The 144,179-nt window shown below is 36.1% G+C and overlaps 1 protein-coding gene and 1 pseudogene across 1 annotated transcript; both read right to left on the reverse strand.

The window, feature by feature from the left end:
- Positions 1-21,606: 21,606 nt before the first annotated feature.
- Positions 21,607-35,549, reverse strand: LOC122125268 (annotated as a pseudogene).
- A 22,547-nt stretch (positions 35,550-58,096) lies between these two features.
- Neil3 (nei like DNA glycosylase 3) lies at positions 58,097-99,506 on the reverse strand. The gene is made up of 10 exons (XM_042701161.1): positions 99,291-99,506; positions 86,924-87,048; positions 77,327-77,461; positions 76,890-77,103; positions 75,352-75,426; positions 73,662-73,828; positions 68,639-68,805; positions 66,795-67,218; positions 59,865-60,039; positions 58,097-58,545 (listed from the first exon to the last, which is right to left on the reverse strand). Exons 1-10 carry the CDS (start codon positions 99,438-99,440, stop codon positions 58,363-58,365), a joined length of 1,815 nt encoding a protein of 604 aa, XP_042557095.1. The 5' UTR covers positions 99,441-99,506; the 3' UTR covers positions 58,097-58,362.
- Between the last annotated feature and the right edge of the window lie 44,673 nt (positions 99,507-144,179).

Here is a 144,179-nt window from a genome sequence, read left to right on the forward strand (position 1 = left end):
ATTAGAGATCTCTGCTTAATTGGCTAATTCTCCTTGGGGTGAATGACAAAAGGGGTAAGGCTGATCAAGATGTATTGCACTCACAAACTGATGACTTGAATTGAAACCCTTCCATGTAACTACTTAAAGGTTATAATAAATACATATAAAATCCATATAAGTTAAAATAATTCTTGTAATTATTCATCAGGACATCAACCAATAGAGGGTATCAAGTTCAGGAGCCACCAATATGTTTCCTCTCTCATCCTGCAAATCTAAGGCACAATTAATTCACCACTGTAAAAGAATAAACATATACTTGGTTGTCATAGACACCCAATTTTTTCCTCACCCAGCTCCAGATCTTTGTCAGAGTCAGAGAATTTATGGCTAAGTTTATATTGGCCTAGTTCAGAGTCACTCCTTGAACTGTTTCTTTCCTCCCTATCATATTTATGGGTAGTTTCTCAATTCTTTCTCACACTCCTATTAGGGAAGGAACCACTAATTCTTGGACATTGCTACATGCATCCTCAAAAGGCTCTATTTACTAATATGACTTGTACTCAATCACCACTAAAAGAAAGGCATTTATAAAACTTGCACTAAACTCAGATGTGATATGGAGGAAACTATTGGTCTCTCAAGTCTAAAAAAAAAATGTGTCTGCTGTTATACATGCTAGGACATTTTTACACTGTTGATAAACTCATTTTAAAGTAAAGCCAGCATTCAAAATCAAACCTAAAATAAAATAGAGATAATATTTTACATGATATCTTAGGTTGAAAGCTTAAAAAGTCCACTTAGTCTAATATTACTATAAATTGAATGTTATTAACATGATGTATTCTAGCTAAGTGTGAACATTTGTTCACATCAGACATTCCACAAATTGCATCAGCAATATGTTGCTTACCTGTCATGTTGGGATTTTTTCTTTTGCTTTATCCTTACATTAGATAAAACAATCCTTCCTCAGTTGTTTAGATTATAAGTAAAATATAATTTCAGATGTTGCCAGCTTTGAGAATTCATCTTTGTCTGGCACAACTGATTATCAGAACTGAGCTTAATCATGTCCCATGACATGACTTGTCTTAGATTGATGTCTTAATATCTATTGTTCTGAGATTTTAGAACCATTATCCTCTGTCTTTTCTTCATTTGGGATTGTCATTCATCCAAGCATATTTAACATGAGATTTTCCCCTTAATCTGTTTTCATTCAGACAAGTCCTATTGGTTGGTTAATAGAGAGAGTTTTCCCCACTTCTTGTACCATATAAGAAAGGCAGTGAGGCTTCAACTGTCCACTCCAAATATGAGTGCCTTCCTCTCCTTTTGAGATTCTGATCTGCTTTCGGAAAAAGGCTCAAAGGGTCAAGGATAGTTGAAAGAACGTGCACAGGGTACAATTTTTATATACCTCTTTCACCAGAAAGGTTTTTCATAAGCCAACTCAGAACCTCTCTGCTTGGTATGCAATAGAAAAATAACTAGGTAAGTCTCTCATAAATTGAATTGAACTGACCGTGGATTTGAAGTTACTGCCTCCCCCACTGAGTTAAAGCCAAATAGAGTTGCCTCCCTGGGCCAAGCTTTGATCAGTAGCGTGGTACTTTCCTCTGCCTGACTTAAATGCATCTAGTCCCAAGCACTGGTTTTATTTAATGTTCTTGTTCACTTCACTGGAAATGCTTTAACGCCAGCACCTGCTGGCTGTGAAAGTGATTAGGATTTCATGGGACCAGAGCATTTCATTTCTAGTAAGCCATACCATGGCCCATAAATTAACACAGGATTATGCTTCAGCCTTTACTCTGCTGGCTTGTTTTGAACTGAAAAGAAAAGGCAAGTGAAGGATGAAGAAAAAAGACAAAATGATGAGATGAAAAGTGAACAGTTTCGCAAAACCTGACAGTGTTTATTAGCGAAATCACTTTCTTATGGGAAAACCAAGAAACTCACACCATTGTACTTCGTTAATGCTGATAAGCATCACTCTCTCCTCTCAAAACCAGCCTCCTTTTGCATGTTGAAAACACTTTACCCTCTGTCAAAATGTAAATTGATGATCTTAAGTGTCTCTGAAAGCAAATTCAGCAAATGGAGTTGCAAACCCAGCTGCACCCAACCCTTCCAGCATTCTCACCGAGGTGGCAGAAATACAAATGAAACTGTCTTGTACCCTCCAGGTTAATGTGACCATAGCCAAAACTTACCAAGTGACCTCCATCAATATCAACAGGAACAGGAGAATCCCCCCACAGGCTCAGTCTTAATTCTGATGCTTCCAAATAAAGAGAGCAAAAAATACTACTGTTGGCAAACTTTAGCCAATCTTCAAGCTTTTCCACTGATGTGATTGTGTGGTATGTACCCTAAGAAGTGATTCTATATCAGAAAAAGTTTGAGAAAATCAAAACGATACTATGATGACACCAAAGATCACCTGAAATTCAACTTTGTATGTCTGTCAGTATAGTTTCATTAGAACATACTTGTGATTATTTCTCTGTGTAAAATTGGTGGCAGCTTTTGTTACAAGGGCAGAGTTGAATAGGTACAAGAGACAGCTCTAAATTATTTAATGAATAACTTTGCAGAGCATGTTTATCAACTCCTGTTTAAAACAAAAACAACCACCAAGGGCTGGAAGGTGGCTCAGTGGTAGAGCGCTTGCCTTGCATGCATAAGGCCCTGGGTTCGATTCCTCAGCACCACATAAGCAAAAAGAAAAAAGTCAGAAGTGGTGCTGTGGCTCAAGTGGTAGAGCGCTAGCCTTGAGCTGAAGAGCTGGGGGACAACGCCCAGGCCCAGCACTTAGGCCTCATGACTGGACCCCCCCCAAAAAAAATACTTAATAAAGTGGTTGATTTTTATACATTTATAGTTAAGAGGAATCCAACACTTTTAACAACTTTAACAGTGAACTTTGTGAATTTTTTCCTATTTATTGGAAACAATAGCAACACTTTTTTCTTGCTTTTTTTTTTTCATTTGGGGTCAGGATGAAAGTAATATTTCCTGAACTCAGACGACATGCTAGACAATACATTGGTCCTTGTAGTAATAATGGTAAATAAAAATAGGTAAACGATTCTGACTTTTAGAGCTGAGAAGCAAAGGAAAAGATTAACTAGAGCCTAATAATTCTACAGTCCAGTCTGTTAAGAGTTTTATTAAAAACGTTACAAACTGAGCACTAGTGGTAGTTCATGATTTAATCCTAGCTATTAATAAGGCTGAGATCTGGAGGATTCATTTCTAAGGCAACATGGACAAAATCATCCAGACTCTATCTCCAAAACAACTAGAAAACATTGGACTGGAAGAGGTATGGCTCAAATGGTAGAGCACCCAGCATGTAAGCCAGATCAAACCCTGTACTAGCAAAGAAACAAAAAATACTACACAGAGTGCTGGGATAGTCATACCTAGAAAATCTGCCTTTGCCCTCTTGACAAATTAACTTCTAAGAAAGCTGGGATATTGACCTAAATATCCTAATCCTACCTTGGAGGTCATTAAGCAAAACACAGATAGGGGTGCTGAAAAGTGTCTGTGTGTGTGTGTGTGTGTGTGTGTGTGTGTGTTGGGAAGGGGGGATTGGAAGATATAATAGTGAAACTTTAGCATTACTGGTAAGTTTAGGGGGCTAGGATAAGGAAAAGTTGAAAAATAAAGCTGGAAGTTGCAGGCCTATATAAACCATCATTTCTTGTTTTTATTTTTCTCCCAGTAGTAATAGAAGTAATTAAAGAAGTGGCCCTGAGAAAGAAATGGCCCTTGGCTTTCCTATAATTTTATTCACACTTGAAAAATTATCTTGCAATATGAAGTATAAAAGAGGTGTTGGTATATAGGAGGTGTTGGACATATATTTTGGAACCTTGACTTGTTGAGAGAATTTGTGGATTGAGGAGGATAGGAGAAACACGGTTTATTAGGATAATGGTACAAGACACACAGTGAGACACAGGAACATAGCAGTGAATTTCCTGCTGCTGCTACTTTTCCTGCTACTGGGAAAATACGGGATTGAAGCCAGGTTAATGGGAATTTTGTATGGACCATATTGACTAGCTTTTTCATAGACCATGGTTCAAACTTCACATGTGTGGCTATGGTTTAATTTTCATATCTGCATTCTATCTGGCCCATTTTGTGGTCTTGAGTAGCTTCCTCATTCCACTTTGCTCTTGATATGTCTCTGTCTGTTATGCCACCTTAAATGAGGCCTTTCCACAAGAAGATTGCATCCTACAAATGGAAGATAAGAAATGGTGGCAATACCCAGTATTAGGGAAATGGAATTCAAACACTTCTACTAATGTAGATATCTTCTCTGCTCATTTAAAAGTGAAAGATTTAAAAAGGAGTTATTGTGCTATCAAGTGAGCAATTATTACAACTGAATATTGTACACATTATAGGCAATCTATGGAGAGATTATAAAAACAGAAAGTGATTCATGACTGTAATCCTAACTACTTAGGAGGCTCAGATCTGAGGACCAAAGTTGGAAGACAATCCAGGTAGGAAAGTCTATGGCACTCTTATCTCTAATTATCCACCAGAAAACCAGAGTGGAGCTGTGGCTCAGAGTGGTAGAGCACTAGCCTTTAGCAGAAAAGCTTGGCGATAGCACCCAGACCCTGAGTTCAAGCCCCACAACTAACAGAAAGAAAAGAAAGGAAGGAAGGACAACTTATACTTTTATTTAGCTAAGTAGACTCAACCTATCCATGTTTTCAAGATAAATAGTAAGTCCTCCACTAAAAGGATTTGACATCAACATTTATTAAACATAAGTGCCTCTGAAACTAGGAGGACACAGAAATTAGAAGGAGGAAACAGGGGAAAACATCAGCTGCACTGGTCATTGATCAAAACAAAACTAAGCAACTCAATGGCAGCGATAGGAGGGAGGGAATGAGTGGGAAAGAGGGAATAGCTGACGCTATGCAAAAGGAAAGAAATGTACGTATCACCCAATGTGAAAGAAATAACTGTATTGTCAAAGCTCATAGAACTCATTAACTTTATAGACCACAATAAAGACAATTTGCCCCATGAAGGTTAGAATGTGTTGTGACTTTAACTAAGTATCGCTGTCCCACAATACTGTGAAATTTGTGAAATGTATGTAATCACTTAATCACAATAAAAAATTGCTATTAAAAAAATAAGTGCCTCCTACCTTTACCTGGCAATTAAGATGATCATATCAGCTCTAGGGTGCAAACAGCTGGAAGACCAAAATTTTTATGACGTAGTTTTAGCATTCGAAGAGTGGTACACTACCCTCCATGGGAGTTAGACTCTTACTCTAACACAGAATCAGAGAGGTAAATGTAAAAATCAAAGACATGGACTACCGGTCCTTGAAAAGTGTACTGCTGGTCATTAAAGTCGACAAAGAGTCTATCTAATATTCAAAACATTTTGCATACTCTTCAAAGAGGGGAGAAAATACTAACAAGTTTTGAAGGACAATGACCTGAGGTAGGGTGAAGGGTTAACTCCAATTTTGGGGGGGCGGAGGTGGGGGGTCCGGTTGTGGGGCCTGAACTCTGGGCCTGGGTGCTGAGAAATCGAACCCAGGGCCTCATGCATGCAAGGCAAGCACTCTACCACTGAGCCACCTTCCCAGCCCCATTAACTCCATTTTTTTTGAGGCAGTGACCATTTGTTGCTTGTTTAAACTGAAAGGTTAAACCTAAGATAAGCAAATCCTGTGAGCAAACCTAGACCACCAATTATCTCAGCTAGCAGAGCAACATGTGGTGGTAATCCAAACACCTGGTTGTTTGCCTTTATAATCCCTGTAAATGTTTAGCTCGGGCCTCTCCTCCTAGGCTCTGCTGTATCGGAGTGTAGGACTAGGCCCGAGCTGCAGCCCATCTAAATAAAACCTTGCTTTTGCATTTCGGAATGTCTGACTCTGGGTGGTCTTCTTGGTGGGGGTCCTGCGACTTGGGCACTACAGGCAAAGAGATCTCTGATTTTCATCCAGGAAAACTAAACTCCTTATTCACAATGTGTATTCTTCATTATCACTGTCCACTAGAAAAGGAGATACATTTTGAAAAGGATGAAGTGTAGGAAGTTAAATAATGAATTTAGGGACTCAGAAATCCTTAGTCACTTTAGTGAAGGTGTTTCTAGTATATACTTAGCACAAAAGCCAGAGGTAGTAAGCTAAAGACAATGTAGTTGGGAATTAGCAACAATAATTAACTTTAGTGATTTAAAAAGTTTGAAAAGACACGTTTGCTTGTGAAAAGAAGCAGGAAGATGTCTAGAGGGGAGTAGATGGAGACAAATATTGGCTTCTTCATCATCATGGCAGAATGATGAATAGATGTCCCTAAATTGAGTACTTCCTGACTGAAGGTAGGGGAGGGAGGTAGAGAGAGAAACAGAGACAAAGAATCAAGAGAGACATACAGGCAGAAACAGAAAGGGAGAGACAGAGAGACAGAGAAAAAAAAAGGAAGATGCAGAAGACAGGATATGGAGGAAGAGAGGAAGGGATTAAGGAATTTCTTGTGGGAGCTGTTCTTAATAAAATAATATACTTTCAGATTCATTTCATGGCATTTCATAAATAGGAACAAAGCATTTACCAACTCAGGATTTTCCTTCTTCTAGGAGGAAAATTTACAGAACTGTTGATATCCTGGTGTTTGTTTCACGTGCCATCCCTGATTCAGGGGCTAAGAAAGATGAAACTCTTTCTTGTGTGAAAAACTTGTGTCACAAGTTAACTGGGTTCATTTTACTTCCTGGTTAACTTTTGGCCAGGTGACATTGTTTCTCTACAAGTATCATATGGAAATATTTGTCCTTTCTTGCATTTCGGTTATGTTCTTGAAACTTTTCCTCTCTTACACTAAAATACTAGTTTTGTACTTGCGCTCAAATCAATTCACGAGATAATGTTCCCTGCTGTGCCGCCATCCCATCCGTTCTCAGTGGTTGGGGCAAAGGGTTTGTCACGCTCTTTTTGTAGGCCTTTCATTCAAGTTAGCTATGAAAGCACATTATGCCACGGAATACCAGATGTGGCAGATTTTTTTTTTTTTTTACAGCTTTGTGAATAGATTTGCCATTCTTGTTTGGGTTGCTGACTCAGGAAATTGACATTCCACTGTTGTGCTTTTAAAAGTATTTGCTGTGACTTCATTTTTTTTTCTCCCCTCTGACAGTTGAAGCAGAAAGGTGGATTAGCTTTCTTGATTCCAATTATCTCCCCTGTAGTATATTGCTGATACGCTCTTGTGTCAGATAAGTTATGTGAAGAAGAAGAAGAAGAAGAAAATGTCACCTGGCAAATGTGACAGTGTTTGAGAGAAAGTGTGAAAGGTATTTCTTGTCATTGGTAGGTCTCCAAAAACTTCTTAGTTTAATATAAAAACAAGGCAAATAGCATTCTTCTAAAATCTTTCAATTGGATGTATATTTCTGACAAAGTTGCTGAAAGATTACCATAAAAATGTCAACTTTTTTTTGTTTTTCTTTTTGTTTTGTTAGAAAAGATATAAATTGTGATAAGGAAATGTCTTCTTGGTTTCATTCTACACTTAACAGTAAGATTGGAAGATGTTCTTCATGGCACTTGAAGCTTTCAAGATATTTGTTTTTTGTTATTATTATTTTCTCAGGTTGTTGGTCAATGGTCATGTCTCAGAAAGACCAACTTTTTCACTGCTACAGGAGTGAAAGAGACAAATGGATAGGATGATAACTACTGATAATGTGTAATCATGTACTGTATGTTATCATGCAAATTATTTTTGTGTTTTAAGAACTGAACAGCTTGGGGGGATTGAGGGGAGGGAAAAAGGAAGAAAAATGAGGGTAGGGGTAACAAGTCAACAAAAAATGTACTTATTACTTTACTTATGTAACTGTAACTCTTCTGTACATCATCTTGACAAAAAAATTAAACATTTTTTTTAAAAAAGATGAATCCTTTCACCCATTCATACCCTTTTGAATAAACAGAACTTCTCAAGAATTCTGACCATCTGGTGAAGTTTAATTTTCTTGGATCCTCCTATTAGTTCATAATCATTCACTGTTATTTTTATATATTCAGCTTTTCTATTTGCTCTGTTAAATTACAGTATCTCTTTTCATCACATTGGAAGTACTTAAATCACAGTTTTTTCCAAGTCTTTCCATTTCCTAACAAATGGGGCAATGTCATTCTTTCTGATGGAGGCATAGAATTCCATTGTGTATATATATATCTATATCTATATAGATATAGATATATGTATATATATCTATATAGATATATATACCACATTTTCTCGATCCGTTCATCTACTAAGGGGCATCTGGGTTGGTTCCACATCTTAGCTATGGTAAATAATTCTGTGATAAACATAGTTGTGCTGATAGCTTTAGTATAGCCTTGTTTATGATCATTTGGGTAAATGCCCAAAAAGTGGTATTGCTGGGACATAGGGGAACCTCAAAGAAACAATTGCCCAATAAATAGTGGGCTAAAGACTTAAAGAGAAACTTCTCTCAAGAGGAAATAAGAATGTCCAATAGACACATAAAAGAAATGCAAATCAAAACAACATTGAGATACCACCTCACCCCAGTTAGAATGGCTATAATCAAGAACTCTAATAACAACAGATGCTGGAGGGGATGCGGTCAAAAGAGAACCCTACTGCATTGTTGGTGGGAGTGCAAACTTGTAAACTATTTTTAAAAAGTCTTTTGGTATAAGCTAGGACTCTCAACACACACACACACACACTCACACACACACAAGAAATAATGACAACAAAGAAATAAAAAACAAAAAAGAAATAAAGACCATGTTTCTGAAATATTGCAATGTATACATGATGTTTACTAGGAAAGACTGAAGATTTCTTATCCATTTTTTCAGACAAAAAGATATCACCACAGGGGGGAAACCAATGCAACAGCAATATTCACAAGACAATCTATTGGAAATGATCTGTACAACTTGGGATGGGGAAAACTGGGGGAGAGGAAAAGTAGGAGATAAATAAAGGGGTAACAAACTTAACAAGAAATGTACAGTTACTTATGTAACTGTAACAGCTCTGTATATTACCTTGACAATAAAAAATCACTATCACACTGAATAGAATACATTTCCTTTATTGATGAAAGTTTCTTGTAAATATCAAAAAACTTATATGCAAAGTCTCATTTAGTTAATTACCAGCTTTTCAGTGAAAATGAACATTTTTAGTGAGAGTTCCTGTCTTGCCTTCTTTTAAAATTTATTCTTCCTGTAACAATTGAATAGGGATGAATCAATTCCTTAAGTTCACAATTTTCTCCAACTTAATAATGAAGCCTTGCCAAAATTAGAAAATACCATTCTCAAGATGTCTTTCTCACCAAGGCTTACAGAGACCAAACATAGGATTTTATTGCTTTAGGTTTAATGGAACAGAAGAGAGAGATCATACTGGATGAGTAAAAAAAGGAAAAGCACAATGAGAAATTCAGCAGCATGTCATTTAAGTTTAGAGGAAGACACAAAAGTAAATAACACTGTTAAGCAGAGAAAAGGAAAAAAAACAGGTTTGCAGGGAAATTGAAGAGCTACCAGCTCTGTTTTTCTGTGAGGTAGACATTTTTCCCACAAATATGCCCTTCTTTGTCCTTCACAAACACACTCCAGGCTTTGAATAACCAGGCTGGATCTGCAAGATGAATTAAGAAGACCCTAGGGACACAGAGGGAAATAGACAGTGATCTACAGGGAGATGGATTACACTTCCAACTCATTACCACATGACTCTTTCCTAGATCAACTCTTGTGCAAATAGCAGTGGTTAGCTTCTCTTACAGGAAATCTGCTTCTGTAGAAAATGTGTAATGAGCAGTATTTTAGGAAAAGGTGAGGGAGAAGGATGAATGGAATTATGGTTTGTGGCGGTGGTAGAAATAGTACTAACCAAACACATATGCTGGGAAAGAGTGAGGGCTTGATAGCAAGAAAGGAACATGTGTCATTTTCTACTGAGTCTTTTTTAGGATGCTACCAAGGTTCTAAAAGGCAGGCTAATCTTAAACCTGACAGTAACCAAATAATCTAAAATTTAATGTGACTCAAATGTTCAATGACCTAATCTTCATCTACAGATAGAATTTTATATTATTCCCTAAAATTGCCCTCCTAAGATTAGCATTTGTGGCTGCATGCCGGTGGTGCACACCTGTAATTGTAGTTACTCAGGAGGTTGAGATCAAGGTTCAAAGCCATCCCTGGGAAGGTAAATGCATGAGATTCTTATCTCCAATTAACCACACCAGAAATGGAGCCACAGATCAAACGGTGGTAGTGTTAGCCTGCAACAAAGAAAAAGCTCAAAAGACAGTGTGCGTGCGTGTGTGTGTGTGTGTGTGTGCGCGCGCGCGTGCGCGCGCACGTGCACGCACATGCGTTCCCCCTGTGCACACACACACACATTTGCTTCTTAAAGGTGAGAGACAATAAGCCTACATTCACCCTGTGCCCCTCTCATTGCCATTTTTTAATTTACTAGGCCAAAACATATGTAAGGAAGGTGTTTTATATACAGAGACCTTACTCCATGTTGGTTTCAAACTTATATGAGTCATATTCACTAAGGAGTACACTAGGACCCAAATTGACTAACTTTGCCAAAACAGTTCTGTTTTTGTTTTTGTTTTAACTTTATAAGGGCTATTATCATGTTATGTTGAGGATCTACAACCATCAAAACCAAAAGGAAATATATCTGGTACTCCTTATATATATGTTTTACCTCCAACTATCTGCCAATCAAAGTATTTGGGAAAACACTTTAATCCATATTGAACATTTACAGACTTTCTTTCCCTTGGCATTATGTCCAATATAATACAGCAATAGTTCTGTAGCATTTACATTGCATTAGGTATTGTAATCTAGAGATGATAGATTATATGGCAAGATGGGTGAATACTCCATTGCTAGAAGATGACAGTTTAAAATCTGCCAGCCAAACATAGAAGCCAAAATTTTTGTTGATACTAAGGACACTTTGATATGTGTATGTGAATATGATTATAAATAGCCAATACTCACAAATAGTCAGACTGTTACGTGATTTGGTGAAAAGAGGAAGAGAAGATAGTCAACAAAACTGGTTCACCTACTTAAACATGCAAGACTTTTCAAGAATGAATCACTTATATTCGGAAAAAAAACACTCTAAATGTGAAGCAAAGATGAACAGTAGCATGAAAAAGAAGAAACCCCAGTAGCTTTAAAAGAAAAGATTAAAGCAACTTTTCCCTTTTCAGTCCATGAATATTCTTACCTATGTCCCGTGGTTTGTAAGACATTGCCAAGGACATTTGTCAACCACCAAGGCACTTTCAGATTCCAAGAAGACTTAAAGGACACCTGTGGCCCTAAGAGAGCAAAAGAACCCATTCTTTCTTTTATTTTATTGATTTCCACCCTGCTTTCACACACTGTTTTAGGCCCAAAGCAGATCATTATGAAGCAAGCAATCAAGCAAGAAAGCAAGAAAGCAAGCAAGCAAGCAACAAGCAGGCAGGCAGGCAGGCAAGCAGGCAAGCAAGCAAGCAAGCAAGCAAAGAAGGAAGGAAGGAAGGAAGGAAGGAAGGAAGGAAGGAAGGAAGGAAGGAAGGAAGGAAGGAAGGAAGGAAGGAAGGAAGGAAGGAAGGAAGGAAGGAAGGAAAAAAGAAAGAGAGAGAGAGAGAGAGAGAAAGAAAGGCCTCTGCTCCAGAAATCTCATGAACTATGGGAAGAAAAGGGATGCTATCAATAAACAAATATGCCAGGCTGAATGGTAGGACAGGATGAAGAATGAGATTGATCATTAGAGAGGCCAATATTGGGGTGGCAATAGCAAGAAAATACAGAGTCTAATATTTGGCAATGAATGCTATCACATTGGCTCATGATTATCCCTAATGTCGCTATACTTACAGAACTTCTAAATGACATACCCTAAAACATTTCTGAAGGTACTGTTCATTTTCACACAGACCCTACATTAAATATAATGCAGTCCATCCTCCAAGCATTCTTTAAAATTTTTATCAGAATCCATCTAGTCACTCCTTATACTCTGGCATATTTCTGTTGGTAAAGTTTCACCTTTCTCTTTGGTCTGTCAGTACTCACTCTTGTGAGTTCTTTGTGAGAAAGCATTCTCAGTGTTTAGAGGGAGACTTAATTTGAAAGAAAAATATTCAAATGTTCTCTTCCAGCAAAGGCTGTATTTCATATTTATCTTAGCCAGGACAAGTGTTTTATAACTTTTGTCTGTGATTCCAAGCCATTTTGTGTTACTTCATGTTAACCTTAAAATACTACTGCTATATCTTAAAATGCTTGTATTTCTACTGTTTACCACATACATATTAAAGAATTCCTGTTTCATTAGCACCCATTTCTCAAGTTTACTCTTACTCTTATGTGTGGACAGGGTAAAGAAATCAATGCATCGTAAAGGTACAATTTCAGAAACCACAGCCTCAAATCCATAATTATTGTTGCCATTCTCACATTTCATTCTCACAATTCATATCTCACTCACTGTTTAACTTAAACTGCTGTCACTCAACTGTGTGAGGACTGTAACCAGTTCTTTGGGTTAGCGAAAATGAATCTTCTTGCTTTCCTGAGATCTTGTCTCAATGATGAAAGGAAGACTAGAGTACGAGAACACCACATTTGTGTCAGGGTGTGAAATGAAATGGGATTTGGAAGACTTAAGAGTTACTCATACCCAAAGACAAAACCTCTGTACCACAGCGAGAGCACTGTCAAATGAATAGATATTCTAACTGGTCTCCAAAATGTAATGTTCCTCCAAAAATATGGTACTAATATAGGAAAGCATAATCATTAATTTAGTGAGAAATACAAGTCAGACATTTCCTTGTTCTCCTTAAGAGTCTAGAGAAGGGTTGACAATCAAAGATATTGATGTTGGGAGAAATATCTCATGGATCTGTGACATTTCTTTATGTTTTATGAACAGAGATGTTGACTTCCTGTGTTTGGGGCTATCTTTCTGAGAATGTTCATAAAGAGAACAGATTGGAAGACAACATAGGGAATGAAAGCTCCTTTACTGATCAGTAAAATAAAGACAATGTCTCTTCTATATTTGGATGTAGTTTGAGTATGTCCCCTTGAAGTTTTATATGTTGGATGATTTATCTCCAGTTTACGGATGTTGAAAGTGGGTGAACTTTTAAGAGAAAAGGTTCTAGGAGACTAATGCTTCACTGGAGTGGCAGTCATAGAATAGATTAATGCTGGTCTTGTGTAATAAATTTGTTCTTGTGAATGTGACTTGTGATAAAGTCTAAGTACTCACCTAAACACTTCTCATGGTCTTTCTCGTCTCTTTGCCATGTTGTCACACAGCTAAGAAAGTCTTCACCTGAAGCCACAGAGGGACAACTACCACTGAACTTTCAGTCTCTAAAACTATGAACTAAATAAACCTTTTTACATTATACATCACCAAGTTCTGGGTATTTTGTGGTAAAAACAGGGAAGGTACAAAACAACAAGGAAAGGTCAATATTCAAGTAGGTTTGATGCTTGTTATAAAGGACTCAGCTTCTCTGAATTCATGGGTTTTCTCCAAATTATAACCTACCAATTAGACAGGCAATGACCAATTCATTGGTCTTTTTTTTATCTTATCCTGTGGGAGCTGGAATTAAAGGAACTGGGGTAGAAGGTGATATTCTGGCTAGTGTCGATCTTAGTGTTATTAAATCCTTTGTGCTTGACCCAGACGTTTTGGGTCTTCTGCTAGCATCTGTGAATCTGACAAACAAACATAACAATGTGTATTCCAAGTAAAGCTCAGCCTCTCGTCATTCTTACAAACAAACTGAATAGTAAAAGAGACTATGGGCATTTTGTGTGAACTGTACTGTGATCTTGTGTCTGCTCTTTTCATTCTTTCTCTTACCAAAAGCTACCAGATTACAAAGGAATACCAGAGGAAATCTGAAGTTCAAAGAGAGGAAAGTCAGCGGGGCTCCGGTGGCTCACGCCTGTAGTCTTAGCTACTCAGGAGGCTGAGTTCTGAGGATCGCGGTTCAAAGCCAGCCCGGGTAGGAAAGTCCATGAGACTCTTATCTCCAATAAAAACCACTAGAAAACCGGAAGTGGCGCACTGGCTTAAGCGGTAGAGCGCTTGCCTTGAGCTGAAGAGCGCAGGGTCAGTGCCCAAGCCCAGAGTTCAAGCCCCATGACCGACAAAAAAAAAAAAAAAAGGAGGCTGTGGCTGCCCCAGAAACTCAGAGAGGACCAATGTCATCCAGAAGAAATATCAACTAAGACTCAGCATATTACACCTGTGCAGGGAGAAAAGAAGGTGAAAAAGCATGCACAATTCAAGGCTCTGTCTTAGAAGTTTAAACGAGAAGTTCTCTTTATCGAAAGACTGAGCCAAAGTCACCAGTGTGGTTCTTCTGATGTCACCAGTATGAATTGAATGAATCTAGAATCCTGTCTAGTGCCAGAAGCTGATGAAGAAAAGCCACAGGTTTGGATGAAAATAATCTACAAACAGATATATGGGGACTTTCAGACATCTAATTAATTAATTTATTCATGTATTTTTTAATATTTTTAATTTTTTTGTTAGTCGTGGGGCTTGAACTCTGGGCCTGGGCGCTGTCCCTGTGCTCTTCAGCTCAAAGCTAGTGCTCTACCTCTTGAGCCACATCATTACTTCCAGTTTTCTGGTGGTTTATTGGAGATAAGAGTCTCACAGACTTTCCTGCCCGGGCTGACTCTAAACCTAGCTCTACAAATCTCAGCCTCTTGGATAGCTAGGATTACAGGTGTGAGCCACTGATGCCCAGCCTTAAATTTTTATTACAATATTTATTTTTACAATGAAGTTTTACCATTTTCTGCAGTAGAGAGGAAGAGTGAGAGAGAAAGAGGGAGGGAAGGAAGGGGAAGGGAGTAAACACAGCAAGGGATGAGTCTGACTCTACAGGCCCTTAGTAGAAACGTAAATACATGCCTATGACTGTATATTTGAGGAACACATAGTCCTCTTGAGGACTATGTGGGAAGAAATAGAAACTGGAATTTAAATGGGATATTGCAGAAATAGTAAGGCTTCAACATTTAAATTGGAATGACAAGGAAAAGCTTTTTTTTTTTTTTAAATTTTATTTTATTTTATTTGAGAACATACTGTACAGAGGGGTTACAATTACATGGGCAGGATAATGCATACATTTCTTACCAAGCATTGCAGCCTCCTCCTTTGTTTACCCTTCACCTCCCTTCCCAGCCTCCCCCCTCCCTCCCACCCAATCATACCCCCCCACCCCCCCCCCCACCGACATTGTAAAGCTGGTTTTGACATGACATTTTGTACTTCTCATTGTTGCAACAGGTCCGCCTGAATCCTTAAACGACTTGTTTGTCCCCATCTCCTCCACATGTTATACTGACATCAAATATAGTGAAAGCGGGGGTTACACTGTGGGGGAGGGACATACAAAGCAACAAAGAAAGAATCTTATAAATGCGTTAGAAACACATGCATGAAAGAAACAAAAACATTAAAATACATATTTGAGGTTTCGTTTTCCTAACATCACATTATCTGACTTTTTCCGCTTGACTCATACCTATACTAGATATTGCAAATAAGGGAAACCATGGGACCTATGTTTCTTTGGGCCTGGCTTACTTCACTTAATATAATTTTTTCCAAGCCTTTCCATTTCCTAACAAATGGGGAAATGTCATTCTTTCTGATGGAGGCATAGAATTCCATTGTGTATATATACCACATCTTCTTGATCCATTCATCTACTGAGGGGCATCTGGGTTGGTTCCATGTCTTAGCTATGGTAAATAATGCTGCAATAAACATAGTTGTGCTGGTAGCTTTAGTGTGGCCTTGTTTGTGATCATTTGGGTAAATGCCCAAAAGTGGGATTGCTGGGTCATTGGGGAGCTCTATGTGGAGTCTTTTGAGGAACCTCCATACTGCTTTCCAAAGTGGTTGAACAAGTTTACATTCCCACCAACAATGAAGTAAGGTTCCTTTCTGTCCACATCCCCTCCAGCATCTGTTGTTGTTAGAGTTCTTGATTTTTGCTGTTCTAACTGGAGTGAGGTGATATCTCAATGTTGTTTTGATTGCATTTCTTTTATGGCTAGGGATGTTGAACATTTCTTCATGTGTCTATTGGCCGTCCTTCTTTCTTCTTCAGAGAAGCTTCTCTTTAAGTCTTTCGCCCACTTACTTATTGGGCAGTTGTTTCTTTGAGGATTTGTTGTTGGGTGGTTTAATTTTTTGAGTTCCAAGTATATTTTAGATATGAGACCCTTGTCCGTTGTATGGCTAGTAAAGATCTTCTCCCAGTCCGTGGGCTTTCTATTGATCTTGCTAGCTATGTCATTTGCCCTGCAGAAGCTCTGCAACCTTATACAATCCCATTTGTCCAGCCTTTCTTTGATTTGTTGTGTTTCCGGGTCTCTATTCAGAAAATTTCGGCCTGAGCCAAGGAGACCCAGGGTTTCTCCTATTTCATCCTGTAATGTTTTCAGAGTGTCTGCTTTGACTTCAAGGTCTTTGATCCATTTGGAGTTGATTCTGGTGCAGGGTGATATATAAGGATCTAGCTTTAGTTTTCTACATGTAGTTAACCAGTTTTGCCAGCACCATTTACTGAAGAGGCTGTCTGTCTTCCATTCTATTGTTTTAGCTCCCTTATCGAAGATTAGATGGCTATAGGTCTGTAGGTTCATTTCTGGGTTTTCAGTTCTATTCCATTGGTCCTGAGGTCTGTTCTTATGCCAATACCAAGCTGTTTTGATTACTATGGCTTTATAGTAGAGTTTGAAATTTGGTATTGATATTCCTCCAGCAGTGTTCTTTCCATTGAGGAGCGTTTTTGCTATTCGGGGTCTTTTATTGTTCCATATGAATTTTTGGATTGCCTCTTCTATTTCCTTGAAGAATGAGGGTGGAATTTTGATAGGTATTGCGTTGAATTTGTAGATAGCCTTGGGAAGTATTGCCATTTTCACGATGTTAATCTTTCCAATCCAGGAGCATGGGAGGTTTTGCCATTTTTTAAGTTCTGTGTTGATTTCCTTTTTCAAGATTTTAAAGTTTTCATCATAGAGGTCCTTCACTTCTTTAGTTAAGTTAATTCCGAGGTATTTTATTTTTTGTGGGGCTATTACAAATGGAGTTGCTTTCCTAATTTCAGCCACGCTTTTCTCATTGTTGGCATACAGGAAAGCCATTGATTTTGGGGGGTTAATTTTATAACCTGCTACTTTGCCAAAGTTTTGAATCAGCTTGAGTAATTTGGGAGTGGAGTCTATGGGATTCTTTAAATACAAGATCATGTCATCTGCAAAGAGGGAGAGTTTTATTTCTTCTTTCCCTATTTGGATCCCCTTTATGTCTGCATCTTGTCTTATTGCTGTAGCTAGGCATTCTAATACTAGATTGAAGAGGAGTGGAGAGAGTGGGCATCCTTGTCTTGTTCCTGAGTTAAGAGGAAATGGCTTTAGTTTTTCACCATTGAGTATAATGCTGGCTGTAGGTTTGTCATATACAGACTTTATTGTATTGAGGAATGTTCCATGGATTCCTAATTTTTCCAAAACCTTCATCATAAAGGGGTGTTGGATCTTGTCGAATGCTTTTTCTGCGTCTATTGAGATAACCATGTGGTTCTTATTCTTGCTCCTGTTGATGTGATGAATAATATTAATTGATTTGCGTATATTGAACCAGCTTTGCATCCCTGAAATGAATCCTGTTTGATCGTGGTGTATGATTTTTTGGATGAATTGTTGAAGTCGGTTGGCCAAAATTTTGTTGAGAAGTTTTGCATCAATGTTCATCAAAGAAATGGGTCTATAGTTCTCTTTCTTTGATGAGTCCCTGCCTGGTTTTGGGATGAGGGTTATGATGGCTTCATAGAATGTGTTCGGTAGTGAGCTTTCTCTTTCAATTTCATTGAAGAGTTGGAGGAGAATTGGTGTGAGCTCTGCTTTGAAGGCCTTGTAAAATTCCGCTGTAAAACCATCTGGTCCTGGACTTTTCTTAGCTGGGAGGTCTCTTATTGCTGTTTCTATTTCAATGCTTGATATGGGCCTGTTAAGATAGTTTGCCTCATCTTGGTTTAGTTTTGGCATGTCAATATTTGCTAGGAAGAGGTCCATTTCTGTCAAGTTCTCGAACTTATTAGCATAAAGTTTTGAGAAGTATTCCCTTATAATGTTCTGAATCTTGGTTGTTTCCGTGGTGATGTTTCCATTCTCATCTCTGAGTTTATTAATTTGGGTGTGTTCTCTTCTCTTTCTGATAAGATTTGCTAAGGGACAAGGAAAAGCTTTTTAAGTACTGGGAATAACCTGTTTAAAATCTAGGGACAATGTTGACAGTGAAAGACTAGTTACAACGGAGTAGTACTAACCAGAGTTGAAAGAAGTAAAGAGGGATGAAACTCATGAGCTGCGAAGACAGAATGTCATGAAACTTTGGAGGGAGGTGAAATGCTACATGATTTTTTAATTTTCACAGAATCACGGAAGATTTGTTTTTACAAGGTATTTTTTATAATCTGAAGACTTTTTACTGAAGATCTGGCTTTGAAATCCATAATGCTTAAATAAGCTCTCGTCAAAAATAAAGGTTGATATTGCCTTAAAGTTCTCTGGCCAAAAAAAGAAAAAATTCCTTACTACTTTAAGAAAAAGTACTAGAATTTCTGAGCTATTCAACACCAACCAGAATGTTAGAATGGCATCACTGGGACCATTAGAACTCAGGTCCTATCTTACTCTTGGTTTTATATAATCTATGACTCCCCAAAATGGTAAATAACTTTCTGGTCAGGGAAGCACAATTGCCTTTTCTGAGCAGCCTTTCAAACCACTGAGTATTATTCAAGGAGCAGTCTAGTTTCTTTGTACAGTAAGTCTCCCTCTTGTACAGAAAAAGAAATAAAACTGGATATGCATATAATTCCCAGGAATAAAGTCTGAAGAATGTAACCTTCATCTCTTAAAAGACCTCAGTAAACGCCAGTGGTGTAAAAGTACACTCCAATGCCACATCAAGGACCATGCTTGCAAGAAGCAGCTCATTTACAATTCAAGAAAAGCTGTCAAAAATAAAGAGTAGAAATATAGCCTTAGTTAAGATACTTTAGCACTTGATTCTTGATAGGATTGATGTTAAAAAATTCTGGCAATAATGATATTTACCACAATAGCACAATACGAAAGCATCAAGGTCACTTCCTAAATGATCTTTCACTGTGTTGCTTTCCAGAAGTATAAATATGACTGAGTGTCTAGAAGCTGCCAAAGAATGATTTTTATCATAAATCCTGAATGATAAATGACTTTCAGACAGTCCTAACCATTCCACAAAAGGCTTTAATAATATTGAGGGAAATTTTTATGATGAATACAAATCACCCCTAAATCTACAATACATCATGCAGAGTAATATCACAATAAGAATAGGAAAGAAAATGAAACTTTCAATAGGCATATGCTTTTATTCACTTTGACTAGAATTGGTATTCTTTCCACCTTTTCCCTCAATCTAGCAATAAATACTGTTATGAAAAACAAGAAAATGCTTTAACTATTTCTTTGAAAACTGGGTTTATAAAAATAATATACAATCTCTATTATAGGATATTAACATTATAGTCTTAACTTATATAAGTCTAAAATAATGATTATGATTTACATGTGTTCCTTTTGGAGAAAGATCTTTACATGTGCTCTTATTTGCATAATAATCTTTATATTTAATAGCAATAAAAAAAAGAACTGCAACATTAAAATGAGAAAGTGGATCACTCACAGGTTAATGAATGCTCAAATAAAAGGAATAAGGACTTTGATTGTCTGAAAATTGTGTGTTTGTCTTACCAATTAACTAAGACCTAAGTAAATGAATTTGGGGGTCACTGTTCTAGTTGATATTGTTATATCAAAATCACCCTAAATATCAAGGCTCTTTATTTTATTTTGATCATGACTTTGTAGTTGGGAATCTGGTAAAGGCAGATTCAAATTGGCTAGTCGGTTCTTAACAGGATCTGTGACAGATGTCAGCTGGAATTGAGATCATCTAGGGCTTCAGCTGGTAGGGGTGACTTGGAGCATCATTCTTAGCTATCCCTTAGACAGGTAATTGATTGGGATCTTAGATGGATCCTTTGTGGGGCTCCTAAACCAAGTGTCCCCAGTACAGTGTCTCCAGCAATAGGTCTACTTAGATGATATCCTGCCTGCCACAGAGAATATCTCAGGATGGTGTACGCTTGGGGAACCATATTGTGTTTCTTTGATTACACTGCTAAAGCACTCTCACACACTTTTGATGCTGACAGTAAAATAATTTGTGGCTTTTTATTAATTTTATTTTATTTTATATATTTTTTATTGAGGGGAGGTACCTGTCTTGGGGCTTGCATGCTATCCTTGAGCTTCTGTGCTCAAGGCTAGTGTTCTACCACTTGGTTCACAGCTCTATTTCTGTCTTTTTGTGGTTAATTGAAGATACAATTCTCGTGGACTGCCCTTCCTGGGCTGGCTTTGAACTACCATCCTCAAATCTCAGCCTTCTGAATAGTTGGGATTATAGGGATGAGCTCCCCTGTTGGCCTTATTCACTAAGATCATCTGTCGCCTCTGCTTTCATTTCAACCAAATGCAACAGTTATTAATATCTGATTTAAGTTGAATTTTTCTAACAAAACTTCAAATAACAGGAAACCAATTCATTCTTTTTTTAAGTTAGGAGATCTGCTTAATTTGCTTTTATATTAAAAAATGAAAATGAAAACAATTTTGATTGAAGAAATATTCTAAAATCATGTCTATATAGAATAATATTCAAAAATTTGATGAGTACAAAAAAAAGAAAATTGGATTACCTTGCTTCTTGGGGGAAAAGTCAGCTCTTTACATTCTAGGAGGGAAATTTGACTCCTTCTAAGTGACACAAAAGAGAAAGTTTCTGTGAGATACATGCATAGATATATGTAGTCTTCAGGACTACTCAGTACTTCTTTCTAAAACTGAGTGGGGGAAAAAAAGAGCTCACCTAATTGAATTTAGAGCATTTCCTCAAACACTAAGAATAGATATACATGACAACATAGGCAAAAGCAATGACTTTCTTAATAGGATTCCAATAACTCAGGAACTAATGATAAGAACTTGCAAATGGAATAGCATTGAGTTAAATAGCTTTTACACACAAAGAAAACAATTACCAGAGTGAAGAGACAACCTGTAGAATGGGGAGAAAAAAATCCTTTCTAGCTATTCATCTAACAAGAGACTAATATCAGAAAAAGAACTAAAAAATGAAGAAAAAAAAGAATAAATGGGCAAAGGATTTGAACAGCCAGTTCTCAAAAGAAGTACAAGATGGTCAATAAATATATGAAAAAACGTTTAACGTCCTTAGCCATAAAAGAAATTCAAATCAAAACCACACTGAGATTTTATCTTAACCTTGTTCAGAATGCTATCATGAAGGATATTCGTCAGTCTGGAATCTTTATGCCAGGAAATCAATGAAGATTCATGTCTTCAAAGATATTTTCATTCTAAGGTAAAAGAATATTGGGAAAGAATTAATCATATTTTGGTGGATCTACCTTTCAGGAGAGCCGAGAAAGATGCCATACTTTATAAATGGCAGATGGGAAAAGCCAAAGTCAATTAACTTTAACATGTACAATTTTCTATGAAATAGGTTGTATTTGTATTCTGTGTTAAGTATTTTGTAGTGTTTTTTCCAGACTTGATTCTTTTGATGCTCACAACAACTTTGGGAGGTAGATGGGATCAGTATTTGTAGTTCACATTTTTATAATAAATAAGGTTTACCAAAGCCAAATTACCTTCCAACAAAGATCCCAAAAGGGGGTAGGGCAAAGTCTAGACCTAAGGGCAGTTTCCATCATGTGAAAATGGAAGAGGAGACAACAGGATAACATAGAAGGGGTTTTTGGCAGGAATATATACTTAAAAGGCTTATATAATTTGGAGAATCCAAATAGTGAATTTTAAGGAGTATCTCAATCTATGTGCTAAAAATACTGTGTACTTGAACATAACTAATCTATTCACAAAATCCCATTCTAAATTTGTGTGTATATATATAAGTGTGCATGTGTGTGTATGCATGCATGTGCTTGTCCTGGGGCTTGAACTCAGGGGCCAGGTGCTGTCCCTGAGCTTTTGTTACTCAAGTAACAAAAATGTACTACTCTTGAGCCATAGGTCCACTTCTGGCTTTTGGGTGGTTAACTGATGTGAAGAGTCTCACAGAATTTCTTGTCCAGGCTGGCTGTTATCCTCAGATTTCAGCCTCCTGAGTAGCTAGGATTACAGACATGAGCCACCAGTGTCCAGCCAGTCTAAAATCTTTAGTAGAAAATTCAAGCTGTTATTATTGATACCTTTCCAATGCTGGCTCCTCAACATTTCATGGGCTTGAGGGAACTCAGCCAGAGCTTGTACTTTCTGAAATGGAGACACTTCACAGGTCTACCTCAACAGATATGTCCATATTCCAGATCGGCTGTTCTGTCACTCAGCTCTGATGACTCTGTGCCTCTTAGAGGTTAACAGGCTTGAAGACCCATAACTAAAGTCTTGTCTCTGTATACTCATCTGTGGCCCTCCCTGTAGTCACTGTGCTCAAAAGCACAAGTCTCCCTGATTTGTGCTCTGGCATAAATCCCTCAAATTGCTCAGAACCATTAAAAACAAACAATAAAAACTATAAACTATTCTTCTATATTGACTATGAACTATTCCTCTTTCTTTTATATAAACTTTTTCCTGACGTAGGAAGTCAAATGTCCCAGTTATCTGCTTGGAAATTTTAGGGAAAAGGAACAGAAGATGAAGGACTCAAATCTATTTATTGGTGCATCCATCCTGGATGAAAAATACAGCATCAGAAGGGTTATACTTTTCTTGGCTTTCCTGAAAAGTAGGTCAAAGGTCCACCAAAATATGAGAAATCTGGCTAGTTCTTCCCCAATATTCTCTTGCCTTACAGTAACAATTATCTCTGGAAACATGACTCTTCATTGATTTGCTGACATAAAGATTTCAGACTGATGAATATCCCCCATTGTTATTGGAGTGGAGATGTTTGAGGTAGACTGCAGGAATTGGAAAAGGAGTGGGACACAGCACATATCTGGAGAGGCTGACACAAACAGAGTTCAAGTTTGAGGCCAGCCTGGGCTATCTTATAGAAATAAACCTACAACTCAGCAATACATCAGCCGATATAATTTAAAAATTAAAAAACACTTAAACTCAGAGGTATTGTACTAATAAGTAATGTGTGGTAGTCATTTGCCTTTAACCCTAGTGCTTGAAAGATGAAGTAGGTCAGAAAGCTTAAGGCCAGCCTGAGATATTCAGTACAATCCTACCTGATCAATAAAGAAGGTGGTCACTTGTTTGCCTGGATTGAAAATTTCTACAACTTTCTCCACCAGGTCATCCTAGGAGGTCTTGCTTGCTTAAATTTGTATAAAGGCTAACAGATGACAGCTTTGGTACTGGAGTGGTATGGTTAATCCAATCACTTCTATCCATGTTCATTCCATTCATTGAACACCCACATGGACCCAACCCTGTGGCACCAATGACAGAACCTTGTGTCAGATCATTCCACTCTCACCATGAGTGATATCTCTGCAGTAACATCATCCTTCATGTAGAATTGGTACGTAAGTGCTAGCTCACTCACCAGAATGCTCAGCAGTCAGAACCCCTTAGAATTAGCACAATATGCTGCTCCGCTTGGGAAAATTACATTCAAATGAGAGGCCAGACAGACACCAGAGAGGGAGTGGAGACTTTTGTGTCCAAGCCAGAGACTTGACTCCTGTAAACAAAAACATAAGGGGACCAATGGGGCTAGCTGAGGTTAGAGAGAATGCGAATGGACAGGGTGGCACTGATCAAGATGCATAGTCCTCATACATTCACAGGTTCAAGTGAAATGAGTTTGTATAATCACTCCAAGACAATAAAAAATAAAAATAAAAGGTTCTTTCTTTCTGTAAATTCTAGTGTGGATATTCCTGCTGACAAGGTGTCCTGAAATCCTCACAAAAATAAAAGAAGCTTTGGATTGAAGCAAACCCACTGAAATCCTCAGCAAGCTTCAACAGGAGCAGCGCTGAGTGCTTTCAGTAAGAAGGTGGTAGTGTATCTTCAAAATGAAAGGTCTCTGGAAGACAAACATGCTGATCCCACTGACTACATATGCTTCCTGCTCACCAAGTTTCTGTCACACTTATGATTGAGTATTGAACACCCTTCAAATGGACAGCCCATTCAGATGTAAGAATTATGTGGGAAGAAATCCCAGATCTGGAGGTTGCTGCTGGGAGAAGCAAAGATCCAGCACTTTCCCAACCCCTCAGCAGCAACAACAACAAAATGAACAGTTTCCCTCACTGTGAGAGTCACAATCAAGAGCCACAGAAAAGCAACTGAATTCAATGCCCTTTTGTTGTTGTTTTGTGCTAGTATAGGGGCTTGAACTCAGGGCCTGAGTGCTGTCCTTAGATGGCACTTTACCATTTGAGCCAGTGCACTATTTCTGGCTTTGTGTGTGTGTGTGTGTGTGTGTGTGTGTGTGTGTGTGTGTGTGTGTGTGTGTGTCATTGATTGGAGTTGAAGAGTCTCATGGACTTTCCTGCTCTGGTTGGCTTTGAACCAAAATCCTCAGATCTCAGCTTTCTAAGGAGCTAGAATCATCACTTATCTTGGCAAGATAAGTAGATATGCTACTAAAATCAGGTTCCTTTTAGAAAAGTTTTTACTATAGTCATATATTAACTTAAGAATGATTAATAAAATTTCCCCAGTGTGTGTGTGTGTGTGTGTGTGTGTGTGTGTGTGTGTGTACAAATTAACAAATTAAATTTGAATGGGAGTCTTTTAGAAATAGGAGAGAAACAGTTCAGTCTCTTTTAGTCTGGTTGTTTTCTGGTTAGAGGTAAGTGCTAGCTATTATCACTGGAAGACTGTCAGGCTACAAATGCCTTCTTGGATTTATTCTTTTTGTTAAGGGGGAAAAGACTTAATGTCTGAAAACATGTACTATGGTTTCAATAGAAGATCATAATGACCTAGATATTATGCCGTATGTTTGCTTCTCAGCTTTAAAATTTTTCTTTGGGAATCATTTTAAAAGTAGCTTTCAAAACGGATTATCTCAACTCCCTGAATTTTTGTAGCACAGTTCACTTAAATGGACCCTAATTCAGTCAATGATGCTCACTTACCCTATATTACAAGCCTTATGCGTAGAAAGAATCTCTTTCTGCTTAACTGAACATATGAAAACTCTGCTTCCTTTTCATTCATCTTCTTATCTTCATCTTCGCTGCCGTCCCCACTTACTGTTTGGGTAGTTGCCCAGCTGTCCTGCCTTCCCAAGGTGTGCTTCCGTCTGAGGACTCGTTCTCTCTTTTTGTATATATTTTTATTGTAAAAATACTGTACAGAGGGGTTACAGTTACATGAGTAAGGTAATGAGCACATTTCCTACCGAGCATTGTTACCTGCTCCTTTGTTTTTCCCCTACCATCCCTTCCCGCCCCACCTCCACAACACCCCCTTCCCACCCCAAGCCAAAGTTGTAAAGTTCATTTGCACATAGTGTCTTGTATATCTCATTGTTACAATGGATCAACCTGTATCCTTATTTCAGCATTTTGCTATTTCTTTTCCCCTCCCCAAATTAGAAAAATGTATATATAAGATGCAGAGTACCGGAATCAAATACAGTGAAAACAGGGTTTATACCATGGAGAACATACAAAGAAACAAAATCACATGTTACATTTTAAATACATTAAAAACAACAGCACGAAAGACAAAACCACTTGTGTCCCTATCTTGGGGTTCATTTTGCTTAGTATCATCTTGTGTGGTCATATGTATATAGCTTTTTCTGCATGTCCTAGATATATACTAGTTATTGCAAATAAGGGAAACCATGGGAACTATGTTTCTTTTGGCCTGGCTTATTTCACTTAATATAATTTTTTCCAAGTCTTATGGAAGGCAAATCTATCTTACAAAAAGGTATCTCCAAACAGGAAATAAAATGACTTTAAAGTGAATTGCAAAGTCACATTTTAATCCATTAAGGTGATAAGGTAGCCGGGCCCTGGTGGCTCACACCTGTAATCCTAGCTACTCAGTAGGCTGAGATCTGAGGATCACAGTTCAAAGCCAGCCAGAGCAGGCAACTCCATGAGACTCTTATCTCCAATAAACCCCTAGAAAACCAGAAGTGGTGCTGTGGCTTAAGTGGTAGAGTGTCCACCTTGAGCTGAAGAGCACAGGGACAGCACCCAAGCCTAGAGTTCAAGCCCCACAACCGACAAAAAAAAAACAAAAAAACAGGTGATAAAGTAGTGTAAGTAGACTAAACTAGCTGAAACTATCAAAATTGGCTTTTTGAAAAATTTTAATTTTATTTCATGGTAAAGGTGACATAAAGAGGAGTTACAGTTATGCACATAACTAATCAATACATTTTTTAGAAGTTTTGGTTGTTTAATATTGTTTGTACAAGGATAGATTGCAGAACAAATTCATCCAACATAAACACTTTCTAGTATTTAGTATTTCTAGTATGTTTCTAGTAAACGAAGACAATTCACAAGAGCCCTAATTGTGTCTATTTTTCAAATCTGGCTATGGTTTTACAAAAAAGATTAGTATATTTCCTGTCAAACATTGATACCCCTCCCTCATTTTGCTTCCACCTTTCTTCTTGCCTGACTCCCATCTACTCAAGTTCTAAAGTTCATTTCCAACATATTGTCTTGTGACTATGGCTGTTGTATTGATCCACCCTTTGTGCTTTGTCTCACCCTTTCATTATTCTACTTCCCTTCCGTGTATATAAATGTATATGCAAGACACAGGGTACCAAAATAAACAACAGTGACAACAAGGGATGAACCAAAGTGACAGGAAATGAAGGACAAATGAAATAACTTCACACAATACATTAAAAAAAAAGTTGAGTTGGATGTGAGTTATAAAAGTTTCTTAGACTCAAATGGTTTTTCTTTCTTGCTATCGTTTCTAACGTATTTATAAGATGATTTCTTTGTTGCTTTGTATGTCTCTCCCCCACGGTATAACCCCTGTTTTCACTGTATTTGATGTTGGTATAATTTGGGGAAGGGAAGGGAAAAAACAAATAGTTTAAATAGGGATACAGGTGGACCCATTGCAACAATGAGATGTACAAGACCTTATGTTGAAAAACGAACTTTACAACTTTGGCGCAGGGTGGAGAGTGGAGATGGGGGGAAGGGGGCCAGGGGATCTAGGAGTGGGGGAAGGAGATGGGAAGGGATGGGAAGGGGAAACAAAGGAGGAGGCAACAATGCTTGATAAGAAATGTACTCATTACCTTGCTCATGTAAGCCCTCTGTACGGTTTCTTGATATGAGATATATGTTACTATTGTTGATTTTGGGGGGCAAATTAGCTGATTTAAAATACTGAATCAGCCACCTCACTTTGAAAAGTGAGTGAGCCTCTATAAGCTTTAGTTTCCTCATTTGAAAAATGGAAGCCATAAAAGATTTTCCTCAGAGCGTTATTGTGAGGATTAAAGAAGTTAACAATTTATATATTCAGGATACTATATAATAATTGTTATATATTATTAGCTATGACTTAATATTTGAGGATCTGAGATACTCATAGGGATTTATATTGCTTTATATTTTTTTCAGTTAATGTACAGAAGGTTTCATTTCGGCATGTCTTATATACATGAAATTTGCCTTGATCAGATTCATTAGCCTCTATAAGTTATAACAGTGCTATAACACATCATGTGTTTGTAAGAAATACATATGTAGATATCTAGATATATAGAGAGATTATATAGAGATAGATAGATAGATAGATAGATAGATAGATAGATAGATAGATAGATAGATAGATAGAAAGACAGACAGACAGACAGACAGACAGACAGACAGACAGACAGAATGACAGAGATATATTCTGCTCCTGCAGCTTGAACTCAAGGCCTGGGTGATTTCTTGAGCCTCTTTGTGCTCAAGGCTAGCATTCTACTATTTGAGGTAAATGCCATTTCCAGCTTTTTTGAGTAGTTTATTGGTCATAAGAGTCTCATGGGGACTTTTCTGCCCAGACTGGCTTTGAACCATGATCCTTAGATATATTATATCTTTATCCTTATATATTATATTATATTATATACATTATGTTATATATTATACATTATATATTATATTATATTTTAAACTTGGAAGAATGAAGGAAAAGAAAATAATTTGTTTTTTTCTCTCTAGGATTTTTTAAATGTATTATGCACAACTTTCATTTTAACAATGGACAACAGTGCTCCTTTTTATTTATATGTCTATATTTCTAGAAAGATGTTTCTTCCAGCTTACAAATGAAGATGGTAGTTTAAATTTTGTTCTAACATAAGGTTATAACCATATTATCAGAAACTTCAATACTCCTAGTCAGAAATTATTTTTAATTCAGATTTTGTTAATACAGGTTTGGACTAATGCGTGTTTTTTAATGTTTTGTTTTGTTTTAATTGTGAAAATACCATACAGAGGGGTTACAATTACATGGACAAGGTAATGCCTCCTCCTTTGTTTCCCCTTACCATCTCTTCCCATCTCCTCCACCACCCCCCCACCCCGCTCCCTGCCAAAGTTGTAAAGTTCATTTTTCTACATAATGACTTGTACATCTCATTGTTGCAACTGGTCCACATGTATCCCTATTTAAATGATTTGTTTTTCCCCTTCTCCTCCACAAATTATACCAACATCAAATACAATGAAAGCAGGGGTTGTACTGTGAGCGAGAGACATACAAAGCAACAAAGAAATCATCTTATAAATATGTTAGAAACAATAGCAAGGACGAAAAACCATTCAAGTCCTTATCTTGGGGTTCATTTCGCCTAACATCAACTTATCTGACCTTTTCTGCTTGTCTCAGACATATACTAGTTATTGAAAATAAGGGAAATCATGGGACCTATGTTTCTTAATGCATGGTTTTGAAGTGATCAGAATAGCACCAATATTTGCAATATCTTTGTTAGTATAGCCAGGATGTTAGTAAAGAAGATAGAAATATAACAATGCTCCATGATTATGTTTAAATTGACACCTTGACTTTAAGATTAAATTTAACTTCTCCAAAATCTATTAACTATAGGAAAATAATTTTAATAAATTATTGCATAAAACTGTTTTTAAAATTTATAGATAAGATCCTTAGTTAAGAGTAATAAAAGTCTTAAAACATACAAGGAAAATCTAAGGTATTATTGTTAATTATGTAGGCCAATTGCACCATGCAGGACCCAGAAAAGTCAAACAGAACATACTTCAAAACAAATGATAAAGTCTCTGAAAAATTAAGGAAACATTCATGGCACCCGTGAAAGAAAAGCAAATCAAAACAACATTGAAACTTATTTTCCCTCCAGTCAGAATGATCATCATCAAGAACGCAATCAACAGCAAAAATATGTGAATTAATTAAAAAATAAAAGCACTAGAAATGAACACAAACAACAGATGCAGGCAAAGATTCAAGATAAAAGAACTGTTATGCACTGTTTGTGGGAAGGTGAACTAATGCAACCCCTAACTAGTATGGAAGACCCTCCAAAAGCTAAGAATAAAAATATCACGTGGCAGGGAGCTGGTAGCTCAGGCCTATAATCCTAGATACTCAGGAGGCTGAGATCTGAGGATCCTGGTTCAAAGCCAGCCCAGACAGGAAAGTCTATAAGACTCTTCCAGAAAACTGGAAATGGTGCTGTAGAGTGTTCAGCTTCATCTGAAGAGCACAAGGACAACACTCTTCCCCACAGTTCAAGCCCCACGACCAACAGCAACAACAACAACAAATACCACATGATCCAGGGACCCCAACTTGGGCATGTATCAGAAGGAATGTAAGTCAGGATACATAGAAGCACTTGGACATCCATATTAATAGCAATACTCTTTACAATAGCACAGTTATGGTAACAACCCAGGTGCCTTACAACTGTTGAATGTATTTTTAATGTTATATTATTATTTGTGTTATGTGGAGTATCATTTAGTCCTTAAGAGGAATATAATTATGTGGCTTGTAGGAAAATGGATGGATCTAGAGACCATCAGATTAACTGAAGTAAGACAGACTCAGAAAGACAAATATTTTCTCTAATATACTGAAGCTAGACCTGAAAGATACATACGTATGTATATATACTGAGAGAGAATATGCTTGTAATCATTGAACTGTTTGGAGCCTTTGGGGGGCGAGAAGAAAAGAGAATGTTAGAAGGAGAACAATACCAAAATACATTGCATCTTTGAAAGAAGATAGATAAATCAAATTCACTGAAAGCTGTTGAATAATCCTGTACAGGAGTGATTAAGAAAATAAGAGTAAACAAGGTGGTCAACTTGATGAAACTAGTGTGTGTGTGTGTGTGTGTGTGTGTGTGTGTGTGTGTGTGCAAGAGAGAGAGAGAGAGACAGAGAGAGAGAAAGAGAAAAAATACCATATGAAACTCTTTTCAGCAATTAATATATACTTCAAGAAGTAATTGACAGGAATGTGAGACACATTCTGCTCAGTACTGAGTATATACTAGTAGGATGGGCAAGGGTGAATAGACATAAGAAGGACAGTGAATATTCTCAAAACACTTAATGTGCAAGTGGGAAAATGGAAGAATAAAGAGTATTGAGATTGGTTGAGGACAGGGGAGGGGAGATGAGAGGACCGAGCGGGTGTGTCTGATCAGCACACATTGTATGCAGATATGGGCATGTCAAAATGAAACTCCTAGTATAACTAATTTATGCTCATCAAAATTCTGAAAAAAAGCTTCATTGTGTCAAATAAAAACATGGGTAAAATGGAACACCTGATGCTTGAAAGATAAAAGAGAATACAGAACACGCAGATTACAATGTGAAAGATATGAAAAGAAGGGCAGCATTGTACAAGGAAAAGCAGGAGCCATTGTGGTATTAAAATCTTACAGTGCAATGGCTACATTAATCTACATAATATATGAAATATGTTACAGAAATTTGACAAGGATAAATTATTCTAAGCTAGAAAATATTGGTAGTGATAGGGAGGAATACAAACCTACTAGTGTAGTAATTATTATAATGTATGGCTTCATCCACACTATATTGACAAAGTCTCTCCTTTGGGCAAGAATAATTTAGAAAGGATAAATGGCTATGGACTTGAGCCTGAGCAGTGAACAGCAGTCCTTGTAGGAAGTATCTGTGGATTAAGTCACAGTATAATAAGAATCAATGCCTTCTTGGAGAGTGAACATGTTTTAAAAATGTACACTTGTTACTAAGCTTTAGAAAACAATGACAAAATAGAAGTATTGTAAGGCAGAGTCAATAATCAGCAGGAATTCTCTACACTATTTGAAAACATCCTAGAGCAAACCCATGGGAAGTGTATATTACAAATAACAAAGGAAAACGACATAACCCCTGGCCAATGCTACATGAGTTCCATCACACTAATTCTCTGTCTTCCTGTGCCCCTAATTTTCTTTTTACCAGATATTAGCCATTCTTTCTAAGTTTCTAACCTTAGAATCTCACACACACCCCTGTTAACAAGTAATATGCTTGTATTGCCCAAAGCCTATCTTTTCACAGAAGTTAAGTTTTTCTAAATAAAAATAAAAATATCATAATTTATGACATAGAAGTACAGAAGTATTTCAAGGAATATTTTGTTATCAACAGGAATTCAAAGAATAGCTTTACTATCAGGTTGAACCTATTGCTGTATCAAAGGTTAATAGACTAAGGTTTAAAATCTCTCATTGATTTGTTCATGGTTACAGAGCATCCAAGAGGTGAGAGTTAGGTCTTAACTCAAATTTGTCTATATTTTGTTATAGCCTACTTTTACTATAAGAAGATCCTATTTCCTCTTATATACAGATTACAAGAGACGCCTTACTTGCAGATTTACCATTTTGCAAACCATCCTTTATAGTAGTTCCCAAATAATTTTCCCAAGCAAAGCCTTCATATCTGAAATTACTTTTGAAATCTGTTTGATCTGTGCTTCCTGAAGAATAGAGCAGATGGGAAAAGGCTCCAAAGGCAGACAATTAGAAAGATCAATGGAAAGGAAACAGTGTGATAACAGACTAACTTAATTAGTACTCTGGAAAGAACAACCTGAGAAATCACAGAAGAGAGTGTATACTCATATAGGAAGTAGGTGAGAAAAATGTCACGAACTTTAAAGGAGTGGTGAATAAGAAAACTTTGCAAGGTTTGAAAGAGCAGTTTAATAGAATGGATATAAATCAGGAAAACTCAGCAATGACTCCTGCCCATAATCCTAGCTACTCAGGAGGCTGAGGATCAGGATCAAAATGTAAATCTAGCCCAGGCAGAAAAATACTCAAGATTGAATCTCCAAAAATAACCAGCAAAACCAAAAACAAACAAAACAACCAAAAAACTAGCAAAAATCTGGGCTGGAGGTATGGATCACATGATAGAGTACCACCTGAAAAAAATCTATCAAGTGCAACGACTTGAAAAAACAACTGGTCAATTCCATTCTGTGAGATGGTAAGTACAAAGACATGGCATTGGATTTATCTACAGATAATAGTTATACAAATACTATTAAGGGAAGCATCTGACATTTGAAATACACCTTAATTATTTGAGTTTATATTGTTGAAGATCATTATTCTTTCTTTTCAAAGGAAACTCTGGGGAATAATAGGAGAATAATGGATAAACAATAATAAAATTATTAAGAATCTTATTCCACAAGAAAATATAATGTTGCCGGATTCCAGCCATGATTTATTAACTCAGCCAAATTCACATGACCTTTTTGGACTTCAATATCTATAAAATGGGGAGAGGACTATGATGATTACTACTAGCATATAGTTGTGAAAATTAAAAAAGATATGTCCTCATGGGTTTGGCACAGTGGATGGGAAATGGTAATAATTGCATTAATCGGTGAATTTTCCTTACAATTTTTGAAATAAAAAAAGAAAAGCAGTGAGGCAGAAAAGAAGGGAGGGAGGGAGGAAGGAGAGAAGGAGGAAGGAAAGAAGGAAGGAAGGAAAAAGAGAAGGAAGGAAGGAAGGAAGGAAGGAAGGAAGGAAGGAAGGAAGGAAGGAAGGAAGGAAGGAAAGAAAGAAGGAAGGAAGGAAGGAAGGGAGGGAGGGAGGAAGGATTAGGACAAAAGAATTTTCTTTTCAACTCCCAAGGATTTGATCATTTTGGTCTATGAAACACAATGAGAATGGACAGTTTAGCAAGAGCACAGGTGCACAAATATAGTAGTGTTTAACCATCAAATCATTGATGCTTAAATATTTTCTTCTTTGAGGGTGCTTCAAGTAGGAATTGGGAGTGGGGAAGGGAGATGTGTGAGAAACCTTGAATCTCCTTTAATTCAAAGAATTCAGAACACCACACCATACTATTTTGAGTAACTGTTTTTTGAGTTTCAACAGAAGGAAGGTGGATAGAGGTGGCTGGATGATAAAGGGGAAGGAGGTAGAGTAAAAGTGATTTTTTAAATTGGAAATAGGCCAAGATAATTTAAACAAGACATTTGAATTGTGAGGGAAATCAAATACACTGAATATCCAAGTTACTCAGTTATGCAAAGCAGGTGTGAGAATGTTAAATTAGTAGAAGTAATTGAAGTAGAAATAATCAATTAGTATGAGAAGTTAATGTGTTAACATCATAAAGGAATAAAAGATTTTTCAAAAAAATTAAAGTTCTATGTTGATGTAACTTTTTTCACCTAGTGGCCACAGGCCTTTTCAAAAGTAAAAGTACAGTGAGCTCAAATTTATACTTTGAAGTTAAGCTGAGTTAGGCAATAGGAAAATGGAAAGGCTAATTCTGCTATGAGAGGTTGTCTCAAAAAAGGAAAACAGAGCTGGGCTGGTTTAATATTTCTCCAGTTCTTGAAAGTCACATTCACTGGTACTTTAAATAATGTATTTGGAATGATGATAAATGATGTGATATCAAGTTAAAAGGAGGAAAAGAAGGTATTATCAAGTCAGCTAAGCTTTAGGCTTGAACTTTTACTATTTGTCCAAAAGCATCCAGAGTGTTAATTCAGCAAATTTTAATAGCAACTTTAACTGTTCCATGGTCAATAGGATTATGAAGCTATTCCCTCTGGCAGCTCCAAAAGAGAGCGTAGAAGACCAGTAAAGCCTGGGACATTTGTTTCTATCCATTTCCTTTGCCTGCCTGAAATTCCTTTTCACATCATCCATCTCTTGATATACTCTTAGGAAATCATTATCCATTTCTTTTGACCTGGAGCAATTCTTTTCCTGGGCACCAGTCTCCTTGGTATTATATCAGACAAGTTGAGAGAACTTGTAGCTCAGAACCACAATCTATATGAAGGAGAAAAAAAAGCCCCCCATTCGTATCTTCAGTTCCACATAGCAAAGTGTTCAAATGATATCTTCTGAATAGTTTTTATCACGGAGCCTAGTTTTATCCACTAAGCTCGAGGGCTAGTGCACTCTGCCCCACAAGCAGGATACATGAACTTTCGATACCATCTTTTAAGTGTCATTAGTCATCTGAGACGCTTAGCATTGTTTAGCTTTTTTAAAGGAAGAAAAGAGTTTGTTCTGATGTGAAAAGGTTATCATGAGAAGAAAATGGATTATTTTAAAAAGCATTTTCAGTTTTTCATAGGAAAAAAGGTCATAAACAGAAAATAATGTTTTTAACCCTTGGTTATGGTTGATTGTCATTAGGACATTCTTTTGCAGAGAGTTGTGTAATTTATATCAAGAAGTTCAACTCTTTATTCACACTATTCTCAAGTATCCTATCCAGTAAAATTTAAAATTTGGAGTAACATGAATTTAATAAATTGCAAGAAGATTTTCTTCACTCCTTTGTTAGAACATTTTTTTAAAAAATTACTCTTTCTCCCAGACAGCCTTTTTTTTTTTTTGTCGGTCATGGGGGCTGAACTCTGGGCCTGGGCACTGTCCCTCAGCTCTTCAGCTCAAGGCTAACGTCCTACCACTTGAGCTACATTGCCACTTTCAGCTTTTTTCTGCTTTGTGGTGCTGAGGAATCAAACACAAGGCCTTATGTGTGTGACGCAAGCACTCGACCACTGAGCCACCTTCCCAGCTCCTACCTGGACAGCTTTTTCATTACTATCTTTCTTTTTTAAAAAAAATTTAAACTTCAAATAGTTGTACAAGGGAGTTATAGTTTAACATGTCCATGTATGTACCTGTCACTTCTTTGACAGTCACCCTTCCATCATTGTACTCCATCCTCATCTGCTTCCTCTCCGAATCATTTTGCATTTCCCACTTCCTTTCTCCTAGATGTACATTGGTCATTCTAACTGTATTTGTACCTCCTTCCCCTTTTCATTCACTTACTCCCCTTCTACAAGAACCCACCACATCCAAACATTTTTTACCTTCTTAATATTCATTTTGTTAAACTTCCTGTTGAATATTCAAAAGGCTTACTTCATGGAGTTTTACATCATGTACTTTAGCCAACTTTGTCATAAATGCACCTGTTTATGTTTACATGGGAGGTTGTATTTTGAATTTAAGACAACACATGAGAGAGGAGAGGTACCCTAGTCTTCGTGAATCAGGTTTACTTTGCTCAGTATATTTTCCAGATTCATCCATTTACTTGCAAGACACATATTTTCAGTATACCTGATGGTTACATACAATCCCATTGTGTCTATGTGTATTTAGCATGTCCATATATTCTTTTGGGGAAGAATTTTTTTAAAATCTATTCAGCTACTACAGGGAATGTGGACTATTTCTGTAGCTTGACTATTTTGGATTGTGCTGTATCATGTGATGAAAAGGTTCAGATAAATGACTAGGAAAAAATGTTAACAGATAAATGGTATGATCACAGGATAGGTCTGTATTTTTTTTTTTGAAGAACATCCATACTAATTTCCACAGTGGCAGTGCTAGTTTTCACTTGGATATGAAAAAGTAAACAAGATTCCAAACATTCACATCATGAGACCAAAGAAGTATGATCTTAGGAGAGGATCACAAAGGCCCAATAGCTATGTGCACATAATCACATAAAACGATGCTTATCAAAATGAATACCAATAAATGGAAACAAGAAAAGTTTTATTTTACTTTTTGTGATTTTTTGTGTTGTTTTATGTTTTTCCCCTTTTGTCACTTCTTTTGAGTTCTGTACTTTTTGTCTTCTTTGTAAGTTTATCTGTTCGGGGAGTGTAAATAGAAGCACAGAAATAGTGGTAAAGTATGAAGGGTGAACCAATCTATCAGTGATACTCACTAGACACTATGTTGAAAATAAACTGTACAATGTGTTGGGGAGGGAAGAATTAGGGAGGGGATAAATGGAGAGAAAATGAGGGGAGAGTTGATACTGTTCAAAATGAAATGTACTCATTAGTTCACTATATAACTGTAACTCCTCTGTATATCATCTTTACAATAAAAAAAGAAGTTCAGAAAAACAAGAAAGATAAAAGAAAGAAGGATGGAACATAGGTTTGAAAAACAGTACAAATATTGTAGGAAATCCAAACCTGGACTAAAAAAGACAATTAAATACTCTTCCCACTCTCATACTTACAGTTACTTCAGGACAAATTTTCTTTAGGAATTGAATTGCAACTACATTTCAAGAACACATTGCAGCCTGGTTTCAGAAGCAGAAATGAGAATCCAGTACTTCTAAGCTAGCCACTAAAGAGATTGGCAGAAATATAAATGATTATATTCTACATGTGTTTTTATTTGAAATAATAGTTTTGCAAACATATTCTGCCAGCATATAAACATTGGTATTTTAAAATAATGTCTCCATTTTAAATTTTAATATAAGAATCAGTATAGCTGTAACATACATAAACATCATGGTTCTCAATAGTTTTTAAAAGTATGTAAGTGTTCTGAGGACAAAATGTTTGAGAAATGGCTGGTAATGGAGGTAGGTTAGATGAAAACTTTAATTCAGCTAAGAATGAACAGGAGGGAACTTAACTAGAATTTAAAACTGAAGTCCCAAAGAAGTTAAAAAAAAACATTTAAGGAGGTATATGACACAGTCAAGGATAAGTGACAGACTGAAGAGATAGTTTTCATAGTGGAATGTTCCAAGTATAAATGATTGTGATCTTAACCAGATGTTTGATTCTCATCTGTGATAAAGAAAATGTACATATTCTGATTGTTCTAGATGACAGTGTTTTTGTTTTGAAGACAAAAGAATCAGCATTTGCTGTGAGAGATTTTCCTTGGTGACAGCTAGTGATATAGGTAGGATGACATTTAGGGGAATAGAAGAGGGGTGGTCTTGAGGAGGAATATTAGAAAACAGATCATGCTTAGCTCTGGTACAGAGCTTGTTCCAGAAAAAAATCTCTGGGATTGCTTTTCTGACTATTATCTTCCTACTATCTAAAACAGTGTCTGAAGGTCTCTGATTATACCTACTTAATTCTTCTTATCCTCTTGGTCTTAGCTATGTCAGGAAACACACACCTCAGAATTGTAATACAGAAGAGAGGGAGAAACCTGTGTCTCCCGTCTGAATATTAGTATATCCTGAAATCGATCAGTCAGAACCTGATAGAAGTAGGAGGCTCGGCCTTCTGGGAAGTCACAATGACGTGATGCTTCTGGTAGGATTGGTGCCAGTGTAAAGGAGCTGAAAGAACTGCTTGATGCTATTTTGGAAGCAGAGACCCGGCTCCTACCAGACACTGAATCCACTTCCCAACAGAGCAGGCTAACTCACCTGCCATAATTCTTGTAAATAGACTTTGAGAGCTAAGCACAAATACTAACTATTCAGGAGGCTGAGATCTGAGGACCAATGTTGGAAGCCATCCCAGGCAGGTTAAGTCCCTCAGACTTTTATTTCCAATGGAAGAGCATTAGCCTTGAGCAAAAGGAGCTTAAGGACAGCCCCCAGGCCCAGAGCCCAAGAGCCAGGACTGGCAAAATTAAAAATAAGAATTAGACTTTAAAACCATGACATAAGGACTTTCCTCAACTTGTGTGAGGAATATCAAACCACACTCAAGTAAAGGACAGAGAATTAAGTCTGAGGGCTGAATAGTTGTTGAGAACAAGACATTTTTTTCAGTCATTGAGATATGATCTATTTTTCTAAGAAGTTAGAATGTTAACTTTAGTCTGTGATACTTTAAGTCGGTTTGATACAGTACATTTACAAGGGCTGACTGTGACCTGCTGCTCTTGCTTAACCAAGCTTTCCCATGAAGTGCTACTTGAAAATCAAATTGTCACATTCCATTTGCATCACATGTTATGCCTGGAGTATTGTCCTTTGAAATAGATTGGTCCGGGTATGCTTTTCACAGAAGAGCAATACGCAACCAGTTTGATATTGCAACTGAATCTTTGCTCTCGTGGAGAGAATGCCAAAGTGAGTTATCATACACTATTCTTGAAAAGTAAAAGAGCCACTTCAGCTCAAGTAGAGTGCAAAAAGAGAAAAAAAATCGCTTCATGACTAAACACTTCTTTATTCAGCAATAGTATTTTTACTTTCCAAGTACAGCTCAGTGATGTTCTGGATAGGTTCAGCTTCAGTATTTCTCTGATCTCCCATTTGTAACTTTACTTCTACTCACTTTTTGCTCATCAGTTTTATGTATAGTAGACATGATAGCCAATGGCTATCAAATGTGTACAGGTTGCCACCTATGGCCACCAGAAAAGCACATGAACCATCACTTGCTGAAGGATAAATATATGAAGTCAGCTTCCAAGAAAGTAACTTAGGACAGATTGCTTAATCAAGTTCATTCTGTTAGGCCATTAGAGGGAAAGAAATTTCAAAGAACCTTTGCTGTAGAATAATATAATTTTACAAGATGACAAAAGGTTGCCTTTTCAAAATATTTGCTATGTAATTGTTTTTGTCATTAATAAAAACTTTAAGCAATGTAAAAGCACTGTTAATTGGTTGTCATGGAAGATTTCTTTGGAAGGGGCATTAGTAATATTTAATTTGCTCAGTGTAGGCAGGTAGATTGTTACAAAAGATGCTCATGGACGTTTTTTTTTTCAGATTTCTTTTGTTTCTGGAGTGACCTAGCAAGTAAGATAATTGACTGGAAGTGAAGATGCAGGCGGTCTGTGGAGGTTTGAGGAGAGAGGATATGAAATATCATAAAAGAAAATTGAAGGAAAGTTAGACTAAGGAAATAGATCATGATTGCCAGGAGGCATAAAGCACCTATTTAATATTAGCAATTATAATTTAAAGTGATTCCTAAGGTTTGATGAGAGTTTTCCTCTTATCTACTTAGATTCATAGTTGCTGACACTATAATGTGGATTTAACCATTATTCTTTAGCTCACCGAACATCACTATCCCCACTGAGCATGAACTTAAGTTGGCTATGTCAATATGGAGAAAAGTAGTGTTGAGCAAAGTGAACAAGAGTGAAAAAGTGTCATATTCAGCCAAGTTTTGGTCTCAGCTCATTTAAAAACGTTGCTGAAACTGAGGAAGTAGAGAGAGAAATTTGAATGGGTAGGTAGAAACAAAATATTTTCAGCCTGCAATTTTGTCTTTAGCATTTTTAGCGATACAATTTGTTAAAGAGTAGCTATATTTTATGCAAGTTAATCCTCATTTTTGTTCCAATTGTTTATCAAGATTAGAATCATTACCTTCCATATTTACACAATGATTGGGCATATAGTAAAATAGAGTTCACTTTTTTTTTTTAAAGCTGATCTTCTAGAAGTTATTTGAGTATGTAGAGTGAAGACAGGCAGGGCTCTTTTACATCCAAATGACTACCTCATTCTTAATTTTCTCATTTGTATTTGAAGACAGTCTATTTTCACATATTGATTCTTCCAGAGTAAATATAGAATCATTTCTTCCATTTTCCTCCTGAAAAACTTCAGGGCATCCTAGATTGACTGACATATGTACAATTTGAAGATCTTCTTTCTAAGAACTTCAGTTTCTCTGTTGGGCAATGAATCGATTTTACCTTTTTGTATTCAGTTACTTTTCATAATTTCACAAGTAATTAGCATTAACATTTGCTAAGTTAGATGGAACTTCTCATCACAAGATGGAAGAAGTAGACCCTATCCTCTTTTTCTTTCTCTCTCTCTCATCCTCTCATTCTCTTACACACATATGTATATGTGTATATGTACATATACATATGTGTATATGTATTTATTCTTTCTTACACACATATGTACGTATGTATATATATATATGTGTATACATATACACATGTGTGTGTGTGTATATATATATGTGTGTGTGTGTGTGTGTGTGTGTGTGTCTGTCTGTCTGTCTTCTAAAACCTCATCTAGATCTCCCAGAACAATATTTTATTCCAGCATATATTCAAATCAGAGCGTAAGTTAGGATTTTTTGTTTCCTTATAAAAATGACATTTTAGTGGTAATTTTTATAATTTGTTCTGAAAGTAATCTATTGACCTCTCTACAATCTGATCAAAAAGATAGACTGAAAACAAAATAATAGCTGGGACTAAAATTAGTAGCAGTAGCTTGTAGATATTATTGAGACCCTGTTCTATCTCTGCAGAAGAGGACACAATGAAAGAATCTTCCTTGCTCTACAGCAGAGACAAGGCTCATTACAATGGACCTCTGCTTCATACTACATGTTTGTATCTATTCAGAAAAATAATATTAGAAAAAATATTACAGATAATTTGACTGTTGCTTTTACATTCTTATACCAGGAAGAAAAACAAAAAAAAATCTTGTATCTGGAGGTGAGCTGTTTATCTCAAAGCTTAGAGCTGTGATGATTCCAATGACATTTGAAATGGAACAAACAACCTAAGATATTACAGCAAGAACATTTTTCAGATCCTTGGCTCAGTAAGAGGACAAGACTAAGAAAAAGTTGGCAATCAAATGTATGTGGCTTGCAGATGTAGATGGGGTGGAAATATTAGAAAGTGGGAAGGAAGGAAGAGAAGAAAAAGATAAAAGTAGATGAGGGAACAGGAAAGACTAAAAGAACATCCTAACTCAGGATGAGCAGGCAAGTCAAAATTCTGAAACACAGGAGGATAAATGAAGCTAAGAAAGACAGCCAATCAAAACCACACACACACACACATGCACGCATGCACACACACACACACACACACACACACACACACACACATACACACACCGAGAAGAGTAATTCACTTTGACAGAAATGAAGATAACATGATAGAATAAAAGTTACATGAAATGGTTATTTTCCGTACTCTCAACAAAAGGCACAAAGAAGAAATTGAGAAGTATAGCAAATATATGTTAAGTAACAATCATGGTACAGAACAATTAACCTTTTTTTCTAAAAGGATGTACATTTTTAAATAAAATGCAAATAAATTTGATATCTTTCTGACTAAGCTAGAAAAGTAACATTATGACAGAGAAGAAGTCTTTGAAGTCACTAACTGATGATATTCTGGGTGATAGTGGGGGATGGGACAGAAATATGTCGTGACAAGCTTAAGCCTCTTGACTTTTAAAAAGGGCTTGAAGCACACATGCATTACCAGGCAGACAAGAAGTAAAAATGGGTTTAAATTTGCAAATCATTTACAACAATTCATATTCTCTCAGTGTTGGATAGCTAACTTAGAATTGGAAGTGAATGTCTTATAGAAAGAGGAATGCAAGGCACAGGAAAGCAAGACTGGAATAAGCAGCCCATCTGGGATGGTGGATCTACTTGTTTGGGGATCTGTGTTTTAAAGACAATCCAGAAGTCTGGAATTACAAGTTGTTATCTTCCAATTTGAAGTGCTGACAAACACTTTAAAATATGACACAGAAGTTGCCAGGCCAGAAAAGTCTTCAGGCTGTATTTTTTTTCTTACTTCTCCAGCATAATGTGTGCAGCTAGTGTAAAAGTTATAGTCTCTATAGATTTCACATAGCCTTATTGGCCTTTTATGTCTGTTGTCAACACCATGCTATTTAAATCAATATCACAATGCATGTAAGATGACTTTTATACTGTGATGTTCTCACAAGACTTTCTTTCAAAAAGAGGCCTTTTCCTATCCATGCAAATATAGAGTTACATTTTGATTTGTTCAATTTTTGTTTCTCATAGCAATATACCAAGTTGGGCTTGGTAACATATACCTGAAATCCTAGCACTTCGGAGGTAAAAGAAGGAGAATGTCAAATTCCAGGCCAGCCTGCACTATGTAGACAGACATTATCTCAAAAGCAATGACAACAATCCCCCCTAAAAAAAACAAACAAACTTAAAAAAATTCTACACATATGCATCATTTAATAAAAAACCCTAGACTTTACAAAAGAATGTATTCAATCTCTTCTAATCATATTACTTCTCACATTTAGAAACAATTCAGTAGGCAACCACTGATTTTTCCTAATATTTTTATATATAAAAAAAAGTTGTGCTACTTATATAGTGGAATATTATTTTTAAAAAGTTACTCTTTTGCCTTTTTGGCAGGGAGAAACAACATGAATCTACCCTTCTCCATTCTAGGTGCTCTGATTTTACGTAGTCCAGAGAGACCTTCTTTTCCTTAAGTATTTTACCTGAAATATTTCAGGCTTCCAGCTAATAAGATTGGCTCAAATACTGAACCACTTAAATCACTTCAATTGCCAGGTTACATTTTACATCTCCAATTTCCTGAATATTTATTGTAAGGCCAAGGCAATAATTTTCATTTTTATAATTAATAGGAAGATCTGGAAAATAATTCTAATTGGTAAGGCAAGAGTGATTGCAATGTATTCTTAAATTTTTATCTAAGTCCTTAAGCATCATTCTCTTTTTCATGAACACACTTTAATTAGAAAGATCAGAGGAAGCACACTATTAAAAGCTGAGTCACTGGCACTTGAATGATTAGGCCAGCCACCAGTAATAAGATGTTATTTTGAGTCATATTATGTGTGATTTTCTTTCCAAGGCCCAACTGTCTTTCTTGAGGCCTTTTCTATTATTTCAAAAATATTTTAAAAATATTTCCCAGTGTGAGCTCATTGATTCTTTTGTAAGCGGAATGAAGGTTAATTTTGGATATCCTGTTGCAATTCTGATAATACTTAATAATTATATTGCTCTCAATATTAGTTATCTTTTTGTAGTCTTTAAATCTCTTTTCTTTAACTTTATATCAATTCATTGTTCATTCTTGTGTGTGTGTGTGTGTGTGTGTGTGTGTGTGTGTGTGTGTGTGTGTGTGTGTGTGTTGGTACGCAAACTTGAATTCATGGCCTTGGCACTGTTCCTTAGCTCTCTTACTTGGCTATTTCACTCATGCTAGAACTCCACCATTTGAGCACAGGCCCACTTCTGGCTTTTTACTGGCTAATTGAAAGTAATAGTCTCACATATTTGTCTGACTGAGCTGGCTTTGATCCTCAGATCTCAACCTACTGATTACCTAGGATTTCAGCACCTAGCTTCATTATTCATTTTTGTAAATTTGATTTTATTGTAAAAATGCTGTACAGAGGGGATACAGTTACACGAATAAGTTAATGAGTACATTTCTCCCGGAGAATTGTTACTCCCTCCTTTGTTGTTCTCCCACTATCCCTTCCTTCCTCAACCTCCCTCACACCTCCCCCCCTCCCCACCAAGCCCTGAAGTTGTAAAGTTCATTTCCAGTATCTGTCTTGTGGGCATCATTGTTGCAATGGGTCATCCTGTGTCCTTGTTTCAGCGTTTTGTTATTCCCCTTCTTCTCCCCAAATTGGACAAAAGTATATACAAGATTCAGGATACCACTATCAAGTACAGTGACAACAGGAGATATACCATAAAGGGAAGAACATACAAAGGAAGCAAAACCATCTCATAGTATATTAAAAACAACAAAGAATTGCTTCTGTTCATATCCTGGGGTTCATTTCACTTAGCACTGTCTTATATAGTTATATGTGCATAGCTTTTGGGCTTTTCTGCTCATCTGATGAAATTATCCTAGACGTATACTAATTATTGCAAATGAGGGAAACCATGGGGGGAAAAAACCAACAATAGAGAATAAGAATGAATTGTATAGAGGGTCTGATGAGAGCCTCTTTTTTCCAAAAGTTGGAGTTCGTGTTAATATACTTCATTATATTGTTCATTCTTAAAGAAGGCAGTTTACCTTCCAGATAAGGTACACAATAACTTAGATTTGCTAATTCTTTCCTTTATAACACTGGCAAGGACCCAAATGGTTAAGGTATCCTTGATTTGAACTTCTCATTTCCTTCTCTGACTTTTCCCCAGCCATCCAATCTTGAACATTTCTAATATATGCCCTTACCAAAAGTCTTGCCTCTGCTGGGGTTCTTATTTATATCTTAATCATTTTCAATATCAAATCCCATCTAACCTCATTTATAGCTTTCTTAAATCTTTAATCCGTAAGTTTCAGAAGATCTAGAATGCTGCTGTTATATTGTGGCCTCTCCATTTTTCAAAGCTCTATATTCATGAATTTTTCTATAACCAGTGATGGCTTCATCATTCCATATTTTTTTAACTCCAGTTGCCAACTCACTTGCTTTACTCTTTATATCCTTTTAATTCTGTCATATACCCTTCTCTTGAAATAGTCCCACTTACAAAAACTAACAGTATAATGTACCTTATTCCCATTATATCAGGTTTATTTTTACAGTGTCATTTAATATATATTGAACATCTGACTGTGTGCCAAGTATGTTTTTGGAGCTGAATAAAATGTTAGACTATACCTAGGACATCATAGTTTTTACTGAATTAATTACTCAGTGTTATCAAAGTAAATATAAATTCCCATTCAATGATATAATAAATAGATGACATTAAAACTAAATAACATATGGAGGATTCTTGATCTCTGATTTTTTAGTTTCCCCAAACTGCTCAAGCTACCTCTCGCTTTTTTGCTATTACTTCCTGAAATCTGGAATAAAAGACAACAACATTTCATCAAAATAATGCATGAGAAGTAAATAATTTTAGAATCTGATCTTTGTCTTTAGGATAGTACAAATTCACCCCCAAAACGAAGTTGTAGAAATTCAGTCAGGACTTGGGAGCCTGTATTTTATTTTGTCAAAAACATGCCTTACTTATCTCACAATGCTCTCTATATATGAGATATTTGGACACATGGGTTCAAAATGTACAGGTTATTGAATTGAGAGAAGTTTCTCAAATCTTATGAAGAGCTTATTCAACCTTTAAAGTACACATACAGTAGCCAATCCTTTAAACAAAGATAATGACTTGATGTCTTTTAGGTAAGTTGATTTTGAATATTGGGAAAGCTTATTTGTATAATTTAAAAAGTTATTTGTAGTTTTTTTTCTATTCCTAGGAAAGCTATTTAGCTTTTATGTCACAAGATTACACTCGCCATTGCCAGAAAAGTAAAACAAAGAATTGTTTTGTACATACTTAGCTTTAAATACTTTTATCTATGGCTTTTTTTTTCCATTTGAAAGCAACTAAACAAAGATTTGAGGGCAGATCAGGGGTGAGTCTGCCTGTATAAATAAAAGAGGTATCAGAAATCTCAGAAATATAATATTCCTAATGATACACCATGACCAGCCATGAGCAGTGTGGAAAATGTAAAGAGAACCCAAATATAAACTGATATTCCAATGTGTCTTAGAGAAAATACTGTAATGAAGACTTCTTCAAGGCACAATGTCATCAGTCCTGTAGACTGGACCGAGGCATGGCAATTTCTGACAATTTCAGTAAGTACTCAAACAACAAAGGCTAATCCTATTGCTCTCACTGTAGAGACAACCCACTATTAGTCTATTCAAAATATATTTTAAACAGGAGAAAATCCTGGCATTTCTTTTTTCCTTTTTATGTTTGTCATTACTCTAAACTGTTCTTACCATAGTCACTTTGCAATCACCTTGGATTTCAGGAAAAACTGGATTGATGGATAATATCTTTATGATAAGGGACTAAAACTACATTTAAGGAACAGCAGAGCCTTGAAGGACAGATCTCTAAGAAATGAAGGTAATTTCCTGAGTGATCAGACTAAACTGAAATCAGAGGAGCCAGATTGTTCTCCTTAAGTTACGGCAATGAAACAAATTCCCCAAGACCAGAGAGGCTACATCTGTATCCTGGACTCAAGCTATATATATCTTTTATCCACTGCTCATTTTTTTCCCTTTATTTAAACCTAACAGTCATGTCTATAATCTAAAGATGGTTGAAGAAAAACTTGTGCTATTCTCCTAGGGCATCTTGCCACACACACACACACACACACACACACACACACACACACACACACACACACACACTTCCTTTCAAATACCATTTTTCTTTTCTAATATAATTTTCTATTAATTGTCACTATGTTCATATTTTTCCTGAATTCTTTCACAGGGTGAATGGATTGAGGTAATAATTGTACTAACTTTCCAATAACACTGACATTTAAAATATTTTCAGAGCATTCATGGAATGTCATGCTAATGGCGTCAATATTAGTAGACTGAGCATTTCAATTAGTAATTAATATTTACCACGAGAGTCTCTATATGCTCTTGAGTCTTTGGGAGAGAAAAAAAATACCAATTTTTTTTGACAATTCGTGCATGTAAGGTAATATTTCTGATGAAGCATAAGAAAGTCTCCGATACTTGGTTTTAACAAATGTCAAGAAGAAACTTTCTATTTCCAGCCACATGAGATGGCTCTGTAAAGTCAAGCAGACAAATGCAACCTAATCCACTGTTCTGGGAACCTCAAACAATAAATGTTGTGACTCAAATGGCCACAAAGGGAGTTGTAGAGCTCCGATTCTCTTTCTGTCCCCTGGAAGGTATGGTTAGGAAAGATGGTGGCAGTTGGATTCTGAGCTCCCCACATCACCTTAGAAAAAATGAGAATGCTGTGAGTACTTATAAGCTCAGTTGTGTGTGTTTCAGTGCGGGGTATTGAGCAGCCAGCAATTTTTCTTTATTATTTTTAGAAGTGCTTCTGCTTACTCGGCTCCTCTAATATGTTGAAGGCATTGACATAATCTTACATTTCAGGCCTGTGATGAAAAATTTATGGAGAGCTCTCTTCCTCTTTGTTAGGAGTTATATTCCTTTGAGACAAGGAACAGTCAGTAGGAAAGGGAAAGAAAGAAGGAAAGGAATGTGGTGTGTTGTGTGCATCTAAGCTGAACCAATTAGTTATTTGCCAGGCCTTCTGGTTAGCATTGAAGAGGGTAAGAGTTTGAGATAAAGTTGCCCTCCAAGAATAAAATCAGGAGGATTCAAACATAATGGATGAGATTAGTTATCTGTAGAAATGCCATACCCTGAGGAATAGCCAAAGAGATTATGTGGAGAAATTTAGAGACACCCGGAGGAATTTGACAATAGCTGAATCTTGATTGTATCCATATATTTCCAGCAACAATCTAATCATAGTAAATGGATGAAGCTGTAACACAATCAAGCAGTAACTTAATCAGTTATAGTGAGTAGATTAAGTACTCTAATCACAATCAATTGCATTGTAACTCACCTGAAGAAAGAATGTAGCAAGTAACCCAAGAGGGGAATACAGAGAAGTAGGGACCCTAAGAAGCTAGGATTTCTCTGTAACTCCAGCTCCCTCCAGTGTAAGACAAGCTATTCCAGAGTTCTGCAGAACAGGCAGGTAGAAACAAGACTGGTTACCATAGTAATTTGGATTTCAAAGCTTTATTCACATGTAGATTTGCCTACATGGAGAGAGTGCACTTATCAGCAAAGCTGCATTCCTTATCAGTTTTGAGGCCAGAGAGTGCACTTTCAGAATTATAATAACAACCCTAGAGTAGTTGGTAAAATTAATAAAAGGATTCAGATTCATTCAACAACCATTCATGGACTGCCTATGATAATACTCAAGCCACTGGTTTAAGAGAAGGAGATTCAGTATTAAATAAGAGAAAATTTATGTATGTGCTTATGGTGTATTCATTTTAAAAAAGGAAGATAGATGTTAAGCAATTGATTATTCACTAAGTTATTTCATTACAATAGTGATTATTTCTAGGAAGAAAATATACAGGGTTTACTTGTCTAGAAAAAAAATCACAGAGATTCCTAACCAGATGTGATTATTTAGAGAAAGCTTTGCTGGGCATCCTTCTGGTTGATTTATGCATACGTTAATAAAAAGAAACAGAGATCTGGAGTAAAAGCAAATTGAGGAAGTAAAATTAGGCTAACCCTGTGGATAAAGTGGGTGACAAAAAGTAGCTCAAAATGATCTGTGACATAGCAAGTATTTGTATATGGTTTGTTTCGAAAGACTATCACTAATGTTCCTTTAAGTGTAGTATCAAGAAAGACTTACACAATATTACTTTTGTTATTTTAAGAACAGATAACAGCTTTGAAGATTTTACATCCTCGGAGTTGACCTCAGATCAAAATTCCCTGTCTGTTCCCGCAAGAAAATGAGGGTGTTGGAAATGCATTGTGGTTTTAGCCCCATTTTAAAGCACTAGAAAATCTGCTACAGCAGATAATACCAATATGAGGAGGCAAGATCATAAGGAAGAAAGGTAAAATGATTGTAAAGTGATGCTGAAATAGAGCATTCTCCTGTAATTTCCTATGCTAGTCAGAGAAGGGTTATTGAAAAGTTTTAGAGCAGCTAGGCACATGCTCTGAGTGGGTCTCAAGGGCACTCAGGCAGAAGCTGCATTACCCAGGAATGTGTTAGGAGCTGGCATGCCAGGACATAAAATATGGAGTGCTAAAACACCATACAATGTACAATACAAAGTGCCAGCATATACGAGCTCCCCAGCCACAGGTCATAACAGAGAAGGAGCAAGACTAGATGAAGCAGCCAATAGGTAAATTGAGAAAATATAAAGAAAACACTGTGGGAAGAAGCTCCAACGATTATAACAAAAACCAATTGTTTGTAGCCAGAATTAGAAAGTGTTCTGGATTGATTCCTTAAATGTGTACTTCTTAAGCTTTTAACTTCTTAAGCTTTTGGATGTTTATGCTCAATGTTTTGAGGGTAATTTTTTTTTGAAGTTTATAGTTTACAATTTGGTGAGAAAGCAAATCAGCAGAAAAAAATGTTGGAAGGAGGAAGGAAGAAAGGAAGGGAAAGGAGGGAGAGAGGGAGGGAGGGAGAGAGGGAGGGAGGGAGGGAGGAAAAGAAAGAAGGAAAGAGAAGAGAAAATCAAATTCTATGCACTGAATAAACAGAAAAGACAGGGTCCAATTTCTTGCTCCGGGTCTGTATTTCCTTTGTTTTTCACTCTCCTAGCTTCACTTCAGTGAAACTTTTTTCTTTCCTTTCTTACTTCCTAGCCCCTGTGAATTGTTCAATTGACATTCAAGACAGGATGCTTCACACATTGAGATGAGTGCTATTCCACTTTGTTTCTTGTAAAAGTCTATTGGGGAGATTTAATCAAGGAGACTTCATGGGAGTTAACATGTATAAAAATATCTCATTTTAAACAATTGTGTCATGAATTAACCTTTGACCCCCAAAAGAAGCAAGGCAGAAGCAAAGTGGTTATGACTGATAGATTTGAAACACAACACCAAGTACAGTAGTGCTCTAGACAGAAGAAGCTGAAAATGGAAGGCAATCTAAGAGATCACAGGGGATTGTGTTAATTATGCAAATGATTAATCTATTGAGAAACAAATATTTTAGAATTAGAAAAGTGTTTGAGAGGTCTAATAATACAACACCTTTTATGGCTGAAGCTGAAGTCCAAGTGAAATTTGGTTATCTTTACAAAGTTATTATTTAACAGTAGTTACTATTTTTCATCGTTTTTAATATTTAGTAGCAGGGTTGGTGTTATAAATCAAGTCACCTCACTTCCATTCCGTTCACTGTTTTGCTTGGCTACATGTTCCAATTTCATATGAAGCCAATTTACCAAATTATGACAAAGAATAATTTACTTATTATTATCTTACAAAAGAAGTATTACACATTTATTCTACTATGGTAGATTAAAATGTTGTCTAAAACACATGCAAAACTCTGACCGACAGCAGTGGATGTTCCACACGAGTATACGTAACTAAGAGTCCTAGGCCAAAGGCTCAACTCCTAGGGTTCTACATGTCAGGTCTGTCCTTTAGCTCCAATACACCAAACAGAATCTAGTAGTGGTGAGAAGTCTCAATGCATAGGAACGAGTAGGAAGGGGCAAACTAAGCACTTTAGTCCATCTTTTAGGTACAGACATGAACTCTAGGTTTAAACAATAGAAGAACTGAGACAGAGGGAAAGAAGAGGTGCATAATCAACCAGGCCCAGTTCAAATGTGGCCTTGCTGATCATTATCTCGGTTGTTTCTGCAAAGGATTCCAGAGAACTTATCATCTCTCTCATCACTTGAGGGGAGCAATCTGGTTCTCATAAGATAATTTCTCCTGCTCCAGGGTGTAGCCTAATCATCCTAGCTAATTTTCCACATTTGCAGGGGTGGTGTGTCATGAGAGGTCTGCTGTTTCTTTCATTTCAAAAAACAACAAACAAACAAATCTAATGTATTTTTCTTTTCTTTAGATAGTTGTACAAAGCAGTTGCCATTCAAAAGAGCAGTTTATGAATACAAGTGCCTCTTGATAAGTGTCACTACTTTTAGCATTCTTTTTTTGGGGGAGAGGGAGGTACGATCGTGGGGTCTGAACTCTGCGCCTGGGCGCTGTCCCTCAGCTCTTCAGCTCAAGGCTAGCACTCTACCACTTGAGCCACAGCACCACTTCCGGCTTTTTTCTTTTTGCTTATGTGGTGCTGAGGAATCGAACCCAGGGCCTCATGCATGCAAGGCAAGCACTCTACCACTGAGCAACTTTCCCAGCCCCACTTTTAGCATTCTTACCCACCCCTTCCCCCACCTTTTCCTTCACTTTTCTTAATTTTTAGTTTATGTATTGCTTTTTTTTTTGCCATTTAATAAAGCAATTTATGTATCCAATGTATCTAGATCTATGTCATCATTTCAAGACTTTCACCCACTTCAACTCACGCCTTCTCTTATTTCTCAGTTCCGTGGCATATACAATGCCTTCTTGCCTACATTCTACTCATTTCCCCTCATTTCCTCATTTCCCCTCATTTCCTCCGTGTAACCCTCTCCTCTTGACTTCCCAGTCCACCTGCAAATACCCTGCAAGTGATAAATCTACTTTTGGTAAGTTGGGTTGAGAACACTCAAAAATTTGTAATAAATGAACAACATGAACCAGATATTTTCAGTTGCTTAATGTACATTCTAGGTGCTTTCCCTGGTCACAGAAACTTTTACAAAAATCTTCTGTCTCTAACAACATTTTTTGTGTGTATGTGGCTAGTAAACTGACTGTCTCTGCAGTGTTAACTCTTTCAAGAAACCTGACAAGGTACTTCTAGATTGCTGTTATTCATTTCTCCTTTTTTCCTCTTCATGCCCTGTATCTCTCCACTGCACAATGTTTGTCACATTAAATTGTTATTGCTACTTTATTTTCCACAAAGATACAACCTTTTTGTCCCCCTATGCTGGTACTGGGGCTTGAACTCAGGGCCTTATATCTTGCTTGAATTTCCACTCTAGGCTAGTAAGTTAACACTTAACACCTGCACTTCTGGCTGGTTAACTGGAGATGACTTTCTGCCTGGGTTGGCCTCAAACCTCACTCTTTATATCTCAGCCTTCTGGGTAGCTAGGATTACAGGAATAACCCACCATTACCCAATACTTGAAACTTCTAGAGGAACTATTCTTGATGATTTCACAGTACTGAGCATAGCACAAATCACATAAATACTTGTTGGTTGACTGCTCATAAAAAGAGAGAAGAAACAAAATATCTTTAATATAACTAATTCTTTGTAAAACTCATGTCTCTGAAATCTATCCATCTATTATCAATATTTATCTCAATATATTTTTGGTAGAATTATAAGTAAAATCAAAGAAAAAGATAAAAACATAACATATAAATTCATGGTCAAATCTTCCATGCAAACGTGCACAAAGTGCTCTAAGTGTTTAGCATCATCGATGATGGAACACTCACTCATAGCTGTCATTGTCTTTAGAGATGGACTTCCTAGAACATTATCATGGGGGGGGGGGGGGGCGGTGGGAACAACCCTTAAAAGAAACTAAATTCCTTCTAACCATATCTACCTTTGGATGTTGGCCAGTGAATTTGTTTCATTTTAGTTGTTTTTTTTTAAATAATTCCTTCTTTTTGTAAATCAAATCTATTCCTATTTTCCTGGACATAAATGGACTAAATATGTCTTTCTTTTAATTTCTGTGTTTCACTTCTAAATGTATTAGCTATATTCTGCCTAACACATTTTCTTCAGCAAAACAGAAAAAACAAAACACCTTTCAAGTGAGAGGCCCTACACCACATAAAATACAGAGGAAAAAAAGAAACGCACATTTTAAATTAAAAATTACTTATCAGTTGTATTTACTATTCACACTTATTAATTCTAGTGCAGCCATATGGTTACCAATGGTGTTGCATGTTGTGTCATTTAGAAAGAATATATAGGAATGTACAAATCTGAACTAAGAACAGACACGGGTATGGATGATACACCCATTAAAGGAACTTCACTGATTTCTGCCTATTATCTTATTTCAACTTCCAATTTTCCAAAGGATTTTTGGTTATTGGTAATATACTTGTCTTCATATTTTCCCTTTGAGAACTATATGTGTGTATACATTAGCAGTGTTATCAAGAGAAAATTTCAAAAGACAACATGCAATCAAACATTGAAGTCTGACCCTGATCTTGTTTATGGGGACACTCACAACTAAGTTCAAGACATTGCTAATAAGACTCCCTTCCACTTGAAGACTCCATGTCTGATACAAAATGGAATAGTTGAGTTTATGCAGCTGCTCATGAGCTAATTATCTGCAATCATTTCTGATTACTTAATAGGCCATGGCAGGATGTGTGTTTGCTGCTATGTTGAGTTTACACATTAGACTCTAATGTGCTGATATGGTTAATTGTTGTGCTCACTGCTGCCTGCTAATAGGCCATTCCTGAAAATGAGACCATATCTCAACGGAACTTGCTTGTTTATTTTAAATAAGTAATAACTACAAATTCAGATCCTAGACCCAGTGTTCACCATTTAAGAATGCACTTTTTAATTCTATATCATTTCTGGTGCATTTAAATTATTCAAGTTTGAGAAAATGAGTTATTAAAGTAATGAGTCAATAACCTACTCAAATACATAGATTTAACATTTTTCCTGGTCTGTTCAGCTTCCTAAATTGTTTTCTGCCACTGATAGCAAAATAAATTATTTTAAATTGGTGCCAGAACACACTGAATGTAATAACATCATGACGAGAAAAACAAATGGGTGTTAAAAGCAGACATGTATTTAGTAATGTGTAAGATAAGATGTCTATGCTAGTGGTTGGGAGTAAGACAGATACGTTAATATAAAAGGTAGATATGGAATTGTAAATTGGACCATTAGTTTTGTATTTCTTGATAGCATTTAGTCCAAAAAGCTTGTATGTTGTGTAGAAAAATTTAGAAGGCTATTTTTTTTGTTGATTGCATATTTGTATTTCTGATTACAAATGGTTATAAAGAACCCATACAGATACTTCAGATATTACCTTCATGCTTTTTTTTTTTTTTTTTTTTTGGTTGTAGGGCTTGAACTCTGGGCCTGGGAGCTGTCCCTCAGCTCTTCAACTCAAGGCTAGCATTCTACCACTTAAGCCACAGCACCACTTCTGTTCTTCTGGTGGTGAATTGGAGATAAGAGTCTCATGGACTCTCCTGCCTGGGCTGGCTTTGAACCGCAATCCTCAGATCTTGGCCTCCTGAGTAGCTGGGATTACAGGCGTGAGCCACTGGAGCCCAGCTATCCTGCCCTTTTTTTAATTCACAAGCGAACTTGTTTTTATCCAACAGCACCTTTTTATTTCTTCATCTGCTTTTAATGTCAGGTCTTTCTTCCCTCTCTACCCTTTTATTACAGAAGCCAATTGGCTTCAAATAATATATATGTATTCCAACCCAAATTCCCTTGGCTTTATTTCTGCAACTTCTAAGATGACTGAGGATCTTTCATTCTCTACTTTCCCTAGGCAGGCCCTATTCTAGACCCTTCATCTTCTCATTGGTTGACTCCTTTTGAACAGATTTCTTGAATTGGATCCTTGGATCCTGTGTGCAGCTGATCACTCTCGGTAATACGGTGATCAGATTAGATCACCTATTCTTTTAGAAACATTACATACTGTTTTTTCATGCACATAAAGCCAAAAACTATGGTTAGAAATAGGGGGAAAATGAGCCTGGCACTAGCGGCTCATGAATGTAATTCAAGTCACTCAAGAAGCTAAGAACTTGGTTGAAAGCCAAAGGTTGGGCAGAAAAGTCCTCTGACAAAGAATGAGCACGGACATCAAATACAGTGAAAACAGGGGTTATACCATGGGGGAGGGACTGTATTTGATGTTGGTATAATTTGGGGAGGGGAAGGGAAGAAACAAATTGTTTAAATAGGGATACAAGTGGACCCACTGCCACAATGAGATGTACAAGATGTTATGTTGAAAAACAAACTATACAACTTTGCGGGGGCGAAGGGATGGGAGGGTAGGGATGGTAAGAGGAAACGAAGGAGGCAACAATGCTTGATAAGAAATGTTCTCATTACCTTGAGTGAGCACGAGATGTGTGTGGCTCAAATGGAAGCCTTGAATTCAAGAAAACACAGATAGTCTCTCTCTTACTCTCTCTTTCTCTCTCCTGCTCTCTTTCTCTCTCTCTCTCCCCTTTATGGGAATAAGATTAAAATAGCCTTAGTTGATGGTTTGTAGTTATTGTCCTAATAAGAAAAGATCACATAGATTTCAATAAGGTTTATCGGAGTAACTTATATGGTGGTGAGGATTACCATGGAAAAACCCTTTGTGCCATTAACATATGCTAAAAAATAGACAAAAAATGACTGAAAATTAAAACCGGCTAAATTGGGAGAGTATGTACAAGCATCAGGAAGGTTGGGTCAACAGAGAAGGTAATTGAAGATGAATATGGTCAAAGTATTTTATATCCATGCATGAAAATGTAATAATGAAACCTGTTGAAATCATTAAGAAGAATGATATGGAAGAGACAGGGAGGAGGTGATTTTGATCTGTGTACTTTGTGTATTTGTGTGACAATGTCACAATGAAAATCCCTCTTATATAACTAACATATGCTAGCCATAAATCTAAAAAGGGGGGGAAAAAACCTCCAGCAAGAATGTAACATATGTCTATATCATTCCAAATTTTGGAGATCTCAATTTTCCATGAATTTAAGGTTTTTATTTGTTTTTCACACTTCTAGTTCTTAAATTTTTGATACCTTGTCTCATTAAAAGCACACAACTCACTCAGTTATCTTTTTCTCAATGCCTTCTTTCGTATAGCTCCAGACTCCTTTCCCCAGACAGAGCATGTCTTTCATGTTTCCAATCATTCATATTGTCTCTTTACCTTATTCCAATCCTTAGTTCCTGCTCCATCTGGTGAAATTCAAATCCTTCTTTAAAGTTATTACCGTTGCTATATCTTCTGTGAAACAGTCCATGAGAATAGTTGCAACAATCACAGTATTATTAACAAAAATAATAAAATTGAACTCCAGAACTTTGACTGGTAGAGCATGGGTTTTCACATAGATACGTATACTTTATTTTCCTACCAGTCCTGAGGGAATTGTGCCATTATTGTCACCATCTAACAGATGAATTAAGACAAAGTACATCATAGTCAAAACTCTGTAAAATATAGAGTTCAAGATCATATAGTGCAATCTTTGTAACCGCAGACTGACTGCAAAACTCACTCTTCTTTTAGAGTCTGAATCACTGGGTGTGTCACTCAATACTAGCTCAATAAATCCCTCCTTAAAAAAATTTTTTTTCCAAATTGCCTGTTTGCATCATAAGTTTAGCTTGTATCATTGGCTGGCTTTCATGCCAATAGGCTCCTTAAGGGAAGAGAGAGACTTATTTTACAGGCCCAGAATACTAAATCAGCCTAAGATTTCCATTTATAGCCATAAAATAGAAATCATTCCATTCCTCACACATGTATCTCCATGTATTTTACTTCACACACCCTGTGACCTAGTTATCGCAGAAATTGCTATTCTCATTCACCCCATATGGTACTTATCTTAAGTATCTTTATGTATGCTGTGCCTCCTGCTCAAAATGCACTTCCACATTTGAAAACCTTTACCAAGGTGAAATTCAAATTCTTACTGCTAGTTCTTTCTTTGAAACTTTTCTGATTGATGAGTTAAATGTAATCTTTCCCTCCCATACTTTTATATAGTGTTATTATCCATTATCATTTCAGTCTCATTTATTTTCAATATCTTTAGAAAATATCCTTTAACTGAATTTTTTTTAACATAGTAGGTGTTCAACAGAGATTAACTGCCTTAAAATCTAAGTTATTTAAACCAGTAGGCTTTCCTATAAAATTGAGGTTCAAACTTAGGAGAATGTGAGATATTATTGTATTTATTCATCTCTATGCTATTAAATGTAGTAGGTATATAAGGCAGTATTATTTTCAAATCTTCTTTCTCTTTTAGTGAATGTATACTATTTGATCTAATTTACTTTGACCTGCCTATAGGTAAGCAAATTTTTATATATTAAAAAGAGAGCTTTTAATTACAATTTCTTCTGTAATAATGCAGCAACACTCTTTTTTAATAATACTAATATTGATAGTGGTAACAAGACTAAAAATATTCAAGGGACTAATATATTAACATTAAATTTGACAAATGTTTATCAGAAGTCTACTATATGTAAGGCAAGATTCTATGAAGAACAAATACTATTCTGTGAAGTAAAGTTAGGAATAATTCTTTAAGGAAGTGAATATTAAGAAATGTTGATGCCTAGCAAGTGTGAGGTCTTGAATTCAATCCCCACTATCACCAAAAAAAAAAAAAAAAAAAAGGAAAGAAAGAAAGAAAAGAAGGGAAATGGAGATAGGATATCTTGTGTCACATAAAGCTACTGTATGTACTCACAAAAGTTATGAAGTGCTATAAAGTTATCCAAGGAGAAATGAAATTTTTGTCTTGAAACTCACTACAACCTTTTCTCCTCCTCTACCACTTCTTCTACTTCCTCCTCCTCCTCCTCCTCCTCCTCCTCCTCCTCCTCTTCCTCCTCCTTCTCTTCCTTCTCTTCTTTTTAGAGCTGCTCACATTATGATTATGGTAGTAAGGAAGCAAAAAGAGAAAGGAAGTGGGCTCCTCCAATGAAAATTTCTTCTGGAAGGCTCCACCTCCTAAATATCTAAAGAATGCTATAGCTTGGTGACCATACAATGCTACAAGTTGGCACATGAGTTTTAGCGGCGCTTCAGACTCAAACAATAGGAATAGATTAAAAAACTAAAGTTGAATTTTTTTTAAATAATGGATACTAAAATCAAAATCAGAAAAAGAGAAATCAACTTCTCTTTTAAAAACAAACTTATAATTTCAGTTGCTAAATGTTATTTTTGTTGCTTGAATCCCCATAAACTTCTAAAGAAAACATACCTCCAGTTGTCCATGGACTTTGCTGTATCTCCTACCTTACAGAACTTAATGTTTGTTTGACAGAATCAAATACTCTTTCCTGTGAAAGAGATCTCATATCTTAAGTTCTATTGAAGAAAACAAGAAACACATTTTAAACCTTTATTTTAAGGTGATTGGTAGTTCAACAAAAGCAGCTAATTCAGTGCATGACAATATTGTATCCTGCCACATCACTTTTCTCCTAAAAAGTAAATAAATCACTGTTTCTTAAGAAGTTAAGAGAACAAAGCCATACTAAAATGCTTTATTTTCATTTCAAATGTATATTCTAGGTGGAATATGAAGCACAGTGTACTCATTGATGTAAAAGAACAAAACCATAGCTGAAGCATAGAGATGATAGTCTCCCCCGCCCCCAAACGAAAACAAATAATGCAATACTTAGTTTACCCCCATCATTGTCTACAACGATTCTATGAAACCAAGGTAGCAATCACTGTGCAAAGTTTGAAGAGATTAAATAAATGCCTGCATATTCAATGAAAAGGGAAAATATTAACATCCTGGAATGATTTTTATTCCTGGTCCATTTTCTGCCCACTGGAAAAAGTTGCACTGTTTTTCTTTCCCAAGAGGACAAACAAAAAAGTTCTTCCCATTATTTGGCCCAATCTTCAACACTGTTCTCATGATGCAGCGCTTGCCATGTTTGCAGAGTGGGAAGGATAAGTCTGCCCACTGAGGGAGGAAAAGACAGGAAAGAACAGTTTACATGGAAGTTGCAATGAGGAACAGACTAAACATAGCTCAGTGGTGTCACACTGTCTTTGCAGCTGTTGCTACTACTCTGACATTGTAAAATAGACATAAGCCATTAGCTGTTGCCCTTAAAAATACGCATAAGCATCTCTTTTCCATTTGTGTTTGAATCAGATAGGAAATTACCATAATTGGCATAATAGCATAATTGACATAATAGGCAAGAAACTTCCCTTTAACAGGAATAACTCAAAAATTTCAAACTTTTGCTATAAAGCAACCATCAGTATCCCTGTTGTAGGTTTGAGTTAAAATGGTGCATAGCTTTTTCCTAACTATATCAGCTACCTTTCTTAGTCTCTTAGGAAAATAATTCATCATGACTTATCCCTACATACAGTAAGGTAGGTAGCTTCCACTGTATTATTCCTGTTACTAATTTTGGCCTCAAGAGTGGTCTGAAGAGGACTATGAAAGCTTACATCTTCATCTATGAGAGCTTTACTGAAAAGATCTGTGACTTTAGGGGCCTAGAGGCACATCTTGTTCAGGAGTAGAGACCTAAAATCACTCTCAAATTTAATTTTAGTAAATTCTTTAAGAAGGTTACTTAATCCAAAAGGATACCCAACCCCAAAACATTCGATCCAATATACTGAAACAAATCAATATTTTCTTTCTTCAGTTACATATTAGATGGAGTCCAACTTGGAAATATGTGTATCTTGAACATTAGAATCACATTCAGCCCACAGAAGTGGGATTGACTAAAAGGAGTCTCCTATCTCAGATACATGGGGTACAATAGCATGTGGAATCAACTGTAGTGGAATTATTGCTGTGATTCCCTTATTTGTGGTCAAGCAAGTGTAGTAAATAGTCACTAATGTTAAATCCAAGACATCTACATTGTTTTTCATGGCCATCTAATGCATAACCTAAAGGTTTTTCAGATAATACTGAAATTAGGATAAGCCAGTTCTTTCTCAGAATATTTATCACAAGTCCTACTACTACTAAATACTAAACACTACATACTTCTTTCTTTGAGATCCCAGAACAACACTTCCATACTTGTGATTACAAATATACTCTCATAATATATAAAAAATAGTTGCTGTTTTATTATTATATCGCAGAGGCTCTGAATGTTTATTCCACATTCATGATTTATTTTCTTAAGATGGAATACTGCTTGTCTTGCTTTTAAACTGAAAAGTAAAACTGAAAAGCATTACTCCATGTTTTGAGCTAAAATTCAGTTATGCCAAAGGAAGCTTGGTAAGTCTTACACGTACTTTGAAAAATCCACATTGATCTTTGCCAGGGAGAGAACAAGCATAGAATTGCCTCCCCTTGTTTTCTCCATCTTTCCTCACAACTCGGAGAACACAGAGGCGGTTGTGCTGGCTGCATCGAGGGCTGCTTGCATTTAAGGTGCAAGGATTACCTGCCATATTAGTTTGGAGCGCCCTGTAATGAGAGGTTATGGTATAATAGTGTTAAAGGAATCATTCACACCACTTCACCCTTACCCATTGTAATTATTCTTGTTCAAAGAAATGATATCAAGAAGTGGGTCAGAGTCAACTTTAGGTATTCACATAAACCACTGTCTTTTAAATTATTTGTTTCCCCAGGGAATTCTATTTCACATCTAAAGTTACCTATGTATGAAAACCATAGAACTTAAATCTCTAAAGAATTAAAAAAAAAAACTAGTTGAGTTGTATATCTGGTCCATCTTATTGTCTTAAAATGTTCATTTCTGTTTGGTTTTTCTCTTGCTTATTATTCAGTGCAGTCTGTATTATCTTTAAAATATTCAGAAGTGTACCAAACCTGTCCCCATGGAGTAATCCATGTTAGAATCATCTCTATTTTCTCATCTGTAGAAATACTTCTTTTCTCATCAATGGTACTAAAAAGTCCATGCAGCACACTCTCCCTACTGTCTACTTTAATGACAAGTTTTCAGTGCTTCCCTTTGATCAAGGATAGTGTCACAATCATACTGCAGAAAGGGACAGCTGCTTAGCAAAGCAGATATGTGTATTTTGTGAAGAGAGTAAGGGTGTTTTATCTCTTGCCAATTAGAGTACGTGGAGGTCATTACTGTACAAAGCCTAGGAGTTAACCTTGTACTTGAGCTGTATAAGCATAGTGACCTCTCTGTAAAGGAGCTTCAAAATTATTTTTAATTTTCAATATTTTACATCTTATGACACTCATCTTCAATGCCATTCATCTCCCCAAGTTATGACTGCATTCACTCACCTTTAGAACAGACTTTTAATAAGCCAGTTAATAGAAAAGTGCTTGTATTAGTTAAACCATGAACTTGGGGGGCATATCTCTGTGTTAAAGAGTTCATGCTTTGCATGTACCCTGGAGTTCATTACCAACACCAAAACAAAGCACAAAACAGGACAAAGCAAGATTGTAAGTCTCTCACTTTAATATCTGTATTTAAAATCTTTTAAGTGATGATATCATTCATCCTTTCTCACTTTTAAGGAAATTTCAAAAAATAAAAGCTCTTCAATAAGTTTTAGAATACTTAGAAACTTGGGACAGTTTCCTTTTTCCTTGTTTCCTAAACCAGTTTTCCAAAAGAGTCTAGTGACAACTTGCCTCTGTATCATTGTCTCATGGCATCACATTAACTGAAATATTTTAGAAAATGTGCTCTATTATTTGTGATGAGACTGATTTAAGCTTGTTTACTAAACAGAGGATTAACTATTGCTTTAAAAATATTTGTTGGGACAGACCTAAGCTTTTTAAGGGCAGTTTGTGATGCTATCTATAGATTAGCCATTTATTTACTTAGGACTTAGGCAGTCCTAAGTAATCACCATAAAATTTCATCACCAGCAATTTTCTTGGTACCTTTTACTGGGCGGGCTGGGGGAGGCTTCTATTTCTTCTTTTTTGCCAGTCCTAGGACTTGAACTCAGGGCCTGGGCACTGTCCCTGAGCTTCTTTTTGCTCAAGGCTAGCATTCTACCACTTGAGCCACAGCACCACTACTGGCCTTTTCTGTTTAGGTGGTACTGAGGAATTGAATCCAGGGCTTCATGCATTCTAGGCGAGCATCTACCACTAAGCCACATTCCCAGTCCAGCTTCTACTTTAAAATCATGCATTGTACCAAATCTTTTCCACGACCTTCCTTCCACTAATTGCCTTAAAAAGAGGTGCTATAAAACCTTTAACATTGGGGCTGGGAAGATGGCTCAGTAGTAGAGCACTTGCCTTGCATGCTCGAGGCCCTGGGTTCGATTCCTCAGCACCACATAAGCAAAAAAAAAAAAAAAAGCCGGAAGTGGCGCTGTGGCTCAAGTGGTAGAGCACTAGTCTTGAGCTGAAGAGCTGAGGGACAGCGCCCAGGTCCAGAGTTCAGGCCCCACGACCGGACCCCCCCCCCCCAAAAAAAAAAACTGTAACATTGAGAAAAGCTGTATCTGTATAGCTATAGAGAAGTCAAGAGATTTCAAAATTGAGATAGCTTCATAAAGTTTTATATAAAAAGAACGAGAGAAAGAGAAAAGAAGTTAAGACTATGGTAGATGAGTATAAAAGTACTTACCCATAAAAGCTATGCATTATTTAAAAACAGCTGTCACTGGTAACAATTAGCTCAATATTTTCTAACCTACTTTCTTCAACCTGGAAATAGCTATAGTTTCATACACTGAAGAAGAGGTTTAATTTTTTAAATTTAGGTATTAGATTTTTTTATGAGAAGACCAAATATACATACAAAGTGGGATTAAAGAGGAAAGGCCTTAGCCTCTTCCATTTGGTTCATTTCTGTCTTCTATTCTCTTTTGTCCTTGTTGCAAAGTTAAGTAAAATAACACTATGTGTGCTTTCCTTGTAGTTGGCACTCAGAATATGTTCCACTGACCAAAACCATTAGTATCACCCAAGAGCTCCTTAGAAATACAGAATTATCCATCCTCATACAGCTCCCTAAGGAATCAGAATCTACACATTAACAAGATTCCTAGGTGGGTTATCTGTACATTAAGCTGTGGAGCACTGAGGGAGTTAATGTAGCCAAGCTATTGGATGCCACCTGTGATCTTGATCACATCAGCTCAAAATATGCATAGCTAATCTTAATTTTATTATAGAAAATATTATCCAAGATAACTAAATGGCCTGCACAATTGAGGCTGTCTTGGTTCCTCTTTGTTTTAATAATTATTTTTTAAAGTATAACAGAACATTTTCTTAGGTAAATTTAACATAGCGCAGTTTAACTGATTTCAATGATGAGAATTATCATTTTGAATACAGACTTTAAAGTGGCATAGCAGCATAATAGACCAGGACTTGGCAAACTTTTTTGGAAAATACATATTTTAGGCTTGTTGGTCTCATGGTTTCTGTTGCAGCCATTCAGTTCTGTACTTTGTAACATGACAAACAGCCACATAGCAAATAACTACTCAAACAGAAATTCTTTACTCAAGAGTCGTAGGCTAGAATTGGCCCTGTTGGATATAGTTTGCTGGTCTAGATATGATTAAATTCAAGAACAATTTTTGTAATCGAACAGTTTCTCAATAAAGAAATTAAAACAATGTTCAAAGCTCTGGGCTCAATCCTTGGCATCATTAAATAAATAAAAAATACAATATAATAATATAAATAAGTATAATTGAAGAGAAATCAGATAAAAACTATCATCAATGAGGAAGACAGTACCAGAGATTTATAATTTTAACTAAAAGTTACTTTTTTGATGATCAGTTTATCACAGTTCAATAATTTTGCAGAAAAGAATGATTCATTCTTACAATAAACACTGCCTGGAATTTTTATTATGCCTTCATCAACCCAATTATATATAGATCTGGCCATCTAAGTTTACTTCAAGAATTAAAACATATAAAAATTTACTCATACTAGAGGAGCTCGAAATCTCAGTGGAGTCTGAGGACTCACACTAGTGACCTAGAAATAAGTCCAAGGTGTCCAGGACTGAAAACTGATTAGAGTTAGGACTTCCATTCCTGATGTGGGAGACATGGGAAAACACAGATGACTTTAGTGTTAGATATGGTGATGTGCACTGTGGTCCCAGCTATTCTACAAGGTCAATCAAGGAAGAAGGATCAGGGTCAGAGACTGTCCCCAGCAAAACACCCACCCACCCACACACACACACACACACACACACACACACACACACACACACACAAAACTGTCGATGGTACTCGTGGTAGGTATTTGCCTAGTAAAGCCCATTCCTGATAAAAGAAAAAAGAATAGAGAGCAAGAAAAAGGAAGAAAGAGAGAGGAAGAAAGAAATGCAGAAAGACAAAGAAAGGAAGGAAGGAAGGAAGGGAGGGAGGGAGGGAGGAAGGAAGGAAGGAAGGAAGGAAGGAAGGAAGGAAGGAAGGAAGGAAGGAAGGAAGGAAGGAGACAAATAATTCTGACAATGTCATTTCACTCTTCTACAGGAACCTTTGCAACAACTCAGGAAAAATATCAACCTTGAACAGATGCTTTCTTTTTGAAAATGTATCACTATACACTGTTCTGTGTTTTCAGTAATTGGATCAAAGATTAAAAATTATTTTAGTAGTTATTTTGGACTGCCTAAAAACAGATACTGTTATTTAAGATATAATTCAGTAGCTGAATAACATTTAAGTATATCTGAGGACCAGCCCTCCACCCCTCTCCCCCCGCCGCCCCCCCCCCCGCCACAAACTCCCCTGCCCCAAATAACATGTATGGCATGGTGATAAGATTAGTAATTAAGGAAACAAAGGCAAATGCAAATTAATGACCCTATAATTATTAAGGGAAAAATAGCTGGCTAAATTCTAAGTGTACCACCTGCCTTAATAGTATTATGTCGTGAGCCTCTGCTAGGAGTCTTGTCCACAAGATGAACATTGAAGCTGCCAGACAAGGAGAAAAATGAAATAAATGACAGTAATTTGCAATTTATTCCTTGTAAAGTAGCTGGGTGCAGAAGGGCTTCTGGGTGAATTTATTTCATCACTTGACATTTATTCTGCTAGTTGATCTTGATTGATTGTAGATTCTCAGTCCTGGTGTTCTTATATTCAGTACATACACATGGCTGCAGCATTTCTAAGTAATGCTGTGCGCTGTGATTAATCATATGATTCTATTCCTAATGGCTTATGAAGAGATCAGTTAAATTTAAGGTTACATTAATGTTTTCTTTTAAATCCTAATTCATTAGTTAAATCGTCTGAGATTTTTTTTAAAAAAAGCACTAAGGAAATAAAAATATGCCATGATCTTTCATCTGGATACAGCAAATGGCACAATATTTTAAAATGATTACTTCTACTTCTTTCCACTTAAGCAACAGAACAGAGAAGCTGCTCAACAAATGGTTTTCTCCTACAGTATAGCTTTTCAACTGAGAGATTCTAACTCCTTCATCATTTTCATCATGGTACCACTAAGCATTAAAGTGAAAAGGTGGCATATTTATCTAGTCAGTTAAAGGTCCATTCCGAGAACTTAATTCCGATGTATCATGGACAGAAGTTAAACCAGTTATCATAAATGTTTTATAAACAAAATGTTTTGAAAAAAATCATTCACCAGAATTAACTGATGACCGATTATAGTTGGGATGGAATATTCGAGATAAGGACATATATTAAGCAACATTATCTCTGAATTGTTATGAGACAAACTCTTAGGATCTCCAGAATTTGGTCTAGGAGTGTATACCAGGTAATTCCACATCCCATTTTAGACTTGAGGAGGAATCTCCCCATCAGCAAAAGTATAGCTAAAATGAGAGAAATAGCTAGTAGAGTTCTACCTCAGATTCCACCAGAATCCAAAGCAACACTGCTTCCCCTTTTCATACAAGAAAATGTTATACACTCTTCACACAAAAATGATGGCTATATGGCCCTTGCTTTCTGATAAAACTAAAAGTAGGTTAGGAAAAAAATATATGGAGAAAAGTCTGGTGAAGGCATTGCGACAGGTAATCTGGATAAAGGGATGGGATAAGGTTTGCCTCTGGAGTTGTGAATATTCATTAAGGAGTAGGAATGATAGTGTATAGATAATAATTCTGCATTCCTAGGTGGCAGCAACTAGAGGGATATTCTCCTGAATATGTAGCTGGGAATCCCACAAAATATATCTGGTCAGTTATACTCTTTATCAACTGGAATTAAAGCCTCTTCCTCTCAAATGCAAGAATGGAAGCTCTTTTGGGTTTTTTAAGTTGAAACAGAAAACAATGTAAAACATCCCATATGGCTAATTTAAATGTAACCATGTCTTTATCAGAAATGCCATTCAAGGAAAGAAAGCACTTCTGATTTATTTTTAGATGCCTATCTTCCCTTCGTTTTTTCTCCTCTGGTGGTGTTGAGGTTTGAACTCAGGGACTTGTATTTGCTCAGCAGAAGCCCCACCACTTAAGCTATACCTCCAGTCCTCTGATTTCTTTTTAAAATAGAAGACACTAAACTTTTATAAAAGAGGATTTTCTTTTCAGAATGACTTGTCATTGAAGGGAAAGATAGTCTTTGACTTACAATGGTGCTGCATACAATGTTTTGACCCTGATGCAAAAGAAATAGAGATTCAGTATAAACTGTTCTTCAAATTTTATCCCCCTACTTCCTGAGCTAGTGATATGCAGAGTACAATAATTTCTTTTGATGCTAGACAGCATACCATAACTCCTTCTTAGTTATTTGATCACTAGGGAAAGCAATGATTACCCTACAGTGTACTCTAGTGCCCAGCTGGGATGTTTAGATGGTTATATACATTTATTGCACCTACAAAAGTTTTATTGGGACCTAACTACCTTGTAAGTCAAGGAATAGCTAAACAAAAAATGCTAGTAGTTATTAATATGGTGTGGGCAATTCAAATATTTCTTTATATTTTCTGTACCAAGCACATACTCAACAATGTGGTATATGTTGATATATATGTAAGAAAACCTGTTTGTAGTTTCTTTCTTCTTTACCAGGAATAAACTAAAGGAAAAGGAAAGATGTAGATTTTTCAGTGTTTATGTTAAAAAATTCATTTTTCTTAGCAATGGATGAGTCTGCTTTTTTAAGACTTAAAATTGCAATACACATATTTATTTTTAGAGATCTTAAAATACCGTACAAATTTTAAGAATACCTTTAAAACAGCTTAATGCAAATGTATGTCAAAGGCAAAGGTGAAAATCATCATACCTGTTCGAAGCTCCAAGATTGCAATTTTTGAAATGATCTGGTGATGAGTCGTGTGTTGTTTTCAATTTTTTATGTGCTGGACTAAATAATTTAGATGAAGAGCAAACCATGGGTGATTTGATTGCTTTGTTAGGGAGCTGAGTGATAAAGTCTATTCTCTTGTCAGAGGATTGCTGTGTGCCACTAAAGCAAACATCTGTAGGCAAAGAGTTGTGAAATTCTTTATCTAGTAACTGGTTTTGGCTTTTTTTTCTTTCCGGAGTATTGGATTTATTGCTAAAATCAGTCAAGACAAGGGTTGTGGTTCCAAATACAGTTTTTCTGTTGATCTTCACTTCTGTATGTGTCTTTCCAAAGTTATTACAAGAGTACTTCACTAAGTTAGTACAGGCAATAGAATTTTCTTTACTCTTGAGCACTGAGTCTGGAAAAAGAGATAAGTAATTCTGCAATATTCTTAAAAATGTAACATGTAATATTTGAAATTTTTATTTGATTAAAAAATTTAGTACTTTTTGTTACAGTGAGATGATATACAGAAATAATACAAAGTTAGCTTGAGCAAGTTATAATTAAATCATCGTTTAGCTAGGAGATGAAATACTAATTAAAATGTTAACAATATAAAGGTACCACTGACGGAAAGATTTATGCTTGCTTAGTATTTTGTTTAACAATCTCAAATTCACTCAACTATGAGCTGTGTTAATATTAGGTAAAGCATTAAAGTGATGATAATGAAGAGACAATATACTATGAAGGTTCAGCTCAACAGAAACATGTTTATGGCAGCTCAGCTCAACAGTTAGAGACATATTTATGGACTATGAGGAATATTTCTGTGAACGACAACACAAAGAGAAAAGCTTATTAAAAATAAATAAAGATGAAATACCAAGTTTCTACAGGATTCTGAAAACTGCCCTTTAAATCATAGTTAATATTATATGTCTTTTGTATTCAGAAAAATTAACAAGAAACAGTTAATGAGATGTGGAAAGGCATTTCAGGATTGAAATAAATGTGGAAACCTAAGACTGATTTTCTGCTGTTTTGCTTTTGATTGCTGTGAAGAAGAGGGCAGAGAAATAGGAGGTGCAGTCCCTTGGGCTATTACCAAAGCTGTGCAATGGGTGAAGCCTGCTTTCCAGGCTCAGGGAACAAAACACAATATGACAGCTAACACAATGTCGGGGTCTTTAAGTCAAGAATGAACTTTCTCATCTCTAATTGAAGAAAGAAATAACACTTTGAGAACACAATAGAGGCCGCATCAATGAGATGGTTCTTAATCACAGGTTTCCTCTGAGGTTTTACATTCTCTGAACGCGTGAAAATTGTGAGCTACAAAGAGTTATTTTGAAGGATTTCAATGAAATCAGTACAATTGTCTGGGTAAAGATTTTAATAACAAGGGGTAGGAAGGATAAAGAAGAGGAAAAAATTCAGCATTTTTCTATTCCACCTGCTAAGATATTCTTACAGAAATCCTCCCTTTCAATTTATGAAGCACTTGGACTGAATAACAAACTCGAAACTTGCTGAAATCTGCATAAAACAAAGCTTTATTGAATAATTCATTAGAAACAGTAGAGAACAGATGTGATCATCTCAGTTTTTTGAGATACAAAGGCACATACTGTTTTAGCACAAGTATGTTTTCCCATCCCTGTTTTTTCTTTTTTTTTTTTTTTAAAAAAAGAAGTATTTTCAACAGGATATCAGCATGGTCTACAAGCAAAGGCTGGCAACTCCTTTAACCATCTGAGAAAGAATATATTTTACACTGTGGCTGGAAGAAGGTCTATGCTTAACTTTGTATAATGAACATACTTGAGCCTTACCGACAGGCCTGGGGGTCAAGCAAGCCTCGCATGCTTGCACAGAGGGCTTGTTTATCAGGGTGCACACTGCACATGTCCACTGCTCTTCGAATTTCTGAGCCACTGAGTCTACATAACGGTCTGTATTGGCTGTCCAACTGATGATAGTATTTCTAGTTGGCAGTTTGCTATAAAAATAAATTTTAAAAATTAATCTTTAACATTACTATTGCCACATTCTTACAAATTGTACTATTATAGAAACCTTTTCAGAACTATTAGTACCTCAATCCTTATTACTTAAAAGTCATAACTGACAGATGTCATAACTGCATCTCAAACCCTGGTGATGGCTGTTCAAGTCAGAAATTGTTAAGCTTTTAGGTAGAGTAAAAAAAGGTGTACTTTAAAAAACCAACTGAAGGTATTTGATATAACCAGTAGGAAGCATTTTACAAATATTTTAAGGAGTACTTTTCAATGCAAAACAAAAGAATGTTTATTCAACCAAACCAGGAAAAGTTATACAGAAATTAGAGCACTAAAAAGAAAATGGGAAAAGGTACTACTTCATTTGCCCCGAAAATTCTAGATTTTATAGTTACTTTATGATATTTGCAAACAATATGTCAATTAGTTAATCCATCATGATCAAAAAAGGTATGTTATTTCTTTTCATAGAGAACTATTTTATATCTATACATCAATCATTATTAAATATATAATTATTAGGTTATAAGAAAATTATAAACCAATTCTGATTTTTACTACAAATGTAAATATTGATTTATATTTAGAACTGACTGACTCGTGTGTGTGTGTGTGTGTGTGTGTGTGTGTACGTTGGTCAGTCCTGGGCCTTGAACTCTGGGGCCTGCTGTCTCAGCATTTTCACTCAAGGCTAGGGTTCTACCACTTGAATGAAAGCTTTGATGGTTAATTGCAGATAAGAGTCTCACAGACTTTCCTATCTGGGCTGGCTTCAAACTGCCATACTGAGATCTTCGCCTCTTGAGTAGGTAGGATTATAGGCATGAGTACCCAAAACCTGATTTCCATTGACCATTTTTTGCTCATATAGAATGTCTCTCTAAACTACTACCAAACTACTTTCTCCTGCTCTGGTTCAGGTCTGTAGATCATATCATGTAGTTGAGCAAACTTGGCAGTGTCATTCATTCTTCTTGTAATTACAAACATTAATCCCAAAAAGCTTTTTTAGGTAAACACTATATGTTTTACATTGCAGAACATGAGTTCTTTGACTTTGAAAGGTAGCCTTAATTTCTATAGTGTTTTATTCCTTACATATAATGACACAGTTTTAAAATTCAGGCTGGTCTGGTAAAATAATAAACAGCATAAGAAAATCTGAAAGCAAGATACATCTCATTATAATTCTTTTTTTTTTGGTCTGGTCATGGGGCCTGAACTCTGGGCCTGGGCGCTGTCCCTCAGCTCTTCAGCTCAAGACTAACGATCTACCACTTGAGCCACTTCAGGCTTTTTTCTTTTTGCTTATGTGGTGCTGAGGTATCGAACCCAGGGCCTCATGCATGCAAGGCAAGAGCTCTACCATTGAGCCACTTTCCCAGCCCCTCATTATAATTTTTATCTTTATGTTGATTTTTAGTGCACTCAATATTTCACATTCCTATGGAATATAAGAATTTACTTACTCTGAAAGACAGCATTTATTCATAATTTAGCCCAATTTATGTGGCCTGCAGATTTTTAATGTGCTCTAACTTTACATGATTTTCTTCTCCTGCCCAATAGATTTCACTAATGATAAGAGGATTTTTAGGAACTCTTTAGAAGCTCCCTTTCCTTGCCACTCCACTTCATAATAAATCTGCACAAATAAATACCTTCTAATCTCTATTTGCTTATGTAACAGGAATAGCAAACATAACATGGTTAATAGTAAATAAGGGCCTACCAAAGATTTCAGGTCATAATCCCAGGACACTATAAATATTACTTTATAAAACAGAATCTTTGCAGATGCAATTAAAGATCCTAACCTAGGGACATTGTTTAGATAGTCCTTTAAACTGATCACAAGTTTCTTTGTCAGAGAGAGGCAAAGGGAGATTATCTGACATACACAAAAGCAAAGATACTATTGAAAACACAGAATGGAATAACGCAAGTGTATGTCAAGGAATGCAGGTTAGCTATCCAATGACAAGAAATAGATTCTCTCCTGGAGTCTTCAGAAGGAGCTCAACACTATCTACACTTAAATTTTGGCCCAATGAGCTACAGGTATCCCTGAGTAGATACATTTCTGTTGTTTTAAGTTAACTTTGTGGTAATTTGTTATAGGAGCCAAAGAAAATTCGTAAAATTCTGCAATCTGCTACTCTACTACTTTTTCATCAACAATGACATCATCATTTACTCAACTGATCAGGCCAAAATTCTAGAAGTCACCCTAACTCTTCTTTCCCTTATATCTCATGTTCATTCTAAGGGCAAATCCTGAAGAGTGCACTGCATAGTCAAATTCATAAAGCTAATCAAGTTTAGCCTTTTACAGCTTGATGTTTTCTTCTCTTCATTCTACAGTGAGGACCATGGAACATGGAAGAGGAAACTCCAGCAAAATCCGTGCTGGAGTCTTAGATGTTTCCAGGTTTGGTAGATTTGGAATACCTTCATTGAGGAAGGTCCACAAGATTATATTTTTTCCATGAATCCTGTAAATTACTCCAATATTCATTTGTACAGATGATTTTGCAAATTATGTGTATTTCTGTTTTTGTTTTTGTCAGTCTTGTGGCTTGAACTCAGGTCCTGGATGCTGTCCCTGATGTCTTTTTGTTCAAGGCTAGCACTCTACCTCTTGAGCCACTGTACCACTTCCAAGTTTTTCTGTGATTCATTGGAAGTAAGAGTCTCACAGACTTTCCTGCCTAGGCTGGCTTTGAACCACAATCCTCAGATAGCAGCATCTTGAGTAGCTAGGATTACAGATGTGAGCCACCTAAAATTTTGTTTTTTTTATGTCCAGCTAAATTACGATGTTGTTGTTGTTGTTGTTGTTGTTGTTGTTTTAACTCAGTAGCAATGCAATGAAAGTCCCTTCCCCGAATGAGCTTACAGTATCAAGACAAGTTTGAGATTCCTGTTACATAACCAAGTAAAGACTGGAAAGAATTCATTAATGGGTGATTAAGAAATGTAGCAATAAGGGAAGAGATCCCAAGAATGATCTCTTTATAAATAATAACTTTCTTTCATGTTTTCTAAAGTTGCTCCATTCCCTCAATACCCCTGCTGGTCATAGTTACATTAAGATTACAAATAGCACTACATATTCATTGACTAACAACTAGAGTCCATTTTGTTATATGGTTCCTTTTAGTTTCATTATCTTACATATCAAATCTGTCATAATTCTTGTTGACTTAAAATTTTAATTAAGATGATATTAATATCACTTTGACCCTAGTTCTGGTAAGCATTCCATTTCTTTGCTTTCATTCTCTTCATTTTCTGTATTTAGTACATGATATAATCAATTTGATTTTGGTACCCTGTGTCTTGTATATACGCTTATCTGATTTGAGGCAGGGAAGGGGAACAACAAAATGGTAAGACAAAGGACAAAGGGTGAACCTATGCAACAGCAATGAACGTTACAAGTTAGGGGTGGGAGAGGGAATTGCAGGGGGAGGGAAATGGAAGAAAAACAAGGGAGGGATAACACTGTACCACAGGAAATGCACTCATTACCTTTATGTATGCAATGTAACCACCCTGTAAATCACTTGACAGTAAAATTCAATTTTAAAAAAGTTCTTAATCTGTTAGGCAAGACATGAACTATTCCCAGAACTAATGATTCCCTCGTCTTTTGTATCATTCTATCTTTGATACCATTCTAGCCTGTACTATACACTAAGTTGGAGTTTTTATTGGCTTATCTAGTAGTGTCATTATCACTTCAGAATATTGTGCTTACTATTTACTTTCTCATTTGCTTAATCAAACTTTTCTTCCTTCCTTCCTTCCTTCTTTGCTTCCTTGCTTCCTTCCTGTGCCAGCCCTTGATCTAGGGCCTGGTGCTATTCCTTAGATTGTGTTGTTTAAGGTTAAGATTCTTATCACTGGAGCCACAGCTCCACTTAAGAGTTTTGGTACTTAATTAGAGATAAAGTTTCATAGATTTTCCCACCCAGGGTGGCTTGGAATTGTGATCCTCAGATCTCAGCCTCCTGAATAGCTAGAATTACAAGCGTGTGCCACTGACACTTGCTCAAATTGTACAGTACTTTCTTTAATGAGACGTTCCAATCTATCTGTAAATACATGATTCTAATATCCCCAAATTCTTAGTGTACTCTGTGCTTTCTCTCTGTATTTGTGAAAATTTTGCTCATAATTGCTATTTTACTCTGCAATTTTTTTCTCTCTTGCTAAAAGGAACTATGGCCTCTTACCAGTGTAACTAGCACTGGCAATAATTAAATGAGGAGATTTCATGAGAAATATTGGACTTTGGCTCTAAACAGAAAATAATTCAGCAGGCCCAGAACATCACTGTTACCCAGCTGTCAAGTCAGGTAGATTTCGTCTAAGTTTATCTTACAGAGGGTTTCCAAACCTCTCCCAGGGTTCTTTCCCCAGTTTGGGGGTTCATAAGGAAAGGACATATTAGCAATTGATAGAACTATCACACGTGTTCACTATGGGGTCCCTTGTTTCAGCAAGACAAATTCTGTATGAAAACCTTACTCATGCTTTACATTATTTCTAAGGGAAGCAAAGACTTCTGGAGGCATCTGCATAGTTTCCCAGTTACTGAACTTCCTGGTACTTTACAAACCAGATTATACCTCAAGGGTGAATGCCATCAACAACGTTGGTTCAGAAATGATCCTGAAATCAGCGTTATCTCCTTCCGGTTCTTTGATGAGGCTATTGCCTGTTTCATTCCAAAGGTTCAAATACTTTAATTTATTCTCCTATAAGTAGTTTGACATCTATTCAGTTATCTTCTCTGAAGTAAGATCATTTAAGTCAGAAATCTTACCATATGTCAACATGTTGAGGATTTTCTTTTTGACAGTGAGGACAGAAATATGTCATTCTATTATTTTCGCCTAAGCGACACACAGTAATTCTACAATGGCATTGATCACAGTTAGGACGTTTATAAACCTTATAGTATTTAGAGATGGCACATCTTGCTTTATGGCACTAAAAAAAAATGCAATACAGAAGAGTGTTGATAAGAAGTCAAAGATATATTATTGAAGTCATCTCTGAAAATAATGTCAAAATTACATATATATTTATTTATACATAGTTTCATATAATCTTCCCTTTCATCTAAAAAACGAGTATTGACAGGATTTCATAATGGCTGTCAAATAAGAATTGTGTGAATAATTAAGCCATTATAACTCATTAGCATTCAAAATTGCTCCTTTTACCTAAATGACATAAAAGATTCTATATTTTAAAGTATCTTTTATGCTTTTATAGTTATTTAAAATTAAACATAATTATGTGGGTATAAGAAAAACACTAGATTAGCATTAAATCTGTACAATATCAAGGCTGCTGATTAGCCCTAACAGCTCCCCCCAAAAAATCTATTTCCAGACAACAAAACTTTAGAATATTCTTTGTTGACCTGAAAAAAAAAAAATGACTTGTATTTGCTCACCTTAGAGATGCACTAGAAAATAAAATAAAAATTCAAATAGCATCCCAACAGAGAATACGTTCCATTTTGCTATAAATTCTATTTCAAAGGACATTTTGGTATTGTCTGTCATAGTTTTACTCTACTCACATTTAAAGCTTCCACAAGAGAATATTTTGTGTTTGGATCAGAAGTGTGAAAAACGTGAAAGACCAGAAATTTGACTCATTGTATAATAAGCTGATAACTACACAAATAATTTATATTAATTTAAGCACAGAATTGAAATACCCAATTTAATGTGGGCAAGAAGAGGGCTGTTGTAGTGAGCCATTTTTTTCTGAATACACATAATTTTAAAATAGCTATATTTGGTTCAGGTATGTGAATTGAGAGATTCTTTAATATTTTGGTTCAATTAATAAAAAATTACAATACCTTTCTTTGTGAATATAGTAACAATGAAGAATTTTGAGTACAGAAAAACTGGCTGTGGCAGAGAAACAGACTTACTTGTCATGTTTTGAAAAGACAAAAGTGTTTTCTAATGCCTAAAGACATGTATAAAACTTTCCAACTTTACATGTTGACAAGCACTTGTTTCATTTCTAGATCAGTTTCTTTGGTGAAGAAATAATATTATGGGGTTTTAAAGATGGAGAAACTAAACAAGGTTATGTAAATAATCTAAGAATAGAATATCCAGGCAAGGCCTGACAGGACTCAAGTCTTCCTATCCTTAAGTATTACATTTCTTTATGCTCTAATTTTTTATAACCAGAAAACTAAAGCTCAACCAAAATAGCAACATAACTATCCTTTAAATAAAGGATAACTTGCATAAGGTAATTTGTGTAAAGACCATTTAATATATCCATAGTTAGACAAGTGTGGAGTGACCTAGGACCTACAACTTCAAAATGTTAATGACATCCTATGAAGTGATGTCACGCTTCTTTATTGCACCTCTGGACTCTGACCACTAGATGGCTATGTACAACTTTAACATTTGTGGTGCCATCAATAGAGAAACCATTGACAGTTTAACATGGTTGAAAATATCTGCTCTTACCCGGTAAAAGAGAATGCTGAAATCACGTGTCATCTTCACCACGTGTTGGATCTGCTCATCTGTTAACTGACAAACCTTAAAATGGTAAAATGGAAACATAACTGAGTTAGTTATAAGCTTTATAATTTATTCATTACCGTAAAATTAATACCACTTGCCAATTCTGTTATAGAGAAATCCAAGTAGATTTTTTAAAAAGGCATACCTGGTAGAGCACACCTTTCTTTCTTTTTTCTTTTTGTGGTCCAAGGATGAAAATCAGGGCCTTAAGCATGCGTGCATGCTTGCACAAAGCTCCATTCCTACTCCTTGTTTATCTGTTTTTGTTACTAGTATTATCCTCATTTTAAATTAATAGTACTATTAACAATGATACCAATTGTATCTACACATTTTAATTCTAAGTTCAAGTAATTGTTGAGTATTCTGTATTAGACATCTTCAGATTCCCACCATTGTCTATCAGCTACTTGATGAGACTCGACGGATTTGAAAACAAGTAACAATTAAAAAGGAAACTAAAAGAAAGAAGTGAGAAAACAATAACAGGCACAGGAGTAGGTGACTATCAAGGTCACTGTCATGCCTTAAAAAGACACGATGTTAACACATGCATTAATATTAAAGTAACTGTTAACACAACACACACACACACACACACACACAACTGGGAAAAAGACCTTCCTGATGAAATTTTTTGTTGAAACTTTGGCACCAATCTTAATGTTACTTTTGCAGAATTAATTATTTGGCACGAGTAGTTTCAAAGATAATTCCAAAAGAAATCTGATGCCTTACTTTCCTATATGCATAAGATTTAATGTATGTGTACAATCACATCTACACACACATCCACACAATAGACAATGACGTCATCAGGGACTACACAAATGAAAATCACCTTGTTGGCATAATCATTCTAAAAATCTGGGAAATGCCCAATTGTTTAACTGTGAAAACTTTTACAAGTTTAAGCTTTATGTCTTACATATTCCACATATAAGGTCATGCTTTAAAATGTTAAACTGCTTTTTCAATAATTGGGCCTATACTTACCTGAGGTTCATAACTAAATTCTAGAAATATTAGTAAAATTTTAAGTCCCCAGACTGATCTTATACTAGATAGATGATTAGCTGTACACATAGATAAAAATTAAATTTAGTCACCGCAGAGAACAATATCCTGGACTCTTAAAAAAATCTTCCATAGAGGTCTCATTGATTTAAAAAAGTTTATTCTTCATTAAAATTTGATTTCATTATTGAAAACCTGAACTTCCTTTTTCCCATTTTGAAAAGGGAGAACCTAAACTAGAAGAATGATTAATAGAACTTTTAAATTTTAATTCCTATTGATTTGGACTTTACCAAAACTATCATGAAAATACCTATCTAAAGGAAGGATTTATGTAAAAAAAAATAACTAAGTTAATAGAGTTAAGAGTATAAAACCAGTAACAAAATATTTTAAGATTTTAGTCAATAACAAGAAATTTAGATAATATATTAGAAATATTTTAAATACTTATAATTTACTTTAACAGCAGGATGGAGACCACTGTCAAAGAGAGCTTCATTTTTGATGATATTCCCTACTCCAGGTAAGACTTTCTGATCCAATAATACATCACATAGCATTCGACCATTTTGCTTCTTAACTTCATTTTTTGCTCTTGAGAAACAAAATTTCGGTGAACAAATATCTAATTCTTCCATCATCCTTATTCTCTGTTGGCTTTCTACTGAGTTTCTGTGGAAAGAATATAAAAGACATTAAGTACAAGTATGGTTTACATTGTCATTTTGACGTAAATATTAACATTTTAGTTGAATCACGGCATATGAGTTTATATGGGTGAGCAATAACGGCCCTGTAATGAATTTTATCAATTATAAAGTCCTTATTTAGTACTAAGTTTCAAACCAAACTGTAAGTTATATAGTTTCTGAGTTTAACTATTTATTTCTTTTACCTGAGTTCCACTGAAGAGTCAAAGAAACAAATCAAATCTTTGGTGAGCTGTACTTCAAGAACAGGAGAAACTCTATTTTTAGTTTTATAATTAAGTGGATTAATCATGATGGAGCCTTTCATTCCAAAATGAATCCTGTAACAAAGCCAAATCCATTTTTGAATACAAGTATATCAAGTATCATTTCTTCCCTTTATTTCAACTTTTTTTATTATAAGCAAACAAATGTTAATCAGGATAGACACTTTAAAAGAAAAAAAAGTGTAGCTAAAATAACTTCTTAGAGAAATAATAAACCTCGACAATTTAGCTGAGAAAACTTACCCTGGTTCCTATCTTGTCAAATTAAGGATCTTTTATGCAGAACAGACTAGCATCTCTTCTTTTTTTAAGATTCAAAAGCTTGTGGTGAGACTAAATGTAACTTGCTTATAGTTTGTGTTTAAACATTCTACAAAGCCACTAACACTCAAATTCCTTATTTCTAGTAACCATGAATTGAAACTGTTTATCTTTTGCAAAATAAGGCATACAATATATGACACTCTTTTCTTCCCTACTGCCTTGGGATAAGCAATAAAACAATTTCTTGCAACAAAAATTTATGTGTCTATATATAACAGAAAGACAGAGAAAGAGAGAACAAGTCAAACTACTATTGTTTTCAATTCTTTTCATTTTTGTTTACCTTTATATGTATTGGGAAGAAGGGATTTATAAATATTTACAGTCAACTTTAAAGGTACAAGGCAGTAGTGAAAAATGCATAACCCTTCAGATTTTGTAAGACTGATTAGCAAGTCCAGTAAAAAAAAAAAAAGTGATTTTGTGAGACCTCTCAGGATGATCAAAACTGATTCTCAAGATAAAATACAGTGTTCTGTCTTTCAAATTCATCTCCTTTAGCTTTGTTGAGTTAATAAATATAATTTTTTTGGCAGGAAGTGTTACTGCTCTGTACTTCTAATTTCAAAGCACCATGTTATAGTATTGTACAAGGTTAACCAGTCTAACTTTAAAAATGTGGGTTTTAAACTCTGTGTGCCCTACTATCAATCAGAAATGCATTTTACATGGCCCTTAGTTCTTGACAGGAAAAATGTGTGCCTGTAAGTACTCCATAATTTAGCTCGTGGAGGTTCAGCCCCAGCGAAAGGTGTACAACTGTCATGCCCAGAAGCCATCATATCGAAAATCTTTTCAGCCATGGCTCATAAAGTGGATTCTAAATCACTTCCACAATGAAACCCCATCTGCATCAAAAATCTCAAAGGTTAAGGTCCAACACAAATGCGGGACCAGTCCCAATAAAAACTGGAAATAAAACAAGTGCGCTATTTATTCCATTATCTATTCTATTTATCTATTTGATTTCAAGGGCAATGTGAACGAAATAACTGTATTATCTTGTATTTATTTTATTTCAATTGTGAAACAGTTAAACATATGAAGATTGAGCGCCCAATAAACCAACAAATTTTGTGGGGTTACTGTTAAGTACCTATTATCTGAAAGTAAGAATATCTCAGTATCAAGAAAATATTCAAGGTAAACGTCTATATTAGTATAACAACTGTCACGTTGGTTTTTTTAATCCACCAGCACAAAGGTCTATATTACATTTGTTTTCCTTGAATTCTCATAATGAACTCTGTTAAGGAAGAATTTTTATTAGATCCTCCCCTCTGGAATTTCACAAATTTCAGTCTATGATGCTAATGGGCACTTAAGTCCATTCACACGCATAATAGAAACACTGCTTGCCAATTCCTGCTGCTAGCTTCAAGAACATTCATTAGTGCAAAGCTGGACTGTTCTCCACTCTTTCTTCTGATCCTGAGCCTCTGATACACACAGCTAAAGAATGAGCCCTTATCCTCATTCTGGATTCATTTCTAATTGTTAGCACACTGGCTAGTTATATAGGAGATCTATTTGGTTTAGTCTGCAGGCTTGAGCCTGTGATTTAACAAGGAAAGCAATTTAACTCTTAACAAATGTCTTCCCCCGTGTGTGTGTGTGTGTGTGTGTGTGCAGGCCCTGGGGCTTGAACAGACTGAGTGCGTGTGTGTGTGTGTGTGTGTGTGTGTGAACAGACTGAGTGCGTGTGTGTGTGTGTGTGTGTGTGTGAGACTGAGTGCGTGTGTGTGTGTGTGTGTGTGAACAGACTGAGTGCGTGTGTGTGTGTGTGTGTGTGTGTGTGTGTGTGTGTGTGTGTGTGTGTGTGCGCAGGCCCTGGGGCTTGAACAGACTGAGTGCTATGCCTGAGCCTCCTGCCCAGGCTGGCTTCAAACCATGATCTTCAGATATCACCCTCCTGAATTGCTGGGATTACAGGCATGAGATACCAGTGTCTGATTGAACCACTTTTAAGACTGTCATATAATCTTAAAACAAACATATGAAATCTCACATAAAGTACTAAATGCTGAAAAAACCATTTAGAACAGATACAAAAAAACATTTCTACATAGCAATTTTATGAGAGAAAGTAGGAGAGGACTCACCAATCTCTAGCTAACTGAATGCCCAAGAGATATGATGGAGAATTGGCACAAAAAAGGTTAGTTTCAATGAAATGAAGCTGACCTATTTATTCATTGAGATCATGTTGACCACGACCTAGTTAGTTCTATGGGAGAAAACATCTACTTACACAAAGTCTCCCACTTAATTGAGTTTAGGGCCAGTTGTGGTCAGAATTATTAAGTTAGAAAAGACCACCATTCCCAGATCCTACTATGTTTTTTCTTCTGGAATTCTAGTTACAAGACCATTTGACTTTTTCTATGCAAATCTTGGCTATTACTTCTTTAAAAAGTTTGTTCCATTCTGCTCTCTCTTTTCTTCTTAAGATATATTACACAAGTTAATCAGAATAAGATAGAAGGGAAACACTGGTAATTTGCTTGGGTGGCGAGGTAATGTACCATCTATATTATCACTGGGCAAAAGTGTCAGTATCAAGTGCTATGTCGCTAAAATGTACTTTTCTATCCCCAAGATTCTTGCTAGGGCAAAGGGACAATGAAAGTGGGCTAAGATTGGCATATTTCGATTAGGACTAGCTGGAGAGGCCCTCTAGGCTGTATTGATAACTACGGCAATCCAGTGTAATCTAGAAGAGACCCTGTTTCCCGAGCACCTGCTAACTCAGCTATTCCTTGGAATAATGTCACTAATGATGTCACTGCTGATGTTGTCTAACCTTGGAAACTCCAAGCTGGGCACCAATGGCTCATGCCTGTAATCTTAGCTAGTCAGGAGGCTGAGATCTGAGGTTCACGGTTCGAAGCCAGCCCAGGCAGTAAACTCTGTGAGACTCTTATCTACAATAAACTACTCAAAAAAGCCAGAAGTGGTGCTGTGAGCTGAAGTGGTACGATGCTTGGCAAAAAATAACAACAAACAAACAAAAAACAAACAAACAAAAGACTCCTGTCTCCTGTACTTGTGGCAGTCAGATAGAATAAAGGAGTAAGATGGATGGACAGGACAGTTGTTTTCGTCTAAAAGATGGTCTCCAGACATTAGCAGTGCTGTGGAAGCAGCACTAAAGGTTAATGCTATGGAGAGAGTGGATGTTACTGGAGGGGCGCCATGAGTTCTGTGCTAGGTAGTCATCATCCAGCTGGTTGCCACTGGACCTTAGCAGCACCCTGGAGTGTGTACTGTAATACATATAATTCAACTCAGAGCCTGATACAATGAGGCACTCCTATCATCCCATGCCATGTAGAATGAGATTAGAGGATCACGGTTGTAACCAGGCTAAGTAGAAAAGCACATAAGAATCCATCTCTACAAAGAAAAGGGAAGGTAGACACAGGTGGTGCTTGCTTGCAATTCCATCAAGGAAGGATGGGAAGACTACAAAAGCAAGAGGATAAACATATACACAATACCAAAAGCAAATACAGTGACAACGGGATACACCATAGGAGGAATATACAAAAGAAACAAGAAATCACATAGTATATTAAAAACAGCAATAAAAAAAAAACCTCTTGTGTCCATGTCTTGGAGTTCATTTCACTTAGCATCATCTTATATAGTCATGTATACATAGCTATTGAGCTATTCTGCTCATCTGCTAAGATTATCCTAGCTGTATACAAATAAGGGAAACCATGGGACCTATGTTTCTTTGGGTCTGGTTTACTTCACTTATGATTTTTTCCAAATCTTTCCATTTCCTTATCTGAATTAGGAAAGGAAAAGGGAAATAGAATGGGGAGACAAAGTATGGTCTTGTTTGTGATCATTCGGGTAAATGCCCAAAAGTACTAAAGCTACCAGCACAACTATGTTTATTGCAGCATTATTCACCATAGCTAAGATATGGAACCAACCCAGATGCCCCTCAGTAGATGAGTGGATCAAGAAAATGTGATATATATATATATACACGATGGAATTCTGTGCCTGCATTAGAAAGAATGGCATTGCCCTATTTGTTAGGAAATGGAAAGACTTGGAAAAAATTATATTAAGTGAAGTAAGCCAGGCCCAAAGAAACATAGGTCCCATGGCTTCCCTTATTTGCAATAACTAGTATATGTCTGAGACAAGCAGAAAAGGTCCGATAAGTTGATGTTAGGCGAAATGAACCCCAAGATAAGGACTCAAATGGTTTTTCTATCTTGCTATTGTTTCTAACATATTTATAAAATGATTTTTTTTTGTTGCTTTGTATATCCTTCCTCCATGGTATAACCCCGGTTTTCACTGTATTTGATGTTGGTATAATTTGTGGAGGGGAAGGGAAAAAACAAATTGTTTAAATAGGGGTACAGATGGACCCATTGCAACAATGAGATGTACAAGACAAGATGTTATGTCAAAAAACGAACTTTACAACTTTGGTGCCTGGGGTGGGGGGGGGTGGGAAGGAATGGGAAGGGGAAACAAAGGAGGAGGCAACAATGTTTGATAAGAGATGTACTCATTTCCTTACTCATGTAATTGTAACCCTCTGTAAAGTACTTTCACAATAAAAAAAGAATAAATTAACCAAACCAAAAAAATAAATAAATAAGAGTCTTATGGACTTTCCTGCCCAGGCTGGTTTTGAACCACAATCCTCAGATCTCAGCCTCCTGGGTAGCTAAGATTATAGCATGAGCCACCAGCATCCAGCTATCGAATATGGTTTAATATCACTTAGCATGGTGATTTCTAATTCTCTTTTCTTCATGGGTAAATAATACTCCATGGTGTATGTACGTACACATGTATGTATATATATACACATATATGTATATTTATGTGTGGATGTCTATTCTTTATAATGTTTTCTTTATTCATTCATCAGATGTTGGACACCCAGGCTGATTTTCACAGCTTGATAGTGTGAAAAATGCTACAATAAACATGAGTGTGGGGAGACAAAGGGCAAGGGGGGACCAGCGCAACAGCATTCACAAAACAATATGTTGGAAATGATCTGTCAACTTGGGGGGATAGGAAAGAGAAAGTAGGAGAAAAAAAATGAGTGAAGGGATAACAAGTTTGACAAGAAATGTACTTATTACCTTACTTATGTAATTGTAACTCCTCCGTACATCACATTGACAATAAAAATAAATAATAAATGAATAAATAAATAAGTCTTTTTTAAAAAGCAGGAAGACTGCAACTCAGGTGTGAGAAGTGCAACTTTATCCTAAAAATAATGACAGACAAGGCATGGCACAGCAGTATCATGCCAAGTGAAGTCCTGATTTCAAATCCCAGTACCACCAAAACAAATAACAAAAACCATAGTGATGTCAGAAACAGATCCACATATAGTCAATTAATCTACAAGTATGTTGCAAAAAGAAATTCAGTGAAGAAAGAATTAGCTCTACAACAAAGGTGCTGGAATAATTAGATACACCCAGGCTCTGAAAAAGAAATTTAAGAAAACAAAGCTTAAGTATTTGCCTTATCTAATATGCACAAATGAATAAAAAATGGATCAAAATCCAAACCAAGAGCTAACACAACAAAATCTCCCAAACAAAATACAAAAGAAAATTTGCATTAGGTCAATGTTGTGTAAACTGTTCACTCAAAAGTATGAACCAGGAAAGAAAAATTGGCTAAATGAGAATTCACAGTATTGCAAGCCATTGATTTCAAAAGACATGCTCAAGGAAATGAACAAACAACAGGTTGGTAAAACTTTCAAAACATGGATCCAGCCCAATGCTGGTGACTCACATCTATAATCCTAGCTACTCAGAGGATGAGCTCTAAAGAATACGGTTCAATGCTAGTTCAAAACTAGCCTGGGCAGGAAAATACGTGAGGCTTTTATCTCCAATTAACCTCCAGCAAACTGGAAGTAGTGCTGTGGCTCCAAGTGGGAGGGAGAGAGGCAGCATTGGCTCAGGGACAAAGTCCAGGCCCGGAGTTCAAGCCCCACAACAACAAAAACCAAACCAAACCATCGATTTGGTAAAAGACACTGAGAATATATACATATACATATATATGTATATGTATATGTATATATGAATGCACATAATCCAATAAGAAAACTAGCGGTTTCTAACATAAATGTACCAATTTTAATGTATTCAAAGGAACCCTGAAGATGTTAGTATGTGGTTGTTGTGGCTAGGTGACTAGGTCCAAGGAGTAATACTGTTGCCAAAATCCAAATGAGGATGTTGAATAAAAGACATTTATTTCTCCATAGTGTAGCCTGCTTCAGCTCCTTCCAATATACATGAGACAGATTACAAAAGGATAAGCTGCTAAAGCCTTTATAAGTAATTATAATAAATTCCATGAAGACATCCTAACAAACTAGAGGAACAGTTACATTATCTCTTGGATATCATCTTAGAAGTTAAACTCCAAGAAACTACAAAACTGATTATATGAAACAAATATCAAAGTTTCTGATTTCTGAGTAAATAGGTTGATTACAAGTCATGAAAGCACAAATTGGAAATAGCAAAGTGTTTTAGGAAACGATATTCACTAACATACATGTATATTTTAAATATTAGTCCAAAATGTTACAGCTGTGTTGATTTTTACTGAACCTGAAAACTTGCTGGGGCAGGGTGTCTGGGTGAATATACATATCAATACATGCATATTCTGTTCTGGCAAGGTATGAAACCACAGTAAATGTACTTAGTGGCGTGATGATGAATGTCTTATCTTATACTTTTTCATTATTTTTCAGTTTTCTGTAGTCAGTATATATACGAAAAGATCATTTTTGTCTTCTTTAAGCTACTGTAAAATGTGAAGTATGGGTAGTAATCACTAGGAATTTAAAGTAAATTAATATCAAAACTAATTTTTAGTATTCTATGATATCATTAAGAGGACTTGGACACATCCTTTCCTAAAAGAAAGAAATTTACTATCAGAAATAAAATCTAAATCACTCTTCAGTTTGGATTTTCTGAAAATACAGCTTTTTTCATGGCAAATTACCTTATAGTTGACTAGTGTGCATAGTGTAGAGTGTGTACTCTACTTCATAAACAAACAAATCCCTGAAGATTTGTTATACACAACCATTACAACTGAAAGTCTTTATCTGTTTGGGTTACAAACAGCTGGATATGAAGGCAAACTATACACTGTTAAGCATTTCCTTGTTATCTAAGTCTAAAATGTAGAACAGTCCTGTGTAGAAAACAGCAGAAGTCAATGAGGAAGACTCCTCTCTCAGGTGGACACATAGAGATCACAGTCCTTGGATTGAGTCATCCATTCCCCATGAAGCACAGGTTGGAAGCGCATTTAAACAAACAAAACAAAACTGAACTAAACAGAAAAACGTTAAATTGTGAAAGGAAATTCAGCAAATCTTAGGTTGTTGAGTACAAATTCCAATAGCTGATTGCCCCCTCCCCCACCTTGAATGGATATATTTAATACTTGTTAAGTCTGCAGGAAATTGAAGGCAAGCAAGCTAGTGCAATTTTCCCCCCAACCATTTACTAAGTTAGGTACTCTCCAGGGATGGTCCTAGAACATGCAGTTTGAAGAAGTGATTGCCCTTGTTAGAACTTCACGGAACACTTACTGACAGCCTTGCACTGAGAAATGATTCCTTCCTTATCAGTCTGCTGGGAAACACTTGATAAAAACCTCCCTCTCATCCTATAGAAATAAATCTGCCCTGAACACCAGAGAATCAATAACATAGCGATGCTTGCAACTCTTGTGCGTGGATTCCATTGTGTACTACTCTGTCCAGAGGTACAGCTAAGAGTTTTCAATCACATCAATCAATTACTACAGAAATACAACCTGCAATATATCGTCACAGCATGAACCAGCAAGCATATGCTGATGTTATCTATTCCAGGCTAGAAAAAATCCATGAAGTGACAATGTTGTCCAAGGACAGAAGCTGCTAACAGTGAAGAGAGAACTCCTCAAAGGAACAGCCATTACATAAACCAGAAGTAATCTAAATATGTTATAGATGAGATGTAATATATAATAATCAGAGTCAAGTCCTCTCTTTGTAAGTATCATCCACCTTTACTCAAAAGTCCCTGTCTTCTCTTTAAGGTGATAAATGCTCCATATTTTAAAGGAACACTAAGTAAGAGTCAAAGGAGGGGAACCCACTTATAGTTTGCAAAAAAATTCAGGTAGAAATCACACATAAGATTTGATAGATACGTTAACTGACAGACCACTTTCATTTCTTTTTTGTTTTTTGTTTTTGAACAAATTAAACAGATGACCAGTTACATGAACGTTGATGTTTCTTATCCTTAACTCAATTGAAGGAATCTTTCTTTGCCAACACATTACACACAAATTTCCATCAGAACTTTACGCTAGTGATTTTTTTTTTTTTTTGTCAGTCATGGGGCTTGAACTCTGGGCCTGGACGCTGTCCCTCAGCTCTTCAGCTCAAGGCGAGCGCTCTACCACTTGAGCTACAGCGCCACTTCCTCCATCAGAACTTTAAAACAGTGAAGCATTCCCTTACTTCTGAGGGAAGTTTTTGAGTTCTTCAAGTATCTAAATTCCGTTCAAGATTTCAGGGAATGAAAGAAGTCAGGAAAAGGTAAAAATCCAGTGATCTGTTAAACCAGCCATTATAGATTGTCATAGGTAGAAGATAATTAATGTCACTGAATGCAATGAACATTGGCTGACAATAGGAGGTTAAGAGTAGGTGGGGGGGTAAGGGGGATGGGAGGATGTAGGGGGGTGGGGGGATGGGAAGGGATGGGAAGGGGAAACAAAGGAAGAGGCAACAATGCTTGATAAGAAATGTACTCATTATCTTGCCCATGTAATTGTAACCCCTCTGTATGGTATTTTCACAATTAAAAAAAAAAAAAAGCTTGGAGAATGCCAAATAGAGATGCACTGTTCTAAAGCATTCGGGGAAGCCTTTCTAGACTATTTTCTAAAGAGAAGTAATTGATGACATCACAATTTATTTTTCTTCTGACATTGCTTTCCATGATAGAACTTCAAACTCTTATGTTAGAGCTCTCTTCAATAAAGCATTTCTACATGATTAAATGTGATACCCAGTAAACTATAAGAAAAGCTTTTTTAAAGCATCTTTAAACCTGGAGAGATACGATGTAGTACATAGGTTTATCTTACCGTAAAGCTTTTGGGCCAAAATACATAAAAAGCTCTTTCCCCAAAGTTTCCACACCACTGTAAACATATCCATGAAACAGTCTCAAGAAATTCCAGCTGGAATCATTATTATTCAGTGCAGCAGCCTAGAAGAAAATACAACACACATAAACATACATTCACAGAAACTCTAAACAAATTATAATTTAATTCATAAACATATTTATATTATTTTATGTCCAGGTGCGTTCCAATGAGAAGAATAATCTCCAACAAGTCAAGTAATGAAAATCAGCTGTTTGCAGATATTTTGACAAATTACTATACAGTTATTTGAAAAAGAAAATGGCCAAAAATTGTAACGTGAGAAAAAAAAAGTAATTGGCAATCTGCATTTTTCCCCAGGACCATACAGTTCTGTGCATAGGGAAAGCAAACAGAAAAACAATGTGATTCCTATAGAACTAAAATCAGAATACATAGGTTTCTGTTTTAGAAGTGTAGTCAAGCTCCCTAAAAGAGTATTCAGATAAAAAAAAAAACACAGAAAATGATGGGCAAAATGGGGAGATCTGGGGGAAGAGCTTTCAGTGCATGGATGCACTTTGAAACAAGAAAGGAATGAAAGTTTGAAAACAAAGTAAATGTAGGTGAGAACCTTATGAAGCATCAAGGAAGACCATGAAGTTAACTTGTACCATACTGGCACTCAAGAATGAAAGCCCTTTAGTTTTCGTGGTCCTATGATCAGACACATGACAGACAAAGCTTGGGACTGCCTGAGGAAAGGAATCTGATAGGATCTGCCCTACTCCAACCACAATGTTCAAAATAAAAAATACATAAAGTCATTTTTTCCTTATTAGCCTGGTTAGAATTATATTGTTGAATACTTTAAGAAAATCAAGCTGGACGCCAGTGGCTCACACCTGTAATCCTAGCTACTTAGGAGGCTGAGATCTGAGGATCATGATTCAAAGCCAGTCTGGGCAGGAAACTCCATGAGACTCTTATCTCCAATAACCCACTAGAAAACTGGAAGCGGTCATGTGGCTCAAGCGGTAGAGTGTTTGCCTTGAGCTTAAGAACACAGGGACAGCGCCCAGGCCGAGTTCAAGCCCCACGACGGGCCAAAACCAAACCAAACCAAACAAAACAAAAACAACAAAGAAAATCAAGGAAATGATAAACATAAAAAAAATATATAAAATGCAGGTTCTTCTGTGAGAGAAGGAAAGGGATGGGATTTGGCTTAGATAATTCACAGTTTTCTTATTCTTCAATTGGGCATTATATACACTGGTGTGGTTTTTACTAATTATGCTTTTTTAATGTTATTTAATTTACATTCAAAATTAAGTATAAATTTAATACACATGATAATAATATTTTTCAGTGATTTACAAAAATGTGCATTCTAAATGCATAAGGAGATGTTCACTCCAACCTTTCCTTTTCTAAACTGATCCTTATTTTAAAAAAAGTATTTAATTCAAAGAGATAGTAAGGTGATTTAAAAAACAAACTGAGAACAGATATTCTTCTTCAACAGCAACCATTCAAGTTTGTAACGGCTATAGCCACTGCCTAAAATGCAGGTACTTTTAAATGACTTCACATTCTTCCTGTGCAAAGGAAGTTCAGAACATGAATCACAGGCTTAGAATGATGAATACAACATACAGAAGAGTAATCAAAAATAATATCTTTCCAGCACTACAGAAATCACAAGAACTTGTGGGAGATTATACTATCCAGAATCATAGGTTCATGTGTCACTATGTCCTTAGAATTTCGGCCACTAAATTCTCTCTCTTGGAAAAACTCAAAGGCCCATCAACAATGATCACATCCCTGTAAAACAGGTTTAAGAACTCAATGTGAAAACAAAAAAAAACAAAAACAAAACATACTTTCATATCAGCCTTGTTATAAAGGAAACTTAGGCAGCAAGAGTTTGGCTGCTTTAGCAAAGCAGCCTTTGAGGGGATGGTCAGGGACTTAGCCACACTTCAAGCCAAGTACACATTACAATAGCAGGTTCCAAAGTAGGTTTCCATAACCACCAATTAGTATGTAAAAAGTGTTTATACACCAGTTGGGACAGAGTTAGGATGCTGAGATATATATACAAAGCAGATCTGGATCTATTATGAATAACTTTTGCCTCCATATAGACAAGGTTTAATGTTTTTTGGCTCTCAGACTTACTATTGTTTTGAACTTTCATTTCCTTTTCAAGTTTAATGGCTCAGAGCTTGTTCTACCAGTCCAATGGCAATGGTCCCTTCTACTCACTCTCTCCTTTATATTATAAACCATGTAGAGGCTGGGTGATAAATTACCCCATTTGAAACACACACACACACACACACACCACAAATTTTCCTGTTTAGAAATTAATTAGCTACTAATGACATCCCTGTGATTTAATCTCTCATACACTTTTAATTTTTTATAAGTCAAATCCCAAACGCAAGATCTATCTGAAGAAAACCAAAGACATACAGTGGAAAAGACAAAAAAAACAAACAAGCAAAAAAGAGCCTCTTCAATAATTGATGTTGGGAAACCTGAGCATCCATATGCAGAAAACTAAAAGTAGATCACTGTTTGTCACCGTGTACTACTATCAATTCTAGTTAGATAAAGACCTCAACATCAGACCCCAAACTTTGAAATTACTAGAAGAGAGAATAGGAGAAACATTAGAACATATAGGTATAGATAGAAACTTCTTGAATAGAGTCCCAAGAGCATAACAGAAAGCAGAGAGAGACTTGAATAGTAGAACTACATCAAAATAAAAAGTTTCTGCACAGCTGAGGACAGTTACTAAACTAGAAAGAGAGCCAATAAACTTGGAGACAATCTTTACCAGCAGTATATCAGACAAAGGCCTAATACCCAATATATACAAGGAGCTCAAGAAACTAACCCTTCCCAAACCTAATAAACCAATCACTAATTAGGCAAAGGAGCTAAGCAGAAACTTCTCAGAAGAAGAGGTATGAATGCAAAGAAACACATGAGGAAATGATCATCCCTGGCCAAAAAGGAAATGCAAATCAAAACAACTCTGACATTCCATCTCAGTAAGAATAGTCAAAATTGTGAATTTGAACATCAAATGTTGGTGGGGATGTAGGAAAAAGGGAACCTACTGTACTGTTGGTGGGAATGTAAACTAATATAACCATTCTGGGCAGCTGTCTGGAGGTTCCTCAAAAAACTAAACAGAAACCTTCCCTACAACCCAGTCATACCACTCCTGGGCATCTACCCTAAACATCATGAGCCAGGATATGATAAAGACACCTGCACATCCATGTACTGTTGCTGTACTATTCACAATAATCACAATACGGAAACAGCCCAGATGTCCCACAATAGATGAATGGATCCAAAAAATGTGATACCTATACATGATGTTACATAGTCATTAGAATAAAATAATGTCATTTGCAGGGAAATGGATGGAACTAGAAAAATAAATCATGTTACGTGGAACAAGCCAATCTCAGAAAGACAAATGGCATATGTTTACTCTGATATAAGGAAGTTAGATCTAAGATACACTGAAATATGATAATTATACAGGATTTTAGATGTACAGAATGATACCAAAAGAGTGTATTTTTTGAAGAGAAACACAAAGGCACAATGCCTAAGTGCCTTTTCATATTTATATAAAGTAATATATATACTGAGATGAACTCCAAGGTATAAAAACAAGAGATCTCTTCTTTTCTTTCTTTCCATTTTTAGTTTTTAGTTTTTGATGAGGCTCTCTTCTTTACTTTACCTATGGTATATTCAAGTGAACATCTTTGGGTGGGTTGGGGGGAAGAGTCCAGAACTTGAGGGAAAAAGGGTAAAAAAGTGCAGCAGTGGAGTTCACTGGATTGATGAAAGTGAACTATACAACTTGTGGATAGAGACAGGAGAAAGAGACTGGGAGATAATGAAGGAACAGAAGATGCTGCTGCCTTGTGTAATTGTAGTCCCTCCATATATCACCTCTACGATAACAAAGTGAATTAATAATCTGTCTGATTTGTTAATAATTTTTCCATCAATTGCCACATGCTAAGACAATCTAAGGCCCTGAATCTGACTGCTTCATCCTTTCTTTTGAAATGAGTAAAAATAAATAAATAATAAAAAGTCCCTATTGTCTCATATAAACACTGCTCAATTAAGGGATGTGCTAAGAACTCTATATACTTAGAAAACACTGAGACAAAAAAGTAAAGCGCATTGTTAAGAGATAAACAAGTTTGTCTTTAGACTTGCAAGGATGAAAGGTCCATTAAAAAACATCAAGTAAGCAGACAATCTGAGTTGAATGTTTTGGAGAGATATCTACACTGAAGATGCCAAATTATCCAATAAGCAGCAGAGAAATTGTGTGTAAAGCTGTGATGTCAGATAAGATAAGCAATGGGGTACATGCAGATAAAGAGAAGGGACACAAGAACTGAGGTCTGAGACAGCATAGTTGCTCAGGAAGAGCCTGAAAGGGTGACTGTGAAGTCAGCTAGCAAGGCAGCAGCAAAACCAAGCCAATGTAACTTCCTAGAAGCAAATGACAAATGTATTTTGAGGAAGAGGGCATGCCAAGACTGTTGACACATCAAATAAGATGAAGACAGGCTTAAATACCCAATCCAGCAATGAAGCAGTAATTAGTGACAAGAGTCTAAGGGCAAAAGCCTGTTTGGAGTGGGCTAGAGAGGTAGAGAAGAGGACTCATTAGCAAAGGGGCAGTGTGAACACACAATGCTGCATGGAAGAAAGAAATGGAGGAAAGGGATAACCAGAGAGGCATGGCCCTATGTTGACAAGAAAGATTAAGTACAGAAGACAACATTAATCATACAGGGCAGAGAGAAGTACAGAAGTGCTTTTAATAGGCAAGAAGGAATAGTTAAAGAACACATGTAATTGTGGGTCTTGATAGAAACATGGGTAGTCCATTTACAGTCCCAGGAACGAATGCAGAGTACATGTTACCAATGAGCATGAGTAGTTTTGGTAAAAATTCTCTTGTACTCGATTCAATTTTCTTGAATAAAGTAGGAAACAAGTTCATCAAAAGAAAGAAATACAGATCCAAGTACTCTGGATCCTATCAAGTTATATACAGCATATAAATAATATTACTCCAGTCTCATCATATGGTCTCACATAAATCATGTTACTAGTTCCATCATAGAGAGTTCTACTAAGGCCTATCTATTTTAAAAATCATGGACATTTCACTGGATAATACTAAGTACTTTAGTTCACAGCTTTAAATCACATGAAAGTAGTTCTGGTTATGTTTACTTCCTTTTTTGACTTTCAGTTTTATCCAATGGGTTCTGAAAATCCAGCCATGTACTTGGGAATATTTTCTAGTCAGCAACAACAATCAAATGCTCCTTTATCAAAACGCTAAACTTTAACTTGGCAAAACAGTATCCATTTTCGTAGTAATTTGAGAACTAAATCCCAGGTAAAATTCATGTTATGTTTTTGCTATCACTTAATCTTAAACCACTAGATAATGAACAGTTCAAAAGTGGTCCATTGAGGAAAACAGGAAGAGAAAAAAACAAAAACAAAAACCTTTTTTGCCCTAATATTAAAAGCCCAGATCAACTAATAATGTCTAATAGGAAAAGATCCAGACCAAGCTTATCCAGGCTTTTTAATACTAGATTTTCCCCAGGAATTTCTAACTATGTGCTAAATGAGTCTGTGAGGATCAACCATAACACTGTGCAGAATTAAGTGGCCTGATGGGAAAGTTGATTCCATGCACACAGTATAAAAAAGCAAAACTCCATATGTCATCCTCTATATGACCAACACTGCCAGGTAAATTTCAACATTTTTTTTTTCCTTTCAGGAATAATCTCTTAAAGTATAGTTACTCTGGAGGAGCTATCTACACTTTCAGCCTATTGTCAGCTCTTAGAAATTGTAGAAAGCTGGAAATATGGAAAAATCTGACAATAACTTAAAAAAAAAAGAGGATGGTCCTTCAAACCTTTATGGTTAAGTGGGCCACTTATAAACCAGACAAAGAAGACAACATGCTCTTGTAAATAAATCCCATTGTACACATACATACTCTATAATTCTCACTGGTTTTAATGCTGCTTCAACTGCGGAGCTAAACAACTTTGAAGCTTTCTGCTCAACACACTGAGTGTAGTGTTTTCTAAACCCTGACTACACTGAATTATTTGCCTGTGATTTGCGTTTGTCTACCTGCATAGGTTCTTTGGGGGCAGTAACTCGTGTTTAGCCAGTATCCTCAAGATTTTACACAAATGTTGAGTAAATACTTGTAAGTTTGAACAAATCTCTCTTCCCTTATTTCTTATACCAAGTATGGCTTTATAGCATAGATTCACAGCATGCACCTACCATGGCCATCTTGCTTTACCTTTCTCAAGATTTCTTGGTCAAAAATTCTGCTCTACCTTGTATAATAATCTCTAATATTCCCTCTCTCTTATTTTCTAATTATCTCCAACGGGGTACATTTAAACACAAAGAGACAAAATTCCCATTTCTACCAAAACCCATATATAGGAAGGTTTAGAAAAATGTCAATGTATTCCAGTCTCAGAGACTAGTTATTGTTGATATTGTCATTTTTGACAGGTTTACCATTTAAATACTAGCTTTAAAAACATTTATCTTAATACTCCATTTTTGTTTGTATGGAAATTACACATACAGAGCATTTAGTTGTCCATAATATAGGGGCTTCATCCAAGTCAACTGATTTTTAGGGCATTATCTTTTCTAAAATAATAAGCTCCTCACAAATACTTTGAACAAAATGAACATTTCAACTGATGACTACCAAAAGTCCCTGCATATACTTTTCAGTATTAAAAAAATTCATTTTTAAAAGTAATTCTGGTATACCAGTAATGGTTTGTTCTATTTATTTTCTGCATTCACATTGGAATAAACCTAAGACATTCACTCATCCTGCTGCAGAATCTAGGGTTATAACCTCTTCCCATGAGTCTTTGTTGCTTAGACAGATTCAAATATTAATTTCCACAAGCCTATTATCTTTGCTATAACTATACACAGTTGCCCAATGTATACTTGACTTTCTCATGTTGACCCTAATAATTCTGTAACTGTATCATTTGAGCATTTCAACCTTTTTCCTTCCTCTGAAATAGAGATGAAAATCTTCACCACAATTTTAAGTATGATTGAGTAGGGTTCACCTTCCACTTTCAAGTGGCTTAATAACATGAAATCTTCAAAACAACATATATTTTCAGAGACAGCACATGATTTATCGCACTTATTATCATTTATCCTGCCTATCCACGGGTGAACTAGGAAGATGAACTTTTCAAGGCAGAATAAGACTTTTTCCATAGATAAATGTTTCGACTTTAGAGCTGTTACAGTTTCTGCCACAGAAAGAAGAAAATACCATATTTACTTTCATATTTTCTCCTCCTCTTTCCTCTCTTGCTCTTTCCCCGCTCTTAGAAAGAGGAAACTCAAATTAGAAGTCATCAATCAAGTGAAACTTTCAAATTTGAACTCTACCAATCAAGACTATCAAGATAACGGTCTCTAAGCTCTATAATAAAGGTCTACAGCTCTATATATGAAAATACGTGCTACAAAGTTGTAAGAGCAGAAACTTTAAATGCTTATCCAGAGACTAAATACTTTGTGCTTTTCTCCAGAGCATAAAATCGTTACACACCCTTCATGAGGGAATCAAATGCTCCTGAGATAAATGGGTCTGGTGAAAAAGCTCTGATCTAGAAAGAAAAAGTAGCAATCACAGGGATGTTTATTCTGCTACACACAAAGCTAAGGGTTTTATATGTCTTCTTACTTAATCAAATAAACTATGATGTGAGTATAAGCATCTCCAAAGGAGGAGTAACAAAGGAGTGGGAATTCTAAATCAAGATGACTCTATTTTTTTTTTTATAAATGAATGAATATGACATAAATAAATGAAAAATCACTTCTCTGAGTTTCTTGATAGGTGCCAATACTGTAATGCTTTCCTTGGCCGATATCTTTTGTTTCTTGATTCCATACAATGCTGGATGTTGATAATGCAATGACTGTGAATCACTAAAAACAAATCACTATCAATATCCTTAGAAGAAGTATATCATGCATGTTCTACATAATACTTAGAAAACTTCTCTGGAAAATGAAATCTTTGTAGATTAGCACTTTCTTCAAAATAATGGCAATATTAGAATACTGAGCAAGAGGGAAATAAAAGAAAAACTCAAAGTATGTGACTTCATTATTTCTATGCAGTAGGCATTTCTAAATGGCATGCCTAACCAAATATACATATACTTATGATGAGGATTCCAAACGAAATTTTAAATCCTTAATCTTAATGCTTTATTCAAAACTTTGCTTTTCTCCATCCAATGTACTTTTATTACATGCATTGTATGTTTGTGACACTAGCATACATAAAGAGAATAAAAGTAGCTATCATATCAAATACATGCATCCAATCTGAAGGAGTCATAAGAACAACCAGGAGATCATGTACAAAATGAGATGAATGCTTATAAACAGTTTCATATCCTGTTTATGAAAGGAGATTGAAAACATATGCAGATTACACACTGATTTCACTAAAATATTGTATCCACCCAACAATTAAAATTGGAGGACTGACTCTTCAAAGCTCATTAGCCAGACATGTTCATTTACATTCTGATACTGCTTCTTACCATAAGGTTCCACAAGCTCCAGCAGAATTTTATGCAAGGAGCTTACACAATTGTATAATTTTATGCTGACAAGACAGTAGATCAACACTTAAGAGAAATAATATGCTGCATACATGACTGTCAGACACTAAGAGATTCTGTGGCTAGGCTCTCTTCTTCAAAATGAGGATCAGTTGACACACAGGGTGGGAGGCATTAAGGTGTGTTTCCTATGAACTTGAAACTGACCTGAACACAAAGGAATTCTACCTGACCAACAGTAGCTACTGAGGTAAGGGTCCTTGTTGGTTTATGCAACTGATAATTTCAGGATTAAATCTTTTTTTTTTTAATTTTAAGTACTCGATTAATATTTATTTCAACCTCCTTTAAATATTTTTTTCACATTTACTGCACTATATGTAACATAGTATGCTGTTAGAGTGTTATTTTTTTACATGCTGCCTTGACAAAACAAATCATTTTAATACAGTGATAGAAACATTTAAGTAAATGTAATTCTGGGATATGAGATCACATGTTACAATATTGATTTGGAAGAAGCTGGTGAAACCTACCATGTGGTAATGGAATTTACTATGGATCCAACATCTCTCTCAAATGCAAAAGACTCTTACTATTTATAAGGGTTACAATAATTATTATTAGTTTAAAGGCTCAGAAAGCGAGGCCATCACAAAGTACTAAGAAGCTTGAAAAAAAAAAAAAGCAAGTGTCCATAGACCAACATTCATCATCCTAATAACAAAGACCCATTCTAGTTTTTTTTGTTGTTGTTGCTTTTTTTCTGGTCGGTCGTGGGCCTTGAAGTCTGGGCCTGAGTGCTGTCCCTCAGCTTTTCAGCTCAAGGCAAGCGCTCTACCACTTAAGCTACAGTGCCACTTCTAGTTTATTGGAGATGTGAAGGGTAAACAAAGGAGGAGGCTGCAACGCTTGATAAGAAATGTACGCATTATCCTGCCCATGTAATTGTAACCTCTCTGTACAGTATGTTCACAAAAAAAATAAAATTAAATAAAAAAAAAAAGAGTTTCAGGGACTTTCCTGCACAGGCTGGCAGGACTGCGATCCTCAGATCTCAGCCTCCTGAGTAGCTAGGATCACAGGGGTAAGCCACTGACGCCTGGCCCCACTCTAGTTTTTAATTACTCATTCTATTACGGTGTCACACATAATCGTCTGAAAAGCAGGGCTATTTATTGGTGAAATAGAGTTCATTGAGTATTGTCACTAAGGGATGTGTAACCATAACCCACCCTTCAAGGAAACATTTATATTAGGTCATCAGGTTCTGTTTCGTCCTAGGCAGACGTAGTCAAATCAAAGGTTGTATTTCTCTACCTAATGATCACATATAGTGCAATATGGTGATCCTATATAATGTGCTAGCAACTCTCTTGTATTACGTAAAGAGCTATCGCATAAGTCATGGTTCACTAGCATGTATCTTGGAGCATAGCCCTGGAGTGTGGCACAAAAAATCAAATCCTAGCTTAATCCTTTATCAATCATGTGATCTTAAGCTATGCATATTCCTTTTCTGTAACATCAACTAAGTTACTCCTTTATTATATATAACTACTCTTTCTCATGACTAAATGAGATAAAAATCACTTCATGCTCTGCCACCAGACATAATCACAACAAACTGGAAAAAAAAAAAAAAGTGCTCAAACCAAGTGCCAGCCACTCACACCTTTAGTCTTCCATACTCAAGGCTAGAACTGATAATAGAGGTTTGAAACTGGTCAAGGAAGACCAGTGTCAGAGACTCTAATCCTCAATTAACCAGCAAAAAGCTAGATGTGGAAGCATGATTCAAGCAGAAGAGCTTAGGCATGAGCAGAAAAAGCCAAACCTCAGGCCTGAGTTCAAGCCCCAATACTAGCACACATGCTCACACAAAGGAAATCCTCATACTATGTTTATCTAAATACCAACAAATTGATCACTTAAAACAATAGCCTGGATTCTTAGAGCAGGGACCTTATCTTACTTGTCTTTCTACCCCCACACGTATAAAGCCTAACATAATATTATTGTTGAAGAACACAAATTATGAGATCTACAAGGATAGTCCAAAAAAGCCATTGGTAAGCCCTGTAACATTCACTTCTGAAATACGATTTCTCTTCCCTGTCTTCATCTTCACTAGCAGCACCTGAGTGCCAGCTCCTCACATCAATCATGGCAGTTGTCTCCTGAGAGCAATATCTACCTCTGGCTTTTCTCCAATCTTCCTTTTCAAGATAAAGGAATCTTTGCAAAGTATGAACGAATCTGATCACACCTCAAGACTCTAAAGCTGCAAGAATAAATGCAAAGGTCTTAATCTGCTGTCAGGAGTGCTCTCTGTGGTCTGCTCTTTACATCTTGTATCAGCTTTCCTCCTCTCTTTTTCCCTTTACTCTTCCCACTGTGATTTCTTTCGGTATTTCACATTCTTGAAGTACTGAATTCCACAAGGAGAAATACCTGTTTTTACTACCCAGGTGCCTTGATAGTATTTAGTACTTTGTTGAGTGATTTTCATAAACAGTAAGTTCTTAAGAAACCATTCAGGTATACCTCAACCCTACCCTGTAATCATTTTGAAAAATGCAATAATTATAACAAAAACGCAAAATGCATATATGAAGATGTCACAAAAAATACAAAATAAAAGGACAACTGGAAGAAAACACAAAAGTGATTTTTTTTTTCCATTTTGAAAATACATTTTCTCAGCATTAAAGCTCATTTGTTTCAAGTTGAAAGCAGATGCTAATTGTATGATATTTTTTCTTCCCAGGACTAAAAGCAAGGAGGAGCTTTGCAGGAGAAATTGAAGTATAGCACAATATTGAATGCATCCCTGAAATACAATCATCTGACCACCTAAAGGCCTTTAAACGCATGATGGCTTAATCAGACTATTTTTAGTACAAGTTTCCAAGTTCTTGCTAAATGAATACCAACACCATCTGCAAGAAAGGCCTGAGTGGCAGGGAAGCTGTGCTACAAATTTACTTTAAAAAAGAAATACAAGCACTTAAGGCAACTAGAACTGAGTTTCTCTGACCCTTCATTAGATGGCAATATTAAGTTCAGAGGGAAGTTAATGCTAAACTTTCTACGTGCAGTTTTTAAACTACCTATTACTTGTCACATACTTAATCAACTGCAGAACGTTAGGCAAGCAAGAAGCTAGAATGTAATGTTCAAAACTTACTATCTTAAACCTGTGACGAAAGAAGTCAGAGGTTGCAGAGATCTGATCATGTTAACAGGGGAGAAAATAACATCTTTTGCTGTCTAATTAAGACGGTGGGTAAGGTGACTTGTGATAAAACACATTCAGCCAATTCTCATCTTGGGATCTGCCCGGGCATAGCCAGCCCATCTTGAGATCTGCCCAGGCATTGCCAGCCCATCTTGGGATCTGCCCGGGCATGGCCAGCCCATCTTGAGATCTGCCCGGGCATAGCCAGCCCATCTTCTGACTAGGGCCTACGCCTTCGCACCATAAAGTTTAGACACTGAGAAGCCCTAGGAAGCCAGCACCAAAGCAAATACATGGCACGATGGATCCTGAGAACCTGAGTATGTGTAATCGTTTTCGCCCTGCAGGCTCCAGGCCAGGTGGAGCAACTCACCTGGAAGGAGGCATCAGCCCCTGAGTCTGCGCGGGGCAACCCTGGCAGGCTCAGCAGAGCGCTTCCCCGCACGCCGGTTACCGCCTGGCCCGGGACAACTCGCGCCCGAATCTCCTCCCCATTCGCGGTACATCCCGGTCCTTCCACCATCTCTCAGAAATCCGCCCTATGTCCTACTAGTTGCAGACCAGACAGCAAAACTGCTACGCTACTCAACTTTCCCGCCCGCACAGAAAGGAAGTTCAAATCTCCCGCGCGCTAAGGCCCCTCCTAGCCCCTCTCCGGCCCCGCCCAGTCCCGCCCTGCACCGCCCACTCCCGCTCTGGCACCGCCCAAAACTCTTTCAGGCCCCGCCCCACACTCCCAGGTCCCTCCCACAGCCCCGCCCAGGTTTGGCTTTCGGCTCTCTGATCGAAGGGCCCTAGCTTCCCAAATAGCGCATGCGCAGTAGCTAAGGCGCCAAAGTCCTTTGGGTGGAGCCAGTGTCGACTGAGTGGAGTCAGATAAACCAAGCTCAGCTCTAAAGGCAGAGGAACTGGAGAGCTTCCAAACCTCAGTCCTTTGCTTTAATGCTTCACCTTTGTGTTCAAGCTCCTCAGACCTCGCAGGTTTTCTGATCTGATTTTCTTAGCTCTAGAATTGTTATTGTCACAGAGCTTCTGTAATCATGCACCCTATCCAAAGGTAACTAAGAAGAGAGGCTGCATTAAGGTTTTATAGACTGTTTGCTTGCCTTTTCTCCTTTAGGTTTAGCGTATTAGATAAAATGGTTTTCTATGCAAAATACACATTAGCGTCTCTATTAAATACCTCCTCATTTAAAAATAGCTAAAGGAACTCTGAGCAGAACCACAGACCCATCTTTTTGTTGTAGCATGTCCTGCTAGCTTTGTAAAAAGTAAGGCTGTATGTAAATTTGAGGGCAATGCAGTACATAGCTTTTCAAGCTTACTTGTAATCCTAAGAAAAGACAGACACATATACATATAAGTTTATGATGCTAAGTGACTCCATACAGTTTTATTTGAAAAATAGCACACATTAAAGCAATGCCAATTGGTAATTGATTTTATAAATCATAGCACTGTTCTGTAGTTAAGCCAAAATATGTGTATGTGTGTATATGGGTAAGTCAGAAGAATATGTGTGTGAGCATACACACTAGAGTCTTAATCATTAATTACTTAATTCTTGGTGGAGAACAAGTAGTGGCCAAAGTTAGCCAGATCAAGTTCACAAAAACTTGTACTTTACTCCTTTGTTCAATTTTTGCTTACTTTTCAAAGTCATGCTGTTAAATAGGAAAGAATTGTCCATAAACTCTAATTCAGTTATAATCATTTCCCTGTGATAGAGGAAAGTTCTAGATAGCTTTTTCATCCTTACTTTTGCATTATTTTGTTTATCAAATTACCTCATTTTCTATAAACTTTCATAATTTGTCGATCAGTATTTGGCAATTGTCTAGGTGTATAATTTGTCAAAAGGTTACAGAGTAGATGCTTGGCTAGAAGAAGCTATCTAAAGAGTTGACTCTGGTTAGAAAGACACTTCTGAGATGTTCACTTGCATAGTCAACAGCTTGAGGTATCAGTTCTCTTCTAAAAGATGTGTCTATAGAACTGTGTTGCTCTTCTCATGATGTAGCAGTTGACAGAGAACTGGAATGAACCTGGAATCTCCTTGGAATGCCTCTTAGCACACAACTGCCACTTTTCCACATGACCATTTGCCACCCTGCCATGTGATAGTATCTGGCACAGAATGAGGTGTGGCCCTTTGATAGAAACAAAATATGAAGTTACCAGCCTAAAGTTAATTATTATATCAACCCAAAATCAGTTAAGATACTTTCCTATAAATACTAAAATTTTTCCAACTTTTAAGACTTTCAGAAATTTTCTAGATAGAGACAGAATTGATATTGTGTATTATGTAGTTGGTCCTTCTGAGAACACATCAAAGCAATGTATGCGGGAGTTACTTGCATTGATACTGCTTCAGAGCATAACAGGAATGTAAATGTCAAGCTCATCTTTATATTTTCAAAGCCCCTAGGATTTTCTATTAGACATTTGACAATTGGAAAAAACAAATGAAAAAAAATCATAAACTTGCAATACTTATTTACAATTCATTTGCTTATTGATCTGAAATCTGGATTTACTCTATCTACTAAGGTAAACCCAAAATTCCATTTAGTTTATGAGAGGAAGTGAAGAGATATGGTTTGGATTCATCTTTGTTTATTCTTCAGTTGGGATAGTTGTTGATGGTATGTGGGTAGAATTTCCTGTGTGATGTCAAGTTCATAACATTCTGTACAAAATTTCTAATTCCTCTAATAATTACCCTAGATTCTTTGTGCTTCCATGCGCCAAGGCAAAGCTTAAAGTGTTCTGCAAATACTCTGTTTTCATACTTCACAGTAATCCTCTGAGGTTATACTCATTAATGTCAGTCTCATTTTACAAATGAAGGAACCAAAGCACACACTGAGGAAGGAACTAAGGAAAACCACTCACTCAAAGACACAGACTTGGGATTTAACCAAGCTAGTTGTACTCTTAGCCAAATATTTTCAGCAACGTTAATTATGTTACACTGGCTCACAACCAACTATCTTTAGTAACAACTTACAAACAGTGATTTAGAGAAGGGGAAAAACAGAACTTTTAGTCAGCCTGAGATGGGAATTAAGGACAATTTTAAAACTTCCTTCAGCATATTTTGTTTTGACATATTTTGGATTGTGAAACTTTGTGGATGTGAGATATTTTTTTCTTTAGCTGGAATGATTTTTTTTAAAAAATACCACAGGAGGAATTTCTTTAATTTCTCCAAATATATATATATATATATATATATATATATATATATAACCTGAATATATTTCACAACTACAGAGATAACATCTATGCTCCTTCTAAGCTCTCTTACTTTGAGCTATGAATGGAGAAAACTATCATCAGTGAACATCAGATGCGGGCGTTTTGGGTGATATTAACTAGTTTTCAGATTCTAACCATTAAGGGGAACTTAACATTAGATCACCAGAATGATATTCAAATGCACAGTAACAGAAACTAATTGGACACTTTCATTGTTTGGAATATATTCTGAATGTCAGAATATATTCCAAACAATGACAAATTCCTTGTGCGTTGTTACATTAATCAAGGTTGGAATGTGCCAGGTGACAGGTGTCAACCTGCAAAGTCAAAACTAAAATGGGAAAAGAAGCAGCCAGACATTCTTAGTACAAGAAACTATGACTCTCAGCCTTTCCAAAGTGCTGTGAAATCTATGACTGATACTTGTTTTCATTCTAGTTTTGTGTTCCCAAATTCTTATGAGGCTGATATATTTCTGATATGGTTAAACAAATTACCAAGTAAAGAAAAGTAACTTCCTAGTATGAATCTAAATTTGGGGACAAATAATAACTAAATAATAATTACATGCAAAAGAACCAAAATAATCTCTCTCTGAGGGGTTATCTCGGAGATGGAAGAGAATGGGAAAATTAATTTCCTTTGTGTTTTGAAATACAAAAAAAAAGATATTTTCTGCTAATGTCTTGGAGCAACATTTTTCATCTATTGCAGCCACTGGCATGTGTATTCAAGTTAGGCAAGACAATTATGAATAATTAATATGATTAATTTGATATGCTAAGAGGTGTTGATATTATTTTGAAAGTAATGGGGTATGAATAAAGCAATCTATGCAGGAGAGTCACATGACTCAATTTGTTTTGTATTGTTTTGTTTTGTTTTTTGTTCTTTGTTTTGAAAGCATTCCTCAGAATTATGAAGCAAACTTTCAGATTGGGATCAGTTTTGATCCTCCTCTGACCCTTGGTCACACCTGGAAGAAAAAATGATGTTAAATTACATCTAATGGATAGAAGGCAACTATGCTGTTAAATGTCCCACAATGCACTGGACTAGCTACTATAACAGAGAATTATCCCTCCAAAAGTCTACACTGTGTGAAATTCAAAAAACTGTATGTAAAGCTAATATTGACACTATGTCAAAAACGTTTAGATTCTATTTTCTGGAGCCTCTAACCTTCCCTTGCATGATAAAAGGGACACTTCAATTATGGTTAAATGAAGACTTTTGTGTATTTGTTTCCTTTGGCATTACTGTTTTATTTGCCAACTATTTTAAAAGATGTCCTTCTCCATAAGTCTTGTCTGATTATTAATGCAAGGAATTAAAAAAAAAACTACACAAGTACAGGGTACACTTTTTGTATGTGTGGGACAAATTGAAAGACAAAAAGGTATCAAATCTTAGAAAATAATTATTAGATTTTGATCTTAAAAATTAGATTTCTAGGCTAAATTTGTTCTAGTCAGAAGATCCATGAAAGTAATTATTCTTTAAAATGAGAATTTCCACTACAGACAGAGGAACAACTCTTATCTGACTTGATTGAGACTGAAATGAGGGAAGGGTTTAGTGAGAAGTTTCCATTAAGAAACAAAAGCTGAAGAACAGAAATCTCACTAGCTTTCAGCTTGCATTTCAGCCAGGGAATTAAATCACTTCAGATTGAAGACCAAAAGTACAAGCATACAACTGGAATTATTGTCTATGAAATCTATTTACAGGTCAACCTGTCATTTTTAAAGATCGCCAGTTTGTATACCCAATTGCTAAAATGAATAGCTGGGTAACTCTGAAGGCATAATCAATCTGGGTGCTTATCTGATAGCTATCAAGGCACAGAGTAGGAAGGAAAAAACTAGGGGAAAGCACAGAAACTTTATCAACTTTCACATGCTACAAAGAAACGTTCTTTTTTTTTAATTTTTATTTTTTTATTGTGAACATACTGTACAGAGGGGTTACAATTACATGGGCAAGATAATGAGTACATTTCTTATCAAGCATTGCAGCCTCCTCCTTTGTTTACCCTTCACATCCCTTCCCAGCCTCCCCCACCCCCCCCCCACCAAATCCCGTCCCCGCACCCAACCCTCCCCCCCCCACCAAAGTTCGTTTTCGACATGACAACTTGTACTTCTCGTTGTTGCAACGGGTCCATCTGTATCCTTATTTAAACGACTTGTTTTTCCCCTTCCCCTCCACAAATTATACCGACATCAAATATAGTGAAAGCAGGGGTTATACTGTGGGGGAGGGACGTACAAAGCAACAAAGAAATAATCTTATAAATGCGTTAGAAACAAAGGCATGAAAGAAAAAAAATTTAAATACATATCTAAGGGTTCATTTTCCTAACATCACATTATCTGACCTTTTCTGCTTGACTCATACATATACTAGATATTGCAAATAAGGGAAACCATGGGACCTATGTTTCTTTGGGCTTGGCTTACTTCACTTAATATAATTTTTTCCAAGCCTTTTCATTTCCTAACAAATGGGGCAATGTCATTCTTTCTGATGGAGGCATAGAATTCCATTGTGTATATATACCACATTTTCTTGATCCATTCATCTACTGAGGGGCATCTGGGTTGGTTCCATATCTTAGCTATGGTAAATAATGCTGCAATAAACATAGTTGTGCTGGTAGCTTTAGTGTGGTCTTGTTTGTAAACATTTGGATAAATGCCCAAAAGTGGGATTGCTGGGTCATAGGGGAGTTCTATGTGAAGTCTTTTGAGGAACCTCCATACTGCTTTCCAAAGTGGTTGAACAAGTTTACACTCCCACCAACAATGAAGTAAGGTTCCCTTCTGTTCACATCCCCTCCAGCATCTGTTGTTGTTAGAGTTCTTGATTATAGCCATTCTAACTGGGGTGAGGTGGTTTCTCAATGTTGTTTTGATTTGCATTTCTTTTATGGCTAGGGAGGTTGAGCATTTCTTTATGTGTCTATTGGCCATCCTTCTTTCTTCTTCAGAGAAGTTTCTAAGTCTTTAGCCCACTTATTTATTGGGCAGAAAGAAAAGTTCTTGTGTCAAAGAATGAACCTGGAGTTTTAAAAACAGAAATGCTTAAATTATGTCATTATAGCATATTGTCTACTCTGTACACATTCCAAACTCAGCTTGATTGTATTGAGGCAGGATCTGAACCAAGGAAACTCTGAAATGACAGCAACAGATAGACAACGCTAGGATGAAATAATCAAAGGTGGATGAAATCTAAGCCAAACAATACTCCATCCTGGTTTGACAGACTGGCTAGAAGCAGATTGTATCATTAACTAAAAGTTAGATCTAAACATATAGTGAGCTTCCTTATAATAGTTTGACATGCTCTAAATGTCACAATCACATTCATAAACGAGGAGTTAATTTCTCAGTTACATGTATACTTATCACTACCTATGTAGTAGCACAAGGAGAAATCTCAAGAAGCACTTGATTCAAATCTATGTCATTTAATGTCTTAGTGGACCGAAAATGGTTATCATATAGTATATTATATATTCCCAACAATACAAGGGTCCAATTCAGCAGCCAAATAAAACATCAGACTATAAGCAGGCAATTTTCATCAGCTGCCAATGTCAACAAAAACCTCAATCACAGGTAATTTTTGGATATTGATACCCAGTAAAATAAACATTTTGAAATTATTTGTCTAATGTAGACCATGGTTTGAATTTCTTGGCATTTCTTATCACATTATTACTGACTAGCACCCAGTTTGAACTAGTGCTTAAACAACAGTGTCTTATTTCTTTCCCATTATTAATCTCTTAGGCTTGAATAGTTTATCAGATTCAAACTTGTCTAGTATTTAAGAAATTGGAGTTTTCTGATAATTTGCTGAATATTAACAGCTGTATTTTTTTTGTTGTGCTGCTGACTTCATTTGTGAAGCTATTGGGAAATAGTAAGAGGTAGGTCTGTGTGTGTGTGTGTGTGTGTGTGTGTGTGTGTGTGTGTGTGTGTGTGTGTTGTGTGTGTGTGTATCCTGTATATACACACACACAGTGTGCATGTAGATAAAACATGCTTCAGAATCCTTCAGGGAAAATAACTTGCCTTTGAAAAATATTCTAATTTAGATTAACAAAGCTGAGAAACCCTGAATCCCATTCACATATTAACTCTCAACTAGAATACCCAGACCCATATTCTAAATGCCAACCGGAATTACTGTCTATCTTAAATGTGGAAGTTTGTCTCAGTAGACATTTATGTGACAGCTTGATTATAAATGGTTTTGATTAATTCCTGAGCACATTTCATGTTAGAACTTGCTTCTGAGGTTGAGTGCTAATGTGAAAGAGATTAGCCCTGTACGTAAGGAATTCAAAATTTCTTACAAGAAAAGGGGTAAGGATAACATCAACTTAGATAGAAAAGGGCAAAGCAGTTACAGAAACACATTTTCTAGGATTCCAGGTATGAAAATAATTTCACCTTGGTAATGTCTTTGAAACGCCGTAGGAAGTTGAATTGTTTCATAGAAGGGCAGTCAACAATCTTCCTCAGGATAGCTTCAACTTCATGTTTCATTTTAGAAAAAATGGTGATATTTCAAAGAGAGAAAAGCACTAGTTGGAAGGATTTCTGATTACCAAAATGATGTATAATGGGGGGACCAACACATTTGAGTGATTACGCAGACACTTTTAAAGTTTATTCATTATAGCAAGTTTCTAAGGCAGAAGTTTGAATGTGACTATTGTGGAACTTTTGGACTTCCTAAAACTCTTTCTTGCTTTTGGTTAGAGGTTAACATCAATTGACTGAGATGCACAAATATGGATGGTTTGAATAGAGAAAGCTTGCTTCTGCCTATCATAGATTAAATAGTTTCTCTTATTGTCAGAATTGTTTTATTGTTTGCAGGAGAAAGGAAGTCAACAACATTGTTGTCAGTCATAGGATGCAGGTCATCATTGTCACAAGGCATCCTCTTATTGTATCTTGTTTCATCACCACCAATTGTGGTAGCTTTTTCACAGGTTGTTAACTCATTGGTTTCATGTACATACCAAGCCTGTCTGGGAATATTTTCAGGCATCTGAGGAGAAGCATAGATGCCGGCCCCATCATGGACTTGTGTACATATGATCCTATAATGAACCTTTATTCCTGGTCCCTCAAAATTTACATTACTATTGTGACTCAAGATAAATTTATGTTTTTATGAAAAAAACTCTAGATTGATTGACTTTCAAGTCCCTCCTGTGCTATGGGGAGGGCCAGATCAAATGATTTTTCTGACTTTACGTGGTTTACAGGACAGATGTTTCATAATCCTAACCTAGATCCAAAAGTCTCTGGCTTTTAAACTCTCTAGCCATAAGTCTTGTCATCTTCAAGCATCAGCGTCCAGAGATAATGAGTCCTGGTCATAAGTCTTAAGTACTCAAAAGTCTTAGGGCTGCCAACATAGTTGAGCAGCTCTTTTAAATTAGATAGTCTTATTTTTCTTAATTTTAACATTAGTGTTATTAGACTATAATAAATTGCATCAAACATATACTTTCTCTTTCTCTCTCTGTCTCTTTGTCTCTCTGTCTCTTTGTCTGTGTGTGTGTGTGTGTGTGTGTGTGTGTGTGTACCCTGGGGCTTGAACTCAGGTCCTGTGCTCTGTTCCTAAACTTTTTTTTTTTTTTTGCTCAAGACTATCACTCTACTACGTAAGCCACAGCTCCACAATTACTTCTGGTTCAGGGAAGATGAGCATCTCATGGATTTTCTTGCCCACTATTGCTACAAACCACTATTGTCAGATCACTTCCTTCTTAGTAGCTAAGATTACAGGCATTTGCCACTGGTACTCTGCTCATACTTTACTTTTTAACCCTCCAAGTGTTAGAGTAAAGGTTAAGGAAGCAAATTTTTATTGTCTAATTTCAGAATTTATTTGCTGATTTTGACCTTCTTTAATCTAGTCCATGCTTTGTTTGGAATACCCTGTGGAGTTATTCTACTTCCACTTTGAAACGAGAAAACACCCTTCCTTCAATGGTTTAAGATATATGAACACATTCTTTAGGTTAGCCTTTTCCAAGTTATATTTCATAGACTTTTATTTGAAATCACTGTTCCAAGAAAAATGAATTTTTAGGAAACATTGGGTTCAAGAAAGATAAAAGTTAATATCCTTGACTTGGTCAAGGGTCTTCATTAGCTATTGCTCATTATGGACCTCCAAAGGGGATGTACAGAACAATTGTTTCCCAACTCTCTTTGATCACTGAAACTATTTCAAGAAACACGCTCTGGAATTGTTATTTTAGATTCATCAGCATGAAATCTTTTGATTATTTTGCAAAGTTGGCAGAAATTTTGCCTAATTTTGAAAAGCTCTTAGTGTGCCCTTTCCTGTATTTATTAGCTAAGACATCACCTTGCTTCGGCTGCCTTGGATGTTCTTTATGCTTAGCTAAGTAAGACAAAGAGAAATTAAGGTTGTAGATGAAACGATAGCATCGTCAATGAAAACGAGCCTGAAGCTTTAGTGGCTCAGCCTGGTTTAAATAGTTAATGGTTGAGCAGGCAGAGATTAGACTGGCCAAGAAATCAGCAGAGTAAAGGCTAAAAGAGGATGCCAACCATCAGTACTGACTTTTCCAGGAAAAAAGTCAAGGCAAGGCAAGACAGGTAAGTAAGTTTGGATTGGAGGGTAATAAAATAGAATTTCAAGCATTATAATCTCTTGTGGAATTTGAGTCTCTGCAATTCTCAGTAGAAGATCTTATTCTTTTTTTTTTTTTTTTTTGCAGTCATGGGCCTTGAACTCTGGGCCTGGGTTCTGTCCCTCAGCTCTTCAGCTCAAGGCTAGTGCTCTACCACGTGAGCCAATGTACCACTTCCAGTTTTCTGGTGGTTTATTGGAGATGAGTCTCACTATTTTTTGGTTGGTTGTTTTTGCTTTTTGTTGTTGTGGTGGTTGTTGTCTTGGCACAGCTGGTGTCTGAACTCAGGACTTAGATTTTTCTAGGAAAGCTCTTTACCGCTTACCCACACCTCTATCTATTTTTGTTTTTATTTTTCCAGATAGAGTCTCTTGTTTTTACCTGGAACTGGTGTCCAACCAGGATCCTCCTACCTATATTTCCCATGTAGAGCTGAAATCACAGGCATACACAATCAGTCACACCTGCCTTATTTGTCCAGATAAGGTCTTGCTAACTTTTTCTCTAATTTGTTCATTCAATCTCCAATCTCCCAATCTCCATTTCCAACATAGGTAGGATTACAAGAGTGAGGCACCACACACAGCCAACTTTTCTCTTTTAAAGCAGGATGATTGCTCTATCTATCCCATTCCCACACTAGGCCAAAAGAAAAGAAGAGGTAGAGAATACTAACAAATACAATCCCCAGATATATCTGTATCTTATTGGCCACATCTGCATGCATACATTTGTTTAGCTGCAAAAGATGTGAGGAAGTGAATATATTTACACATTAAGCTGGGATACTGACAATCACAAAATTAAGGAATTCTGTGAGTAAGGGAGAATGGAAGAAGAGCCATTAATTAATTAATTAATTTGTTGGTCATGGGGTTTGAACTCAGGGCCTGAGCACTGTCCCAGAGCTCTTTCACTTAAGGCTAGCACTCTCCCACTTTGAGCCACAGCACCAATTACAGTTTTATGGCAGTTACTTGAAGATAAGAGTCTCAGGGACTTTCTTGCCCAGGCTGACTTCCAACTGTGATCCTCAGAGCTCAGTTTCCTGAGTAGCTAGAATGACAGGCATGAGCCACAGGCACCCAGCTTAGGAACAAATATTTCTCAGAACTTCTTTAAAAAAAATACCATATGCCCACAGTAGAAAGAATAGAATATACAGAGAAATGTCTCTCAATTCATTTTATTCCATTTATTTATTTAATCATTTCCCTCTTTCTTCTGGTCAAATTTTATTTGATAAGAGATTCTTTCTTGGCCTTACCTCAAATAGTTAAAACAACTTACAAGCTATGTCGTTATGTTCAAGATTTCCGACAGACATACCTTGCAGGAAACATTTTTTTCCCTAGGAGAACTTAATATTCCTAAGAATCTTTAAGCAAAAAAAAATTTAAATAAGGTTTCTGGAGAGAAATTGAAAATGGTTTTGTGACAGATCGTCAAGCTTTTTATTTGGGTCACAAAACAGGCTATTTCCTGTCTTCTCAAAGCCCTACACTTTTCAAATCACTACCCTATAACCTGGGGGGTGGAAACATAACTCTGCCAACACCACAAAGGCAAACAGCCTTCCCTCCTCCCAAGTTCATGGCTTCTTCTTAATGGCTCTAGACACTGATTGCAGGGCCTGGTCCTATTCATCACTGTCATAATCACCACGGATTATATTTTTGAGTGCCCACAGGGGGCAGAGCACCAGACTCTGCATAATGTTTGCTGTCCTATTTCTGCTTCTGAATTATGAGATGTTTTGTTCCCACTGAGCTTATCTCTGATTGCAAGCAATACTGTCTGCTTCTGTCAACCATCGAAACCTAAAAGCTTTTCATACTGTTGATATTCCCTGAAGGAATATGGTAAAAAAAAAAAAAAGTGATATTGTTACTTTCTGACTAAATTTTTAAAATCATTACAACATTTACTGACCATACTTATTAAAACCTTCTATTTTCATATTCATGTCATAGCTCTGCAATGACATGGCTAAATTCAAATCTTGCCATAACCTTCAGGACTTGGGGGGAGGGGTATCAGAGCTCATATTTATCAGTCCTAAGAATAGAACTAAATGCTTTCAATTAAATTCCTAAGTTACCGCTCTGGAGAAACAATTTAGTTACACAGAGACTGATTCTAACAGATAATAGGTTAATTGCTCAAAGTTACACAGTTGGTAGAAGATCAAAAGTGAACTTGAACGTGGGTGGTGACTTACCCACCTTTCAACTATAGCATGTTATTCTTTGGAGAAGTTTATACTATTTCACAATGAGGTCAAAACCCCCACATCTCATTAAGGGACTCAGTTAAACAAAAAGTATTCTCAAAGTACTCACCTTTTCTTGACAGTGGCTATTGTGCGAGAAGAATTAGGTGCTTTCACACGGTAAATGATGGTACTTAAAAAGTAAAACAGAATTTCAGAGTAAAGTATATAATTTCCTTCAAGGTTCTTAATATCTACATTCTTTTAATAACATGGGACTAAAATCACATTCTACTCTTGTTCACTATAGCTTATTTCCCTTGAATATATTTACATCTTCATTGTGCTTACTTCCTTCACTAGTGAGTCTTCCATCATAGTAATGGTTTTTCCAATAGTTCATCCTGGCTTCTAAAGTCTTCTTTGTTTTAGTAGCAGTTTCTAGTGTAATACTATATTTGACACATGCCTTCCTAGATTCTTTCAAAAGCTTTCATAATTTTCATACATTTTCACATCAGCCTCATTCTCTTTTTGCATTATTTCTGAGCACTACTAACTGCACATTTACTTCCAGGGTATGTTTTACAGTCTTCAGTCTCCCCTTGGCACTTTACAATTGCAGATGGCTGTTCTATAGCATACTTATTTTCTCAACATTTGTACTTGTTAAAGCTTGATGTTCTTGCTTCCTTAAATAGTGATTCTTTAAGAATCCCACCATTTGCAGATTATAATTGCTGTTGAATTATGCTTTCTATTTCACAGGTGATATCATTTCTCTTATTTCTACTAATGACATGCATAAATATTTTAAACTTTATTATAACTTTTAAGGGAAGCCAGAATAGCCTTTGTATGCATCCCCTTTCTTTATTGAATGTATTATAGAAGAGCTATTCTTTATTTCTTCTTAAGAATGTGAATTATTTATGTTAGACACTGAAGTCCAAATGTGGCCTCTTAATTTCTTCTGCCTCTTATCCCACACTCTCTGGCCCATAGTCCACAGTTCCCACTTGGGGACTTAAGCTATATCTTATGTTTGTAGCTCTTAAAAGATTTTCATTAGTCTTATATACTGTTGACATTGAGGAATTGACTTTGGCAAGGACAAGTATTTAATAGCGTAATTACTTTGGCACATATGCTTTCCTATGATTATATGGTTAGTAGAAAAATTATCAGCTATGCAGCATAATCTCATGGAAACTCAAATAAAATAGAAAAACAGATCAAAAAGTACTTTTGAAATAAATAGATCAAATACAAGAAAATAAGCTTCCCCCAGAACTAAATGGGAAAGAATAGCAAAATGGAAATAAGTATTTATGAAATAAATGGAAATCAACATAAGGTACTTTGCATGTTGTGTAGGAGAGGCATATTTGTGTGGGGGAATCAAATCCAAAGCTTTATGTGTACCAAGCACACACTCCACCACTGAGCTACATTCCCAGCCTGCTTTTGTGCATGAATATAAACTATAGAATCATGGTATGGTTTTCTCAAATTTGAAAGAAAGTTAGCAAGTATTAGAATTATCAACAGTTATCAACAGATTGCATATATTTTGAACAAGGCAACACATGACTTCAGCCTAACCAGATCATAATACACAAGACAAAGATCAGGGCATACAAGGTACAGAAAAATGTAGCACTATAACCTAGCCTGAATGAGCTTTCTAGTGCATTTTCTGTAGTTATAACTAAGTATCACAGATGAGGCAGTTTATACTGAATAGAGGTTTAGCTAGCTCATTGTGCGAGAGCCTGGGGAGACCCAGGCCATGATGCTAAAATCTGGACATGGTATCTGGCTGCATCTTATGACTCCGATAATATCCCTCAGCAAGACAAATTAAGCTATGCAGATTTGTATTTGGTAGCAAAGAGTTGCTCTAATAACAAAGCCAGTCCCCATAATAACCATTAATGCATCAACCTCCAAATGGATTATTCCTTTCATGAGTGCAGAGCCCTTATGGTCCAGTAACTTGCCCATATCCATAAACCATTAAGGTATGAAGTGGGAATTTAATTTCTAAAACATGAATTTGTAGAATGCACTTAAATCACACCAGTAAGTAAAGATGAAGGAAAGTTGAGTAAAAAGAGGACAAAAAGAAGAAATTTAGGTTTATATTAGTATTAGATTCAAGCATGAATCTGATTCTGTATTATTTTTCTGTATTTAAGAAAATAATCAGTAAGATTTTTTAAAATTTTATTTTATTGTAAGAGTTTAATTAAGACACAATATCTCAACTCAACAATTCTTTAGTAGATGAACAGTGTTACTTTATTTTTTGTGGGAATACTAAAAGATATTTGATCTGTGATTAAGTTTTGCTACACTATTTCCTTAAATATGTTTAGATATACCTTATAAGCCATTTAATTCAAGGCATGGATGAATTACAACATCAGAGGTTTGAAAGCATATCCAAATCTCACAACCAAAGATATCATGTCTTAAATGTGGCTTTGCACTGATGTAGACAAGAACTGGGTTGGTCAGAATGTGGCACTAAGAACCAAGCTAATTTGTCAATTGTGTCCTGGTTGCTTGTAGGAGAGATCTCAAATATAAAAACAAACAAATAAAAAACAAGCAAAAACCCAAACTCTTAAATCTCATAAATCAGTATGGACATGCATTTCTCTTTTTTTAAATCAATTTAATGTTGGATATAATTTGTATTTGCTGTTATCAGAAACGAGGTTGATCATTGTTAGGTGCTTCAAGCACATTATATCTTTCTCATTGGCATAGACATCAGAATCTATTGCTTCTCAGTTTTCCAAACTTATGATAAACAAGATTTTGGTGTCTTCTTCCTTTTGTGTTACTAGGATTGAGTATAGAGCCTACGTTAAGAATACGTTAAGTAAGAATGACTACAAGCATGAGCGTAGTTGGTACTCATAGAATATTATTCCAATTGTACAAATGAGAAAAGACTCAGATTAAGGAACATTTTACAAAATCAAAAAGTTGATAACAACTGTAAGATTCAATCCAGATCTCCTGACTTGAGAGCCATTGTCTTTTCAATTATTTCAAGCTTTTCTTTTTTTAAAATGTTTTTTATTGTGAAAATACTGTACAAAGGGGTTTCAGTTACATGGGCAAGGTAATGAGTTCATTTCTGTTAAAACCATACAAGTGTTTGAAGTGAAACTATCTAAGCATTTTATTTTTCAGAAAACAATTTACTATGAATAGTTCATTCTTTATTTATGGCACTTTTATGACCTTTGGAACCATCAAACAGCCTTAAACATGTCCAGCACAAAAGCAGCAGAAAGGCTGATTGAGAAAGCTGCCACAAAGTTTAATGGACATCTGTAGAAGGTTAGGGTTACCATAAACATTCTCTTCAGAGAGTTTGGGAGTACATTATTTCCCAAAGTTATTCAGAAGTTTCATGAAGTTAGGAACATTTTCATGGGGCTAGGCATTATTTGCAAGTTCTAATTTCTAAAGTCCAAGGAAAGGAAATGGTGGTGGAAACATTCTCTGGGAATTTTTATTTAGAGGGAGAAGGCTTACTTATCACAAACAAGTTATTTCTAAGAAAAGACAGATTTTGCTGATGACATATAAAGACAGAAACACACCATTCCCAATTGTAATTTCAGTCTTCTAAAGGACAGATCTATTCTTGTCCAGAAATGCCTTTGTGATTATTTTTTGTTGTTTTGTTTTGTTTAAAAGAACTACTTAGATGGCTGCTGTAGTCAATATGAAAAAGAAAGGGAGGAAAAGTGACCGAATTATCGTTTGATGGCTTCAAACCATGGACTGAGGACATCTCTTAAGTAAGAGTAGGCACTCCAATTGATATTAGTAAAGATTTTAAGAATCAGGCTCAAATGCTGTTCAAATACTGACCCCAGTCAGATAAAGATTTAATGTTTTCTTTTTTTTTCTAAAGAAATTTTCCCTATGGGTTTTAAGAACTTTCTGTAATATAACCCAGACATCACTAATAAAATGTTCATCTTATTTTCAGAATTGAATTGAATTTACTTCAATTAGCAGATAATCTTAAATTCTATTATTTGTTATATGTTTCTTTCTCTTTCAATCTCTACTGTTTCCTAAACTTGCACTTTCAGGCCTTTAGTTCTTGAGATTAGAGTGAGTTCAGCAACTAAAAAAACTCATTTCAACTTCCTTATTGGAAGTGTGGCTATGCTTACAGATTTGTGTGTCCTAGATAACTTTTTGAGATAATGTAGAATGTTCTAGATAAGTGTAGAATGCATACCCTTCACTTACTGAGATATTTTTCAGAAGATATTAGACAAAGAATTAAGGGAGATAATGCCCTTCATATGTCAATAATGCCACAAATCCAAATTCTTTAGCTTGATCTATGAACCTAAACTTTCCTCTCTGGGTATTTGTTTCAGAATGGAAAGAAATGCAATACTATTGTGTTGACATTTTATTCTATTTCTTTATTTTTTATATTCCAGCATGGTAGACTACTTTGCACTGCCATATACAAAACTTCCTACGGATCTAGAGGCTAGTGTTCTATCACTTGAACCAAAGCTTCACTTCTAGCCTTTTGGTGGTTAATTGGAGATAAATTTCTCATGGACTTTCCTACTCTGGCTGACTTCAAACCACAACCTTCAGATCTCAGCCTCTTGAGTAGCTAGGATTATAGACATATGCCATCAGCATCCAGCCCTATTTTTGTCTTGTATGGCAAAATTTTAACTTCATGGCTGAAGTATATAACTTTCTGCAACTGTTAACATGCAGATCCTTGCTCCTCCCATCAAATTGCTTTCCTATACCAATTAATTTTTTTTAAAAAACTCTCTAAATGACATTCTAGAATATAAATAATACTTTATAAAATGCACTCATATTATCATCATATACTCATTCAAATGTCCTGAAGTCAGTAAGGTTCTGCTTTTTGTATTTATTGCATATTTTAGAAAGAGGGATTCAAAAGGTTTAGACTTGATCAGGTAACTCACTGTGCCTTGAAGAGTCCAATTCTGATTATAACTCTGGTCTCCTGAGTAATTCCTTCATTTTGACTTAAAATATGTGCTGCCACCATGTTTCTGAATGACTTTGGGGAATAAATAATTTTTTAATAGAATTTTGGTTTCAGATGTCACCAATTATACTAGCTAAGATCTGACATCTTAACTAAAATCACTGAGCCTGTTTAAAAGGTTTTTTTTTTTCTTTTTTAAAATTTCATTTTATTGTAAAGATACTGTACAGAGGGGTTTCAGTTACATGAGTAAGGTAATGAGTACATTTCTTATCCATCATGGTTACCCCCTCCTTTGTTGTTCTCCTACTATTCCTTCCTTCCCCCACCTTGTCAGTCCCCCCCTCAGGAAGTTGTAAAGTTCATTTCCAACATAGTGTCTTATGAGTATCATTTTTGCAATGGGTCATCCTGTGTCCTTATTTCAGCATTTTCTTATTCCCCTTCCCCTCCCCAAATTTGATAAATGTATATACAAGATGCAAGGTGCTAAAAGCAAATACAGTGACAAGGAGGGGGGAATACCATGTTGGGGGGGGAACCTTCAAAAGAAACAAAAATTCACATAGTACATTAAAAACAACAACAACAAAAAACCTCTTGTGTCCATATCTTGAGGTTCATTTCTCTAAACATCATCTATATGGTTGCATGTACATTGCTTTTGAGCTTTTCTGCTCATCTGATAGGATTATCCTAGATGGGTACTAATTATTACAAATAAGGGAAAAATGGTACCTATATTTCTTTGGTTCTGGCTTACTTTACTTAAAATGATTTTTCCAAGTTTTTCCATTTCCTAACAAATGGAGGGTTGTCATTCTTTTTGATGGATGCATAGTGTTTCAGATGTTAAAGTTAATTGAAGATGATAATAGAAAGTAGAGATGTATACAGCTCCCCAGGTGATTTACAGTGCTAGCTTTCTTTTTCAGCGTTCTCAGCAGATGGCAGAATTCTACACACCTGACAACCAGGCTTTGTTGGTAGTCTCCATATGCACAGTATTTGTTCCATTTTAATTAATCTCAAGATTCCAGCCTACAAGGCAGAGGTGGACTTCCTAATTATTTTCATAAAAGTAATGATCTTGTAAACCATTAAAGGCCATGGCTAAATCTCATACAAATAAACTTGGGTTCTAGAAAATTTAACAAACTGACTAATCTATACACACACACACAAACTCACACACAAACACACACTCACACATACACATATACATATACATATTTTAAAGCAAATGCTCTCTAAAGAAGAGAGTTTTTGCCTGCTTTTCTGTGTTTTTAATAGACTTGCACAACTACTCAGGGGGTAGTTTAAATTTTTTTGTGCCTATTTGAATATGTGTTTTTTAGAGTACATTAAAGAAACTATGCCCTAAAGCAATATTGTTCATCTTCATAGTATATTAAAGATTATTCTTATTTTATTTTCTTTTGATATTTTAAACTGGGAATTGAATTCACTGTTACTCACATACTGGCCTTGACGAGAAGGCCAAGATTATCCTTAGAATCAGGCTTCACTATTGAGATAAAATGAAAGAGACTTTACCAGTCTTTATGTAATTAAATACAATCATTATTATGAAAATTTCTCTGCACAGCTGTTTGGTTGAAAAAAATCTTCACTTTATCAGTAATTCCTTTATATCTTTGACATGATTCATAGTTTCTCATGCATTCCCTGGTCTAAGACTGAAGTAGAATTTAAAATCTTCTGCAGGTAAATCTTCCATGTTGCTTTAATATCAATACTTTGACTCACTTTTTCAGTCATTGAACCATTCAAAAGGCTATTGTGCCACATCTTGATAATTTATTCACTCTGACTCAGATAAAGTGACAAGTAGCCAAGCAGGGCATAAAACAGCCGATTCAATTTAGTCTCAAACTTTTAGACAACTGAAAGGACAGGCTGTTAATTAAGCTACTCTACAATCACATGGTGATGGAGTGGAGATTACGCTATGCTTCAAGTATTTCTATGGATAGGGACATGGGTGATATTTACCGAGTCTACTTGTCTATACTAGCTAGAAATTCTTAGTTATATTTATTGTTACTGAAATGTACTTTTCATTCTGGGTTTGAGTGTTGTGCATTTGTTAACCCTGCTATGTATGAGCCTACACGATAGGATTGTGGACCAAGGCTGATCTGGACAGTAGTTGAGATTTTGGAGATAAGAATCTGCAGACTTTCCTTCCCACGATGGCTTCTCAGATGTTAGCATTTATGAAGTTTGTCACCCTCTCTTACTTAAAGCTGTTGTTGTTGGTTTAGACCTGTCATTCTAGCTATTCAAGACACTGAGATCTGAGGATCAGCCTGGGCAGGAAAGTCCTTGAGACTTATTTTTCCTCTACTTAAATTTCTTTTTTTTTTTAATTGTGAAAAATACTGTACAGAGGGGTTACAATTACATAGGCAAGATAATGAGTACATTTCTTATCAAGCATTGTAGCCTCCTCCTTTGTTTCCCCTTTCCTTCCCTTCCCAACCTCTCCCCGCACCCCTATCCCCCCCTCCGCACCAAAGTTGTAAAGTTCGTTTTCAACATAACGACTTGTATATCTCATTGTTGCAATGGGTCCACCTGTATCCCTATTTAAACGATTTGTTTTTCCCCTTCCCCTCCACAAATTATACCGACATCAAATACAGTGAAAGCAGGGGTCATACTGTGGGAGAGGGACATACAAAGCAACAAAGAAATCATCTTATAAATGTGTTAGAAACAATCGCATGAAAGAAAAAAAACCATTTGAATACATATTTTAGGGTTCATTTCCCTAACATCAACTTATTTGACCTTTTCTGCTTGACTCAGACATATACTAGATACTGCAAATAAGGGAAACCATGGGACCTATGTTTCTTTGGGCCTGGCTTGGAAAAAATTATATTAAGTGAAGCAAGTCCTTGAGACTCTTATCTCCAAGAAAACATTCCCCTCCAAAATGGAAGTAGAGCTGTTGCTCAAGTAGTAGAGAAAAAAATATCTTAGGGATGGCATATAGGCCCTGAGTTCAAGCACCAGGACCAGCACACACACATATGCACACACACACACACACACACACACACACACAGAATATAATATTCCTTATTTTGAAGTTTATGACTATCAATAGTCCACTTTGGTTATAGCTTTCCTGCCAGAATAAACGATGTTTGACTTTGTATTGCATTCACATTATTAAACTGAGAGTCACAGATACATCTCTCTATATTTTTATCACTCAGCCAAAAGTATTTGACTATATTATGTAGTTATTACTTTTTATCTTGCAATTTATAACTTACCTGTAGGGACAGTTTAAGATCCCACACATATTTTGCTTCTGTGAAAGATGTATTCTTATAGTTTTATTATCAGCTGTTGATTCCTGCTTGTTCAGTCTTTACTGTTTTTGTTACAATAAATGTTGATTCTCTCCCCCTTCCTATTCCTCCCCGCAACTCCTGTACCCTTTCTGCTTTCACCAGTTAACATTTGATATTCTTCTAAATCAGGAGTCTTATTATCACATTTACTTATTTACTCATTTATTTATTATCTATTCATTTATATTATTCATAAAGTTGTATATATGTATACCCATCATATAGGCTTATATTAAATATAAATATGTAAGGAGACAAATGTATTTATTTTGGTTTGAACTCATAGTCTCTCACTTTTTTCCCTAGTGGTTTACAACATATGTCTGTCTGTATTTTCTTTATCACTATATTCCTAAATTCCCTATATAAGTGAAAATACTCTCAGCCTCTTGATGAAAAAACCTTGTAGATTTAGTATAAGGAGCCCATCAAATGTATACATTTCATTCATAGCTTTCTTTGTTTTAAAATTCCTCTTCTGTATTCATTAATAGATAGATAGATAGACAGATATTTAGGTTGGACTATTGATACATTTATTCTGATTTACACTTAAATTTACTTTTCCCTTATCTAGTGCTATTAGAATCTATTCTCACAAATACTTTTAATTCATTTTTATTATCTTTAAGTAAGTGGTCAAAGGAGTTACCACTTAACAAAGCAGTTTATGAAAACAATGAATCTTGATCAAGTTCACTCCTTTCAACGTTGTCACCCATCTCTCCTTCATCTACTCCTTCCCGAAACCTTCTTAAGTTTGCAAGACATAACTGAATTCTTGACTGCATTCCCCTCCTTTTCTCCTCTTCATTCCTCTACCCCTTTCTTCTTGAGAGCACCCCACCCCTTTCACGTACCGGTTTCCTACTGTTTAAACTTGTTGCGCTTTGCCTTTGCCTTTCTAAGAAATTACACTATTTGAGTACTCCCTTGAAATATACCATATTTAAGTTAATACATTTTTACACTTTCATATAACTTAATGTATTTATAACTAATAAACATAGAAGGAAATAGATTGGGTTGTATGCAAGTGAATATAAATGTTTCATACACGTTTTCAGTTTGCTTCATATACACATATACACATGGACAGATGTACAGGCACATATAAAGTGTAACTCCCCCAATTCTACTCTGCATTTGTGTCTCTTGAACAAGCTAGGCTTCAACTCTTAATAAGCAATAGAAACTTGGTTGAGAGAAAGGTATTGCAAATTGTCAAGAAGGCAAATGTATTACACAATTCCTAAACAAATGAGAGCTTTCTGCATTAGAAAAGGAAGAACTGTTTGCATTGGTCTTGAAACATGACTGAGTGATCAGGCTCATCTGAATCTACCAAAATGTTTTCAGTCTATGGTTTCTTGGTAAATGCTTCAATTTTGACATACAAGGCACAGGAAACTTTACATTCCACTTATGCTGAGATTTAGCAAGTTTTAGGAACCAATTCTGTCTCTGATTTTTGGCTATTGTCATTTTTGTAGCTGTAAGATATCCAATGTCCTAGCCCTAATGCCCCAATCATGTCTTGAACTAAAAATTTAAACTCAGAGCTTGTCCTTTCTTTCTTTTTCCTATAAACTTTCCAGTATGATAAGAAATAGCCAGCATTCTGTATTCTTCATTCCATCCATAATGGTCTATCATAGCAGTCATTTCATCTGTCAAAACCTTCCCTTCACCTGGCAGTTTATTTCAAGTGATTGAAGGTGATAATATGAGTAACTGAGTGCTATTGGCTACGTGTTTTCCATTTTTTAATGGCATTGGGTTCATCCTTGTTTTGTAAAACAGGTTTTACAATCTACACTCAAGTGACATCTTTAAAGGTTTTTGTCTGTCACTATTTCTAATCCTTCTATATCAGTTAGAACTCTGTATAAATACAAAGCCTACTATAAATATTTTTTTAAAGGAGAGATTAGACACAGAATTTAACCTTACCCCACAGAATACTGGAAGTTCTGCTACTAGTTGAACCATTGAAAATGACTTTCTCAATCAAAGACAGCTCTTCAGGGAACTTGCTCTTCTGATATAATCACTTCACTTGGACCCAAGACCACTTGGACTGTACTAATTACATTGCTGCCTACTTAAAAAGAGCAAAAGAGGAGAGAAAAGAATATTTGATGAGTAGAACAGACTCTTCAGATTTCCAGGATGTCATTAGTCAGGAAAACACCAAGAGAGAGAAGAAAATGGTTTCATTATTACTTTGTCTTTGCAAATCTCACTCAAGTACAGTTAACTCTGAGGAACCTAATTTGCCTCTAGCACCCTAGTTACAACAGATGGATACTGTGAACAGTTTTTCTAGACCCTAGTAGACACAGATTGGAATCTCGGTTGAGCAAGCCACTTGAAAATATGTTACTTGGATCACTAATGAGAATGGCCACATACTAACTCAGGCACAACCCAGCCCACTAATCTGTTTTTATGAGAGTTGTAAGTAGTGAATATTTGACTCAATTTTTAGTGTCAATTTGTAAACCATACCTCCTAAAATGAGTGATTCTGATCATTATGACTCCCACAGGATCATCTCTGATATTTTTTCCCTCTTTTCTTATATTCTTCCATTGTGAAAATAAGTGGCATCCAGCTCATGACTAATGCTAATTTGACATTTAGTTTCATATTTAATAGCAATACTTTTCTTTCCTGATAAAGCCTGTTATGTTAAAGTCAATTAGTCAATAATTACTTAGGACTCATTAATATATTTGCATACCACACACAGCATGATCCAATTGCTCTTTTCACATAAAAGATCAATTCTTCCCTAAACTATGGAAAAAATCTTAACCTCCTAGCAATCAGGTGAAATTGACTATGCTAATTATATGGCATGCTCTTAACTTTAACTAATAGGATGGTTCATTTGATACTTTCTTTCTTTCATTTGTGGTACTGGTGATTGAACTCAGAACCTCTGGCTTGGTAGACAACTTTACCACTTGAGTGATAGCCCCAAATCTTTTTTGTTTGGTAGGTCATGGGGCTTGAACTCTGGGCCTGGGTGCTATCCCTAGGCTCTTCAGCTCAAGGCTAGCACTCTCCCAGTTTTCTGATCGTTTATTGGAGATAGGAATCTCCCAGACTTTCTTGCCAGGGCTGGCTTTAAACATGATCCTCAGATCTCAGCCTCCTGAGTAGCTAGGAAGGATTACAGACATGAGGCATCGGCACCTGGCCCCAAATCTTTGCTTTATTTTTCCAGTAAAGATCTCACCTCCCACCCCACCCCCAGCATACCATGTTTCTCTTGTGTAAACTGCTTGGGTGATAATCACACACCATGCTACTCAACTCTTACGTGGTGATGGAGTCTTGAGAACTTTTAGTCTGTTCTGATTCACTCAAACCAAGATTTTCACAATTTCCACCCATGCACTCGTTGAACATCCATCACATTTTTACATAGGAGACCACTAGGCCCACAAAGCTGGCAGGTGGCCAAACTGGAATTTTGAATCTAATTAACCATTCTGTAGAAGCCAAGTTCTAAATGGTAATGTAGGCTCTCCAGTCAAATTTTCATAAAAATGAAAGCCACCTAATCACACACATTCCTATCAGAAATTGCATATGTTATTACATGGACTGCCTGATGAGTGAGTGAGTATAGTGGAAAGAGAATGGGGTGGGATGCTGGGATATCACATGTAGGCTGATGCCCTGAACAAGAGCAGTGGGTAGCCAGGAGAGAAGACATTGTAGGAAAGGGAGACTGCAAGAGCAGGCAGGAAGGCACATGTGTAAAGAACTGGAAGAAATACATCCAGATGTGAGCTGAGGAGCCACCGGTAGCCAAGGAGAAGGAATGTTGGACTTGAGGAAGGAGAGGCTGGAGAAGAGGAAGGAACAGTTTGTTGACCATGCAATTTCATTTTTGTTTGAATTAGAAGTCATTGTTGTTGTTTTTTTGCAGTGATGTGTCATGACCATTTCTGTGTTTTATAAACATTTGCTTTCTGTACTTTACAGCAATAAATAGTTATGGTGATAAACAGTACATTTCTGAAAGAACATTCCTTTTAACAGATGTTTTCTTCATTACTTCAGCTAGTTCATTTATATCACAGAAACCACATGGAAGATTATTCTCCATACAGAAACCATACAAATTAGAATGCTTTTTATAAATAAATATTATGGGTATAGAAAGCAAGTTTAGGAAATGTTCACTTTACTCTGAAATGAAATAAAGGAAAAGATATGACACTGAGATCACCGAGTACTTAACAGTTTTGTTTTGTTTTGTTTTGGCAGAGCCTGGGTGCTGTCCCTGAGCTCTTTTGCTTAGAGCTAGCACTCTACCACTTAGAGTCAGTTTTGTTTTGTTTGTTTTGTTTTATTTTTGTTAATGATTAATCAGAGATAAGAGTCTCATGGGGACTTTTTTTTCCTGGCCTAGTTTTGAACTGTATCTTCAGGTCTTAGCCTCTTGAGTATCTAGGTTAATAGACATGAGCTACCAGTACGTGGATGCTTAACACTTTTGTTGATAAAAGTTACTAAAAGTTACTCTTAGCAATGTTTTTCAAACCTATATAATACTTGGTATAGATTATATAATGTTAAATGCTATTCATATACTTAAATAGCTCAACAATATTTGTTACAAAGGGTATCAATGCACCAAAAGATACAATGTAAACACAATGATTAACAAGGAATTTTACAGAAGGATGAACACATTGATTCAGGTGAATTATTTCATGAGTACTTTCAAAATTATGACTTGAAAGATTAAAAACCACAATACTGAGGGTCAGTGAGGATATTTCAAAATTTATTTCCTGCTACTGAAAGTTGAATCTGAGTGAATTGTCCCTATCTCTGATGATGTTGATAGTACAAAGTAAAGTAATGATTAAATATTCCTTTCCTTTCCTGTGTGTAGCTACAAGATAGAGCCAAATGATTTTATATGTAAACACCAAGAGCAATTTACCTGGTACAAACACATATCTGATGCCAGCCCATCTCCCGCCTTACTTGGACTCTCTCTCTCTCTCTCTTTCTATCTCTCTCTCTCTCTCTCTCTCTCTTTCTCTCTCTTCTTGCACCTGTCTCCTTTCTTTGGTCCAGCCTTGGTTCTGGCTGTCATCTATAGACCCCACAGAAGGGTTTTGTGTCTTTAGACCTCATTGCTTCATCTTTTTCCTATTCTGTTCATGGCATTTGCTGATTTCTAGTGTACAATGTGAAGTCTCAGTCTGTTTTTATTTCCATGAAAATAAAACAGAAATGTTGTACATACTGCTGAAGAACTCTCTTGCTTCCCTCTTCAATGGTAGACTATCAATAAGGAATTATTTTATCCTTTAAAGAAAGGCAAAAACCAAATTCCATGATTCTAGTGGCATTCAGTTAGAAGAATGTGTCTATAGTCCTGTGTAACAAGTTTGCAACTGATAGTTTTCATACTGAACTATCTACCTGGAGAGGAACTCTGCCTCCTAAGGGTGCTCCATGTTTGTGTTTCATTGATATAAAACAAGTCGTCGTTTGGAATGAGAAGTCAAATCTGTGCCTACAGCACTGGTTAAAAGCAGACACTATTGCTCGAACAGAGCATTTTTCTCTTTGGTTGGAGACTGGCAGGAATTCACAGCTAACGTCCAGAGCAGGCTCACGGTCCAGCAGCGCTCCCAGGAGGGCGATGACAAAATAGCAGTCAGTCAGACAGCAGAAGGAAAGAAAGAGCCATTTGCCCTGAAAAAAAGAGGTAAAAGCCTGGGAGTGAGAAGCTGGAACAGACATGGCTTAACAGCGCTACTTAATAATCCCAGTAGTGCTTCAGCCACCGAAAATCATACAATTGATAAGGGAAGGTGACACAGGTAAATCATCTCTTGGTAATAAAGACATCTTTCAAAGATGTTTCTAAGAGGATATACCTACATATATAGATTCCGTGATAATAATGCATTCATGCCAATTTTTAAAAAGCTGCATTAATAAGCTTTTTACTATCAATTTTGAGAATGCTGATGGAAACAAACTGATAAATCCAGCCTGGAATATGTGTATGTTAGTGGTTTTACTGTAAGCCTTTTTTTAAAAATCAACTTAGCATTGGTAAATTTGGGATACAGACAAATTGTCACTGGCTCTCACTAAATCATAGAAATGTCCATTCATATTTTAAGTAACCTAAACTGACCAAGAGACCAAATAGAAGTGGGAAATGTTATCAGTAAAGGAACTCTTAGTTTTAATGATGTATATGCAATTATTCTTTTAAGTGATTCTGGGTAAGAAATGCCACTGAGATACTAGAAAATCTGTAGATTGAAATTAGGATGGAGGAGAGGGTCAGGAACAATTTTGGTTTAGGAATAAGAGGAAATGCGCACTAATATTTTCAAATAGCTACAGGAGGCACAAGAGGTTATTTGTTTTCTTCGTGCCGAATCTCTGGGGCTTTGGATTCCCATCAGCCAGTGCATGAGGTCCGCTTGTTACTGTGCCTTGACAGTGTGCCACACAGTGTGTCTTCCAACTTTAGCTCAAAGCCTCTTGTTGAAAGTAGAGGTTAACGTTAGTCATAATCTGCTTCATGGACAAGATGGTAACATAATATCAGGAAAAGTCTTTTTTATTTATAATTGGCATTATGAATAAAATTCATGACTTCAAAGATGAATTATGTTCATGTAAGTGGTTGTGTAAGTATCTTACATCACAACACTGTGAAGGCTCTGAAGACAGTGTACGGAGCACATGCCTGCATGCCAGGCACGAGACACGTGTCAATAAAACATTCCCCCTTCCTAAATCCTAGCGGATATGTTATTCTTACAGCATCCCTTGACTTTTGGTTCACTTGCAGCTTGTGTTGGGATGAAAAGGAAAATGGTGTAGAATATCTAGTGCTTTGGGAAGAAAATTAAATATCTATACATTAAGCTGGGTACCTGTGATGATGCCCTCTGGTGCTAAGGACAGTAGAATCGCAGTGGGTTCTGGGAAGGTTTAGATCATTACATAATGCCAGGCTTTGTGCATTAACATATGGATTATCCATTTTAATCCTCACAGAGTCTAATTAAGCAGATATTCTTATTATTTACATCAAATTCACAGGAGACTTGAGGTTAGAGTACAATTAAATTAACACAAATTTGCTAAACTTATATGAAATATTTTGATACAGCTCATGCAATTAAAAAGTTGATAGTTGGATGATTTTTGGAAAGAAACAGTTGAAACTATTAAAATTTTCTTCCAGAAAAAATAATAGATAATAGGAAAACCAAAGAGATGCCAGTGATAGGTGTTATACACAGACGCAATAATTGTGATCCTCACTGACCTCTGTATAGTTTTTGTTGTTGTTGGTCTATAACAAACCATAAATATTTTTCTGCTAATGTTTCTTTCAGAGAGAAGTGTTTGATTCAGTGTGAACCTAAAGATGAAGTGGTCTTTTAGGAGCAATGTCATGGTATGCAAAACAAAACCAAAAAAAAAAACAAAATAAAAAAACAACCCAGTTATATATAAGTCATTCAGCCAAGAGCAAGAAATGAGAAATTCTTAGCAGGAAGCAAATGCGAGGTCAGAGTGGAGAGGTACAGACAGTGGGTACCCAATGAAAGGAAGCTTATAAAACAGGAGAGAAAGGTTTTGCCTTCTTTTCTGCATAATAAAATGCTGACACAACTTTAATTATAGTGTCATAACCAGTGCTGTTGGGCCACAGCTACACCATATGGGTCTGAGAACTATAAATACAGTAGATATTGGTTTTCAGGAATGGAAAATGTAGACTATAGTCTTTGTACAAAGCATATTTTTATGAGGCTGCTGAAGAGGAGCTGAGTATTGAATCAAATCATGAATTCTCAAGGCCATCATAATCAGAGTAGGCAAAGTATATATTTGCTCAGGGAAACATCTGTTAAAGAATTTCTCCTGAGTCTCATCAGGAGTTGGCAAGCTTTACTGCTTCAGCTATGTTTTCATTATTGGCTTGTCTACAGAATAGTTTACACTACTTGTCCTTCTATCCTTAATTCACTCATAAAGAAATAACATTTTTAATGATCTGCCTTTGTTGAGAAGTCCCCTGGTAAAATTTAAATAAAACAAGTCACTCCCTGATTTGCATGTAATTCAGTTGTATTTCCTGAATTTTATATACTTACAACAGCACTGAAAAGGATAAATACAGTTAGTTCTGAACCAGCCAGAGTGTTTGCTTTGTAGTTCAGCTACTTTCAGAGAAGTATAAAAGCTGAAACTACCTTGTAAAGTCTGGTCGTGCTATTCTTTCTAATATTTCACTGAAGTTATCATCATCATCATCATCATCATCATCATCATTTTGTTAGCTCTGGTGTTTGAAGGTAAGCCTTTGTGCTTGCTAAACTGATAGTCTACTATTTGAACCACACCCCCATAGTCTTGGTTTTTGCTGGTTCCTTTTTTTTTCTTTTTTTTGAGATGGAGTCTAGGAAAACTTTTGAATAGTCTGGCTTTAAGCTATAATCTTATAGATCTTAGCCTCCTGACTAGCTAGAGTTAGAGACATGGTTCATAAATACCTGGCTTTTTTTCACTGAAATCATGCAAATTGTACACATAGAAATGTTCTTCCAGCCAAAATACTTTCTATAAAACTATCCAATTAATAATGGGAATTAAATATTTGCTAGTAAAACAAAAGAGCTAGAAATTTTCTCTTAGATGGAGATATAGATGTATGGCATACATGTGGCATAAACACAATTTACTAAGATCATTTTACATGTATTTGATGTTATCAAAACTATCATCATAGCATGCTATTTCTAGGTTTCTATTTAGTGCCTTCCATGTGGTATATACCCAATAACACATTACCTTGAATACTATATTATTATATCATGGCAGAATACTGTCACATATTGGGTCTTTGCAAGTAAATTATTTTTGAGATTGTATTTGCTCATAGAGCACTCTCTATGGTTCATCTGATTACTGATGTGGAACAATAAGATTGTAGCTTCCTTTAATGTTGTAACTGGTTGAAATATTCCTATGACTTGGGCCCCGATAATCATGATAAGGGCGAAAGTAGTGTTTATGTCATGCATAACTATTATGTCGAAGTTGTTGATGCAATTATTAAATTTCTGTAATTGTTGAGGTCATTAATCTCTAGCAGGAACCTTTCAGCATGCTTGATGATATTTGCAAGGATCAAGCTGTGCTGCATTCAAAAATGATGAATCTCTGACCAGGTAAAGCTCTACCCTTTGGCTATCTAATGTATCACCATTTTGTTTACAAATGGGTACCCACCATGCAAAATGGCATCAGGCACATGAGATTTGATAAATATGAAATGTTGGTACAAGCTACTGTCAGAGCTAGTGGGGTTAGAAGTACAGGGAAAACAATCACTGTGGTTACTTGTAATTTAAATAATTTTGTTAAGTTTAAATCATCGTGATCCAGGTTTATAAGTACCAAAAATTATTATTTTTTTTAAATAGCATATTCTGATGTAGAGTAACTTTTTTTTCTTTTTTTCTTTGGTGTTGGGAAGTCAAATTCATGAGTTAGTATTTATAGTAATGTTAACCCTCTGAGAACACTGAAGTGCTAGGATGAATGGACTTCATTCCAAGTAATCTTAAATTGGCCTCATAAATGGAAGGTGTTGATAAATGTTCGTATAGTCTGTACTTTTATGGTTGTTTTAGTTTGATACAATCATCATGCATAAAATACTGTGTCATTAAATTTAAGAGGAAAAACTCAGGTAAAATACATCCTCATTCTAAGACTCAGATTATATTATTTACTAGTGGTCCCATTACAATAATGAATATCATGGTTTAGTCTTTATGAACACTATATGGTTAAAATGATGATAAATTAGCATTTTTTGCATTAGGATTTATAAAAGTTTATGTCTAAGCATTCTTGAAATGCTGACAAAGAAACTTTTTTGGCAAGAAATAGTACCTAATGGCAATTTTATATTTTTTAAGAATGAGTAAGAAGTCAGGAGTTTAAAAATTTAAGCCTTATTAAAGACTAGAATAGAAATTTAGAGCTCAAAGAGGCCTGAGAAATAATCAAACCTGATCCATTCACAAGTAATGAAAATGAATTCTAAAGAAGTTAAACATAGCTAGTTAGCTGGGAACAGAATTACAACTGAGTTCTGCTGTTCCCTGTCAAGTATGCTTTTAACAAAACCAGACTGTAGTACCATGTTTGCTGAGAAAGCATCTTAAAGAGTATGAGAAAGTAACTTTAAGATTCATTCTTCGAAAAGTTTGTGGATAATTTGTAGGATAGAATGGAGTATACAATGCATCTGTTTCATCATTCCTGTGATTAATGACCTCTACTGTCACTTGTAAATTTTAAAAAGTGAAAAATTATTATTAGTTAAGTAGTCCAAAGCATTTACCTTACTTTGTGCTTTAATTATACTTTCTTATGCTTTCTCTGTCATTTGACAGTCATTGTTAATTAATCTATGTAGAAATGAAAGGACTTACTCACTCATTAAGAGTTTCCTTAAGCATCTACTACTGAGCAGAAACTCTGATAGACACCTGAGTTGCCAACTGAAATAAGGTGGGTGGTCTATGGCATTCTTAGGACATTTATGAGGTAATTAATCTTTACACATTTTAAAGCATGTTTTGCAATCCCAGGGCTTGCATATTGAATGTATTGCAGAGACACAGGATGATTAGTGAGGTCAAAGGACACAAAATGTTTAAGTGAAAACAAAAAGACAAAACTAGACACAATCTAACCTATCGTTGGTGTTACTGACTTCAAGGATGAAGTGAAACTCTGGAATAATTTTTGATGAAAGTACAGTGGCCGCTTTGAGTATCTCCCTGAGCCACTTTGGAGTTTGGACTTCAGAGCTGATGAAGTACAAAGAAGTTCATGAGCCTACAGTTTCTTAGCGAAACAGAGGCTACTGGGTATCTGTTTATCTAGTGAGAGGAGCTGTGTGGTCTCCTCAAATCTGAACCTTCCCTTCCCTTAAATTCATACTGCTAAAACTGTAGAATGTGATGGTATTTGTAGATTTGGGTCTTTGGGAACTAACTCAGTTCAGAATTGTCATGATGGAGTGGACATTTTAAAAGATCACTGGGAAGTCTGTGTTCTCTTTGTCTTCTAGATGTGAAAATCAGTGAGAAGACACCCTTTACAAGTCAGGATGAGAGCCTTCAACAATATCTGAGGTCTGTCAGGACTGTCAACTTGGAATTTCCAATTTCTGTTGTTTAAGCCACCCACCTAAGGTATTTTTGATGGCTGCCTGATGAGACAAAGGATCACAAACCCATGAACACACACACACACACACACACACACACACACACACACACACACACACACACACACACACAGAAACAGAGAGAAAGGGGATTGGGGGCACAGAGAGAAACTAAGGAATTGGTTCATGTGACAGTGAGTCCCACTAGTCTAGTGTGAACAGGTCAACAGGCTGTAAACCAACGTGAGAATTGATGACATAAAGTTGATAAAGCAAAGAAATAATCCCATGTAGGTGAGACTTGATGTGGAAGTCTTAAAGAAACAAAGACAAAATAGTAGAGGGTAAGCAAGCAGAGCGCTAAGCCACTTGATGCTTCTTTCACAGACACCATCATTTACTGGTAATATTAGATATCTGCCATAACTAATGAATTCTTAGAATTTACCCAAAATCCATTTGCATTTAATTTCTTGGGAAGCCCAAATGTAATATGAAAATGACATAGCTGAGGTTATTTTTTGAAGTGTTCTCTACTACTCGGTCTTGCTCTAATGTTTCATTTTCAATGACAGTATTTAAAATTTTCATTTGACTTTTTCCTGTGGCCTTACAGTAGATTCTTTTCTTAAAATCATATGTTTTTACTTCCATCACTACTAGCATTTCAAATTTATGGAGTAGTTAGTAAATAATATTGTTGTGTTACAGGGAGCCAGTCTCATGTTCCAATTATGTGATTCTAATTCAAAGGAGGATTTGGCTTTATTATCTATATTATTAAATATAAATGACAAAAGCAGTCACAGATGGCTATGCAAAGGGAGCCCCTGCTTTGTATTTGCAAATCCACGGACACAGCATATGCATTTATTTGCAGCTTGACCATAATTAAGCTGAGTGGAAGGCATTCATTTGAATGATAGCAATACCATTCTATATTTAAATACAGAAAGACTACTGGATTTGATCCCAGGTTTACAGCAGTCTTCTTGATAAATATGTAATAGCTAATCCAAGAGATAGACTAACATAAAAATTGACTATGTTAATTTGATCCACACGAAGAAATAGGAAGTTTAATTGTTTTAAAAGCAATAGAAGCAGTGAAGTGTTGCTATTTAAATGGAAATTCTTCTGTACTTATGTTTTAGTAGAATATAACAACCAGTAGAAGAATCTTCCATTTGGTTCTAGGCTTTAAGTCATTTGAGAAATCTTTTGACAAGTAAAACTTTTCACCTTACATATTATCTTATAAATACTGACTTAACATTTGATTATACCAGTAGAACTTTGAAAAAACATCTACTGAATATTACACTATAGACTAACATTTTTATTCCAACTAAAAGAAAAGAAAGGAATGCATACTTCCTGAAACTTAACATTGTATAAGGAAATGGGCAGGAAATTAATGTAGGGTCTGTCCTGGGCCATAAAGTATGGCCATATAGTATGGACATACAATTTCATATCCCATCCTTTTACTCTAAGCCTAGTAGATCTCCAGCTTCATTGGGCTCCAATGTACCAAAGGGAACAAGTAATGTTACAGACCAGGTAGAAGCACATGTGACTACCGCTTATTCCTTCCTTTCCAGTATAATACTTTGCTTATCCTTAAGCACATCACTCACATACTACACTTTAAAAAACTACACTCCTTTCTTCTACTTGATACACTTTTATTTTCCTGCATGATATTTTTTGATGTATTTTAACATTGCAATAAATGAAATTACTCTGGTATTTTAGATATACTTAATGGAAATGGAATAGTCCCTTTAAAATGTCTCTCTGAAATTCTTCTCTTCCCATTAAGTAAATGACTAAATGAGCCGATATATACATTGCATAAGTTACTGATTCTAAGCCTGTAAATACCAGAGCCAAATGTTAATGAATGACTAATTCATGCCTTGAGACTTCTTATCCCTGACAGCATGACTTAATTCAAATGAATCTGCAGTGCTTTCTGGTGGCATAGTTTTCCTTTGATATTGATAAAATGCATTTTACCTCGATAAATACATGGAGATGTACAAGGAAACACTACACACTTGACTTTATTTTCTTACCTTGTACCACTTAGTATTTTGAAAGCATTCGCGTTCCTTACCTCTGGGTCCCTCGTCCACATTGGGAGACAGCCAGTATGCTCTGTCATTTCTTTTTACTTAATAAGTACACTTGTGTCTATTTCAACATCTTCTCATCAAGCCAGTGTAAATGTTAAAACCAGCTGGGCTGCTTCTCATCATTGCTGAGTGGCTATGAGCGGCAGGATGTGCCTGATTGAAAATATCAGAGTGCGTAGAGGCTGTTGATAATGCATCTAATGTTTTCTATAAGAAAATATTAAAAGTTAAGAGGTATAAGTTTTAACATTTAATTTACTTGCTTCATAATCGTTTGTTGAACAACAGCCGTGACATATTTATTTGCCTCTCCTTCTTTACACGTCCTTCTTCTTTATTAACAAAAAGTGACAACTGCTTGCCATTTTTTAATCATTTGTCATTTTGTTCTTGAAATGAGGATGTTTTAAAAGAAATTTTAAAATTCAAGTTATAAATAGAGCATTAACTGACTATGAATTGGCCAAACCAATCATTTTCTTCTAAAATAGCTCCATACCATGATACTAATTATCCTTCATTTCTTCTCATTGTACTCTTATTCTTGTGCACATGGCCATCAAAGATGGTGTATTGTGCAGCCGAGGAACAGCCTGCTCCATCGCACATGGTAATAATTCTGCTTGAAGAGATGTGTGGGGTGCGGACTTTGAAAGGGGACTTAATTCGGTTTCGGTTGTGAGAAAATCGCCGACTACTATAGAGACGGTTAAAAAACAAATTAATGTTATCTGTAAATTCAGTTCATTTTTATTCAGAACTACTAGACCTGTAAGTACATTCCCCCCTCAAACTGGCGTAATTAAAACGGAGGGGGATTGTTCCTTATGTGTGGAAAGTTTAGATGAGAAGAGGTTTGGGGCACGGCTGAGCGCTGAGCATCAACCTCAGCAGAATGGTCTGTTCTCTTTCTTAGGTTTTGCTTTTCCCACATTGGTTTCGTTGTGGTCCCTGAGCGTACTGGGATCACAACTGTAGTATTCTAGTTGAAAAGTTCTTTCCCTAAAGTATCATTAAAAGGTCATTAAATTGACCCAAATTGGGTGCCAAGTTCAATCTTGAAACACTTTCTGTGGGTTAGGGACTGTGTTAAACTTAAGTCAGATTCTCAAGCCTGTGTCTGATGCTAGGGATTGGATAAGGCCTAACATAACCTTACCCATTGATTTAGATGGAAGGGGGTGTGGCATAAAGCCTAGGTTAAGACCTTACTTCAACAACTGCAACAAGGTAGACTGTTAATAGCTAGCTGCAAGTTCCCTTCCATGTTCTGTTCTATTATCTGACAGACCAGGCGCAGTCAGCCGTGCTTAGCTCTGAGTAGTGGGTGTCTGCTACTTGTCAGCACACTGAATTTTTCTAACAAGGCATGGTCTTACTTCAGTCACTTGATGCATGAAATCTGACTGCTCCAGTTGCTTGTTTACTGTGTCCTCACATGCACATGCACACCCCCTCCCCACATACCATTTGGCCTTTCACAACTGTGTCTGATTAATAAACTATTGTTGAGTTTGTCCATCCAGGGTTGGGTATCTTATATGTAACCATCCCCATAACTGGAGGACAGGAATCCCTCTCTCATCAGTGGGGTGAGCTAGAGACATTTAAAACTGAAGTACACTTGAAAAAAAATCGAGTCAATTCCACATAAATAGTGAAGGAATACTGAATGGGTAGGCTTCAAAAATCATTGAACTTAATTCCACTTAGATCCTTGATTTGATCCAAGTATTTTTTTTCCTTTTGACCTTCTGGAATAAAACTGGAGAATAAAACTAGCACATCTAGAATTTGAGAGTGCTTGGGAGCAGCATCATTTAAACTCAGAGCTCCTCACTTGATGCAGAAGGTCAGGAGTACAAAGAAGTACTAGACTGATTCTCCTGATTAATGAAGCATTGCATGCTATCATTTCTTTCTTCTTGAAAGTTCACTATTCTTAATACTTCAGAGCTTTGATAAGCTCTGCAGTTAAAATATCCATTTAATATCTTATATAAAAAATATCCCAGGAAAAATGGACTCAGAATATATTTATTAATATATATTATTAATAAACATATTAATAATATATATTAATATATAATTAGCAATATACCGTTAATTATATATTTATTAATATTTGAAAAAATTAGCAAAACATAGTACTTTTGATTAGTGCAGAGATATTCTCCATCTCTGGAATGTTACATTTCTTTCCAACTTGTTAAAATACCATGGTACCATTTTAAATCTTAATAATTTTACTGAGTATACTTTTTAAAATGTATATTATACAAAACTTAAATATTCTTTATGTGATCCTGTTCTGAAGAGATCTATACCGTGACAAAGATGCACTTGGTTATCTCAAATTAAATCAACTATTTAGTTTGAACATCAGTTCTTTGATTCACCTTTCTAGATTAAATCCTTCAAGGATTATGTCTTTCCTGGATATCATTTGATAATATAGATCTAGTTTTTATAAAATCAGAAGAATTCCTATGTAGTTATCTCTCTTTTTATCATAAAAGACTTGGAAGGAAAATGTTAGCCTTAGAATTTCTGATCTGGAATACAATGTATTTTTAAAGGTTATTTTTCAAATTGCAATAATATATTTTTTGAGCAAGCTACATTAATCTAATATTGATCTTCGGTGGCCCTTAAAACATATAAGTGTGTTTTAAAATATAATGTGAGGGCTGGGAAGGTAGCTCAGTGGTAGAGTGCTTGCCTTGCATGCATGAGGCCCTGGGTTCGATTCCTCAGTACCACAGAAGCAAAAAGAAAAAAGCTGGAAGTGGCGCTTTGTCTCAGGTGGTAGAGCGCTAGCCTTGAGCTGAAGAGCTGAGGGACAGCGCCCAGGCCCAGAGTTCTGGCCCCACGACCAGACCAAAAAAAATAAATAAAATATAATGTGATTACTGGGCACCAGTTATTCATACCTACTCTAGCTACACAGAAGGCTGAGATCACAGGAACACATTTGGAAATCAGCCTGAGCAGAGAAGTTCTTTTGATGTTATCTCCAATTAACCAGCAAAAAGCTGGGCTGGAAGTGTGGCTCAAGTGGTGGAACACTAGCCCAAGGGAACTGAACAAGGACACAAGGCTCTAAATTTAAACCCCAGTACCAACCCAAAGATAATTTGATACATTATGAAAAATAGTTCAAATAAATTCTCTGAACATTTCATTTATACAACAGAAGTTGTATCAATAATAGTAATAACCACTACAGATAGAACAGATTTGGGATTTTGAGAATACATAACAAGTATTTGGGCATGCCTCTTAATCACTATGCCAATATTTTGAGTTTTGTCTTTAATACACACATACATACGTACATCCACATATTGTAATTCTGCAACATATTGAGAAGACTTATTTTAGAAGAATGTGACTGTCAGAAAAGTGGATCACAGTATGTCTGACAACAAAAGAAATCTTAATATTTTAGATATCATAAGTGTAATTATTGATGTGTTAAAATATATTTTCTTAACATTGTTGAAGGAGGAAAAGGAGTAAACCTTTGAATTTACAAAAGATATAAATATTCAGATTATAAGAAAAGAACACAGATAACAAGGACATTAATTATACCCATTAGTATAATACAATGTATGGAAACTTAAGAATTTTTTTAATTTAAATCAGAAATTGAAATATTCCAAGTTGCTAAGGTTTTTCAATTCCCATAAACATTATTTTTAAAGTCTCTATAGTTGATATTTTAGAAAATGTATATAGACACTATCTGGTTCTATTACAGTTCAAAATAAAGTAGTGTACCTATTCAAAATTTCTTTGCTCGCTCTTAATTTCTTCTAGATAATTACTTACCGACTTTATATAAATAATGAAATCAAATCTTTTTTAAATATAGCAGAACAGTTCTGCTAGTATAACTTCAGGCAAGCTTCGGTGTTAAATATTCTAATGGGTTATTGTTCTTTTCCTTGGCACCTGCAAAATGGCAAATATATGATGATTTGTACGTGGTTTGCTATTTCTGGAATCATTTCTGCATCTTTGAAACCAGTAGAGTAGCATCTTCAAAGCTCTCTCTGATGTTAACACTTTTTTTTGCTTTTTTGGGTGAAAACAATACACAATAAAAGTATGGAAAGCAATTGAACTATCTTCTCTGGAGTCTGTCATGAGGTTAAAACCAAGTTGTTGTCCAGGGCTGGACTCTCTTCTCAAAGCTCATAGTAGGGAGTAACATGCTGATAAATTCATATGGGTATTCACAGGACATCATGCTTTTCAGTTCTCTATAAGACCTCCTTTGAAGCTGAGCACAGTGATGTAAACCTGTAGACCCAACTTCTCTCTCCTCCCTCCATCAAGGCTGTAAAGTTTGTTTTCAACATAGTGTCTTGTACATCTTATTGTTACAATGGGTCAACCTTTATTCTTATTTCAACATTTTGTCATTTCCCTTCCCCTCCCCAAATTAGAAAAATGTATATACAAGATGCAGGACACCAGAATCAAATAAATTAAAATAGGGGTTATGCCATGGAAGAATGATAATATACAAAAGAAGCAAAAAAAATCTCATAGTACATTAAAAACCACAGCGACAAAGATAAAACCTCTTGTGTCCCTATCTTGGGGTTCATTTCACTTAGCATTATCTTATATAATCATATGTACATAGCTTTTGACCTTTTCTGCTTGTCCTAGACATGTACTAGTTATTGCAAATAAGGGAAACCATGGGACCTATGGTTCTTTGGTCATGGCTTACTTCACTTAATATAATTTTTTCCAAGTCTTTCCATTTCCTAACAAATGGGGCAGTGCCATTCTTTCTGATGGAGGCATACAATTCCATTGTATATATATGCCACATTTTCTTGATCCATTCATCTACTGAGGGGCATCTGGGTTGGTTCCACATCTTAGCTATGGCTAATAATGCTGCAATAAACATAATTGTGCTGGTCGCTTTAGCTTGTGGTCCTTTGACTTAATGCCCAAAGTGGGATTGCTGAGTCATAGGGTAGCTGTATGTGGAGTCTTTTGAGGAACCTCCACACTGCTTTCCAAAATGGGTGAACAAGTTTACACTCCCACCAACAATGCAGTAGGGTCCCCTTTTGGCCACATCCCCTCCAGCATCTGTTGTTATTAGATTTCTTGATTTTATAGTTATTCTAACTGCGGTGAAGTGGAATCTCAATGTTGTTTTGATTTGCATTTCTTTTATGACTAGAGCATTTCTTCATGTGTCTATTGGCCATTCTTATTTCCTCTTCAGAGAATTCTCTCTTTAAGTCTTTAGCCCACTTATTAAACAGGCAGTTGTTTCTTTGAGGATTTGTTAGGAGATTTAATTTTTTGAGTTCTAAGTATATTTTAGATATGAGACCCTTGTCCCTTGTATGGTTAGTGAAGATCTTCTCCCAATCTGTGGGCTTTCTATTGATCTTGTTAATTATGTCCTTTGTCATGCAGAAGCCCTGCAGTTTCATTCAATCTCATTTGTCCAAACTTTCTTTGATTTGTTGTATTTCTGGTCTTCATTAAAATAATTTCAGTCTGTGCCCAGGAGTCCTAGAGTTTCTCCTATTCCTTCCTGTAATATTTTCAGGGTGTCTGCTGTTACTTCGAGGTCTCTTTGATCCATTTGGATCGATTCTGGTGCAGGGTTTTATATCTATATATATATGTATATATATATATATATGTATATATATATATATATGTATACACACACACACACACACACACACACACACACACACACACATATAGATCTAGGTTTAGTTTTCTACAGGTAATTAACCAATTTTGCCAGCACCATTTACTGAAAAAGCTGTCATTCTTCCTTTCTATTATTTTTTTAGCTCCCTTATCAAAGATTAGTTGGCTATATATTTGTAGGTTCATTTCTGGGTCTTCAGTTCTATTCCATGGTCCTCAGGTCTGTTCTTTTGCCAGTACCAAGTTGGTTTGATTACTATGGCTTTGTAGTAGAGTTTGAAATTTGGTATTGATATTCCTCCAGCACTGTTCTTTCTGCTAAGGATTGTTTTTGCAATTTGGGTTCTTTTATTGTTCCATATGAATTTATGGATTGCTTCCATTTCAATGAAGAATGAGGTTGGAATATTGATAATAACATTGAATTTGTAGAGAGCCTTTGGCAGCTTTGTATTCCTGAAATGAATCCTGTTTGATCATGGTGTATGATTTTTTTTTAAAATATAAGTTGTTGAAGTCGACTGGCCAAAATTTTGTTGAGAAGTTTTGCATCAATGTTCATCAAAGAAATGGATCTATAGTTCTCTTTCTTTGATGAGTCCCTGCCTGGTTTTGGGATGAGGGTAATGATGACTTCAAAAAGTTTGGTAGTTAACTTTCATTTTCAATTTCATTGAAGAGTTGGAGGAGTACTGGTGTCAGTTCTGCTTTGAAGGCCTTGTAAAACCATCAGATCACGGCTTTTCTTGGATGGGGGGTTTTTTATTGCTATATCTATTTCAATGCTTGATTTGGGCCTGTTAAGTTGGTTTAAATCATCCTGGTTTAGTTTGGGTATGTCAATATTTGCTAGAAATTCTTCCATTTCTTCCAGATTCTCAAACTTATTAGCATCAAGGTTTGAGTAGTATTCCCTTATAATGTTTTGAATCTTCGATGTTTCTGTGGTGATGTTTCCATTCTCATCACTGATTTTGTCTATTTGGATGTATTCTTTTCTTTTTCTGGTAAGATGTGCTAAGGGTCTGGCAATTTTGTTGGTATTTTGGAAGAACCAACTCTGTTTTGTTGATTTTTTTTTGTCATGGGGCCTGAACTCTGGGCCTGAGCTTTGTCCCTCAGCTCTTCACCTCAAGGCTAGTGCTCTACCACTTGAGCCACAATGCCACTTCTGGCTTTTTCTGCTTATGTGGTGCTGAGGAATCGAATCCAGGGCCTTATGCATGAAAAGCAAGCATTCTACCACTGAGCCACCTTCCCAGCCCCTGTTTTGTTAATTCTTTCTTTGTGTGTGTGTTTTTTTTTTTTGGACTCTAATTCATTTAATTCTGATTTAATTTTAATTATTTGTTTCCTTGCTCTTTTTCAAGGAGTTTCAGGTGCCTCATTAAATTATTGGTTTCAGATGTCTCCAATTTGTTGATGTCAGAACTCAGAGCTATAAACTTTCCTCTGAGTACTGCATTTGCTGTGTCCCAGAGGAGCTGACAATTTTTGTGTTCATTTTTGTTAATATCATGAGCATTTGCATTTCCTTTCTAATCTCTTCCATGATCCACTCGTGGTTCAACAGTGTGTTGTTCAGCCTCCACATGTTACAGGATTTTCTTTGCTGGCTTTTGGTGTTAAATTCTAATTTTATTCCCTTTTTGTCTGAGAGAATGCTGGGTATAATTTCAATGCTTCTGAATTTGGACAAATTTGCTTTGTGACTTAAAATGTGGTCTATTTTGGAGAATTTCCATGTACTTCTGAGAAGAAGGTGTATTCTAATGGTTCTGGGTAAAATATTCAGTAGATATCTGTTAAGTCTAGTTGCTCTATGCTGCATTGTATTATTTAGGATAACATTTAGTTGTTAATATTGTATGGCCCTCAAAAATGATTTCAGTCATTCCCAAGATTGTGTCATACCTGTAAAAATGTCAGAGAGTAGAGTTTGCTTGGGAGAGGTGTAAACAAAGGCCCTATTCCATCCATCTATACAACTTTTCTATTGACATTCCTCTTTCAGTATATTATATGTAATCAAAGGTCATCTGATGTTTGTTTTATATATAGTTATTCATCCATTCTTATTCAACAAATAGTTGTCAAGTAAGTGAAAATTACAAGGCATTCTTATTTAAAAGAAATGATGATTTAATAAGAAACTCACAAATAGATAACAATAATATAGTTTAGTAGGTACAACAATAGGAAAACACAAACAAGATATTAAGTGAGTACTCAAGAAGCTCTCAGCTTATCAGGGGTTTAAAGTTTGTTTTAGCAAAGTTTCTCAGTGTTGCAGACAGAGAAGTTGTAACAAATAACTAGAGTTAGCACTATGCAAATACTGCTAGAGCCAAACCTCAATGTTCCTTCAGGACTAGCAATGTATCTTCAACTCAACAAAATAATTATTGAAGTGTGATACATACTAAGGAGAAACACAACGACCTGGGAGAATATTTGCTACCGTAATTCCCCTCATCTGGGGGATTAGGAGAAGATTCTCTAAGGAACTTGCAGACATTAAACAAATAATTGCAATTGTGATGAGTGCAATGGAGCGAGTGCATGGTAATTTGGGGTAAATAATTTAACTTATCCAAGTGGTTCTGGGTCTGCCTCACCAATAAATCCATGCTTAAATCCAGACCTGAGCAATAAGTTGTATTTAACAAAGGGAAGGAGGAAAAGAAGAGTGGAACTGGGAAATATGCACTATGACAGGCATATATAAAGGGAGAGAAAGAATGAGAGAGCCTGGTAACAGATCAGGTAGAAATGTGGACTTATGATGTCTACCTAATGTTTAGGTTGTGAGAGAGGTGAGAAAATTTTTGAACAGTGCTTTGCCAGAAAGATGATTTGATTTTGCTTGTGGTCTGTTTTACTTTTCCATGTAACAGCATACGAGGAACCTGTCATGTGCACCTTTCTTCTCTCATTTCTTCCTAAACTTTTAAGCACTGCACTTTTTACACTTTTCACAGGGTATCCTAAAACCTAAAAATGGGCATCCATCATACTTCTTCCTCTCCCCGCTCATGTGAGTTACTTTGCAGAAAAGTAATTTCTTTGCCTGAAAAGAAAATGCAGGTGCTAGCTGGGCACCATTGGCTCCTGCCTGTAATCCTAGTTAATCAGAAGGCTGAGATATGAGGATCACAGTTCAAAGCTAGACTGGGCAAGTCAAGTCAGTGAGAATCTTATCTCTAATAAACCACTAGAAAACTGGAAGTGGTGTGTGGGACAAGTGGTAGAGTGCTAGCCTTGAGCTGAAGAGCTAAGGGGCAGCTCCCAGGCCCAGAGTTCAAGCTCCACGACTGACCAAAAACAAGCAAGGAAGCAAGCAAGCAAGCAAGCAAGCAAGAAAGCAAGAAAGAAAGAAAGAAAGAAAGAAAGAAAAAAGAAAGAAAGGAAGAAAGAAAAGAAGAAAGAGAAAAGTTCAGTTGCTAGCCTCCAGAGGTACAGACCCATTATGCCATTGATGCATTATGTCATTGTAACCCACACTATCTCACTAGGACCTTCAGCATGTCTACCGTGACCACTTTTCCCAAGGTGAAAGTTTGAAATTATTTTCTCAGAGCAGGATCAGAATAAGTTGATTCCTTTCCACTAATTTCTCTCTCCTTTTTTTGTACAGTATTGAGTACTATGAGCTTCAGATTTTGGTGATTGGCTGGGTTTAAGATCAGAAAGAGAGATATGTGAAAGACCTTATAGATTGATTAGTATTCTTGACTTTATTATTGACTTATAATTACTTAGAAATGACCTTTGTTACAAAGCCCTGACTCCTCAAATGTTAATTAAAAACAAGATTAAACCAAGATAAAAGACTGACATCTTGGTTTCCATTCTGCATCTACCTCCTTTGCTCCATCTCTCCCTTAGAGCCACCTTGGATACTGGGAAGGACAGAGCTGATCAATAACATCCTTATGGCAAGGGACCAGAGTTACCTCAAAGAAGCACCCAGAGATCTCAGGGAAAAACTTGTCCTCCCCATTGAAGTGAGCCAACTGTGATGGGGCTGCACCTTGCAGTAAGAGTAACCAATCATCTCATAAGAACCAGACTATTTCCCTCATGTAATGATCATGGTAACAATGCCTCTGGAACCTGATGCAGAATGGGAACTGGGATTATTATCAATCAGACTACATTTTGTCCTAGACTACTTAATTATGCATGCTTTCCAACTCCTATCCTTATTCATAGTTTATTTGGTATAAGTACCCCTAATGGTAGAATGCTGGGTACATCTCCTTTCATGTGCCCAGATCATATCTAAATGTGTACTGTCCTTTCCTTTGCTTTAATAATAAACTTCACTAATCTCTACTGCTACATATCCTGAGATTCTTTTCTGTGCCAATATCATGAGCCTGGTAACCCAAAAATGAGGTGCTCACCTTCCAGATATCTCTTTGTCTATTTTTGTTAATTTAAAAATTTTTAAATAATGGTTAGATCCCTAAGTTGGAATATATAGTATCAGTGAGCGTAGAATGAAGACTGTCCAATTCACTCTTAGAAAAACTAACTCAGAGCCGGGCGCTGGTGGCTCACATCTGTAATTCTAGCTTCTCAGGAGGCTGAGATCTGAGGATAACAGTTCAAAGCCAGCCCTGGCAAGAAAGTCCATGAGACTCTTATTTCCAATAAACCACTAGAAAACCGGAAGTGGCACTGTAGCTCAAGCAGTAGAGCACTCACCTTGAGTTGAAGAGCGCAGGGTCAGTGCCCAAGCCCAGAGTTCAAGCCCCACACCCAACAAAAACAAAACAAAAAGAAAGAAAGAAAGAAAGAAAGAAAGACTAACTCAGAGTCCAAAAGTACCAGGAAACTGGTACTTAAAAGGTACAAGAGGTAGTCAAGAGGAAGGGGTAGACAAATGAAGAGAGAGAGAATAAAGTTATTATATGCGATACATATTCTACAAAATTGAGAAAATTGAGAAGCATTATGGGGTTGGGAAAGAAAGGAGAGAATGATGAAAGAGCTGGTATTGATCAAGATGCATCATATTCATAAACTGCTCTGCTGAACGATAACTAAAATATAATTTATAAAGGAAGTATTTTCAATCACTTAAAAATTCAGAAGGTAAGATATTTACTCAGTTCTTACATTGAAGGCTCTAAATTCTGGAGATGCTATATTGTATGACACAGCACCATGTACAAAAGTGTTCAATGACTTTTAAGGTAATGTTTGAGACAGAATAGCAAAAGGCAACTTGAACCAGATCATGGATGTTTTATATATCCTTTGTCCTAGTGTGTTAAAAGGACTCTGACCTTGTCACATTTGTATTTTCTTGTGTTTTGATTTTTCATATGATGAACCTGACTTTTTATCCTTCCTAGCTCATAAATATAATATTGTCAGGTTTTTTCTGTTAATACCATGGGAACTCACAGAAAGTTTATTGGGAGAAAATTTATTGTTCGTCTGGATATGAATTTATTTGTAGTCAATACATTTCTCCCCAGTGTAAATTCTTAACTTATGTGAGCATTGGGGGAATAACTACTAAACAG

Source organism: Dipodomys spectabilis, unplaced genomic scaffold (assembly GCF_019054845.1).
Source record: "Dipodomys spectabilis isolate Male_0828 unplaced genomic scaffold, ASM1905484v1 ptg000009l, whole genome shotgun sequence".
Lineage (NCBI taxonomy): Eukaryota > Metazoa > Chordata > Mammalia > Rodentia > Heteromyidae > Dipodomys > Dipodomys spectabilis.

Coding starts and splice junctions, on each gene's coding strand:
- Neil3 (XM_042701161.1), bottom strand. CDS start 99,440: ATGGTGGAAGGACCGGGATGTACCGCGAATGGGGAGGAGATTCGGGCG. Junction 60,040..66,794: donor AATCTTGGAGCTTCGAACAG/GTATGATGATTT, acceptor CTCTCATTACAG/GGCGCTCCAAACTAATATGG. Junction 58,546..59,864: donor ATCAATGTGGATTTTTCAAA/GTACGTGTAAGA, acceptor TTCCTCCCTCAG/TGGGCAGACTTATCCTTCCC.